Source organism: Vidua macroura, chromosome 15 (genome assembly GCF_024509145.1).
Source record: "Vidua macroura isolate BioBank_ID:100142 chromosome 15, ASM2450914v1, whole genome shotgun sequence".
In the NCBI taxonomy this organism is placed as follows: Eukaryota; Metazoa; Chordata; class Aves; order Passeriformes; family Viduidae; genus Vidua; species Vidua macroura.
Genome location: NC_071585.1, coordinates 14,351,345 through 14,469,294, shown reverse-complemented (window position 1 = coordinate 14,469,294; position 117,950 = coordinate 14,351,345). Strand labels below are relative to the sequence as shown.

At 45.7% G+C, this 117,950-nt stretch overlaps 5 protein-coding genes and 1 long non-coding RNA gene across 9 annotated transcripts; 3 read left to right on the top strand and 3 right to left on the bottom strand.

Annotated features, from left to right (window-relative positions):
* Positions 1 to 7,464: 7,464 nt before the first annotated feature.
* On the bottom strand, positions 7,465 to 54,564 carry CYFIP2 (cytoplasmic FMR1 interacting protein 2). Of its 3 annotated transcripts, none has more exons than XM_053991180.1 (31): positions 54,484 to 54,564; positions 48,128 to 48,268; positions 46,016 to 46,105; positions 45,859 to 45,936; positions 44,280 to 44,381; positions 43,424 to 43,605; positions 43,013 to 43,109; positions 42,232 to 42,360; positions 40,773 to 40,877; positions 37,886 to 37,977; positions 34,955 to 35,072; positions 33,405 to 33,524; positions 32,972 to 33,097; positions 31,983 to 32,149; positions 31,578 to 31,725; positions 31,090 to 31,243; positions 30,409 to 30,565; positions 29,568 to 29,664; positions 28,939 to 29,015; positions 27,970 to 28,078; positions 27,542 to 27,661; positions 26,693 to 26,892; positions 26,129 to 26,216; positions 19,079 to 19,222; positions 18,148 to 18,238; positions 17,338 to 17,468; positions 14,179 to 14,251; positions 13,571 to 13,665; positions 9,387 to 9,625; positions 8,767 to 8,914; positions 7,465 to 8,205 (listed from the first exon to the last, which is right to left on the bottom strand). In XM_053991180.1, the coding sequence occupies exons 2-31, from the start codon at positions 48,242 to 48,244 to the stop codon at positions 8,038 to 8,040; spliced, it is 3,762 nt and encodes a 1,253-aa protein (XP_053847155.1). In that variant the 5' UTR covers positions 48,245 to 48,268; positions 54,484 to 54,564; the 3' UTR covers positions 7,465 to 8,037. The 3 variants fall into 3 exon arrangements, with proteins under 3 accessions (XP_053847155.1, XP_053847156.1, XP_053847157.1); XM_053991181.1 differs by having other exon boundaries at positions 37,886 to 37,974; XM_053991182.1 differs by lacking the exons at positions 7,465 to 8,205; positions 8,767 to 8,914; positions 9,387 to 9,625 and adding an exon at positions 12,638 to 12,720.
* On the top strand, positions 23,492 to 26,098 carry FNDC9 (fibronectin type III domain containing 9). The gene is made up of 2 exons (XM_053991183.1): positions 23,492 to 23,579; positions 24,632 to 26,098. Exon 2 carries the CDS (start codon positions 24,639 to 24,641, stop codon positions 25,299 to 25,301), a length of 663 nt encoding a protein of 220 aa, XP_053847158.1. The 5' UTR covers positions 23,492 to 23,579; positions 24,632 to 24,638; the 3' UTR covers positions 25,302 to 26,098.
* A 4,965-nt stretch (positions 54,565 to 59,529) lies between the features above and the next one.
* ITK (IL2 inducible T cell kinase) lies at positions 59,530 to 83,330 on the bottom strand. 2 transcript variants are annotated; one of them, XM_053991118.1, is made up of 17 exons: positions 83,160 to 83,330; positions 72,528 to 72,632; positions 71,443 to 71,524; positions 70,113 to 70,241; positions 69,421 to 69,461; positions 68,909 to 69,060; positions 68,401 to 68,466; positions 68,167 to 68,221; positions 65,938 to 66,017; positions 65,164 to 65,300; positions 64,389 to 64,463; positions 63,517 to 63,688; positions 62,612 to 62,828; positions 61,814 to 61,878; positions 61,610 to 61,728; positions 60,117 to 60,274; positions 59,530 to 59,601 (listed from the first exon to the last, which is right to left on the bottom strand). In XM_053991118.1, the coding sequence occupies exons 1-17, from the start codon at positions 83,328 to 83,330 to the stop codon at positions 59,530 to 59,532; spliced, it is 1,896 nt and encodes a 631-aa protein (XP_053847093.1). The 2 variants fall into 2 exon arrangements, with proteins under 2 accessions (XP_053847093.1, XP_053847095.1); XM_053991120.1 differs by having other exon boundaries at positions 69,412 to 69,461; positions 83,160 to 83,297.
* A 6,203-nt stretch (positions 83,331 to 89,533) lies between these two features.
* On the bottom strand, positions 89,534 to 90,672 carry LOC128815102 (uncharacterized). Its single transcript, XR_008439545.1, has 2 exons — positions 90,436 to 90,672; positions 89,534 to 90,144 (listed from the first exon to the last, which is right to left on the bottom strand). It is a non-coding gene; the product is annotated as an uncharacterized LOC128815102 (long non-coding RNA).
* Positions 90,673 to 92,380: 1,708 nt separating this feature from the next.
* MED7 (mediator complex subunit 7) lies at positions 92,381 to 94,318 on the top strand. The gene is made up of 2 exons (XM_053991502.1): positions 92,381 to 92,463; positions 93,359 to 94,318. The coding sequence occupies exon 2, from the start codon at positions 93,377 to 93,379 to the stop codon at positions 94,067 to 94,069; it is 693 nt and encodes a 230-aa protein (XP_053847477.1). The 5' UTR covers positions 92,381 to 92,463; positions 93,359 to 93,376; the 3' UTR covers positions 94,070 to 94,318.
* A 1,140-nt stretch (positions 94,319 to 95,458) lies between these two features.
* Positions 95,459 to 117,456, top strand: LOC128815096 (uncharacterized). The gene is made up of 16 exons (XM_053991495.1): positions 95,459 to 95,903; positions 97,308 to 97,652; positions 98,219 to 98,269; positions 100,186 to 100,265; positions 100,525 to 100,581; positions 101,012 to 101,126; positions 101,422 to 101,461; positions 101,846 to 101,936; positions 106,431 to 106,623; positions 110,066 to 110,410; positions 111,531 to 111,890; positions 112,584 to 112,664; positions 114,811 to 114,878; positions 115,473 to 115,554; positions 116,022 to 116,052; positions 116,814 to 117,456. Exons 1-16 carry the CDS (start codon positions 95,855 to 95,857, stop codon positions 116,884 to 116,886), a joined length of 2,061 nt encoding a protein of 686 aa, XP_053847470.1. The 5' UTR covers positions 95,459 to 95,854; the 3' UTR covers positions 116,887 to 117,456.
* The last annotated feature ends 494 nt before the right edge of the window (positions 117,457 to 117,950 follow it).

Here is a 117,950-nt window from a genome sequence, read left to right as displayed (position 1 = left end):
TATTGCTGATAGAAAAGTCCTTTCGTTGCCAGGTTCTGTTGTAGGTCAACAGAGGTAAGTAAAACCAACAGTGAAACAAGAGCTTTGCTCCAGCAAGCTCACATTTATAGGTAGAAAGGGTCCCTGTCATAAGGCAATATAAAGATATAAGATTTGCAGGACCTGAACATGTCTGAAAAATGGCCTTTTTTTTTTTTTTCCCCATAAAATAAATTGCCTGTTGCGACAGGAATTGCCCTTAGACCATCAGGCTGCAGCATTGCTAACACCTCATGATGCCTTCATTCAGTGCCTGATCCTATCTCTGAGCAACTGTTTTCTCCAGCAAATGTAATGCTCAAGTGCTTTGTGACTCATTTGATTTTAATCAAGTCTGTTCATCCATCACAGTCCTGCGGGTCACTGGCTGGGAGAGACGATGCCAGCCAAATCCCACGTCCTCCCCTTTATGACGGGGCACTTGATAATCAATCCAAATCATATGGCAGCAGGTTTTGAATTAGGAAATGAAACTTGTACTAATTTATCAATGTTCTGGGAGCAACTTCTGCTGCTGTTATTTATTATGCAACCAAAAGGGACAAGACCCCGGGCAAGACAATGATGGTGGGATTTGGCCTCTGTTGTGTAAATTTACTGGCTGATGCTGGTTAGGAGCTATTCCTGCAATGTGTGAATACAGGGCTGGTTGTAGAAAACCATTGTGATGGTGAAGTGGGACAAGTATTTGCTGTGTTTGCAGTGCTGGCTGCCTGTGCTGGCTGGGGGAATTCGTGTCCCCTGTCCCCTCACAGGCTGCTCTTGCTCTGTTCACTCTGGTGCTTGGGGCTCTCCCCTTTGCTGGACCTTTCTCAACACCCTGAGGTCTTGCTCGTAGCCAGGGAGGCCTAATTGTGGTGTGGTTATTGGTGGCTAAACTGTGTCCAAAATAATTTCCAAGCTTTTTCAGATGAGTGTTGTTGACATCTGTGCTCACTGTGCACAGAGGTGTGAAGGAGGCAGCAAATTATAATGGAAGGGATCTGGGGTTAAAATAATCTTTTTGGTCGTGGTGCAGCTTCATGCATTACTGCCACAGCATGGTGCAGGCAAAAGAAAAAGGCACTTTGGACCACATCTTTACCTTCCCCTGTCAGCTTGATTCCTAAAGGAAAAGGCGGATGTGATCACATACCCGTGTGTTTATGCACTCCTTTTCATCCCCAAAGATAAATTTGAGTCTGTGGGCCACTTCTGCCAGATTTGACAAGGGGTGAGACCTCCAAGAGAAGCCATTCTAAATCCTGGGAAGATAAACATGATGAGCAAAACGTTCCCAAAAGGAAGGGACACTGCAGTGTGAGCTGGCTCTATCAGACACTGGGGAGGGAGCGTGCCTGGGTGACACCACTGAGGGAGAAGCTTCAGTCAGATTTTGAAATCAACCATGGATACAAGTGTGTCACATATTTCCTTCTTTCTGGCACAGGGACTGTGGGGGGTGCAGTGTATAAAATCACAAAGTCACAGGAGTTGTGTTTGATGGATTTAGCAAGGCTGTGTACAGCAATATGGGAGTAAGGAGCCAGGTAGGGCTGGCATGGAGCCTCCTGTGCTTAGTCAAGGGCAAGTTGAGACTGATAACAATAAAGCAGGGATGCAGCCAATGCCTCTTTTATTGCTTCATATCCTAATTTTAATGGGAAGGCTGTAATTAAGGGAATTTAGCTCCAAGCTATGACCTCACGGGTTGATACATCAGATGCTGCCTTAAAAATAACTCATCAGAAATCAGGGAGTCTTCCTTAGCAGCTCATCTTTTACCAATGCAGTTCCTCCTGAAATACTGGTTTCCAGGCCAAAACCTTGACTGGAATCCAGGGGGCAGAACAAGGCAGCTTTGCATGCAAATAACCTCTCCAGCAACATCAAAAGGCTGTTCTTTCCTCTGCTCTTGTCTGCTCATCTCTTCTGTTCTGGAAAAAGTGATGGAAAACTACTGAGTACCAACTGTCCTCTGTTAAAAATAATGGTGGAAGTATCCTGCTAACAGGTGATGGAAACTTTTGCCCTTGGATGTCTGCTAGGCATGGTTTCTGTGGAGAGTTTCTGAGCAGCTTTGCAATATTCTGCTCTGGCTTTGTATCTTTTTAGAGCTCCAAGGAGCTGTTTGCTGCTTCAAAGAGAGGGTGAACACTTTTTCTGGCAATGATTTGATAAGGTAGGGGTTAAGGGAATTGCCTGGTGTTGGACGATTGCAGCACTACATGAAAGGATGCCCAAAGCTTGAACGATTGAACTTGTATGAGCAGACAGCTTTTAATTCAGCCTGTCTCAAGGTAACCACGTCTGCATGGCTGAGGCTGTTATTTGGTGCCACCAGAGTTTAGACAGCACCAACAGAGACAGTTCCCAAGCCTGCCACAGCCGTGGTGGGTTCTAACCCTTGTGATTCTGCCCTCCCCATGCCAGTGCACGCACCTGTGGGTCTGTGCTGAGCTGCTGAACGATCCAGGGTCACTGGGCCATAAAATACATCCCGGCTCCTTTCTCCCAGGGTTGCTAAATACTTTATGCAGGTCACTGTGGCCCCACAAAGCCTCATGTTGGCAGAGCAGGAGTGGTGGGCTGGTGATGGACAGCAGTGGGTGAAGTGACACGTAATCAGCAGATCGTTTGTTTGCAGACTTCTTATCTGGAGGTGTTTGCATCAGAACTCCAAATCAAGCAAAGCTGCATGTGAAAGGCACTCCTGACTTGCAGAGGGGGTCACAGAAAGGGTAATTTTGTTAAGCTATTGAAAGAATAAAACAATCATTAATGAGCTGTTCCCTGCATTAGTGAAGCGACTTTTATCTGGGCATGTAAACATATTAAGGAGCATTAGGCAGAAGGAAGATGGGGGCCTGTATCTTTGATACTGCTCCCTTAGGGCTGGTTGTTCAAAATTCAGAGCCTTGGACCCTGAGACTCAAAGCAAGGACTGATTCTGGCTTCAGGTGAGACCATGTGAACTCTCAGCACTTCATAGGGCTGGTGTGAGAACTGGGGTGTCCATGACACAGCAGCTAAAATTAGTTAAAAAAAAAAAAAAAAAAAAAAAAAAGGAAGGAAGAAAAAAAACCAACAGAGAAATCTTGACTGGAGAAAGGATAAAAGCCAAAAAACCTGCCCAGTATCAGTGGCTGATGCAGGAAGGAAGTCCTGCTCTCCTCTCTGCCATTCCCTGTAGCAGAACCATGTTGAAATCAGTAAATATTGGGCAAGTTTGAACAATCAAACAGTCCTGCACAGCAGGGTATCACCCAGAGAGCTGCAGCACAGCCTCAGAGCACATTGGAAAGATCAACAGAGCTGCCCGGTCATGGTGAAAAGTTCACTTCCAATTCTATGTGAAGAATCATTGCATTTCTGTTCCTCTCAAGCTAGGAAGCTGTTCCCACGAGGAAACCTTGGGAAGAAGCTGTGAAAGGGAACACCAGCTAGTGTTTGGGCTGGAGCTGATGAGCACAGGAGTCCAACTCCCATAGACCCATGTCAGCTGATTCTCCCTAATTCCTCAGCTCCCAGATCTTTTCCCCTTGCTTGCCACGTCTCTTCAGTCAACAACCACTGCTGCATCTTGGGTGTTTTCCACACAAAACTAAGAATGGTTTCAAATGGAAATTTGGGAAAATAATAGCAAGGAGAATCTCCTGGAATAAAAAAAGGCCCCTGTGGAGTTGACAAGGCTGCAGTAATGAGAGGAAATTAGCACCTCAGTTTAGCTTTGGGTAGAGCCTGTCAAAATCTGTTAAAAATGATTATATGATTTTCCCTTCCCTGACCCTCTTATACTAGAACAAGTTTTAAAATGAAAAATGTGTTGTGCAAGAGAGTTCTTCTCAAGAATCATTAACTTTTTGATAGGAAAATATGTCTGCTTTGGTGTTGGCCACAAAGCCTCATATTTTTTCCTTTGGTTTTTACAAAAGCTCGACATTTTTATCAAATTAGCTTTTCTTTTGTGCAAGGTACAATTGAAACCTCTCCCCAAATAACAGTTATCACAATGATGATGACACCACAAGGTAAATTCTGCCCATTTCATGAATGAGCCCAATTTTTATTTCTCTTCATCACAAAAGTCATCCCACATTTGTTGTACACATTGTTGGTTGCTGTGTTACGGGACATATCACCAGGTATCAGATGCTTTACTCTTGCAGAAGCACTTCTAATGGAGATGGAAGCTTCTGTTGGCTGAATTTTAGAACAACAGCAAAAAATAATAATACAAAACAAAAATATCATCTTCAGCTGCATAGCAAATATGGATCAAAAATTTAACACTGTATCAGATCACAAGCGTAAATATACCTCACCATAAATAAAATTCATTGTACAAAATAACTCAAGCAGCTTTTCATACAAATATGGTACATTTGACAACAGTTTTTGAGAATATTTTCTTGGTTTTTTACACCTTTGATTCTTTTCTCTTTTGTTCTCCAATACACATGAACCTACTGGACTGGAGTAATGCAGGAGGAAAAGGACTAATGTTATTCAGTGCTACTAAGTGCTGTCAGAATTTAAAAGGAAAACCACTGAAGTGCTGAATTTGATCTAGTTTGCTTCCCCTTTCTATTGCAGCATTGCAAGTCAAGTGTAGCATCATCCCAGAAAAGCATGTGCACTGCCAACAGTCACATTTTATAATGGCAAAGCCAGAGGGAACATGAAAATAACCCAGTCTGACTTCATTCATGACACAGGCCATCCCTTCTCCCTGTAATTTCTGTATGGGGCCAACAACTTGTCTTTGGAGTAGACATTCCAAGTGGTGGCTGGTGAGTGCTGGGCAGTTTGCAGACTACTTTAGCATAAGCAGGAAAATATAGGTAATAAAAAGCAAGTCCATTGTCAGTGGACTTGAGGGGATTCAGACAGGGATCAACATTTCCCTAAGAAAACAATATTAGAAGTCTGCAGATTAGAAAAGACTTAAAAATATAGGACTGAAGCACACTGCAAGGAAGACTCCCAAACTTGGCAGAAAGTCTGCAAGTATCCCTGACCCCCTGGCAATCCATTATTATTTAGCCCTACTCTTACAAATTTGCTCCCTATTTCCATAAACAATTATGACATTTAAAAAAGCACGGGAGGAAAAATAAAATCATTTTCAATGGACTTGTTTAAAGACCTAAGCCTGGACCTTTCTCATATACAGACAAAGAGGGTGAGAAAACTGAAGCTAAGAAGAATATTAATCCTTGAGATAATCAAAGGACAGTAACATCAAATCTCAGAAATTAAGACTGTGATTATTACTAGCTGATATCTCATACTACTTGAGCAACAAGGCAAAAAATCTGCATACACTCTACGGTCAAAACACTTTACATTTTGTTCATGCACTTTGACATTTTGCTCAAAACATTTAATCCCTTGGAATCTGGAGGGATTTTACATTTTTGCTAGCAAATCCGAGGGCAACAAATAGATTTCAACTACCTGTTCTTTCAAGTACAATCTGTACAAGTACAACAACTTTCCAGTGCAACTGTGTTTTGCAGGGTTGTAGGGAATTATGGCAAAACTACAGGAAAAGAATGCAAACAGATTTACAGATTATTAGGTGAAATATCTCATGACTCACTCCAGACCTAAACTGATGAAAAGAGGGATTTAAATTCACCTTGCTGTATCCCATTTTGTCTAGCTAGCTGAGACTGGGCCATTTGGTGCAGTTCATCCTTTTGTAGCAACTTCTTTTTCATGCTGGTTTCCAAGAAGATTCCAGCATTCTACAGCTTGTCAGATGTAATAGGACACTTAATCTGTGCTGTGCCTAAAGGTGGCTCTGAAAGTCAGACAGGGACTTGTGCCAACTTTTCAGCAAGACTTTCATACCAAAATAACAAGCACTTGCTATTTAGGTCAGGAAAAATAGGATCTTGGTCGGATCTATCTTCCTTACATCTTGTTTTCCACAAAAAATAAAGTGCTTGATTCTTCTCTTCCTTTTAAAAATATATATCTTTAGATACCCTCACTCCAGTTGAGTGGAAGTGTTGGATCATGATGGAATGCCAGAACTGACATCCTGAGTGGAAGAGTAAGTGGAGAGCAAGCCCCAGATGCTCTTCTGCTGCTCTTCCTCACAGCACGGAGGAAAGAACTCACTTTGCTGGGCTGGGTCCTTCCCTGCCACGCCAAGATTTCAGCCAGACTTCCTGAGATTTCATTTTACTTTCAGATTACTGTGCTGCACAATTTCCCCCCTGCAGCTGAAAAGGTCTGTCTCAGTAATAAAAGGAAACTCAAGATGTGAAAATGTCCAGCACTTGTCACACGTGTTGATCATTGATTATCAAGGGAGTAGGTGATGATAGTCTGGGAGCACAAACTCATGCCACACACCAATATCTCCTCTTGCAAGCAGTAGTTTGCTGGCTGTTGTTCCTGGAGACAAAAAACTCCAGCTCAGATATTTCTACTAATTGATTAGATGCTCCCTCTGAGAGAATAAATGCCCAGGCTCTGCCTTTTTAACATCTGTAACAGCATGCAGTTTACAAGGCATGATGAAATGCATGGAACAAATATATATCATCACATCTGGACACAGCAATTTTTGATGTGGCCAGGCCAGAGCTGAGGAAACACTGCCAGTGGTGAGGCTGGCATAATTTTTTCTTGGAGCACATGGTTTGATCTCCTTTCACATCAAGCATAAGCTTTTGTATCACTCCAATGACACTGCTGAGGGTTAGAAGCAGGTTAGACCAGGAGTTATGAAATTCTCCTTGAAGTTCCACCTGAATTTGTTCTCAATATCCAGGGATCTTAGATTAGCTGAGTGGGAAAAGGCAACAGACTCCAGTGTTCTCTCTGAACATCTCTGAACTTGGAAAATCCGGGGTATTTTTTAAAGCTTACCCTATATTTTGTCTTTTCTAAACAATCACATAATTTCTGAGTGATGGGAAGCTTCCTAAGCCCTGCTGGTAGTCACCATTCCCTGGAGAAAGGTATTTGTTTGCTGTGCCACTAGGAATTTGTCTAAACCAAGGGAAAATAGCATCCCAGAACACACACAGGTGACACACCCTGGCTCTCACCCTTGGCTGAAGAACAAAGATCCCGCATGTTCAAGGTAACTACACCTGTATCCTGTCAGCACCAGTGATTATTTCCACCCAAACTAAGATGTTTCAGAGCACATTCACATGAATGCAGCCTGTTCTATAGTCCACAGGAAATCTGGTTTAGTCCACAGATGTGTCTTCAGGGGAGAACCTCTGCATTAAAATAACTGGAAGTCCCATAGCATGGAAAAAGCCAGGCCATTTTCTCTTTCCCCAGCTCTCTGAAGTGCTGAGGAGTTATCTGGTGACTGCATCATTGCTATCCTCAAGCCCACATGCCAAAGCTCATGGAAACAACTGCTGAAAAAGCCAAGGACACAGCAGAGAGCACAAAGCTCTCTGGGCTTTGTGCCTGAGTCAGGCATCCATCCACGACCAGCCTGGCAGGGCTCCTCTGCACCCAGCACTCGATCCTCAGGGCAGTGCCATGGGTGAGATACTGCCTTCATCCCTTCTTCCCCTCAAAGAGTGGATCAGGGACTTGTCTTCAGCCCCTCCTGCTCCTTGGCTGGTGGCACGTGTCACGGGGGTGTTGATTTGTCCTGCTGCTTCTGCGGTGGGAGCGGGTTCCCGGCGCCGTGGGAGCGTGGAGATCTCCCACCTGAGGCTGCAGTATGGCTTCAGAGAGATGTGTGGACTGGGTGAATCACAGGGAAAACCGGACCACTTCATGGAAGAAAAGCACATTTTGCCCACCCACCCCCACCCCCCTCAAGTCCGAAAGCTACGAGTAAAACCGATCACAGGGATGGTACAGAGGAACATGCACTCAAACGGGGCGAGGGGAAGGTGTGTCCTCGTGTGGTGAGGCAGACCCAGCCTCACTCCCTTCTCAGGCCTCACACCATCAAGTTTACCCCTCCCAGCTGGTTTGGGTTCAGTCCCTGCTCCCTTCCCAACCCGTGCAGGGTCCGTGTCCACACTAGCAGGTGGTGGCCAGCGACTGGTGGATGGGGGGCTGGAAGCAGCGCACGTGCTCCACCGTGGAACTGTCTGTTTCCACCGACTTCATGTACTTGTTCAGAATGGCAAAGATCTCGTTGTTCAGGATCTGATACTTCCTGATCCTGTCGGCCATCTTCTTCAAGGGCTGGAGGGATGGTGAGGGAGAGAAACAGAACATGAAGGCTCTTAGGTCATCTGACCAGCTAGGAAGTAGCAGCACCTGTGCCCTGCTGCTGGAAAGCTCTGCTAAGGAAAAGCAGCTCTAACACATGTTCCTGTTCCACTTAGCACCTCGCAGGGACCGGTGACTCGCTTCATTACTGGGTTTGATGACTCAAGACAGAGCATTAACAGGATCGCTGAGTGGTCCTCAGTTAACCACTCCGAAGTCTAGGCTCCCAGCTGCTTATTGATAAAGCCAGTGAGATCACAGGATGGTTGCTGGAAATACCAGCTCCTCAGGTCCAGCTTCCCAACCCCAGGAAGAAGGGAAAAGCTTTGGGAGAAAAAAGATTTGATTTTCAAGCCAATTAAAACCTTGGCCTCTCTGCTGAGACTGCAGATGGAAACCTTACAGCAAGGGCAGCCAGTAGGAATAAGATTAACACCAGGCTTTGTTGTAATTGATGAGTTTGGACAAAGCAGGATAGAAAACAGAAAGAAGTGTGCTGGTTTGGGTCCTTTGGGACCTCACCCTTCAACTTACCACGTTTTTTATGATTTCATCTTTCCCATCCTGCCTCTGCACCTTCAGCAGGTGGTAGCAGAAGTCAAAGAGGTCAAAGCGCCGTTGCTGTCCAAGGAGAACAATGATAGAGCAACCTGCCCAGTTCAGACCATCTCCAAAGCACTGCCTGGGGGGAGGAACAAGGTGATGGGTGGGGAGAGATGACAGGATAGAGTTAGGCAAGAGAAGTACCATGGAACCAGGAACTTTCTTTGGTGAATTCCTAGGGAAACTGGGTTCAGTCCTGCTCCTAGAAAGTGAGTATACACCTAGAGAAAATTAACCCAGAAGGAGATAATACAGAATTACACCCAGGCCAGGCTGTGTAGGATGAACCACAGAGTAAGATAGGTGAGGACCTAGTATTGGGTTGTTGATCTACCCATCTCCTGCCTGTCACCTCAGGCACATCCCTTTACCTTGCTCTTTCCTCCAGTTGTTCCTATACAAATCTGAGCACAACCAAGCCCTTTCACCAGGAACCCACATTCCCCCTCTACCTCCACAGAGGCTCTCACTGCAGCTGAGGGCACCCCGGGGGCTGGCCAGCCCCGTCAGCCCGCGAGCAGCCGTGGCAGGAGCTGGCTGGGGACACTCACTCTGCCGTGAACTCGTTGGTGCCCACGGGGATGCAGTACACGAACTGCATGGCGCTCCAGAGCCGGTGGAACTCCACGCACTCGTCCACGTGCATGACCCCGTTGGTGGGGGGCGGCCCGCGCCAGATGGGGTCCTGCAGGTAGCTCCGGATGCGCGTCAGGATCACCTCGAACATGGAGAGCCCGCAGCACAGCCGCTCCTTGGTCAGCAGGTCCCCCTCCCGGGCGATGGCTATTTGCTGAGGACAGGGACAGCCAGAGGGACACCAGTGAGGATGTGACCCACACCCACCGGATTTAACGCTGCCTGGTCTCTCCCCGGCTCTGTCGCCTCGTGGGAGGTCCAACCTTACCTCTGATGGCTGCTCCCATGGCACTTCCCACCAGACAATGCTCATCCCTCCAACAGGAGGCTTAATGTGGTGCTCTGCTCTATTTCACCGACCTCAGGATCTTTTGGAGTAACTATGTACGTCAGAACAGCAGAGCTGAAGGCAAAGCTCTGACCAGAAATACTGATCCTTAATTCTGTTAGCATGCTGCTCTGCCCTCTTAGTGCTACTCAGCGTTTCGTTTCAAGATTTTCATTTCATGATTCATTTAATGGGTTTCGTCTCATGATTTCTGCAGATTATGAAGATAAAACAGGAGAGAACAGGGACATTTTGCTTCCCAGGACATTGCCATCATCTCTTCAAAATGCAGATAGCCTATGGCTTTCTTGATTTCTTTTGTAGTTAGGGTTAAAAAGCTCTGAGGAAGATGAGAAGCCACTGCAAACTTGATACTGAAAAACTTGGGGTTTATAAGAAAGCCAAATAAATTTTTCCTAGATGTGGAAACTTTACACGTGTGGATAATTTCTGTGACATCCCCGCTCAGCTTTAGATACACAAATTTGGAATAGCTCCAGTGGATGAAGTTATTTTGGCTTTTACACTAGAGGCAAATTAAAAGAGAATTAACTTCATTTCAGCCCCACTGCTCCCCAGAATGACAAAAAAAAAAACCAAAAAAAAAAAAAACAAAGAGGGATTTAAAACAAGCAAGCAGTGCCTTCCCCCAGGCTCACTGAGAGGTGCAAGCGTGGGGGTCTCTCTGCCCTGATATCCTCTCAGCTGCCCCATTTCCTGCTGTTCCAGTGGCAGGACTGACTTCTCTTTGCAGTGCTGCCAAAAATAACTCATGAAATGGGAGCTGGGTGCTGTCAGAGCTGTGCCTGTGGCTGTGGGAGGCTCTGGCTCTGCCGTGCTCACCTTGGCAGAGGAGTGGCTGCACAGGCAGAGCCTTTCACCCCTCCCACCACTCTGGAACAGGCACACAGAACAAGTGTGACATTGACTGAGACCCTGCCTATCCCAGAGGACTTCCCGGAGCTTTAAGCAGTATTTAAGCATTTGCTCCATTCCCAGCTGTCCCTGCAATGCCTATAAAAATGTTATCCCAATCAGTCACAACGGGGACTTGCAGCAGCTGGGACAAAGGGCAGGCACATGTCCTGGCCAGACATAAAGAACATGAATTATGCTTGGTTTACTTGGGTCATCTTCATTCCACTCTGAAAAATGCATGAATGTGCCTGCACATCCCCATTCCTGATTATCAATTTATGCTGGCAGTAACCTCAAGCATTTTTAGTTTGATTGCTCTTGAAATTAGAAGCTTTGCAATTCCTGCTTGTGCCACAGTTTCAAAGATGTTCTGGTGACCTCAGCTTAATTAATATTCAACTAACAGCAAATATCAAGGGAAAGCTGTCATCATGTGCAAAGGCCATATTTGGTGTGGGATCCCTTGATCTGTTAAAAGCAGGAACGGCATCACTGGTTCCATGGCACACACCTGCATCTGTTTGTTTGGCAAGTAAAGGTTTATTTCATCCAGCTTTTTAGCTAAAGGCTTTACACTGTCCCTCTCCTCACCTGCTCCAAGCTCTTATGGGCACAGATCTGCACACACTGGTCTATCATGGCAAAATGAGGGCACAGTAGAAACAGAGCCATTACAAATATAAATTAGGTGTTAGCATTACTGTTTGCTAAAACGTAGTGATAGAAGGGACACTTCTGAGAACAAACTTCTCCAGTGATCCTAGTACACGATTTCTGAAGAAATCTTAATTTAGAAAGGGATGCATCTGGCTTTCAGTGTAGGTAGTGCCACTCAGTTATGCACATTCACAGACAGAATTTGGTTCTAAGACTCATCACAGTAAGACCAGTCTTTGATACAGGACTACCATCCTAGGGTAGATATCTTAACACGGGCAAAGCAGCTGCAGAGCTGTTGGTCCTGTGTTCAGAGCTGCCTCACAGTCTGGGGTCCCACTGATTTCTAAGATCAGGAGAGGAAGGATGCTCTCAAGGTAAATTGCTACAGGATGCCACTGTGCTGACTCAATTATTCCTTCTGTCTTCAGAAGCAAATGCTCTGATTATTTCCAGGGAAGAAGCCAGACTGACCAAGCACTTTGAAAACCTCTTACTAAATACCTTTATGGTCGGCATTAAAGGGGAGAGGATTCCTTTAATGAATCACTTTGACCCCCCTGCTTCTTTATAAATGGTCCATCAAACAGCTGCTTCTGGATTTCCAATGCAAAGTAATTATTTACAACAATCATTGGCAGTTTTCCTGCCATTGCACAAATCCAGTTTTGATTTTCCAGTTTTTGAACCTCTTTTACAGCCTGTATACTGGTGAACTTGACAGAACCCTACCCAAAACCTGCAAAACCCCATAGATCCTCACTATAACATGCATGGGGCCACCTTTTGGGAGAGGCGTCGGGCAGGCAACTTCAGCTTAGATTCTGGACAATTGTTACAAGACATTTATGCATTCTGTAGGAAAAAATCCTGTATGGCCTGTGTCCAAAACTGCATTTCCAAAATGCATGTCCAAAACTGCATAAAAGGAGCAAGCTTAGAAGCTATGGAGGCATCTATAGAAAGCAACTCTTGTGTTCATTTACATTTGAGCTCAAAAAAAAAAAAATCTGGTACCCAACTGTACCTGTGTGATGAATATGGGAACAGTTTACAGAAAAATAACTTTTTAGTGGGACATGAAATATCTTTTGTTTTCATCACCATTATAACTACAGCAGAGATAAGCAACGAGTGGACTCTAATAGCAGAATTCAATGATGATTTTGCATGGAAAGAAGGAGAGATAGAAAGACCAACACAAAGACACGAAAACACAGAGGTGAATTCTTTTTCTCGAGTGTCTCCTTTAAAAGGAAGTGTCTACAGAGTAAGATAAAGTCCTCAGTTATCCAGCCAATTTCTCTGTTTCAGATGATTTCCAATGATGCAAAGTTCAAAATGTCCTTGATCCATGAGAAAAAAAAATACAGGAACAAATATCAACCACTTTCTGCCTGCCATAGATCTGTCACCTCCTACACCAGCTGAGTGTTCGTTCCATTCCCTCATCAGTACATTGCAGGAAAAGGGTGTTGATTCATTTGATACTTGAAAGATTTTTATCCCATCAACCCCAAGTAAATGGGCACTTGAAGTTTGATTATTACTATCAATGGACCTCAAATTTTGCCCATTACACTGATCAGTCTAGGGAGATACTTTAAACAGTACTGAGTTTCTGCACAAGAGATCTTTCCCAAGCTGAGACCCACGTCAAGAAGACACTTAAATGGAGCCGTAATTTTAAGCATTTGCTGAAGTTCTAAGCATGTGCTAGGAGGGAAACCATTCTCAGATGTATTCCTTGACAGGGATGAGCTTAAATGGACCCCACTGCAATCCTAAAATGGGATCCCCAAAAGTGATGGCAATTGATTTTTAGGATGGCCTTGCAAAGATTCTCCTCAAACCACTCCAGCAATTCTCCATCTTTAAAGTGGAGATGAAGAGGTTTTTGGAGTTGTTCTGATTCAGAACTGGCTTCTAGCACACTTGCCTTACAGCTCCCTGCCAGCTCTCCTGACTAGAGGCAGCAACACACAAATTGTGTGTGGTGCCTGGACCCACTCACAAATTTCCCTTCAGAGCATTTGCTCGGGCAAAGATTCGGATTTGCTCATCCAATTGATGTTTTGGGGGAAAAATCAACCAATCAATAAAAAAAAAAAAAAGATCACTTTTCCCAAGGCCATACAGGCCATGTGGGGACTGCTACGAGTTTCCAACAGCCATCCCTTCCAATGCAATCCTTACCTGCGGAGTGCCCAGCCTCTCTATTAGGGGAACCAGGTGAAGTGGGGCATACTTGGCTTCGAGACGCTTCATGCGCACCTCCAAGCGTTCTCCTTCTGTCAAGCGAGCAGCAAACAGTGAAATGAGAGGAGGAAGTGGAGACCCGCGACTTTCCGCAGAGTTTGCTCAGAGCTGCCCCCCAGCAACCATCCGGGGAGACTGTGGGACCAGGGAGCCAAACCGACAGCAATGAGGGGCCAGTGATGCAGAGGAGGGAGGGATGGGCGAGTGCAGTCTCAGCAGCAGCTTAATCACACATGTCCAAAGCACGTCCCTGTTACCGAGCACTCCTGTTGAGATGGACATTTCATGCTGCCATTCTCCAAAGAGGCTGTGAAATGCCTTCCAAACCTTAAGGGAACCCCCGAACTGACTGAGGTTTCAGGTTGTAACTGTGCTACAGGAAATGCACCCCTGGCTTTTGTTTGCACCTGACATTTGGCTGTATCCACTGATCTGTTTGGAGGGGGAAGCAGGGTCAGAGCTAATCCTCAGCAGAGATGGGAGAGAAAAAAGCCTCTTGGCAGAGACCTCTGAGTCTGCCCACTGCTTCCCTCTCAGCTTCTTACCTTTGATGTAGACCCTGGGCAAAATATTTTGGAAGGGAGCAGCATGCAGCAAATCACAAACTTCTTCCTGGGACTGAGGCAGGAAGAAAGAAAGATAAAGTAAGTTAAAAAATACCTATGGGGGAGACTGAATGGGTCAGGGGCCTGGGCAACACTACAACAGTTCACACCTACAGCACCTATTCAGATCCAACCCAGCTCAGTAGTAACTCCAGTGGTTTCAACTGAAATGATCTAAAACTGGAAGTAATACCTCAGCTTCAGTCAGGAAGTTTCCCTAACTCAAATATACTTCCTGCCTGTATAAGGCCAGACCTTTATACTGATTTTCTGTCCTACTTACTAGTCCTGAAAGTAAGAGGGGGATAAAGAATATGGAGATTTCTATTTCATTTTACCCTGAATGAATTCCTGCAGCCTGTTCTTTAAGAGAGTGCCCAGGTGGAAATTACCCTTCGGTTCAGTTATTTTAGGAAGTGTACATGAAAAATATACTGACATGTGGCTCTTCTGCAAATAGCACATCATAACTGGTCTGAAATGATTTGGTTGTTGGTGTGGTGTACTCAGCCAGGGCTATCAGAATCCCAGTGGTGCAGGCACCAGGAAGAAGAAAACAGAAGTCCAGAGAGGAATAACACCATGAGATGCCACCTTAGGGGATGCATGCCAATGCACTTGAGAAAAAAATAATCCCAAACACAGATGCACAAGGAGGAGAAACCTAGAAATAGGCAGGTGGTGACTGAGGAGCGATGGCCGACAGTACATTGTACACGAGTCTGCAATGGGAAACAGCAGCGAGGAAACCAAAGCTGTTCAACACAGAGGCATCGTGTCATGACAAGGCATCAGCCTGCTCCTGCAGAAGCCTACTCCTAGGACATGCTTTCAGTCCTGAGCTCACTGGAGAGATGTAGACACACTCGGAAGCAGATCATGACAGCGCAGCAGAAGAAACCTGGGGCCCGGATGGAATGACTCGGCTGGGCCTGTTTGGGATGCAGGGGTGGACACCACCCTTCCAGCCAGCAGGACAGCAGAGCATGGAGCTGCAGGAGGCTGCACTGGCGCATGGATGCTGGGATGAGAGCAAGTTTGTGGGAGTGCAGTTTGTGACACAGTGCTGGAGGGACAGGAACAGTCTGGGGCCCCTCCACGGGCACAGAGGTGCTGATGCTAACGGAGTGGGCCTGCCACCTTGGTCATTTTGTTTGCAAAACACTTCATTCCTAGGTGAATGTTCTTCCACTGCTGTTTTCATCTAATCAAGTGAACATTTTCAGCCATTTGCAGCCTGCATTCACCTCATATCTGTCCCAAAATTAGTCATGTTATTAACAGACCTCTTCCCCAAGGCCCATTAATGGAGAGCACAAACTCTGCTTAGAAATTTCATCCCAAGCAATTCCTCATTCCTCAAACTTAAACAATAAAAAGGGGGTAAAATGCAGCAGACTGGACATCTGCATCAGAGCCATTTTTGCCAGCAAATACCACCAGCCTTAGATCACTCAGACAGCTCTGAAGGTAATTGCAGTATAAAAGCAATTCCTCCTGCTGCACAAGAGCTCCATTAGAGGGAAAATCTTGTTCTGTGATGGCTCTGTGCATCTGACATCCTCCAGCAAGTGGGAACCAGTGCCCACTGCATGCAAAATGGCTTTGTATTTCAAGCCTATTACTGCCAGGAAGAACAGAGAATCCAAGAGGGAGAGACTCTGTCTGGCATAGAAAGTAGGCAGATGTGGATTTTGATGGGCAGCCTTCCTTAAAGGATCCCCAAATTCCCATCATCTTTATCTTCTGCTATTCTAAAATGCCAGTACACTGCTGATGTACAGTTCCTGGGACTGAAGGAACATTTCTGCATTGAAATGAAAGATTTCTAAAGAAACCACCATGTCCCACGAGTGTCCCATTAAAGATGTGATAGGAGAGGCAAATGCAGTACATCCAGCAGAAAACCCAACACTGAGAACAGCAGAAAGCACTGACAAAGCCACAAAAAGAACAGAAACTGCCAGAATAAAGTTGGCAACTCTGGTCATTCTATAAAATTCTGTAACAGCCAAGCTTCTGGGTGATACACATCTCTTGTCTTCTTCATCATATGCAACCATTGCTCACTGAATGTGTTAGATACACTGTACCAAGAATTAAAAGTCTCTAGATCTGGAGTTAAAATGCAAAGGCAAGGGCAGAAATCTTCATTTTGAGGACATGCAGAGACTTTTAGTTTTCTCTGTGCTCTATGGCCAGATAAAATTTGGAATCTTTGAACTTTCTTATGGCTTTGCTCTGAACAAAACTCCTGGTTTTGCTTGGAAATTCTGTCTTATGCTAGGGAAGAAATTCAAAAATATTTCTGGAAAAACTGAAACAACCCTGCCCAAACCATTATGACACAGTGTGCACATTTAATGTACAGTTGTGTTGTTGAGCACACCTCAGTTGGCTCTGGGCTAAATTATGAGATGAATTTATTGCTTGGTAAATTTGTTATGTGAAAAACTAGGAGCTAAAAAGATGAGTGGCACTCAGCCACAGCCTTTGCCCCACACTAGTGAGGGCATCACATGAGCTGAGACTTGTGCACGTGTAAAACTCCTGTGCAGGGGGCAATACCAAGTTGTTACTCCAGCCAAATTTTCAGTGAAGATGTCCTAGGACATATATCATCAGCAGATTTCCTTCCTGTTGGATTGCTTTATCCATTTCACCATTACAATCAAGCAGGTTGTTTCCATTGCACTGGCACCCTAAAAGAGCAGAGGGATCAAATCTACTTCTCACTGTACAAATAATGTATATAAAAAAGTATTGATCCCTGCCCCAGAGAGCTTACAATCTAGAAATTAACTCCAGTTGGTTTTATTTCTAAGTAGGACAAACAAGGGGCAGCTTTGGGTCCAAGAATTATATCTGGATCTTCCAGTATTCAGATTCAGCCATCCCAGAGGCCTGACCAAGCACCAATGCACACCATCCCCATGGACATGCCCAAAGACTCCAACAACACAGCCCCAGAGAGACCCTGAGAAGATGAGAAGCTGGAAAGTAACACTTCCCAAACTCTTCTGCTGGAGAACCCACTTGCACTTCTACTCTTGAGCTGGAAATTTCGGGTACGATGTTGGTGTGGGGGTTTTGCCTTACCAAAGCCTGCTCGATAAGGAGGCAGAAGAGAATGGCATTGCCCACTTCTCTGAGGCTCTGGAACACATCAGTCTTCAGCTCTGCATACTCAATGATGTCCTTCAGCTGATGGTGGAAGAACTCCAGGATTCCTTAACAGAGAAGGAAGGACAGTCAGGAAGAGATTAGAATCATTTCCTGGTAATTTGAATGAAGAGATGATCACTGTGATTAAGGAAAGAGTGTCTGGTATTTCCTTAATCACAAACTGCAGCTGCTAAATGGATACACAGAGACTGGCATTGGGAAGAACTAACATGTAGTGTCTTATTCTGCTTTCAGTAAGCCTTGGGAAATAAGGAGTAAGTCATATAAACTTGCTGGATTTCTTCATCAGAGGAGGAAAGAGGTTCCAGACTGTGATGCATGACTTGGTGCTGGCTCATATACAGCAGCCACAGTTTCTGACTGCAGCCATGCTGCAAAAAATCTCTTCACCAGCTAAACAAAGCATTTAAAAAATACCAGTGAACTCACAAAAGCTTACAGAATCCTGAAAACATAAGAGAGGCTACCAGAACACATTCCCTTATCAGCCATTTATGTGTTCAAAAGGAAATTTCCAGCAGGAGATTTCCTGGAAAGGTTTCCTATACACGTTCCAGTGTCGACAGCAGAGCAGCTGAAAGTGTCCCAGCAAACCTGGCTGCAAGTGGCACTGGCAGGACAGGTGCCCAGCCTGGATTAACCACGAGTGTGGGCCTGAGTAAATGCTGCAGCAACATGGCTGAGCTCCTGCTCCTGCTCAAGGATCCTACCAGCAGCACCCACCTGGAGAGCCATATTCATGTCTTGGCAAGCGGCAGATCTTGGGCATTACTTCAATCAGAGTCTTCACATACTGCAGGATGGTGCCTTGGAGCTGTTGGAGATAAAGGGAGGTTAAACTGGAATGCCAGGTCTCCTGGCACTGGTTTTGAAACAGGCTTGTTGTGGATGGGTCCACATCTGACAGCACAGGATGAAACTTCAGCTGGAGTCTGAGAAGTTGTTTAATTTGGATTTCACTCAAAGATGAAATTCAGCCCAAGTGTATGGAGTCAAGAGTGCTTTTACAGCTTCCTCCCAAAGAATAAATCCCAGCTGCATGGATTTCCAACTTCAAAATACAGCTTGCTGTGTTTGCATTGTTTGTAGCTGAAATCCAAAACAAGGCTCAGTCTTAGATGCAGCTGGACTTGTGCTTCTAACCCAAAAAGCATTTCACCAGAGCTGCCAAAGGATTCACTCCCTTGCACAGGAAACGCTCCTTCCACCTGAGGAATGATCACTGGATACTCAAGAGTTTAATAAAGAATTTACATTCATGTACAGCAAGTTTCTGCAGATCAGATGTTTTGGACATACATGGATTAGAGCAGAGCACACTGCTTACTTTAAAGCCCTTGCTGTCATTTGGAGTTACACACCTGCACCCTGTGGATACGTTATGAGATAATGCACTGAATTCCATTTAGTCAACCATAAAATCTTTGTGCTGAATGCTGTCTGACCCTGCTGAAACACTCCACCATCCCACAGGAATTACTGGGGTTGCTCATCACTGAAAATCAGCCCATGGCTCCAAGTGTTCCAGCGTGGATCAAGAGACACGACGGCGCCCCGATGCCAACACCCCGATCCCAACGCCCACACTGCCTGCCTGCCTGCACCCATCCAGGCTTTGGGGTTTCTCCATCACCAGGGCCAGGCTCAGAATTACCAGGCTCTTGACGATCTTCAGCAGCTCCTCCATGACCACGGCGATGCCCTGGTAGCCCAGGAGCCGACAGATGGTCTTGAAATGAGGTGGCCCCACGAAGTTGCGGTAGGAGCTGTAGATGTGGCTGTAGGCAATGTTGAGAGGCTGGAAATTGGAAGCACAGTGACAGACAGGACCTGTAATTCCTGACCAGACCTGTAATTCTCTTATCACAGTATTATGTTCCATCACTACAAATTTTAAGGAGGCGGAGGAGAAATAATAACACCAGTGGCCATTCCCACTTCTGCTTCTTGTAGGAGAAAAGATTGCTTTTCTTCCTATGTGCTCAGATATACTCTAACCTCAACACTGTCATGTCACAAGGTTTTATTATCCTCCTATGTAGCAACACCACTTTCATTTCCAAGGTAATTTACTCTCCCATACACTCCCAATCAAATATTTCAGTTCAGTGGCCCTTTGCCTCTTCAAAATCAAATTGCTCTCTACTAAAATGAAAAGTTTTACACACATTTAAGCAGACAGATATTTATTTCCTCTATGAGCACTTGCTTTAAATGAGGCTTATTAAGAAAAGCAGAAACTGAAGCAACTGAGTTTAAGGGCAGATAGAAAAGACACGGAAAAGACACAGAAAAGATCATTTTTGCATCCTGCAAAGCTTTACATCAGCCTCTACTTAACAGACATCCCATGGGTCTGTGACAAGGGTAAGAATCTGACACTGGTCTAGGGAGAATGGTACCCAGGACACTGCCCCTAAAAATTCTTAGCAGAGAACAGAAAGTGATTTCCAGGAATATACTCTATCAGTGTCATCTTGGAAACATGGAAATTGCTGCAACATTTCATCACTGGAACATTTACAGGATCCATTTGGTGTGAGGCAAAGAGAAGTAGGGGGAATTAATTGACTTGTGTGTTCTGCAGAGAAGTACTGAGAGTCAGATTTAGCTGAGACACCACATGCTCAGAGAGGGCTCTGCAATGGAAGTGTTGGCATCACGACTCAGCCCAGCTGAGTGGCTGCACTCTCCCCCCATGACATCTCCACTTCAGCCTCAGGGAACAGCAAAAAAGCCATCCTGGGAAAGATCCTGGCACATAGTGCCCATTTCAGCAAAACACAGATTAACCCCGGGCTCATGCTTACCTAAAGGTGAAACAAAGATAAGGAAATTAATCAGACTGAATCCCAAATGCCTCCCTGTGGATATTGCAGACGTATTCTGCAATATAGGATCCCCTTTCCTGCCAGTAATGGAGCCAAGGGAGTGATGGGATGAAGGCACTGAGGAGGTTGGGTGAAAGGGAGCAAGGGCTGGAGTAGCAGAAAAGGGCAAAATGTTGTCTTTGCTCCACCACTGCTGCAATACCCCCAGTGGAGGCTCCTGTCATCCTCCACTCCTGACTCCCTCCACAAGGTTTATTTTTAACACTTCATCTAAGCAGCTAATGGCTTACAAAATCATTGGCTAAAAATTGGAAAAGTATTTTCTTTTGCTCTCAGCTGTAGAATTTCACCAGTGTACTGACCACGCTTTCACAGACTTGTCAGTTACTTTAATCAATTAATTCTCCCTCATTTTGTCACAGCCCTACAGATCAGGTCCAGCAGGTTGTTACCCGCTGTAATTCCTAAGTGCTCTTTGAATGAGCAGAAATAAGGCACAGCTAGAAAGTCCCCTATTTTCTGTGAAATGTAATTTCACCTCTTGTTCCTGGTAGGTGCAAATAGCCCTGAAACACAATATTAAGTGCAGAAAGACTGCCTTGGAGGCTCATTCACAAAAAGCAAGACCTTTCTCTCCCATTAAAACTTAAAAAAAAAAAAAAAGGGGCCCTAAGTATGTGAGTATGTATCAGAGTTAAGAATTATTTAAGCAGACAGAAGCCTACTTTCAAAGCTCCTTGGATACCAGCTCTTAAGAGAACTGAGCACCTCAATTAGGCTTCTGTCTGCATCCTCAGATAACCAAGTCTTTAAAAATCTGGTCAAGACAGCCCCAAAGCCACTGGTTATGCACCTTGATACATTTGAAAAACTGCATTTTTTTTTCTTTAAAGTGTTTCTGTTTAAACACTAAGTAATGCCCAACGTGGAACATCTGCCAAATGGCTAACATGACCATCCCAGAGAGAAGTCAGTGCTCCAGGGCCCCAGCCCAGCCATACTCCCACAGCTTTTGTTGCTTTAACTTTTGCAAGGCAGTGTCCCCGCCCCAGGTGTCCCCAGAAAGCAAGTGCTGCAGGGGTGATCCAAGTGGCCCAGAGATGGCTCCTTGCCCCTTCCTTCCACACCTCCCTGTAGGCTCCTTTACCCTTTTATTTCCCCAGACTTAGCACACTAGCTCATCCTAGCTTGGGGGAATAAAAAAAAAATCCTTGTTTCAGTGGGCCCATGAATCCACATTCATTTCTGGAGGCCTCTTTGCTATTCCATGGCTGTGGGACTTCTGTCTGTGCATGTCCCTTGTTCCCCTGAGATGGGCTACCACTACTGGTACCAGCTGTGGTGCAACTGGTCAGGTTTTTCCCACAACAGGGCTGATATCTGGCTGTACAGGCAGCCAGCAGCTGGTGCTGCTGCACAGTCCCCACCTGGCAGCACTCCCTCTCCAGCCCCTTGGATACTTTATCACTCCTCAGCAGGATAAAGAGGCTGGAGAGCAGCTCCCAGCCAGCTTCTCCCTAGAGTGGGGGTCTCAGCAATTAGCCTGACTGGGAGAAGACACATTTTAGGATGTGCACTGGCTGCAGATGAGCAGGATGATTCACGCCTGCCTGTCTGCAGGATGAGGTGGGTTCATGGAGCTCTCTGCAGAGCCATACAGTGCACTAACAGCAGGCTTGTGTCTAATAATAATGCTCTGCCAGCAATTAAAAATATAACTCCATTTAAGGGTGAGATACACAGCTTGGGGTAGAGACTGTAGGATGTAAAAAATGACACCAGTGGGTATTTTAAGACAAAGCAGCTGAAGGCACAAGCTGGCTGCACAGCACAGCACTGCTCACTCCCCCGTGTCAGTGGCCGCTTCTGATCCCTCAGAGGACCAAAGCAAAAGCCTGACCCTGACGCTTCCTGTGAGCAGCAGCTGCTGCAGACACTGGGGAGGTTTGCCCCATCCTTGGTTTGGGGCCAAATGGGCAGGTTTTGGGGATGGGAAGCTGGGATTTGCAGCATGGGGCAGAGCTCCCAGTGTCCCACAGTGTCCACCCTGTACCCAGGTCTCAGGGACAGCCATCTGTAATTGTGAGCATGTGGGCAGCATTGCTTTAGGAGCTCAGGAGGTTACCAGCAATGCTCTGGAGAAGCTTTAGCAACAAATGGAGCAAATCAAACCCCAGTTCTATTTCCATGTCTTTGACCTTGTTGTTGGCCATCACTCAGACCTGTCTGAACTCACCTGAGGAAAGGCAGGGAGAGTTTTATCTGGTAAAATTGAACAGAGAGGGATAATAAATAGTACTGGCTGTTACAGAATTCCCTTGGAAAAATGAAGAGCTAATGAAAGAGCAATATACTCAGAGACAAAAAAATGGAACTTGCACACAGCCCAAGACAAATCAGGGCTCCCAGCCAACCTAATTTCAGTGCAACAGCTGAAAGTGTCTTAGAAAGTGGAATGAGTAACTCCAGACTCAGCATCAACATTTCTGGGAAAGTTCCTCTCAAGCACATTTTGGCTTTAGAGAGGAGCAAGTCACTTGTTCAGAGCCTCTCCCTACCAGGCTCATCTGTCCCCTCCTGGTCACAGGCTCGACCTGCTCCCCTGAACACCACAGGCACTGGCTTTGCCTCTCCCTCCTGCCCTCTCACCAGACTCACAGGGGACATCCCCAAGCTGTCTGTAAGTCAGAGGCATTTAAGAAGAGCAGATCTTAAGTCCATGCAGTTCAGTGGGAGGTCAAGTCTTTGAAAACCCAATTCCTACTCCCATCACACAGTTTAGAAAATATTAAAAGGTTACTGGAAATTGCAGCACCATCAGAGATCAAAATGCACTGCTTGTGGCTCTCACTTAAATCAGTAGTTTAAGTGTGCAAGAAATCACAGAATTAAAGAGAGAGTCTCTGAGTCAACAGGTACCACAGGTCAGGATCCCAGAGTTCACACCATGTGCCAAAGTGTCTGTAACCCCAGAGCCTGCTGGGCTCAGTGATGGTCTTGCTGGGGGACTGTGGATACAGGAGAAAAATAAAACCCAAATAAGCCAGCAAAAAAAACCTACCTGGCTTGTTTTTTCCTGCCTTGGAGACATATACTTCTCCCAGGCAGAAGCTTTTAGGGATAACATTCCCAAATCACTCGAAGATGCCTGCCCATCCTTTCCTATTGGTTGCCATGGTGAGAGATGACGGAGCCCGAGCTGGGTATAAACGAGGGAGTTCAGAGAAGGGATCTAGCAGAGGCAGGAGGGAAGTGAGTGCTGGCAAGACACTGCCTGAGGCCACTCTGTCACCAGACCTGTCACCACCCAGGACCTGGCTGGAGGTAAGTGCTGGCTCTGGGAGGGCTCAGCATGGGCATGTGCAGCCTCATGTAAGGACAGATTAGCAGTCATTAGTATGAGCTTATTCTTGAGTGAATGAAAGGAAAGTTAGTTATTGTTAGAGAGAGAGGAAAAAGGAAAGAGTAAACCAGCTCAACTGAACGGAGGTGCTGCTCTGAGCTTTCTCTGGCCAGGAGAGAGAACCCTGCAGTGATGCTCAGAGAGCTCTTTGGGGATCTAAAGGAGTGATGTGCTCAAGTAATTTGTGGCTGTTGCTAAACAGCCACACAGCTCAGAGAGTATTAAAAAACTACAGGGCATTGCACCATCAGGGATCATCATCTACTACTCACTAGCTCTGGCTCAAATCAGTTTAAATGTTTAAATTTGTTAGGCAGACAGTGTCTTTTTTCTGTCTTTGTTCTTATTATTCATATATTTGTGTTTCCCTAAAGGTACTGCTTTTATATTCCACCAACCTACAGATTTCATATTTGAGACCCAGATATTGCAGTGTGAGATGCTGCGGGAACAGAAAGAGTTTATACTTTATTAAGCAAGGAAGGTACAGAAAATGCAGTGACAACTTAAAACAGTGAATTAACCATTATGGAGCTTTCTAAATGCCATTTAGGTGTAAAATCAAAATATCTGTTGATTGGCAGCTTCACAAGGCAAGCTGGAGCTAGTTTAATCATCCTTTTATGCTAATCACACTTGTAGTATCCTTTTTATTTTGTGGGAAACAAAAAGCTAAGATAGCTTCTGATACAGACAAGCAGTCACAGAGATTTTTTAAAAAATATAACTGGAGCAAAAAGTGTACCCTGTGCTCCAACTGGATGTTTTTGTTATGAAACAGAGTTATACAGTAGTCTGGGCAACAGCAGGATTTGTCTTTTGTAATTTTAACATGTAACCTAAGTGAGCCAGGATAGTCTTGAGTCCAGTCTAAGGGAAAGTAAAAGTTGGTGGAAAGATTTCATCAATGTCAGTGTCCTCTGAGCCTTGACACGAATCAGCAACCTGAGCCTCTCCCTGATTCTGGTTTCAGGGGCACGATGAACATCGAGGTGCACAACATCACCTACACCAGTGCCACCGTGTCCTGGGCCATGAGCAGCCCCTGCCCAGAGAACTACTACCACGTCATGTACCGCCCCAACTGGAACAGCGTCTTTGCCGGCTACCTGCGGCAGAACTTCCACCGCGAGGAGCGCGTGCCGCACCCCCTCAGCTCCCTGGTGCTGCACCGCCTCACACCCTCCACCATCTACGTCCTCTGCATCACCTGCAAGAACTCCTACCCCTCCAGCAACCACTGCACCACCTTCCACACGCTGGACAAAATCCCCCTGGTTTTCGGCGGCTCCAAGCACGAGCCCACCACGTCCATGTGGATGGTGAGCAGCCTCCTGCTCCTCTGCTTCCTCGCCCTCCTGGCCTACGGCTGCCTGCAGTTCTGGTCTGCGCGGTGCCACTGGGCTGCCAGGCTGAAGCACCCTGACAGCAGCCTCGAAGAAGTGGAGGAAGGAAGTGGCTCACCAGAGGAGCCACTGAGTGATGGACTGAGGGAGGAGCTCCTGGAAGTGCCCATGACCACTGTGCTAATGAGGAGCTCCAGTTCCGTGAAGGAGAGCCCCTATAACTCCCCTCACTGCTTTTTTTCCTACAAAAACAGCGATGATAAAAGGGCCATCTTGCCACAGCATGGCCTTCACTGAAAGCAAAAGAAAACAAAATCTTGCTTAGAGGTTTGGTTTGTCCTGCTCTTTCCCAGCTCTTGCCAAGAGGACTGTCTGTGTGTCCATGGCAACTGTCTGTCCCAGGGTAGAACATGAGGTGTAGACATTGGTCACAGGGAGAAAGATTTTTGTCAAGTGACAAAAATACTCTCATTTGCTGAAGATTTTTAGAAAAGAAACCAAGTCAGCTCTCTGGGAACAGCCAGGCTTGGCAGACTGTAGTGTCATTAGCTCATGTGCATCAGTGCTGTAGGTTCACTTCAGAGTCATCAATCAATATGCATAAGAAATAAACTCCACTCAAGTAGTTTCACACTTGAGTGCCCCTCCACTAGCATCACAGCCCAAGCCCTTGTAACACCTGTATAAACAGTCATTGCAGCCTGAGAAAAAAGCTTTTTGTCAGTATTAAGTAGTGCACACACAAGTATTTTAGTAATTCCCATTTTGAACAGAAAATGGGATTCCTGAAGTGGTACCTTCCTTGGGGAGCATAAATGCATCAGAGCACCGACTTGCTCACCTGCCTGTGCATTTAGATGGATTTGACTCAGTCTCAGTGCCAACACCAAGCAAAAGCCGTGTTCACACCCCATAACATGGGCATTTTATGAAGAATATGGAAAAGCAACAGCAACAACACACTGGATCTGCTTCTTGCATGTCTGTTAGGTTGCACACAGCAATGTGGCCCTGCTTGTTCACACCCAGCACTCTGTAAATGAACCAGTCCTTGCATTTCTTTGTCTTCCTAAATAAATATTTCCAACATCCACTCCTCTGGCTGTTGTGGCTCATTTACTGACCTTGGACCCATAGAGGTAATAGGGCTGGACGTTGGCTGGCTTGTCCCGCTGGGGCTCCTGTGTGAAGGGGATCGCTGTCCTCACAAACCTGTGGCAGGCATGGGAGATGGGGAGGGAAGTGGTCAGAGCCTGGTTAACTATCACACACAGGGCATGGTCTGGGATGACCTGCAGTTGCAGGCTACTTAGAATTTATCACTTGAACTACACCAACAGGGATGCAAAATCCTGCCACAATCTGTTGGTGGTGTAAAATCTACCAAAAGAGAGATTTCTTCTCATTTTTGGCAGGCAAGAAGACAATATCTGAGCAGCTACCAGAGCTCTCCTGCTGAGCAAACCAACCCTCAGCCACTTCAATTACTGCCTAACTGCTGCTTGAATTTGTTACTAACATTTTCAAGACCAAAAGAAGATGGTGAGTTTCAAATTCGTTTTAAGAGTAACTATTGCATCCCACAGGGAACACAAACCTCGCCACAATGCATCTCAATTTTATGTGGCAGGTTTGACGTTCTGGAAAGAAAACCAGGGTCTTGAGGTGGCCTTGCTTTCCTTCCTCACCTGTTGGTGGATCCGTTGTAGCAGTAGTTGGGCAGGAAGTCGAAGTTGAGCTCCCAGAAGACGTGCAGGGTGATGCGCCCATAGGGCGCGGACACGTTGTGGTTGGCCTCGCGGAACATGGCATCGAAGCTGTCCAGAGTCATGTGCTTGCACAGCAGCCTGTGAGTCAGGCGATTGATTTCCAAGAGCCACTCCAGCTCCTGCAGCACATAAAGCAGTAGAAAATGCAATGTCTTACAACAGAAATAGCTGATTTAATTGCCAGGGGAATGGCTTTTTATCCACATGCACGCAGAACTAAAGACATCAATTCAACTCCACGGCCAAGGCCAATTGCACTTCCACTCAAGGGGGTCCTGGTCCAGTATTTTGTGAACCTGCAGGAAGCAAAATTAATTTGTTCCCCACTGAGCACTGGCTGGCTTTTACCTCAGAATCTTCTGAAGGTGGGAACTGGTAATTTTACACTGCTTGACTCTGATGCTCCTATAACATATCAAAGACAGCAAATCCTGTACATACATGAACAATGTCACAGCCACCTTCATCCAACTGGGAATTAAAGCCAAGATTTCCTTCTTCCAGTTTACCAGACTCTCTTTATATGAACTCTGCAAAGTCTAACTGCTGATTGTCACCTTATGATTTACACAGATACTTAATGATCTGAAAATAATGCAATTAAAGCTGCATAAACAGCTTTAAACTAAAGACTCAGCAGCATAAAGGAAGCTACATAACTGGTTGAAACCTATTGCAGGAGAACTCAAAACAGAAGACAGTTGACTGTGCATCCACAGCAGTGCATTAGTCTCCCTGCTCATACTCAGAGTCAATAGAAGTTCTTACCACAATGGATGTCAGGTCCTCGCTCTCGAAGCGGCTGATGGCCTGGTCTAATGATTTGTACATGGCTGCAGAGATGCGCTGGGTAATGAGCCTGTTCAGGTCGATTGATCTGCCCAGCAACTGGCAAAAGAAAAGATTTGCATGTTATATGCTGATGGGGAAAAGGTATTGGATTTTTTACTCAACACACAAATTAAACCCAAACCTCTAAATCTGCTAAAATGTGAAGGTAGTGGCACAAGTGCCTTGGTTGTGTGTAGATTACTTAAGAAGGAATGAAGAAAATGTGAAGCATAACTCATTTTTGTGTCACAAACAGATTCAACCCTTCTCAGCCCAGAGCTGATCTCAGCTAGGATGCCCTCCACCACCAAAAGGAAAACAGACCAAGGAGTGATGAGTACTGGAGTCTGCTGCTTGCACTGTACCTGGACGTGCCTCTGCTTGAGCAGCGTTTCGTAGCGGTTGGATGGTGGGTATGGAATGATCACCCCATAATTCTTGCACTCAGCCCGGAAACGTTTGTCCAGTAAAACACTGGAAAAGGGAAGCAGTGTCAGGAAAATAGAAACGTACACTATCAGCTTCTCTATGAGTCTTTACAGAGTTGTTTTAGACCTTCTTTTAATCTTGGCTCTCAATTCCAAGAAATCTCTACACACGAAATCACAGAGCAGTAGTTGTTATCTGGGGACTGCCCTGTTTGTCTTTTGTGGCTAAAACATTCAAAAAGATAAAAAAAGTGTGCTGAAAGATATCAGTGCTATGTACTGGGTGGTTCCCCTGGTGTGCTCCCTCCTTGAAGATCTGCTGTGGGAACATTTGGTTTGCAATAGTGATTGTCCTCCTTCTCTAAGGCCAAATGTGACCTAGAGACAGAACTTGCAGTCACAAGGAAGATTGGTTCATCTTTGAGGCCACAAAAAGAAGACTCTCACTAGGTTTCATCCATGCCCTTTAAATTGGTAAGGAGGATATGCCACAAAGGTTCTATCTCCCCAAAGTGAGAACAAGTCCTGCTGCTTTACTAGGGTGAGGACAAGTGCATATTCCTGTTTTGTAGAGATGGGAGGCTTTCAGTCTTCTGCCTGGTACAGAAACAGAAGTCAAGCAAGGACATGCCTGTAACAAGCTCAGTTTGCTTTTCTGCTGCTCTCACAAACTGTACTCTGACTGCTACTCCGGATGCCAGTTATTATTTTTTCACTTTTAACTGTGTCTCCTTAATTAATTTTCCCCATCTACATTGGTCTGACATGGACAGCCAGCTCTGGGGGACAGGGATGATCTATGTTTTGTCTTCTTGCAGTGGCTGCTCCCTGAGGGAAATCTTTTGGTTAACAACAATTTGGATGCAGTGATATCATCAGTCACCACCAGCAGTCAGGTTGTCCTACCTGCCAGCCATTGCTTTGTAATAGGCAAAGATCTGATCTGCCAGCTTGTACACAAATTGATCAAAGCACAAATTCACCTGGGGGAGAAAAAACAAGACTTGGTGAGGGTGTCACCAGCACAGAACAGATCCTTCCAACACACTCAAGATCAATACAACCCAACAGAGATCCTTCATTTAATACAAACATGTATTAAAGGTCACACTATCTTAAAACCACACTGCACTTCTCACAGTGCTGAAGGTAAGCAGAAAATTGCAGTTACATTTCTCTCTTTATAGTTTCAGCATGTTCTTACAGGTCCTGGTCCCCCACCCTCAATCACCCTTCCCTCTCAGGGAATTTCTCTTTTTCCTCTGATGTCTCAAACCCTCTGCTCATCAGGCTCTGCCATGTCCCCGGTGTTTGACAGTTTTTGGCTTCCATGGTTCCCTACAGGTACAGCTGAGCTGAAGCCCTTAATCAGGAGAGTCTGTAGGGTCTCTGGAAATGCTGATCTTTTTGAAAACTTCTCAGTCTGATAGGATATTTCTTTCAGGATAAAGGTGACTATAATGAACTGCTGGGTCAAACAGGGCAGTGTGACCCCAGTGAGCTTTTTCCATACAATAAAGATGAAGAGAACTTACTTCAGCTTCAATTTCATCATACAGGAACTGCTTTTTGAACTTGGTCAAAGCATAGTATGCACTGTCATTGTAGAGGTCCAGGGGGTACAGCACATACCTGAGGGCAAGAACACAGACCACATCTAAAATTAACTTTGGAGCTTATCAGCATAAACTGCAGCCAGTGCATGTTGTGCCCTGCCTGATGCAAAAAAACTGGCTTTTCCCTGACTTCATGCCTATCACTGCCACCTCCTGCAGCCCCTCAAATAATCCCTCTTTATTCCTGGGTTCTGCAGGAAGCACCTACTACAACCGACCTGGAAGTGAGCTCATTATGAGTTCTTCAATCAACACTTGCTTCATCTCTGCCCTTAAAAAAGCCTTCACCATGCCCTCATTCCAGAGAGTGCTCTGACAATGCTCATACAACAGAAAACCACGTTTTCCTAATGAGGAAGACATTATGAAGATGATTACACTTGCAGAACATCAATTCCTCATATCATTTATCCCACATATAAAAAAAACCCAGTTGAGGTGGCTTAGCTTGGGCCCACCCCCTTTGGTGACACATCTGTCTCAGTGCTGTGTGCAGGTGACAGTGCCACCGTGTCCTGCCCACGTCCCAACAGCTGCCAGCTGCTGTTTATGACACATGAAGAAGTGCCAGTGCCAGGAAGTCGCCCCTGTGTCTGCTAACTAGGTGTTCACACAGCACCATTCATGTGACAGCAGATCAAGGAACATTTATTTACCTCCCACATCAAAATGACTGCTCATCACCAGCCTACCCTTCTTCCTGAACAAAATCCCAAACCCCAGCACGTGCACGGTCCCAACAGAGCCCATCAGCTCTTACTCCATCATGGAGGGTTCTTTGGTTTCCAAAATATGGTCCGTGAGGATCCAGGGCATGGACATCTCAATGGGGAACTGGATGCGGCGGCCCATGGTCAGCTCCAAGAAGAACTCCCGGAACCAGAGCTGGGACAGGTCACAGCACTGCTGCAGAGCTTCTGGAATGCACAGGGGATCCATGTTACCACCACGTTACGCCCCTGGGGATGGCAGTGAGGGCATGACACAGGAGGCAACTGCTGCAGCCTTGCTTTTGGGTATAGAACACTTTTCTAGGATGTCTCTGGTTTTAAACCCAGACCGTGTCCATGCTGCCTGAGCACTTGGTAATGCAGGAAGAAGGAAGGGATCACTCCTTTTGCTCTAGAGGGCCAGCACTGGAGAACACTGGAATAGCTCAGAGTTATTATGGAAGACTTCTTCTGTGTCCAGTGGCTCAATTTGTCTGGGACAGAAGGAAAGTCCAGTCCTAGAAAATAAACTACCACCTGCAGCTATTTGCCCTTGCTGACAGCCCTGTTCACATAATAACTACTACACCGAAGCATGCCTGAAGCAGGCAGGAGTAAGACATTTGGGAAAAATCAAGGAAAATCTTCTGCACATGTCAATGAGGAGCAAAGCTTTTGCCTTTCTGAGCATGCGAGGGCTGGGTTCAAACCTCCCCCAGCCATAATCTCACCGCTGATGTTGAGAAGGTGGGTGAAGAAGAAGGACTGCTTGTGGAACTCCTCAATGGCCAAGACTATTGGCCCATCCAAGCTGCTCCTCAGAGTCTTCTTCGAGCCACTCTTGTCTGCTATGAGGGACTCCAGCATGGTCCGCACCATGTAAAGCTTTGGAAAAAAGGTGACATGCAGTTACCACTCTCCAGACACCATCACACACGGCCTTGGTGTTCCGGGAACAAAAAAGTAACACTTCTCCAAGGTGGTGACCACCCTCTGCACACATAAGCCACTATCCTTGAGAGTTAGAGATAATTAATCCCCTAAAATAAGAGGCTTTGGGAATTATACAACAAATTAGGCACCAAAGCAACACTTAACACAACAGCATGAAGACTCTGTGGAACAGAGCACGGAAACAGCTGCTAATCCACAGGGTAGGAGACTCCTGCATGGCTCTAAGATCATTAATTCCCCACACAGGAGACAGACATTCACATACCTGCGTGCTTGATGGTCCTACAGCTCGTCGTGGGACTTTAATATCAAATCCACCTTTGGGATCCTTCTCACCTCTCAGGCAAGGATCATTTGGAGGCTCTCGACCTCCCTCCCAGTCACAGATTGTCTTCCGAATTGCCTGAAGGACACTGGAGTGGGGGGGAGAGGGAAAGCAGCGCTTAAGCTTGATTTTACTTCAAGATGAAAATACCTATGGCTGTGCACATACGAGAGGAAAGGTACCTGAGGTGGGATCATGCCCAAAAGTTACCTCTGGAGGAGCTGCTGGCCAAGGACTGTTGTCTGCTTGTGTACTGGAGCATACACAGGGCCACGTGCTTGTGTATTACAAAGTGTAACACTAATAAATATATGGGGTTTGCACTGAATTCAGGGACAGACTGACCTGATCAGAACGTTCTTCTTCTTCCTGACAGCCTGTCGGAGAGGCTCCCTCAGGGTCACCTGGGCGAAGTCCTGCAGGGCGGCGTAGATGGTGTTACGGATAGCCTGGTTGAAGACACTCTCCATCCGCCCCATCAGCACTTGCAGCCCTTTGATCATGGCAATCACCTGAAGAAAAAGTTAAACCCAGATGTACCTGCTGTTTTTCCATTGTGTGAAGAGGGCTATAAATCCAGCACTGAGAGAACTCGGGACTGAATTAATTCTACTCAACTAACATAGGCCCGGTGATCAGGCAGCTAATTTTTGGGTGTTAGCTGCTTTGCAGGTCACAAGAAGCTGAGGAAAGCATTTATACCATCAGTTTCTTGCAAATGGCCCCTGTCCCTTGTTTCTACTCCTGATCTCTTGGTATCTTTAATACCACACAGTCCCAGGAAACTGCACATGCTCCACGTGTGTGTGCAGCTTGCACAGAGCTGCATCTGCACAGGGCACAGCTTTCCCTGCCCAACAGCACAGTGGGCAACATCCAAACCACCCTGGACTGTGTAAGGCAGGAGGAAGGTGAGGGCCTCCCAGAGCCTGGCTCAGAGGACTGTTCCCACTGTTTACAGACAGCAAGGCTGAGAGCTGATGTGTCCTGGGGCCTGGCTGAGCATCTCTTGTGTTTGCACAGCTACTGAATGCAGCAACATCTTGGGAGTAGGAATCTACAGGGGTGACTTCTGTGAGAAGCTGCTAGAAGCAGCAGCTCACGTTCCCCCCACGTCTGATAAAACCAATGTCAGCTGGCTCCATGACAGAGCCAGTGCTGGCCAGGGGCAATTTAAAGGCCAGATTAAGGGATGTGGGAACCCTTAATCCCTTAACATGGGTCACATGGCAGAGTATGGTGAGAAAACCCTTCCATTCTCTTTCCCTGGCCTGAGGAACATGGACAGGAAACCAGCCTGGACTGGCTCTGACTCCTGTGCAAGTGGCACCTACTTCCACAAAGGCAAACTTCTCCTCACTGGTGTAGTTGTACCGGGTGGCTCTCTCATACTCTTCAGCTGTTCCTGGGCAATCCTTGTTACAGAATTTATCTGTGGGATGAACCAGCTTCCAAGAGTACTAGAAGATGGAAAGAGACCATGTCAACATTGCAACAAGGAAGAAGATAGGCTAGAAAGACTGAATTAGGCCATATGCCAAAAAAACATTCTCTAGACATCACTACAGTTTGCCATTCTTTGCTTTATTATCACTTAGTTAATTGGTTTTCTTTACCTGGGAGGCTGCCAGTCATACCAAGCATTTGACATCTATGAACTTGTGTTAAGATGTGATCAAAAACTTTGCAAATTAAAGATTTCCATCATTGTTTGAATTACTTTTAGTTGCTCCCAGACTGCTTTCAGTGATGCAGAGATGCACTCACCACTTCCATGACATGGGCACTCCACTTGGACAGCAGCTGCAGCCCCCGTAAAGCCAGGTCAAAGAGCTCCCTGTACTCCTCATCCGACTTCTGGCTGTCCAGGCCTGAGCCAGTGACCACCTGGAAGAAATCACATCATGCTACAATCAGCAACTTGCTGCAGGGGCTTCAGTCAGTGAATAGATTTCTCTCCCAAATCCCACCTGAAATGAATTCCTGACCTTATGACCAAGCTAGAATTGAGTAAAGCATAAACTCTCTCTCAGGAAAAAGGACTGTGGCAAGGCTCTTTTTACACAGGCAGTCAAATTATTCCCTGAAAAAAAAATGAGTCTGACCTGTCATCTCAGAGCAAATAACTGACTATTTTTATTCCACTTTCCCATTTCTTTTCAATGGTCTAATACTACTGAAATCCTTGAGAATCCTTTACTGATTAAAGTTCAAATAAGCTCTTACAAATGCCAAAAACATAGCGCCTGAGAATGCTACAATTTGTTAAACTGACACTGATGAATGAGAATCACATGTGCAAAAAACAGCCCCAATGGCATCAGAGAGGGCACTGGCATTCAGTAATGAAAAGATCAGAGGTGCCTTCGTGAACTTTCTTCAAAGCCCTGACTGATAGGCCTGTGTAATTGAAAAGCCCTATTTGCAAGTCATTGGTGTTCTGACTTTTACCTGATTATAAACATTTAGTTGGCAGGTTTTTTTTCTGCTTATTTTAACAAAGCTGTGGTCAAGGAGCAGAAGCTGCTGCTGTAGATCTCCTGGTGCATGTGATTTTGTACCTTTCATAACTTGCTTCTTTACTGCTGCATCAAGAGCTGTTTGTTCCACCCATGTCCTTCACCCCTCCTTGCTGTACATCTGTGACAGACCATGGTCCTGCCACATTGCTCTGTCCCAGGCTTGTCCACTAATGGATTCTTTGCTTCTTTTTACCAAGGTCAGGATTAAATGCGTGAGATGCTATTTCTTGTTAGGACTCAGATGTTTATTAGTTCTTATCTATGTTACAGTCTCACAAACTGTGAGTTCTACAGCACTTAACTCTAACAAGCTAAGAATGGATACATATCTCTCTTTCTACATGGCCTTTTAAGGATGAACTGTCCAATTAAGAAATGACACCTCAATTATTTTTACTTTTAACCCAATAACCAACCACCTGTGCCTGCAATGTGGACTTTTTTATCCAATTACACAAAACCACCCAAACCCATGGAGAAGAAGGTGAAGAAGAAGGTAAAGAAGAAGGACCAGCCTCTGCCCTAAAACCTCCATCTTGCTTTATATATATTACTATATTGTAAAACCTTAAACTCTTAAGTTTTCCACCATGTGACATTACACACTTCTATTCAAACTCCACACCCACGATCCCACTTCTACCATTTCATTTTGGAAGCCTTCTCCACAGCTGCAGGTCAATGCAGTGTTCTCTTGGGGGTCAGAGACTGTCAGCACAGAAAATCTAAAATTCCCCACAGTCAGGGTTCCAGCAGTCCACCTCAGAGCCGGGTGCAGGGTGCAGCTGTACCCACCTCGCTGTTGCTGTAGCGCGCGAGCTCCGAGATGAAGCGGATGTGGTCGTCTCGGATCTGCACCATCTGCTCACAGATGTTGTACTGGGGGCTGATGCTGCTCTGAGTGCACGTCCACCTGGGCAGAAGAGCAACGGTGTCAAGGACAGGACACAGCTTCCACTCAGACACCCCAGGGACAGCTGATCTCTCCGCTTCAAGGTGCTCCAGGCATGCCACCCTCATGGCAAATGTCAGCCCGTGTCGTCTCTCTGGTGTGTGGGGGCTTCCCGGGGTGGTCTCACACAGCAGGATGGGGACACTTGCCTCACCTCTCAGTCTGAATGTGTCTGCTCCATCCACCCTGAAGGCTGCTCTCCATGTGGGCTCACCTACCCCAAGGGCAGAGATGGCAAACTCCCAGGCCATCATGGGACAAGCTTTCAGGGAAGGATGAACTTCAAAGACCTGCATCTTTGCATCCTTTCTGCTAAACCTAAGGATAACCATCCCCTTAGAGGTCCTCCCTTCAGGTCTGGGTTGTGCAGGTTCTTCTGCAAAGAAAAGCTCTGCAAAGAGTTAGCCCTCCCATTGTTTTTGGTTCTGGCTCATGCTACCAGCTCACTGAACAGCCCTGAGTACAAATGATTAGCAGAATATGATTACCTGAACTAGATTTTCATTTGCACTGAGCCATATGTACCATACAACAGTGTAATGTCATCCTAAAAAAGGGCAGCACTCCCCTTCCAAAGGCACAGTTGTATGAAAGAATGGGACAAACCAGGTCTATTTAATTTAATATCTTCTTTCTCCCTGTAAAAGCCCCAGATATAGAACCAGAATGGCTCCACCAAAATGTTTTGTGCAACCAATTGTCTATCAGTGAGATTCCCATGTCTTACTCTGTCATCACAATGTAGGAGCTCAGATTATACTTTTTTCCCCCTCTAAATGATTGTCCACCTTATGATAGCCCTTTTCTCCAATTTAGACTGCCCATACAAAAGGAAGGTGAGAAACCTGCCCCTGATAAGGGCATACACATATCCCTACACTTAACTGCACTTGTTGCCAGTATTTGTGGTGGTGGTAAAAGGTCCTGGAAATGCTGGGCCACGTCATCCCTTGTGAAATCCATCCTCCCCCAGTCCCCTGTTTGGCTCTTACCCGTTTCCACGTGCTGCCCACTGGACAATGGGCAGGTTAGCAGGACTGGCCAGGGCTGCCCCAGCCCTCCCTGCCACACACAACCTACTCCACAGTGCAGAAACAAAGCGCCATGCGGGAAAAACACCAATTAATTCCACTTGCATGGAGACAAGGAGGGAGAGAAAGTGACAAAAACAGTATTAGTAAGAAATGGGGATTACATGGAAGCACCTTGGCAGAGTTAGAGTTGGGAGTCCCATGCAATTTGCTGGGAAGGCAAGTGAGTGAGGAAGAAACATTGGTTAGTACGGTACAGCACACAGACCTGGTGAGACAGATTTCAAAGACAGACATTAAAATTGTGCACAGGTAAAACAGCCCATGAGCTACCTTGGTTTTGAGATGAAAAAATGAGAAACATTTCATGTTTCGTTGAAATGTGCTTTCTGAATGATTTGGGATAAAAAGGAGCAAATCTTCAGAAAATTTTTCTCTTTTTTAAAAAGAGTTTTCAAAAATATTCTTTAAATTCACATTATACAGAATCTTTTTTTTCCTCTCTTTTTTTTCCTCTCCCAATTTTAATTGAGAACCTTTTGCTCAGGAGTTTTGCCACATTGTTTTCAAATGTCTTCTGAACAATTAATGGGCACTTTTCAACCAGTTCTTGGGAGGAGGGCTGCTCCTGGCAGGCAGAGAAGCCAGATCCTCCGGGGTGGAAGGGGACGAGCAAACAGAAGCAATGACACTGCAGGTTAGTTCCTGTCCTGCTGAAGAGACAGCCCAGCCTGGCTGCTCCTCACAGACACCAGAGAAACCTGATTTCCACCCAACACAGACCCACAGGTGGAAGGCCTGCTGAAAGCCTGGCTGCCACCCACCACTACAGCCAGACACAGCTCAGGCAGGCTGTGCTCACGAGGGGTTGCAAACCTTATTCCAAGGATATCCAAACCTAACAACGATTCTCCTGGCAATCACTGAGCATGATGCAAAGCTACAAACACAAGTGGGGCCTCTCACGTGCCCGCTGTGACTGAAACAACGTGTGTGGATTCGTGTGATGGCAGCAGCAAATTGCCTGTGAGCCCAGGCCGCTCCTGAACTCTCCACTCCTGCTATTCTCCCACAATATTCAGAATCATTAAGGTTGGAAAAGACCCCCTAAGATCATCAAGTCCAACCTCTGACTGATCACCACCCCGTCAACTAAACCAGAGCACTGAGTGCCACATCCAGTGGTTAGTGCCACATTCAGTCTTTTCCAGTTCATTAACTTCCAGAGCGTCTGAGCCTCTGCTTCAATCCTCATGGCTGCTGTCCTTCTTCATGAACCCTGCCTGAGCTAGAGGAGACACCCTGGCTACTGCAGAGATCCACTGCTGTGTTCATGCTCTGGAGGATTTTGTCCTCGGGGTGCAAACTGTGGATTAAAATCTCCCCAGAGCAGGGACACACGGCTCACACTCACACAGCTCGCACGCACTCGGCGCTGCCCCAGGCCGTGCACCAGCCACCCTTCCTTCCTCCTGCCTCGCTGCCAGCCCCCTCCCAGCCCTGCCTGCTCCTAGGGGATGCTTACACGGAGCTTGGGAGCTGGCTGCACCCCCAGGGCCGCCGAGGCCATCTCCCCATGCAGGGACAGGCAGGGAGACGCGGGCACACAGAGCTGGCACGCCGGACTCACACCTCACGGGGACACACACACATGGGCACAGGCCTGGCACACCCGCGGGGCCGCAGCCCCCACGGCCCTCAGGACACACACAGAAGCCAAGAGACATTATGGCAGGCACTCACTTGGATTTGTTCTCCTCATAGTGAGCACTGGTCTTAATGTATCTGGCCAGTTCTATCTGCATATCGCCGAATAAAGGAACCACCTGCAGCTGCTGGAAAAGAAAACAAAAGATGGTTGAAATATGGCAGAGAGAGAGAGAGAGAGAGAGACAGAGGGAGAGAGAGATCCTGGCCCCAGCACAACACAAGGGACTCCAAATAGGCATGCTGCACCTCTGAAGCTTTGCAAAGTGTCAGGATGTTTGAAGCAAAGTGCAAACCTGGACCAGGGTCATTTCACACCTAGAAGATGACTGAGAATGATCACAGGGCTTTCTGTGAGGGAGGGAATCACTCCCCGTGCATGCTCTGGAGCCCTGGACTCACTGCTACCAGCACTGAACCATTCTGGCTATAACCAGCCAGAGGAAAGGCTCTTTTTACAACTAAAAGAGAGAAGTGTGGTTCTGAGCAGGCCTTATTGTCTCCCAGCCTAATCCTCCAAGAGAAGAGAGGGATGAAAAGCCAGCATGTTGCTATATTGGACACCCAGGAAGGTGCCAGCTTTCCCCAGGGACTCAGCACTGTGGTTGCTTGTGATGTGTCTTAAAACTTCTCCATGAAGAGACAGACACAGGCAATGTAACATGGCTCTGCTTGCCCTTTACATCTCAGAAGGTTTTGGATGGGAAATAAATTCCAAATGCTCTGAAGATACCTCAAGCTCAGACAGGTCCCTCCTTCACTCAACTTCCACCTGCAAACAAAATCCAACCAAGGGCTACTGACAGCTCATCAATAAAATATGAACCTTCAACTTCACCCAGCTACAAAGGCCTTGCCCCAAAATTCAGGGAAGATGGGGGCAAATTCCCTGTCCTATTATCACACACTTCTCTTCTCAGGCTGAGTTGTGCACAGGATGTGTAATGCTGTCATCAGGGATTCCCACTGGCATGTCCATAAAAGGTTTAAATGAAGGGGTAGTTTTCACTAATTTTCACTACTCAAATTCCCGGGCAATCCACTAGAAATTTAATCAGAAGGCAATAAGCAGATGTAGTGAAGGAGTAGTTGGTCTTTCCTTATTGAGATCTGATAGTTTGGAGTGGCACTTTACTGATTAGGTGAGACCACGGTAGATGCTGGAGAAGTGCAAAAGGAAACCAAGCTGGAAAAGAGGAAGTTACTCCATGCAATGGAAGGTATTTTACCTCATTCTCTGATGGCCCACAGCATTTTTCAGTGACCAGCAAACCTGTCTGAATGCACCAAGATGACCAAACTCTACAGATTACACTGAAGGCTTGATTAAGAGATTTAGTTGAATTAGCAAAGCTGAATCAGGGAAAACCCATAAGACTCTGAAGAATGATGTGATCAATCACCTTTGCAGAGCAGTCTCCCCAGTGATGGGAGGTTTTTTAAACACTTCATCATTGCCCTGTCCATAAGGTTATGGTGTCTGTGGCCCCCTGCTCTCGGGGCTGTCCCCAGGAAATGGTGGAAATTGGGGTAAACAGGTCCCCACTCGCTCAGGGGAGGATGCACACCAACCTTCCATCAAGCCTGGGCTCACCTCCTCCCTCCTCTACACACACCCAGCACATCACCCATAAACCTTGGGGCAATAAGCAGAGAGACATTCTCTGTCCAACACCACCACCAATCTCTTCACCCAGGCTCCTCACCCCACCTCTGGGGGAAGTACCAGGGAGAATCCACCGTGCTGGAAGAGTGAGGGGAAGGAGCCCTCTGTGCCCTTCCACAAATCATCACCTTCTCATTTTCCCGGATCTGGAGCAAGTGTTGGTAACAGAAACTAATCTTTCCATCTCAGGGGATGGAAAGGACTCAGGAAGGAGTCCATCTGCTCCATCTGGGAAATTCTTCTGCTGTCCTCCTGCTCTTTGCCACCAACTCATTTGTCTTTTGCTAGATCCCACCATGCCTCCTGCAGCTGACCTGCTCCAAACCCAAAATGCCTCCCAGTCCCAGCCTGTGCCCAGAAGCAGTGGAAAGGAGGCACCACCTTTCCTGAGGTGCTGTGTGGGCTCTCAGCCCTGATCTCCACCAACAGGGTTATGCCAAACCTTTCCTGTGCTGAGTGGTCCCTGGCCTCCAGCTGTGGATCAGACCATGGCCAGATGTGCTTCAGCAGAGAGAGGTTGTGTGGCTGCATCCCACCCTGCCAATGGGAACACCCAGGTTTCATGGGTCCTTTCCCCAAAATCCACATCGGACCAGACAAAAAAGGTTCATCAAACCACAGAGTGACCCTTTGAAGATCTCGGTGAGCACCTCCAAGTCCCAGTTGACACAAACTCCCCCAAAAGCTTTTCCTGTGCTACAGGGAGCACAGTTTATACATGAAATAAAACTGCCAGCTGTGTCCTCTGTCCCTCAGCTCAGCAGCTTGCAGAGGGAAAGAGAAGCAGAACCATCACCCACAAACCAGCCAGGTTTGCTGGTGGCCTGAAACCACAGAGACTGCAAACTGCGTCAGGAATGTGCAAAGAGACAGAAGCCATGTCAGTTGGGCACATCCTCCCCTCACCCATGAAACAGCCTCTCCATCCTCTGGCCCTTGGCAGAAGCAACCAGAGCTGCAGCTCCCACTGGCTGCCCACGGGAGCAGAGCCAGCCCCAGCACTGCTCTGCATCCCCAGCCCTGCAGGCACTGCGGGCCAGCACTGCTCACCTCACCCCTGCTGCAGCTCTGTGCCCAGGCCTGCTCACAGCAATTCCATTCCTCAGCCTTTGGCCTAGATAGCTTCTCAACCCTTGGGTTTTTTGGACCTGTAAATGATCCCCGTGGTTTGCTTTTTGCTAGCAGCACGTCCAGTGGTCAGGCCATTAATCCACTGGTCTGCAATAAACACCAGCCTCACACAGACAGCTCACTGACCTTGAAGAATTTGTCTATTTTGCTAAGGTTGATTCTCTTCTTGGCATCCAACTTGTAAATGTTGCTGACATTCCCATCCATGAGATACAGGCCAAACCCCATCACCTGCAGAAGATGGAAAGGCAAGGTTTCATCAGCATGAAGTCAGCAACACAAGTCAAATACAGTTCTCCATCACTCAGCATGAGGAAAGGCCATTTCAGGTTCCTGTTACCACCTGATCCTCATGAGGAAATGTTTAAAATGTGCCTGTATCTGCCAGGATGCACATGGTAGGCAGAGGACACACAGTGGATTGCTTCTGTTGTCTGTGCAAAAACACAGGATGCTTCCCTTAGTTATTTGTTCCTCCTCTCCCCACATAACAACAACCCAAAAGTTTTCTCCACTTGAAGGCAAAAGTTTACTTCTGGAGAAGAATTTAAAATATTTTCCTGGATTGATTTCCCTCCCTCCCCCATTAATTCAGTACAAATCATTACAGAGAGTCAAACTCCCCACACTTCAGAGAACCTGAGCTGACTCACACCACTGTAATGAAGTTTTTATGGTGATAGTGACTGCAATCATTGCCAATAACTGACTGACAGCAAGGACAAATACACCAAATAAAGAGATATTTTGGCATGTTTATCTTGAGGACTCTTTACAGCCAGAAAAACAAACTGGGGAGCATCTAGCATCTGCCTTCTGCAGGGAATTATTGCTGGGAATGGACATCAAGAAGAAAATTCTGGGTGACAAAGTTGGTGGTGATTTTACAATGTCCTCTGCAGTTACACAGGTCAAGCCCACGATCCCGCACCTCCATGCACAACAGAAAGACCCCTTCCAGCCTTGGAGGGTATAGGGCACCCACCAGTGCTCTCACCCAACCATGTGCTCAGTACCAGGCAGGCAGAGCTGCTGGCAGCATTGGGAAGGACTGTGGGGAAAACAGAGATGGAGATGGGGGAAAGAAGGGGAAAGGGACAGAGAGGAAAGAAGATTTTTATACGGGAATAAGGGAGAAGGCCATAAAGGACAGCAGAGGATTGATGGGAGAAGGTCCAAGTGAGGGCAGGAACAGAGGCAGCTCATGGCACTGCCCAGCAGAGCTGTTACTTCAGAGCACTGGGCTGGGACATCTCCAACTCATGTCCAGCCTGTTCAGCTACAAAAAGAGGTGAGTGGGAGGACTGAGGTACCACAGCAGAGGACACAAAGGCACAGGGATCAGAAAGGGAACAGGAAGAGGAGGAAGCAAAGCAGCTTTGCTGCTGCAGTGCCTGCAGAGCACTCACAGCAACATGTGTGAGCAGAGGGCACTGTCTCTGCAGAAAAGGGATGCATGTCAGCCCAAAGGAGCAAAAAATCAAGAAATTGAAGAGAGATGTTGTCCTAGGAGTGAATTTCATTTTACTAAAACAACAGTGAAACTATGCAAGCACCCAGCCCTACAAGCATGGCCCAACCTCACCTTTAAGAGCATGTGCTTCTCACTGGGGGTGAGATACATCTTGTTTTCATAGTAATCCACACAGATGTTGACAATATCAGCCAGCAACTCCTCATAGCCAGGGATAACCTCTAGTTGTTGGTGCAGACACTGAAACACAACAGCAGCCACATTATCCACATGGGCAGAGGAACAGCAGAAACCAGGCAGAAAATATTTTAAGGATTAAGAGTAGAACAATAAGAGTTTCCTTCAAACCTCATTTGTATACATTTCTTAAGTTTACCAGCAGAAGACTGAGCTTACAGTACCACCTGGAAAAAAAAAAAACCTTCCTCTGCAGGACAACTTTTCTTCAGACTGATCACAACACCCAAACATCAAAGAATGAAATGTAAATGGGGTGCCTTTGAGCAAACTGTCTGACTTCTGTCTCTGTGCAATATTTTAACTGGTTAGCAGAACCAATGGAGCCTGTGCAGTGTGGAGGGCCATGGGGGCTGAGCTGCAATCCCCATGCAGCCGCAGGGGATGGAGTTCTGGCAGAACCTTCACCTCCCAGAGCTCTTCTTACATCTTTTAGACCTTCATCTTTGTCTTAACATAGAGACCTTCAAAGCCACCCATGATGACACGAGGAGACATTGCTAGAATTACACAGCCTGACCAAAAGACCACAGAGTCAGTGGCAAAGACCCAACAGCTGCTGCCACAGCCTGCTCTGAGGTGCTGTCAGCCTCAGCAAGATCACTGCTCCTCTCTACTCATGAAAGGTTCGGTGGCTCAGAGAAAAGGGACCTGCCTGAGTGATGCGGTTGTGGTTTGCCAGGAACATGGAGAGGTTCTGGGACTCCTGGATGGACTGGGGGTCTGCCATCTTCCTCAGGAACTGGGCAGCTCTAGAAGGGACAAATCCAACATCACAAAGAGTTACTCAGCCAGTGTGAGACTGTCACCACCCACCTTCCCTGCCTGACCTGCAGCAATGTTGCAGCTTCAGAGCCCCCAGCATCACAGCTCTACTCACCAAGAGGGAATTGAAACACAACAGGGCTCAGAGATTTGCCTAAATTCACAAAGAGAGCCTGGGACAGCACAGAAACCCCATCTCCAGCCCTGATGTCCTCCTGCCCTCACTGCTGCTCAGACCAGGTGCTCCCTTGCAGACCAGGCACAGTCCTGTCCCCATTCCCGCCACTTTGTCCCCTCTCACCTTTTGTAAGCAGAATGATCATTTTTCACGCTGCACTTCATGTTTTTCAGCTCATCCAGGACAGCAAACATGTTGATGAACTTGCCCAGAGTGAGGAGATAGGCCTCAGACACGAAGTCCTTCCTCCTCTCAGCGTGGCACAGGCGCTTCACCTCGCTGCAGAACCGCTCGATGGCCTTGCGCTGCAGGGCAGGGGCACAGGGTCATGCACCACCAGGGGAACCCCCTCCACCCCCACCAGCTCCTTGAAAAAGCATTTTTTGGCTGGGGATGGAGGGTCTGAGGTTCCTCTCTGCTGTTCCCATGCAATGAAGCACTGTTACAAATCACTGCTGACAAACACGCTCAGTGCTTAAGGGGAGAAAGGGGCTCGAGCTCTCCAGCTGCACCTGCCCCAAGTGTGGGGTGTTCTGCAAAATCAGGCTGCATTTTTTAGGTGGGACATAAAGGGCCTTACAGGCTATAAAACCTAAAAATGATTGTGAATCTCAGCTTCAGCAAGTTGTAATGCAGGTGGTGATAGGGAGCCCTCAGCAGCTGTGACTGCAACATGGCAATGGACAATCAGCTCTTCACATCAGTCAACATCCCGGAAAAACAGAAGTGACATCCTTAGCTCAACAGTGGGGACTCTGGGTCTCCATGAACTAGAAGGGGTGTGCTCTTTCCCAGCCTGTATAGAAGATTTTGGGGCTGAGCAGATTTTCCTTCACCCAGGTCTCAGGTGTTTGCTCAGGTGGCTGGAAGGGAGAGACCTACTGAGGGCTGTCCTGGCAGGCAAGAATAGCACAGGCCTGCTTGGGATGTTAACACCAAAGTAAATAGATTATTTTTGCCTCTCTCCTTGACCACTTACCTGAAAATACATGAACTTCATAAGCTTGGTGACTTCTGGCTCCAGGACTTCCACTGTTTTCTCATAAATCTCCACTCGGTTTGGCTGTTCATTACATTTCACCTGCATTGCAAAGAAAATAATCTGTGTCAGCATCTGCTTCTAAGCCAGCTGTGGGTCACTGTGGCACCACCTTCTCTTTGCTTCACCTGGAGTCCTGTCCCCACCCAAGGACAACAGAGGGACCTGAGAAGGAGCTGGTTCTCAATACAACAGGTGAAAGCAAAAGGGGATATTTCAGACCTGAAATTCTCTCCGTGCATTCTAAAAAGGCACAATCCTGATTCTGGGGGATAAAAGTCTCCTAATGCATTTGTCTGGCATGCAACACAAGCAATATTGAGCCTGGACTTGCTGTACAATGTGGGAATGTTGTAGCATGAAGTTATCTGAGATTTGTGTTGCAAGACACACAAGGCACCAGGTTACAGCTCTGCCAGAGCCTCGCTGGGATTATTCTGGTTCTGTAGAGGATCCATTAAAAATCATTGGGCTTGTCTGTGGCTCACAGCAATGAACTGAGTCACTGCCACTGGGCTCCTGGGAAGCTAAATTTAAGGACTTACTCAGTTGTCATCCATCTCACTTCCAAAACAGTTACTTGGAGTCATTATCAACCTTACAGGGAAAACACCAGCTGCCCAGGGCATCCTGCTGCCCTTCTCTGGTTTTGTCTGCAGCTGTTGCTCCCAGAAGGCTGTGATGGGGCTGACAGCTCTGGTGCAGCTCAGTAACCCAGCAGCTGATTCTCAGGGCATGGGGGGACACGTCAGCCAGCCTGATGCCAAAGGAGCCTTGCCCTCCCTGCAGTGGGCAATCTAATGTCCCTGCCCCGCTGCTCCACACTGCAGTTAGGCAGTAGCACAGCATCACAGAATATTCTGAGCTGGAAGGGACTCACACAGATCACCAAAGCCCAGCTCCTGGCCTTGCCCAGGACAGCCCTGAGAACCCCACCATGCATCAACGGCCATGAGGATGCAGTCAAGGTAGGGAGGAGTGGTTCACCTGTGAAGCCACAGCAGGGAGCTGCACCTGACCAAGCAGGGAGATTGGGGGGCCAACACAGGACCCCCCAGTGCCACATCCATGTGCCCCATGGCAAAGCACAGGGGTCACTGCAAGATCAAACCTGGTCAAGGTGTAACTGAACCCTCTGCTGTGGCACTCTCTGCTCCTCCATCACACACAGCACTGACAGCAGCCTGAGGGGAGCACAGGGGGAAGGGGCAGGGACCCCACAAGCTGCTCAGAGAGGCACAGATGTCACAGGGAGGACACTACACCAAATGATTTGTAGTGCTGTCTTGCCATCAGCTTAGCCACAGCCTTCTGCTGGAGTAGCCAGGGGAGGCAACAGCAGCAGATAAAAAGTACCCAGTCAACAGCAGACATCTCCTCATGGCTGGGTCTCAGCATCATCTGCTTTAGTTTGCTTTGCTTTTCCTGTTCTTCTGTCTCCACTCCAAACTAACCCACACTCAAGACAAAACCAAAGAGGTGCTCTGGGAGCACCCCTGCCTGGGGAGGGCTTGACTACCTGAGGGATGGCTCGTGAGCAGCTCCTCCACGTGTAGAGCATCACGGCGTACTCATGGCCTTCTTCCAGCATCTCATTCTGAAAAACAGAGGGGTGTTGGTGGGACAGGGCAGGCACTGGGGGCTCAGCAGCCTGGGGACAGTGCTGGGGGACTCACCATGCTGGAGTGCACCGTGGCCTGCTCGATGTACCTGGCAATGCCTGTCACAAAGGCGTTCCTGTCTTCAAAGTTTGTGTCAAAATTAGCCTGTGAGCAAAATAGAGAGATGGGGATTAAACACAGCTGGTTGTTTGCTCACCTGGTACAGCCTAACATGGGATGTGTTGGCAAAAAGTAGAATTAGTAGGGCTCCTGGGGCACAGGAGGAGCTTGTGAACTATTTGAGGTGCTGCACCACTAGGTAGTGGAAGTACCTAGTGGAAGTAGTTTCATACACACACACCCCCTGAGATGCTCTGGAATCATACATGGTTGTCCTGCAGGGAATATGTGTGGAAATATGGCAGTCAAGACTGACATTTACAATCCTTGTAGAATTAAGCCCAACTTTACTGCAGCCACACCAGAGAGAAAAGCTAGAGCAATTATTCTAGAGATTTTATCTTGGTAACTCAAAGACAGATGCAGCCTTATTAATTTCTGTTTGTACCCTGGCTACTAGGGGAAGACCACATCCTGTCAGCAGGAAGACCAAGGGATAAACACAGAGAAAGGGCAGGGAATGAGCTGTCTGGAAAACATAAATATGAAAGTCAGCCCTCATCCAGGTGCTATTATCAATGCAAGCACAAACAGTTGTTGGGACAAACATTTGTTCTGGAAGTTGTCATACTTGTCATGTTTTGGGTTGGGACAGGGGAGCAAGAAACTGCAGAGGCAGGTTGGGGATGGAAAATCAGCTCCCCTGGCTCTCTCGAGTGCCCTTCACATGCCCTGTGCTTGGTGATTTCCTCTGCCAAGGCTGGCTGATGGTACCTGCTGCAGGGCAGGGCAGACAGAGGTCCTAAGGACCCAGAGCTGCTCCTTGGATGACAGCAGCACTGCAGCAACCACACTCACCTCAATAACTGATTTCCTGAGTAGGAAAGCTGGGAGCACAGACCTGTGGCCATAGGGCTACTTTTCTGAGTGCCTGCAGGACATCACATGTGACCAATGTGACAACAAAAGCTGAGATTGCATGAGCATTTCTGGCTAGCAGGGGAAAGTGCTACACACAAAGTGAGTATGATGAGGAAACAGGCTTGGCCAACATTTCCAGATCCAGCTTAGAGGAGGTTTTTAGGCCCAGCTGTGTGCACAAACTTATGGCCCTGAAAGGAGGCTGTGCCATAAGGCTGGACCCTGAGCCCCTCATGAAACACAGCCAGCAAAGGCTAAACATTTATTGAAAAAAGAGATAAGCAAATAATTACATCAAGATTTTTCAGGGAGAGATGAAATTTGAACAGCCCAGAATGACCTTTGGGTCTGATAACCCACAGAGATACCAAAGCTGTGGAATGAGCCTGGGGTCTGACCTGCTGAAGAAGATGCTGTAATTCCAAAGCCCTGCGTACAAGGCACAACAATCACAGTGCTGGTGTGTTTATACACTGCCACGGGTGAGCCAGCAACTCAGGAGTGGCAGGATGGAGAAAGGAACCCCCTGTTATATTTAACCCTGGGTGTGTGCTACAGGGCAGGGTGTGGTGGCCAAGCAGCAGAGGCATCCCACTGTGGGAGCAAAAGCAGGAGCCAAGCCGTGCCCTGGGCCTCTGCCAAGCTTTGCTTGGTGAGTGCAGCTGCAGCTAAATCTGAGTTGTTCAGGGCAGAGAAGTGGCTCTAGCAGCTGCCCTCCCTTGCATGCCAGCAGCTCCAGCTGTGCTAGAGGCAAAGGCCAGCCAAAGTCAGGCAGGACTTTGAGCCTGCCCTGCTCAGTTCGATGCACGCACGATCATGGAAAGGAAGCACAGAAATATGTGCACAAATAAACATCGCTGAGAACTTTCTGCTGTTATCACAAATCTTATCTCCTGCTTCCCACCCATTCATGCACTCTGGTCCTCATTTTCCTCGGCCTTAAAAGTCCCTTTCACCAAACTCTGGCGCCTTCCTTTTAAAGTCCTTGGGAACACATCTGTGGCTAGATCTGTTCTGAGCACTTCCTTCACCATGCTGAACCTCGGATGTTTTCAGCTGGTTCTCACAGCACTGTGTGTGGCCCTGTGCTGTGCATGAGCCACTGGAACAACCCTCCCTACCCTGTGCCTCGGGGAGCTGAAGTACCTGGTACATGATGGAGGAGGGAGGAGGCTCGATGCATGGCTGCTGGTCTGGCAGGGGCAGCTCCTCCAGCAAGTCCACGTTGGACAAGGCATCCTCGAGCGTGACGTGAGTCGTCATGGCTGCAGATGTTCAGCTCCCCTGCTAAATCCAAAGCAAAAGAGAGGGTGATAGGCAGACAAGAAAACCAGCCAGCCAGCAGGACACTGAGTGGGAAAGGACAAAATCAGAGCACGACTGGCTGGCATTGCAGGGGACAAAATCCCAATGTATGTTTTCCCTTTTCTTGTGCATTATACCACATCTCTGTGTCATCTCTCTCCTGCGATTCAACAGCAGAGCAGAAATGCAGAATAAGAGAAACACAACTACCCACCCAAGCACTTCTCTCTTAACTCTATGCAAAACTCTCTCAGACAGAACAGCTGGGTGCTGCAGTGCAGCTTTAGCTGCCCCGGGTGAAAGCGTGTGCTCCGAAATGCAAAGCGGTGCTATCAAGAGTATCTCCCGAAGCAGCTTGATTAGAGAAGTATGACGGATGCTGACACTCACATGCTCTCCTCACACACATGAACAGCCCTGGAAACTGTAAACAACCAACTGCATTAAATCCCAGAGGTGAACTGGAAAGGCTCGAGTGTTGTGCAGGCAAAGCTTTGGCACTGCAAGCAGCAAAAAAAAAAAAAAAAGTTGCTGCTAAATTTCCTTACTTTTACCACTGACGTGGCATCCCCTGCCCAGTCCCAGCCTGCCCTGGAGCTGCCAAGAGCTTCAGTTGCAAAAATGAAAATAAATACACAAAATATAATCAAAGGGAGACATTTCTGGAAGTTCCCTGGTGCTTACCCCAGGCAGGAGCCCAGTGGGAACCACAGAACAAACCTGTGTGTCCCCATCTCCCCTGCCACTCACCTTGGCTCTGAGTGCTCAGGCACGGGGGGATGGTGCTGTCAGCCAGGCTGAGCCCTTGTGTAATCACAGCCACAGGGCTTCCCCAGTTAATGCCTAATCCTCTGCAATAGCTGCAGCCAACCTAGAGCCTGTGTCTCCCAGAAAAACACCCTGCTGCACTTAGACATTTGGAGAGAGAGAATTCTTTAAATATTGACACCTGTTTCCATTAAAAAACCACCCCCCCCCACCCAGTGCTTATTGCCTCACTCAGAGCCTGTCTAGTTTGAAATGTGAGCCTTTGAGTTTCATTGCTCTGATCTGCAGGACAGTAGAGCTCCCTAAATCAAAGTTCCCATCGAGATACTCACACATTTCAATATAACACCCTGCAAGCCAGCTAAGCTCTTTGCCTGCCTCATTGCAGTGCATGTTTTCAAATCCTTTAATCATCTCTTTGGCTTTTCTCTAAGCTTTTGCAACTTTTTTTTGCTAGACATGGTAGCAGGCAGGGCACAAGGCTCCAGCAGTGTCTGCACAAGCACCAAGTACAGCAGCAGCAGAACATCCCTTGAGTACAACCACACCACTCCTCTGGTCACAACAGCATCTCCCACTGCTCCCAAGAAAATAAGTTTGCTTTTTATTTCCAGCACTGGGAGCATGAAGGATAATGGCTTTGGGACATCCATGGATAGGCACACACACATCCAGCAAGGGCCACAGCAAAAGGGGGTGACACAGGGTGTCACCCTGGGGTGGCTTCAACAGAGGGAAGGAGTCTGTAGCTGTGCCTCATCATCGTGGGCTGCAGGAATACCTACGAGCCTGGCAGAACTCATTCCTGCTCCACAAATGCCTCCCCAAGGCACCAGGCAGCTGAGAAACAGGTTTGGTTGTACCTGCAGCTGAAGAATCATTAAATGAGTGCCTGGAAAATACCCAAAATCTCAAGCAGCTTTTCCCCTCCACACTCAAATTTCTGTTTTCTTCTTCACCCCTGTCTGGTTAAATGGTTTCCTGTTACAAATTGTAGCAACTGTCAAACCCAGACATTACATTTCTGCAGCTTCCTCCCTGCCTGCCTGCGGGCTCCCTGGGCTGCTTTGCACGGGGGGAGGCTCAGCTTGCCCAGCCCCAGATGGACACAGAACTGCCCAACATGCTCCTCCACCATCCTCCAGCACCTCAGCACTCACCACTGGGATCCCAGAACAACACTCCTGGCTACTCACTCATGCTTCATTACATACTTCAGGCTTGAGAAGGCAAAACTTTCCATTTCATAGCTTTGAGGGCTTTGTGGCTGTTTATTTGGGCTCATTCCCCATTTTTCTCCAAGTCCAATTCTTAGGCCATTTGTGCAAGGTGTTGTCCATTTGCTGTAGTTAAAGGCACTCCCACAACAACCCTGTGACACCCAAAGAGCTCAGCAACTCAAGGGACAAAATTATTGCTGCTGTTTGGGCCACCCCAGGAGAAAGAGTACCAAATCCAGCATCAAGGTCCTGCTGTGCCAGGCAGTGCACACACCTGGGAGGCTAAGCCAGTCCCTACCCTAAAAATCTTGCACACAAACAGGCAGAGAGGAAGGGTGCAGAAATACATGAACAGAAAAGAATGCATCAATTCATTGCAAGGGAGAGGTGCAATCAGCCATCAGCCCACCCCATGTTTTGCCATGGCTGAGCAGTGCAAGGATCCAGATGCAGCTGGAGAAATGAGACTTCGAGGGTTTAACACATGAGGTTTTATGGGGACTTCCAGTTTCTACTCCACCCTTTCTTAACACCAACCAGAACCCAACAGCAGCTCCAGGGAACAGCGTGGTCAGCCAGGACTTCCCCTGGGCCTGGTGTCTCTAGCACATTGCCACAGACAGCAGCCTCACAGACAGAGTGTGTGACAGAGGGGCCACTGGTCCAGGGCCAGCAGACCTGGATCATCACCCCAGATCATCCAGAGAGGATGGCAGACAGAGCCCTGCTCCCCCAGACCTGTGCTGCCCTCCCTCACCCTAACCCAGACAATGCTGGGGCTGTGCTGTAAATCCAGCCCCATCCCCTCTGTCCAGAGACAAGGGGGGCAGCTGGGAGGTCATCTGGCAGTGGCCAAGCGGCTCCAGCGCAGGGAATTCAGGGATCCCTGGGGAGCTCATCAAAAAGCCTTAACTGCCATCCAGCTCCTGGGCTTTGGGGTGGGTGGCTGTGCTGGGAAGAGGACACTCAGCTCGTGGTGGTGGTCTGGTGACAGTGCTTGCGCACACGTGGCCATGGGGCTGGGCTCCACCCAAGCAGGGAGCAGCACAGCAGCGTGCCCAGGAATGGGGCTTTTCTCCGTCCCAGCCCAGGCACACCTGAAGCACATCCTGCCTCTCTGGCCTCACAGGCTGCCAGGAGCCACCTCCATATCCCACCCCTGGTCAGAGAAACCAAAGCTCCTCTGGTCCTACGTGTTTTGGCAAGACTGAAGGTGAGCCTGGCAGAAACCAACCCCACCCCAGTGAAACCCGAGGCAGGGATGCTGCACTGGGCTGTTTATCCCTTCTGCTCATGAGCATCCGTGCTAATGGGCGCAGTGCTGCCCACACTTTCTGCTCATTTGCTGCAGAAACTTCCCGTCCCCTTCCCACACCTCAGCTGCAAACCCTCTGGCCATCTCACACACCTTCTAAAGCCAAATGATCTCACAGAGGACCTGGGGGAGCTGCAGGGAGCCAGCCAGGCAGGGAGCATGGCTGTACCAGCCCGAGATGGAAAGGAGGAATTCCTGACACAGGGGCTGTTGTGGCAGCAGCCTGGGGACCAGATTTCACAGTCAGCACGGGAAAGTCTGATCAGACATCTGATCCCAAATGTCTGAACTTACAGGGCATGTCCTGCCTTCCCCACCAAAATGCTCGCCCAGAAGTATTGGTGCAGTATCATCCTTTTGGCAGGGAGAAGCACAAAGGTGACTTTACTGTTCAAGCAGCTTGGGGAAATAAAGACTTTTAAAAGCAAATTAATATGTTGCCTGCACGTGTGCTCAGCTCCCAAGCTGCACAGCTCAGAGCTCTGGGGAAGTGGCAAGGGGCTGTTTAGGATTTTCAGCTTGCCTGCTCCTACAGCAGACACTCACACTGGTGCTGTAGTAGACACCAAGAGCAGGAAAGGAGGCAAGAAAAAATGGGAATTGCCCAGACAGAGTCTGAGCCCTGTGAACCTGGGGTGAGGTGAGCGGGAAAAAGATTTTTGCTGGGGAGGTGGCAATGTAGAGAAGGAGGACAAACCTGGTCACTCTCTGAGGATCTGAGAATCTTTTCCAGCTTTGATTCCCAGCCCCTGGGTAACCTGGGAAAGTCACTGAATTTAATTTAGTGAAAATGCTTCCCTCTCTTTCTCCAAATATAGCACCAAACCAGTGGGCAGGCCCTCTCCTGGCCCAACAAATACCCAGCAGAACAAAGTGTCAGTTGCATAAAAGCCAAGTTTCTGGTACCCATTGCCTGACAGCAACAGGAGGATAAAGGATCCTGGCCACAAACATATATTTAGTAAAAAATAACTTCACAGTGTAAAACTTTAGTTTGACTCCTGCCTAAAATGCACAGGACTTGCAATTGCAACCCTCACCACAGTCAGGAGGTTCTTTGTGGAGTGAGTGAGGCTGGCAGAGCCGGGCCTCTGCTGTACACAGACACAGATGTTAATACCCATAAAATTACCCTTCCCATTACAAAAAGGAAGCCAAACTGCATGACTCCTGAAGCTGTTTTTCTCTATATCCACTCTATGTTTTCTGCCATCCCATTAGGGCTGAGTTCCAATCATTTGCAGCATCCTCGTCTCTGAGCAACACAATTACCCTGGAATTTATTTCTTTTAGAATAACTAAATAGTATTTTTTTTTCTGGTGCCAAAGAAAGCAGGTCAAGAAAGGAGATAGGTATATGAATCTACATTTCCAATAGAGTTGAGAAATTTACAGCAAGTTTATAAGCAAGCCACTGCTGACAGTTAAAGCACTTCTTGGGAAACCAAATCACACAGGCCAGTATTGTTAATAGTTGACCAATTATTGATCTTCCAAAACCAATCTTCCCTTTTCTCATGCAAAGATGATAACTGTTTGTTAACAAAATTGAATTCAGTGAAAATGAATTCAGCATACTCTGCTTTACTCCAGAGACCATGGTCAGAAAATGGAAGATTTTTCTCTATTCCTTAGGCTTCATTAAAAACAATCAACTGTCCAAATAAAAGTAAAAAAGAAATTCCCTTTGCAGGGAATTAGCACAGAATTATATGGCTGTGACACCAGAACACCGGGCTAGTCACCTGTCTCTGTGCCTAACCCCAGACTACCATCATAATGCAAAACATAAGGGTGATTTTTCTTTCGGTATCTCAGGGCAGGAGGGTGCAGAGGCTTCAGCGACTCAGCCTAATTCTTTGAGACCTTTGTGATCCAAAGCCCCCAGGCAGGACTCCCCCGTGGGAAGCGGCAGATGGCAAAGGGGGCCACGCTGTGCTGCTGGCAGTGTCCCCTGACAGCACACAAACCCTGCACCCTGCCCCCTTCTCCAACAGCAGGGAGCGTTGACTGTGTGCTGCTTCTTCTTCTTCTTCTCCTCGTTCTTTCCCGGTCCTTCCAACCCACGGAAATTTCCTGCGGAATCCATCCACTCGCTCCCTCCCCCTCCGCCCGGTGGGATGCGGCTGGCACGCGGCATTTCCAGCGGCATTTCCAGCGGCATCGGGGGCAAAGTTGAGCACAAAGGAGCGCTGCCCGGCCCCGCGCACGGGCACCGGCGCCGCGGGGCGGGAGCGGTTCCGCCGCCTGCGACCCACGCCAGAGCCCGAACCTGCGGCCGCCGCTCCAGCCCTTCGTTCCCAGCGCTGTCTCTGACGCCGGCGCTGCCTCCATCCCCCTCATCCCCCTGGAACACCGTATTTCCACGCCACGGGTGCTCCGGGAGCCGGCCGGGGCCGCCCTTCTATCATCAGCATCCTCTCCGCGCCCCGTTCTCCAGCACCGCCGCCACCCCGGCTCGGGCTTGCGCTGCCGCGGCGGGGCCTGCAGCGCCCGCGGGCCCGGGGCTCGGCCCCTTCCCCCGTGCTGGGGATGCGGGGCGGGGGGAGGACAAGGGGGATTTGCGCTATTTTTTCCCCGGCGCCGTGCGGCGGCTGCGGGCAGGCTGAGCGCCGCAGGTAGCTCGGGGCATTGTGGGATATATCCCATACATCCCGCACATCCCGGCCCGCACATCCCGCACATCCCGGCCCGCACATCCCGCACATCCCGGCCCGCCCGCCGCGCCCGCACCTGCCCCGCTCCGCCCGCCCGGGGCTCCGCGGAGATGGGGCTCGGCGGAGATGGGGCTCGGCGGCGTGCGCAGCCCCGGGGAGGGAGGGAAGGAGGGAGGGAAGGAGGGGATGGAGCCGCGCAGCCCCCGCGCAGCCCCGCGCCCACCCCCGCCCGCTCACCTGCGCTCCGCGGGTGCGATGCCGGCGCCGCGGGATGCTCCGCGGGGGATGCTCCGCGCCGCCCGCACAAAGAGCAGGAAATGGCTGCAGCAAGTGCACTTCCGCGGCTCTCTCTCTCCGCCGGCCCCTCCGCGCGGCGCGGCGGCGGGGGGAGCCCCGGCCCCGCCGCGGGAAGGGGCTGGAGCGGCGCGGGCGGCTCCTCCCCCAGCGGCGCGGGGGATGCGCGGCGGGGCCGCGGCCGCGGCTCTGCCCCCGCTCGGGGCCGGGGGCCGCGCTCTCCCCGCGGCGGGGAGCTCCGGGCTGGCGGCAGCGCGGCGCCGGCAGCTCCCGGCGGGGAGGGGAAGGCCGCCAGCACCCCCGGGGCACGGAGGGGAGAGAGCAGGGGGCGGCTGCAGCAGCCCCTCGGAGGCTTGGTGCTGGCACAGCGGGTTTGGGTCCCTGAGAAAGCGGGACCGGGCTGGGATTCTCCATGTCGCTGCTGCTGGGCTCGCTGGGTCGCGGGTGTTCAGCCCCTCTGCCCCTCGGAGGACCATTGATAGGCGTCACCTACCATCTTAACAAACGCCCTGGTGGCAGAATACGTACACATGTAGAAAACACACAGAGCCTCGGATGACTGAGCATGTTGGGGATCAAAACCTGAAGGAAGGCAGCGCCTTTGCTCAGAGCTCCGATCCTCTTCTGAGTCAGCACCGCCTCTGAAAGGTCTTCCTTGTGGCATTTTTGGCATCTGTTTTTTTTTCAGGGACAAGTTTCCACTCCTGCTTGTACATCTGTTTAAAGCTCTAATATAGCTCCTCAGATGTAGTGTGAAATCCGAACTCACAGCTTTCAGAGGGACACTGCCTCATGGTGATATAAACCCTCTATGGAGCTGTCTTCATTGTTGAAAGACACTGGTGGATACCCAAGGATTGATGAAAGCCGAGATACAGGTCTAGAGGTATTTATTTTTGTGGTGGCCCTGGCAGCATCCCTTTCCTGAGCATGAGCTTATGCCAGAATCAGATTGCTGCCTGGCCTTTTCTGGATTTGAGAGACCCCCCTCCAATTCTTCAGAGGCTGCTGCTGCTGTCCATGAAAGTGTGGGGCTGAGCTTTCTTCCTGGGGGTGTCTGTTGGTTCTGTGGGGAAGCCTGGACACCAGGTTTACACTCAGATCTGCTGCTGTAATTTGAATGGATGCCATGGGCTGAAGGCACTGCAAACTAGAAAAGCAGCAGAACAGTCTTAGGAACTAGCTTTGTTTTAAAGGACAGGATCATGCCTGAAAAAAATGTATCAGTAAATCTCTGGGTACGGAGCCTTTCTCTGCACAGCATTTCTTCCTTGGGCTTTCAACTGGGTGACCTTTAAAGGTCGCTTCCAACCCAAACTATTCTATGATTCTGTGATATCTACAACTCTCTCTCACCCTTGACTAGAACACATTGTAGCCATCATTACTCTTTTTACTATTTAATACTTGTCAGAAAAATTCAATAAGTGAGCATTGTTACTGCAGACACAAAAGATTTAACAGCAAATATCATTCTGAGGCCATGGGTGAAACAAGGTTCAAGAAATCTGTCAGAAAAGACTGCTGTGGACTTTTTTTGCACAGTTTAATCTGGTCCCAATCTGGCCAGGTTCAGTGTGATGGGAATTCCATGAATGTTATGATACTATTTTAATTTTCTGCTCCATGCTGTGTTAGCTGGTAGAAGGATAGAATGAGTTTCCCTGCATTTGTCCTGCAGATCTCCCTGCAGGCTGGGGACAATGGCAGCGAGGGGCAGCCCCATGCAGCTACAGCAGCAGTGTGTGCATCAGTGTGTGGAGAGGAGTGAGAACATGATGGTGAACACAAGAATACACATGAATTTGTGGTGGCTGCCAAGTGAGCTTTAGCAAAGCCATTCACCTGAATCCTGCTGCGCTGACAAGCGTTCAGAGAGGAACAATGCCAAACATCACATAAAAACCTGTTCATTAAAAAACACTTCAGGTAATTCTAGATTTTTTTTTTTTCCAGGCCTGATTTTAAGGTAATTGTGCAGTGGAACAACACCCACATCCCCAGGGGTACTGACCCATGCCCAGAAAAGAGCTTTTCATGGCTAATGCTGCCACGCTGCAGTCCCTGGTCTCCACTGAAAAGCATCAGCTGCTCTTTCTAGATGAGGTTACTGCTTGACTGCCTTTGCTAGCAGGGGCTCCAGCCTGGCTGTGCCTGTGCCTGGCCATCTCAGCAGCAGCTGGGGACACGCTGGGACACAGCTCCAGGCCTGGCTCCAGCCAGGTGTGCAGAGCCCTGCACCCACCCGGGACAACCAGTGGGGAAAAAGAGGGACAAGCACAACCTCCCACCCTGGTGAGACACAGCCAGGCCAAGAGGCAGCAGCTTAAATGTTCAGCATGTGTGAAATGCTTTCTAGGGAGGCAGGGAAGGGGTGTTCAGAGAAAGGTGACTCACTTTGCAGTGGGAGACTGATATTCTCACCTCTGCTTTGTGGGGAACTGATCTGGTCAAGCCATGTGAAGGGCGCCCAGCTAAACTTGCCTTAGACACTGCTGTGGTGAGGGAAGACTGTGCTGGAGTGCATTGATATCGTGCAGTTATCCCACTCTGGCACTGCCCTTTTGAGATTCCTGAAGTGCCCTGTAAATTATGGGGAAACGCCCTCTGGGAGCACTCAGATATTACCACCCCCGAATTTTATGAAGATTCAGAGAATTTAAAGCCGCCATAATGGATATTTAGACCTAAAAATCTGGTGTCTATGTAATAAATTACCATATTTGCAGAGATTCTGCATGCTTCTTACTCCCACAAACCCAGCACATTGTGTAACCCCAGAATACAACCATAGTTCTGGGGAACAGAGATATTTCAGAAAGCCAGAAGATGCCTGATTGCATTGTGGTGGAGGAGATTTGATTATAGGTGCATGATTTTTGCAGTTTTGCTCACATATAGTGAAAGTCACAGTTGGGACTTAGCAATTTTATTGTTTGTAAAAGTCCACATTGTGTGCATAGAAAGACTGCAAAATAAAACTGAACATAAAAAATCACAACAATATTTTGTGCAACCCACTCCAGCTAATAAATATTACACTTATCTAAATATAAATATAACCTTAGAAATGTCACCTAGTAGAGCAATATTGCTGCTCCTTAATAGCAATGTCCTCATGCTTAGCAGACCCCTGGTTCCTTCAAGGATGGTGGGGGCAGTGAGGCAGAAGCTGAACTCTCTGAGCCTGTAGACACCCCTGTCACAGTGTGGGGAGATGTGTAAGGCAGGAGCTGATGCTTTGCCCATTTCCACATGCCTGAAAAGATATTCTGGCTCCTAAAAGCCACCCTAGAACAAGGAGCTTGAAAAATACCAAAAATTAAGCCTCCTTCTGTGAAGAAATAGTTTGACACAGGATATGTGAGATCATGGGATTACATGATTTCCTTGTTCCATTTTTGTTGGCAAACATATTTGAACCTGACTTGTGTAGTGACAGGAGGTTGCTGCTGAAGTTTGCACTTCAGAGTTTTTGTAAGCTCCTGTCGTATAAGGTTTCCTCCTGTTCTCACCTGCCCAAACAGAGAAGCATCAAAAATATATATTGCATGTCTGCACATATCATCTGTGAGTCCTCCTGACTTCCCTAGTGATTGTTAATGCTTAGCAAAAAGTCCTCATCTTATTTACAAATTCTGCAGGACACCAACACCCACACATTTGGGGTTGAAGTCATTTATGTCAAAACAGTGTCTCTGTCTTGCAGCGAAACTGCAGTTTTAATTGAAATACCAGGAGATGGATTTTGTTTATATCTTCTGCTGTCACCACATAATGTGGAACTCCTTGAGGAGGAAGAACCCAGGCACACCATTCACACTGGATTTTTTCTTTGGTCAGTGCCTTTGTTCACAGAAGAGATGGAGAAGTCTTTACTTGTGATGATTTTGTTACTTTTTAAAGTATGAGAGAATTCTTCTCATGATCACTGGTGCACTGAGCACATACTCTGCATGTTTTCTCCTCCTGGCTCCCTCCTGAGCCCTCTGGCTCCTTCCTGCCCAATACACCAGTTCAGGAGTAGATTCCTGTACCATTCACAGGTAATCAGATTCTGGGATACTCTGTCTTGTCCTGGGCTGTGAACACGTAAAACTCTGCACTGCTCAGTCTTCCATACTTTGTTCAAAGAATTTGGGTGGAGGTCACATATTAATCTTCTGATGTAGAAAGACTGAAGAAAAAAATCAATATAAATATTCGGCTTTGACTTCCTCCCTCCAAGAATGTCTTCATTTGCATCAGAGTCCCATTTTCCCACTCACTGTACAATGCAATTTGAGAGAATTTCAAGACTCTTCAGCACATGCAGTTCTTTTTCTATTCCTCCCTCACAAACTCGCATGCACACACAGACACCACTTCAGCTTACCAGGTATCCAAATCCTGTTCCTGTTATGCCACAGTTGCAGGGAAAATCATGCAAAGGGAAAACAAAACCACCTTGAAATACCAGCATCAGAAATGCAGTCACTGAATCCAGCCTGCTTCTGTGTCTCCCAGGCTTATTCCTGTTCAGAGCTTTTAGGTCCAGCCCACTCTGAATTAGAGAGCCAGGGAAATGTCTAAACATTCCTCCTCAGTTAAAGAAAGCTTTTTTTTTTTTACCTCCCTCCAGGGAAGACCTTCATTTGGGAGTTCACAGAAATAGAACAGCAATATCAGATCTCTTAATTTTGAGGCTGTCTCTTCAGGAGAAGCACCCTTGCTGGACTGTGTGGTTCAGGACTCCATGCTCAATAGTCACTTCTGGTTTTAAGATGCAAACCACACTCTTGGCCAAACCAAAGCCTCTGTCTGTCTAGGCTCTGGAAGACCTGGGGATATCTTGTCTGTCTGGAAGTACCAGCCTCTGCCCTCTCCTTCTCCCCAGGCATATGGCAAGTGTTTATGGTGAGAGGATTCCTGTTAATGCTTTGTTGGGGAAAATCCAGCCTTCTCTCTTCTCAGGACTCTCTTGGCTGTGCTGAGCACGCAGTGCCATGATTACACATCAAACTCAGAGATTTCACTCAGCTGAAGCAGCAGAAGAGAAAAGGATGGCCGCTCTTCTTTCCCCTGAGCAAGGGAGAGAAGAGAGAGGAAGAACATTAATGTCAGCTGGAGAGGTATGGCAAGGTTAGCAAGAAAAACCTTGGGAAGAAACTGAGCATTAATAAAAATACAATCTACCCCTATAGAGAAAATCCCACAGGAAGAACTACCTTCCTTCTGTGAAATGTTTCTTTTCTATTACCAGTGAATTTGGCTTGGTGGACACTAAGAACCTTGTAATGGCTTGGCTGTCATTTTTACCACCATTAGAACTCAGCCCCACAGATCCACAGCTTTCTTAGCAAGGAAATTGTGGAATTAACTTGAGTTAGGTGCACTACATGGGCTTCTCAGTGAAGTCAAATAAAAGGCAGAGAGTCCAGAGGTTCCTTGCTAGTGCAGATGAAAGCTACAGTGCTTCACCTCCAGGATTTTATCTTCTGTTAGCATGTGGAGTGCACAAGTCTCTCTCCTCCTTAAAGCCAAGGGGAAGGAAGTTATTTTCTCTGGGAAATAGGGCTCTCCAGTACAATACTCACCATCCTCCAGCAGTGGCTCATCACCTCATAAATTGCCTTGGAGGCCAGCTTGGGTTTGTAGAGCCGAAATCCTGCATTGATTTCTTCCACCACTTCTGCATTGGTGCGATTCTCATAGGGGATTTTGCCTTCACTGAAAACCTCCCACATCAGCACTCCTAAAGCAATCAAACAGGAAAAAAATCACAAGGAGGCAAATAAAATCCTCAGCAGGGCCACTTTCTACCTGCTCTTCTCTGCAGCTCCACATTGATGCCAGTTACTTGAAAAAGCATTTTCACCTGTATTCTCAGTAGAAAAGCCAGGCCCTAACACAGCTGTACAGTTAGAGGATGCCAGCCAGGATTTCTGGTGCTCTCTGAAGCATCTCCCTGTTGAGTCTGTGAAGGGCCTGAGCACCCAGCTGCCACTGTGCTGCTCGTAGCCCACCCCAGGAGTGCACAGCTTCAGCCACAGCTTCAGCCAGCAAAGGGCACGGCAAGCACAGAATCCACAGGCACAGACTGGCAAAGGTTATAATCCTGCATTATTTACTGCTGGCCCCAGGGCTGAGTGGCACCCCATTGACTGTGAGCTGTGCACAGCACACTGCCCCATTCACTGTGTGGGCTGGAGAGGGGCCAGGCCCATGAGTGTGCCAGATCCACAGCCCAGGGGACAGCCTTTGTTATGGCTTTGGGCAAAAACACACAGCGGTGCCCTTATCTGTGAGGGTCCAGAAGGGAGACCAAAGAACGGACACAAATCGTCAAACAATGCGCTGTGGAGCAGGAAATGAGGTGAGAAGTGTGGGCAGTGAAATAACGTTTTCAGATCAGCATAAAGGAAATGGAGTCAGCAGAGCAAATTTGGAAGGGCAGGGGGTTTGAGTGATGCATCAGTGCCCTGGGACTGACATGCAGAGAGATGGAGTGCCTAAATGTCTCCTCTCCTCTCCTCTCCTCTCCTCTCCTCTCCTCTCCTCTCCTCTCCTCTCCTCTCCTCTCCTCTCCTCTCCTCTCCTCTCCTCTCCTCTCCTCTCCTCTCCTCTCCTCTCCTCTCCTCTCCTCTCCTCTCCTCTCCTCTCCTCTCCTCTCCTCTCCTCTCCTCTCCTCTCCTCTCCTCTCCTCTCCTCTCCTCTCCTCTCCTCTCCTCTCCTCTCCTCTCCTCTCCTCTCCTCTCCTCTCCTCTCCTCTCCTCTCCAGCTTTTCCTTGGACACTCCTGCTAAGTCAGCATGAAACAGAGTTCATTATTTGGTATTATATAGAGTTGCACATGTATAATACATTAAATTGGTAATATTTGAAGTGTTCTGAAGTATCTCGGTAGTTTGATTTTCTTTCCTTTCTTTCACTTGAATGATTTAGGTTTGATTTTCTAAGCCATTATTCAGGCAAAACACCCTTGGAGTCCAGAGGATGCAGTGTTGAGGAGAGTTTACTTGAGGACAGAGCCCCCTGTTTTTCTCAGCTGGGGCTGTAGAATTTTCTCCGTTTTGACAAGAGTTCCTTACCGAATGACCAAACGTCAGATTTGGTGCTATAGTTGCTGTAGGAGAAAACCTCTGGGGCAGACCACTTGACTGGAAACTTGGTTCCTGTGGAGCTGGTGTACTGGTCATCCAGGACAATCCTGGAAGAGGAAAAGAAGGGGGAATGCTGAGTTACCCCATCCCGTGCCAGCCCCAAGGGATCATGCATAGCCCCGGTGCCTTTACCTTGACATCCCAAAGTCAGACACTTTGACCACGTGGGATTCCCCCACCAGGCAGTTCCTGGCAGCCTGCAAGAAAATAAGGTGCAAAGGCATCAGGTCAGAGCTAAAACACTGTCACAGCCACTCAGGGGCTTTTATCCTGGAAGAGCAGATCATGCTTAAAAAAGGAGCATCAAAGTGACATTGTGCCATACAAAGAGGACAAAACCCTGAGCTTCTCATGCTTTCTGTACATTTTGCAGCATGATCCTGTTGCCAGAAAAGCCGTTCAACCATCACTCTGACAGGCCCCTGTTGCCCAGAAAGGCTGGAACAAGACCCTAAAATAGCCACAGCTACTCACAGTCATTGCACGCCTAATGGAACTGCAGCAGTGACTGATGGAGCTTGACTGAAAACCCCTTAATTAAAGCTATTTTATCGTCAATGCATGTTTATACATGACTTATGCTGGAACAGGTCTTTTTGTCATCTTCACTGGTTTTAGCCATGAAGAGTGGTCAGTACTGTGGCTCTTGGGGAGCAAAAGAGTCCACTCAGGAAAAAAAGACAAATGTTATGGCTTGTTTCTTCTCTCCCAAAACCAGTTAAGGGGAATAGATTGATCAGTGCTCCTGGACTTGTTTGGCTTTTTTTTTTTTTTTCCTCTAAAATATCTGTGCTGCTTTTGCAGTGAGGGCAGATAAAGGATCTCCTTTACACAGACAGGCAGGAGGAGTGTGGAAGCTGAAATTAAGGAAGAAAGCAGAGGGAAAAGCCCCTCTGGAGCAAAGAAAAAATCCACATGGGCCCAACATACCAGGTCTCTGTGGATGACAGAGTTTTGTTCCAGGTAAGCCATTCCTTCACACACATCCAGGCACATCCCCAGCAGGGTTTCCTTGGAGAAGCTGCCCCGCTGGCTCCTGAGGTAGTCGGACAAGCAGCCGTTCTCCATGAACTCGAACACCAGGCAGATGGGAGCATCCTCAAAGCACACACCATAAAGCTGGACTAGCTTGGGGTGAGACAGCTTCCTGTGGGGTAGGGAGGGAAGGTGGGAAAGAGGCTGAAATAGGTTCAGTGCCTGCTATCCTCACAGCAAGTTTGTTATATACAGCAATTTATGTCACAGTGCTGCTCCCAGCTCACTGCAAAGGCCAGCTTTGCAGATGTGCAGACCAAAGACTAAATATCATCCCATTTTATTGGTAGTGGCCACCAAAAGATTTTTCTGTGTGGAAAACCATCCAATCAAACAAAAATAAAATCAGTTTCGGTCTGTTTTGTGGAGAGGGAAATGCAAAAAAAAAAAAAAAAAAAAAAAAAGGCATAAAAAAAGTCAATAAAACCAAAGACAAATATATTCAGTTGTGCAAAGCAAAACATTTTACAGGTAAGGCTTTTCAATGAAATTGCCCTTAAGTTTTGAGATCTTTTCTGAGAAAAACCACTTTGCTCTCCAAAATGCACTATCAATTATCCTTGCCTTCCTGAAATGCAGAGATCTGGAAGACCATTCTGGATACTGATAGACTTGGAAGCACAGTAATTCACCTACACTTTGAATTGCCTTCCTTTGTCGCCACCAGAGCTCACCAGTCTATTTACTATTAAGATACATAGCAGATAATCCAAGTTTGAATTCCTTACTCAGATTCCTGACTTTCACTCAGTGTTATGAATCCCACAGGGTGTGATTGTCGTGGTGAATCTACCACTTACATCAAGACTTTGGCTTCCTCGATGAAATCCTCCTCAGACATCGCTCCTTCACGGATGGTCTTTATGGCTACTTTGGTCTTGCCCAGCAAGTAGCCAAGGTAGACCACCCCAAACTGACCACTGCCAATCTCCTGCACACGGGTGAGCTCAGAGGCATTAATGACCAATTTTCCTGTTGGTTGCAAGGGAGAAAGAGTTAAGACTGAGCAGTAGAATGCCAAACAAAAAGCTTTTGTGGGTTAAACACTGAGGCAGGACTCCAAGTGAAACTTTTTGGCTCTCCCTCAAATTGTCTGTCTGACCTCTGATAGCTCATTTGACTAGTCCATGCTGCAGGTCATGTTCAAGGGTAGGAACAACAACATCCCCTTTCTCCCTCCTTTGTCTTGCCTATCCAGTTCTTCAGGGAGGATTGTTTTTACCATGCTTATGTGCAGTACCCAGCACAACATGGGGCTTGAGTTGCTTTGAAGTCTCCAAGAATTACAATAAAGATGATACTGGCAAAATTCTATTGACAACAATATTCAAATGAAGGCATCTTTCAGGAGGGACTCAGCTTTCATCAAATTATTCTGTGCTCCCATTTCCATCCCCTTTGTTCAGCATTCATTTTGCTGTTTAATGTTGACTTCACTGGGACCCTGAGGTTCTCATCACCTCCCTCAAGGCACTGCACGATCAGTTCAGTCCTTATCAATGGCCATGACAAAGATGACAAGCTGCTGAACGGTGCAGTGCAAAGACCTGAAGAAAGCCATTTACTGTGGCTGTAACCACACAAATATTCCTCAATATCCGTGGGGATGTGCAGGATCACCCAGCCAACCAGCCAGGAGTGTGATTCCCATGCAGTCATGAGAGAACCTTACCATAGCTGAGCCCTGCGGTGATGGGGGCCTGTTTCCTCCAGGAGGAGACCGCGTATCGCAGCCGCGTCACGAGACCTGGGGACACGGGGACACGTTCTTGTTACTGCACAGCCATGGCAGCCTGGCTGCCACCACCCCAGGGGGCAGCTTGGATTCTGGAAGCAGATTTCTTGCACTGAGTTCTCAGCTCCACTTGAGGGCAGCTGAACCTCTGTGCAGGCTCCGATTTCCTGCCTGACAGAAGGAAGCCGGTTCTGAGCACTTTCAGCTTATTTCCCATTTTCACATCCAGAGCTTTGAGTCTCTGTAAACTCTGACGAATTTCCAAATGATACTTGGTATTTACAGGGTATTTTTGAAGCCCAGTGTTTCCCTTGGTACTCCTGGACTGTAGGGATGGGAGTCACCATGTCTGGTTATGGATACGGGCCATGTCCTTGACTTTGTGTCAAATCAAGGCCCAGAGATAGATCACCTCAAGAAGGCCCTGCAGCGTGATTCCAGCAGAAAACTTGGCCTGGCAGTGGTGATACACCCCCAGGGCTCTCTATAATATGTTGTTATGACACCTGTGTTGGCCATGGTCAGCCTTAGAAGGACAACCAGAGTGAGGATGTAATGCTGGAAGCTGGCCTGAAATGGCCATTTCAGAATAAGTGGGAGAAAAGTTGATGCCATTTAACACTTCATTGTAAGGACAGAGGGCTTGGGAGCCCTCCTGCATTCAAAACAGTCACCTGGCAAACCAGCAACACCTCTGTTCAGCTTCTCTCACCTGCTGCATTGTGCTGGTGGTAGTTGATGAGGTCGGGGATGGAGTCAAACACGTGCTTTTCTGCCAGGTAGTATCGCTTGGGAAAGTCAGTTGTCTCATTGATGTGATAATGCTTTATAACAGGATTGTTGTCCATGCTGAAAAAGAGGAGGTTTTCTTTGACAGAAAATAGCTTGCAGCAAAAGGACAGGGATTTGGGGTATAAACAGAAACAAGTGAGCAAAGGGGAGAACTTTCCCCCAGAAAGAATGGGGGAGGAGCAAGGAGTGAGCTGCAGTTGCTAATGAACTCTTGTATGTTCTCCCTCTCACTTGCAGGAGGTCTCATCTCGAGAGAAAGGCTGAGGTTTCCTGATAAGAGAAGGTTGTGTGCTAAGTTTCTCTGCCTCTTTGTGAAATGCAACTTTCTGCCCCATCACTGAAACCCCTTCACTTGTCTTGCACTACCCACCTCTGGTGAGTCCAGCACATGGCCCATGTTGATCCCACTGACACTTCAGTTCAGGGGACAATGCCATCAGAATGACAACCCCAGTGATGTCTAAAGGACTATTTATGGGCACATATTTAGATTCAGGGAGAAGCAGAGCCTTTAATACACTTTGGGACTGGCAGCTGACTCTTCTGCCTTTTTTGGAAGTGTTTTTCCTCCATCATTTTCATGAGCCTTCTGCTCTCTCGTTATAATGCCAAAACAACTATACAGAGATTACACACTCATAGAAGCCATTTCATTGATGTAATTGATGTGAAAAGCTGCTGAGCTCAGCTGTACCTTAATGCTTTGGTGAAAACAGAGACTGTGTACATGCCAGGCTGCCTTGAATCTCTCACCATGAAGGCCCCTTCTCTACCCTGGAATAGGAGCAAAGGAAAGAAAACTGGTTAGAGACATAATGGAAAAAAAAAAAAAAAAGAAGTAGGCTGGGAGCAAAGCTGTGCTTATTTCAGCCCTGTCATGAAGATGTGCTAAACATATAGGAAAAAAAAAAAAGAGCCATCACCCCACTGACAGAGCTTGGTGTGTTCCATGCACAGCTCTGGTGGCTGCCCAGGGCCTGCAGGTCCCTCTTGGGTGTTAGGTGCTTTTACCTCAGCTTCCTCTCAGAGCTCTCAGAGGAAATGAGACTTAGGCACTTGTGCTGAGTACATGTGGGTGTGCCTCTCTGTCCCTCCAAATCTCTCCTCTGGAAATTCTGAATCCATTGACTGCCCTCAGCGATATCTGACAGAACACATGTTCAATGAAATGTGTGTCTGAGTGGAAAGGCAAACCCCTCTGAGTGCTCCCCATGGAGTGAGCAGCCTCAGAACAAATCACAGTTTATCCAGCACCAGAGAATCCATATGGGAGTGTAGGAATGATAATTTACCAATGTACCACAGATTGGAAAACCTTGGACATGATCCTGCCCTTTCCTAGGTACACCAGTCATCCAGGATCTAACATAAATGGGTAAGAAAGCAATCCTCCTGCAGTCTGGCACTCACAGAACAATTTTTCTTTTTAACTTTTCACTGTAATTGTTTTCCACTCATCTGAATGTTAAAATGCCTCATGGGGCACAATCCCACTGGCCCAGATGGCATTCAGATGGCAAAGGAGATTTAACATCACAGTTTGGCTGGAATGTGCTGTACTGACCTATACATTGGAAATAAACCCCACATTTTTCTTCTGTTTGCAGATAAAGATGATTTTCATCTGGCATCCCAAGTGCCTGATTTTTTTCACTCCCTCCTCCTTTGCTTTACATGGTAGGTTTCCTCCATTTCATGTCTTCTACCCACCCACAACACTTGATGCAGAGCTAATCCACCAAGTGCACCCTGCCTGGACCTCCTTCCCTAGAGGTTTGATCAGCTCCAGCTGAACACAGAGGCTGAGCTGCTCCTGCATCCCCGGGTATGAGCTGCTGGCTGTGCAGCTCTGCCCAGGTGGGATCAGCCTGCTGAGCTGTGAACTTCCAGGGTCAACCCTTCAGTGTCCTCACAACATCTGCTGCATCTGCACCACACAATATCTGGCACAGGAAGGCTCTAAAAAAGGTCTCTCTGCTGCTGTAGAAGCATTTAATCATGCACAGTGAGGGCTTCAGGACTGGAGGTGGGCAGGTTTTGGTGGCAGCATCCTGCCCAAGTTACTCCGAGCTCTATTCTTGCCCTTCTGTTCTCAGCTGACACCAAGCCTGGCCAAAGATCACTCACAAACTTGGCCACATTTTTGGGGGGAGCTGTGAGGTTTGCAAGGCCTTGAACCAGAAGTCTCCCATGGGGGTAGTTACCACAGAAAAGTTGTACTGGTAGGACTGAAAGAAAAAATAAGACTACTAAACCATGTGTGGACTTTTCCTCTAGTACTTTGTACAAGAATTTTTAAAACAGCACAAAAATGCTGCTATTTCCATAAAATACTACTCTTCCAGGAAGGAACACTTTATTTGTGTTTATTAACAGGGCCACCTGTTAATGTAAGAGCTGATTTAAAAATTAAGGTTGTGTTTGTGTGGAAAATTTGAACAAGAAGCTTATTCTTTGTATTTTCAGTACAGTCTTCACTGGAAAATTCTGGCTCAACTGAAAAATTAGAGATGTGTGCTTACATGCACACACACAATTAAAAAAACAAAACCCACAGCCATACTTTTGGCTTTCACCCAAAATACTTCAGCACAAGATTGGTTAGATTTTCAGAGAACTACTGGCATCCGCAGGCCTCCTGCAGAGATAGAAAAGATGAGCTAAAATCACGGTTTTCAGCTGGCACAGTGCTCTGAAGCAGTTTTTTTCCTCCAGTTACTGGGTGTGTCTGGATGGCACAGCTCCATCCATGCTCAGCTAACGTGGAGATAAGGGGGGTGTGCTGGTGGTCCTTTATCTCACACTAAGGACACAGAGCAGGAACCCAGGGTTCATCTCTCTTACACACAGCAGCCCTTGCAGGCTTCATTTGTCACTAATTAATTATTATTTCCCATCCACCCCATACATAAGACTGGTTTACCTCATCCCTGAGCAGAGTTTCTGCTTTGCTTCTGCTGATGTTCTTATTGTACCACCTGAAAACATCAAAAGACTCTGAGTCAGCATTTCTAGGCCAGGAAAGTTTCTCCTGAAAAGCTTCTGAATGGAGGAGCATCCCCCAGGGTGGAATGTGAGCTGGGGTGGGGGCATCTGAGACTTGCAGCTTCAAATCCAGAGCACTCAGAGATGGAAGAAAAACACAGGCACAACTTACTCATAAACTTGCAGATTCTCAGGTGATTTTTCCACCAGGTAGCTGCTTGGCACGTAGCCTTCATGCCTGTTGAGAGGCAAGACAAGTGTGAGTGTGCTGACAGACAGGATTTTCTCTGCATCTGTAGGAGTCAGCCTTGAAAGCTTTGCCTGCTCATTGCATGATGAAAGTGCTGGTGGGGATGTATTGAGCGGGGTTACTGGAGAAGAAAACAACTGATTGTGCCTCTAAACTTGAGAGTTTCACAATTTCCCCCCCTGTGTATCACTGCAAATATCAGTCTGAATTGTTTATTGCTGTAAAATTAACTTTCAGATCCTTTTCTTCAGCTGCCTGAAGCAACAGCAAATGGAAGATGGTTACCATCAATAACCTTCCACCACTTTTTCCCTGTAAATAAGAGGATGCTTTGCAAAAGCTGAACAAGAGGGAATAAACATGTATGTTAATAGAAGAGCAAACTGGAGTTAGAAAGGATTTGCACATTGGCAGTTGAAGAGGGACTTACCCATTCTTATCTTGAATCAGCCACCAATGTTCCTCAGAGCTGTCAATCACAAAATATTCCTCATTATATTGTAACGTCAGCTCCTGTGGGTTCTGGCCTTCATAGTCATATATGGCTATGACCACTGCTTCCCTTGGGTCCAGCAACAATTTCTGCACAAATTAGGCAAAAGGCTCATCACATTCACATTCATATTAATATTCATATTCATAAAAAGCAGTGACATGCTCTCTAAAGTGATATTTTCCTGGCAGCACTGGTGTCCCCTGGGTTTAAAAGCCTAAGAGCACCCCAGACCATTTAGTGGAGTGTGGTGGCAGCAAGAGAATTTTTGGCACTTTCAAACAATGAATTTAATATAAAAATTTCAGTTGCACAGAAAATGCCCAGGGAATGTTATCACAGGTGAAATTCTAGGTCGCTGCACTGTGGTGAACATTAATAAGGACATATTCCCCACTGGTAGTTAATCACTCAGGGCAGGACACTAAGGACAGCATCACTGCACTCACCCAGTTATCTTCAGGAGTGGGAGGAAGAGGCTTCTTTGAGGCTGAAAAGAAATCAAGAAAGGTAATTTGAAGTAGGTGAAGACAAAACCAAGGGAGAAACCACCAATGCAATGAATTGATACAGCTGATACAAACCCACTGAACAGTGAGCTTTGGACTTTGAGAGCAAGACCTGCCAACTACACAGTGAATCTCAGCAGGGCTTGGAAATGGGGTACAGATTAGTTAAGGCATCAAGGTGAAAAATACAAGGTAAATGTTTCTTTGGTGAAGAATGATTGACCACTTGTGTTCATTTTCAGGAGAAAAAGTAAAGATTATGCTTGGCCATTGAAACCACAGAGGAAATATGGTTTGGTTTGGTTAAAATAGGACACTCACAGTTGAATGAGTTTATTTCAAGAAAGTTGTTATGGCTTACTGACTGACGACAGCTGATGAAGTTCTTAGTTCTCCATCTCATTTCAAAACCAGCTCCAAGCATCACACAGAGGAAAATGTGAATTCAAAAAAATAGAATTCTACATACAGTAAAAGATAAGCCAGAACATCCCAAGGAGCCAGGAACATTTATGGAAATATGGAAATCTAACATAATATTTTTTGATGTTCTGTACAAAAGAGATTCAATCCTCTACTATTGCTAGGAATAAATATTTCCCATGTCGGGATGGTCTTAACAAGTCCCTTACCATTTTTGGTGGGGTCATATACCACACAGCCAGCTGCCATCTTCTCTGTCTGAGCACAGCATCTCCACTTGCCATCCAACCAAAAGTCTGGATGACACTTTGAAGCCAAACTGTTGTTGTATCTGATTTCTGAAAAACATTAGGGGAAGAAAAAGAAGGCGGGAAATGAATTTATTTGCATCCACATTCGTTCTAGAAGTCATCTAAAACTAAATGGAAATAATCTGCTCTTTAAGAAGCTTCTGCAGGCTTGTTTTCAAGAGACTGTTCAAATTGTCAAAAGGAGGGGATAGTCTCCAAATCTTCAATGAGAAGAGGTGATAAAGTAGAAGCTTGGAATAGGGGAATAACTGATTGCAAGAGTCAGTGCATGAACTTCACAATATCTCCATCAGGCACAATGTTTTCAGAGGGAACAATACAGCAGCAATGCTGTAAAACAGAAAAAAGCTGTGACAGAGCCTAGTGCAGTTTTTATGTAACTAATTGACACCTTCCTCACATCAAGCACTCTGCTTGTCTCTGCACCCAGTGTTGGTTACTGCAGCACCATGTGAGTGAACCACAGCACAATTCAGGAGGTGAACAGGAAATGAAAGCTACCCACAAAAATGTTCCTTAATAATCATGATTCTCTAACAAGGTTGTCATCTCACCAAAAAAATCTATTAATAAGAGCTGAAAAATTTTCTGTGTAGAAAAGGTTATTTAAAAAATTAGCCATAGGAAAATCCTCGTCTCTTCCTGAAGAAGAAACCTCAAATTACAGTCATTTATTAAGAGTTTATTCTAGAAAGACACAAATCACAGAATCCCAGAATGGGTCAGGCTGTAAGGGACCACGCTGGGTCATCTGGTCCAGCCCCCCTGCTCAAGCAGGGTCATCCATGGGTCAGCAGGTGGCACAGATGGTTCTGGAATATCCCCAGGCAGGGAGACCTCACACCCTCTCTGAGCAACTGCACAGGGAAGTTCTTCCTCATGTTCAGGTGGAACTTCCTGGGCATCATTTCTGCCCATTGCCTCTTGTCCCATTGCTTGGCATCACCAAACAGACCTGGTCCATTCTCTGACACTTCCATGGGAACACTGACAGACATTAAGGTCCCCAAATAAACCATCTCATATACAAAATTCCCATGTCTGCTGAAAACACACCCACCAGATTTACAAGCATTTTGATTTTATAACCCACTATGTGGGTTATAAACACTTTGACTGCTGAGATTGGAGACATTGACTCCTCCTGCTAATTCTCTCAGCATTATTTGTGACAAAGCTGGTCAGACATAAGCATCTTCCACAGCTGGGTGGGCAGAGGGGTTTTTACCTTCCTTCAGCGTGAGGACCCATCTCTGCCGGCTCTCGCGGTTGGGGGCAAACACGTAGAGGATGTAGCTGTCATGGACAATCTGGAAAGGGGGTAGAGAAAGGAGCCAGCCATGAGAAGCCATCCCAGATGCACTGGTCTCAAGGGAGTCACCAAAGGAAAGAGGCAGCAGCCCTCTTACTAAAAAGCTACATGCCAAATGATGATGTGGGGAAGTGGAGTAGCAAGGACTGTTCAGAAGCAGCTCTTAACCTCTGCCGTAGGTTGGAAATGGGTGTGTGTATTCTCTGCCTATCTGATGGACCAGTAATCTTCTGTTAATTGGGCAGTTTTCTTTATCTGTTCCACAACCCACCCTCCCTCAGGGGACATCTCTTCTGTTCATGGGCCAGTGAGTGTCACTGCATGGCTGATAAAATTCCATCATCCCACTGGGAGAAGCTCTGCCCAGAGGGAGGAGCCAAGCATTCCTACCTGGATATAATCTGAGGCCTGGAACACCACAGCAGCCTTTTCCACTGGATTCCCAGAGGTGCAGCCCTTTCCATTGGATTCTAAGGAAGACCAAGCCCATCTACACCACCACTGGATCTTCAGAGGAAGACTACACCCTTCTACAGGATCACTGCTCACCTGTCACTCCAGGAGGACTGCAGCCACCATTTAATGGCACTGCTACCAACACCCTGACCCACAGGATGTCAGGCTGTATTCTGAATCTGGCAGTGTTGTTTGGTATTACTGCATTGTGGTTTGTTTTATTTTTTTTTTTTTCTTCCCTAATAAAGAACTGTTATTCCTGCTCCCATATCTTTGCCTGAGAGCCTCTTATTTCCAAAATCATAACAATTTGGAGGGAGGGTTTTACATTTTCCATGTCAGGGGAGGCTCCTGCCTTCCTTAGCAGACACACCTGTCTTTTCAAACCAAGACAACCTCACTGACTTTTGATTATTTAAATTGGAGTAGAACTTCTGATCAAGAACACAGTGTTGGGTTCATTATCGACTGCACTGCGAAGGAAATGCTATTGAAATACAAAATGAAGTGATGTCTCTCTCAGTATGGTGAACAGACAGACTCACCTGGAAAGGGTATTTGTACTGACAGGGAATGATGATGTCACTTCTCACAATTTCCACACATTTAATCCTGGAAAGTTCCACAGAACCCTTCAAAGTCCTTTTTTTCTAAAAGACAGAGGAAAGCACTTGGTTGATGATAATGATTGTGGATTAAGTGAATAATTAGACCAGACTGTTGTGTCTGTGGGAGATTTAGTTTTAATAGAGCAGAAGCAAATTAACTGATTATGTGAGACATTAAAAAATGTAAAGAATAATCCTTATATTTGGCATGCCTATATGCATGCCCATACACATACATATATGCACATACATATATTTCAACTCAGCACACGGATTTTAGAGAACCAGTCAAAACCTCTATTTGAAATTCAGCTTTTACTTTTTTTATTCCAGCAAAATGAAATCCCTTTTTAACAAAAAAAACCCCCTATTTTCATTCAATTTTCAGTTTACTAACACCCCTGTTTCATACCGAAAAGATATAAACTAATAAATACTTTATTTAAAAGTTTGGGTACTGAGAATTTCAAAACTATTCATTTCATCCAAAATGGACATTTTTACTGTATCTGTCTTCCAAAAAACTACAACATTTCACTATTTTTGCTTCATCTGGCTTTTCAGCTAAGAAAGAAACAACAGGGAATTTTGAAATAAATATTATTCTTAAAAACTTGCCAACAAAGCTGTTTCTCTGGCATCCTCTGCTGCACTTCCATTCACCAGGTGTTTGGGTATATCAGGTACCCAAATAACAGTATGGGCAGTGGGGAAAGAGTAAAAAGAGCAGACATTCACATATCCCAGCTGCCTTGGTGTACCCTATTCCCTGTGGAATCCTTACCCCATGGCTCCATGGCCAGTGGCACTCAGCTTTTGCAAGAGAGGGGTGAGGGCAGCTGGTGGAAGTGGAGCTGTGGCTCAGCCTCTGGTGCTTCTGCAGGATCCACTACACGAGGTTGCTCTTCAGAGCGAGCTGGTTTCCTGTTTTGATTCATTTTCAGTAGGGATTAAGCACTAAGCTGTCCCCCCACTCAGCTTTGGGACAGCGTGACGGAAATCAGTGAGGTTTAAGAACACCAAAACACTGCAAAGCTTCTGTTTTCCAAACACTGCCAGCAGGACAGAGCCTGAACTTCAGCTGCTGCCTTGTACCTGCCACAGGTTATCACTCAGAGACTCAGCAAGACTTTGGCAACCTTCTGACCCTCCCTTGGGCCCCAACTCTTTGTGTCTTACACCCTCCAGCTCCCTCTTGTCCCTTTTTCTGTCTGTCACCACCGCCCTGCAGCTCTGTCCCATGGCAGCAGCCATCCCCACCGCTGTGCCAACCCCACTGTTGCTCCTCTGTCACTTTTAGAGTTAAATTCAGCCTAAACCATGGCAGCAGCTCATGCCTCTGGAGACATGGGGGAGGTTTGCCACAGAGCACTGTCAAACAGCCTCAAAACAGAGAGCCCCTGAGGGTCCCCAAGCCTCATTCTTGCACGACTGGCTGGGTGTTTTGCCTCTGTAGAACTGGACTTGAGGCAAAAGAGGAAAGTTGTTACAGTGTGGTCTTACACTGCTCTTGCTGGCCTTGGCTGGTGCATTTGTGGTTTGTATTTGTATTTGCGGCAGTTTAACCAGTGTCTCTGGATTTACTGCCAGGACTGTCTCCTGTAGACATCGGCCTGTGTAGCTCTCTGGGGTGTAGGATTCTCCTAAATCAGTAAACCCAAGGCTTTAAAGCACCCCTAAATGTAAATGCCAATTAACTCTCAAGAGTGCTGGCAAGCCTTTGAAGGCCTTACTGCACCCCATTTTCACCATCTATTTCCTTTCATTCTTATCTAGTCACTTATTTTAGACTTGACTTCCTCTGTCTCTTCTTCAAAACCTCCTCTATCATTTGTTTTACCCCTGGGACTTCTACCCTTTTGATGAGGCACAAAGCCATTTATATCCTATAAAAACCTTCAATTTTGCTAGCGCTGAACCCTCCTTCATCTCATTCCTTTGAAGTCCTGGGGTTTACCCACATGCATTCCTGCCCTGAGGCTTTAGCAAGCAATGCTGTGCCAGGCACAGGCTCTGCTCTTTCCCTGCACACTGGTTTTTGTTGATGCTTTTCTGGACTCTGCTGAAAGACAGGGTCCAGCCTTCTCAAGGAGCTTTGTGCTGTTGCCCTGCAGCTCTCATGACCCACTGTGTTCCTTTTAATCACACAATTCAGTGATGGAAGCTTCTCATAATCTCATGTTGCAGCACAACATTGGTGTGTGTCTCACAGCCAGAGCATTGCCCAGCAGATCCTCAGCTGATGGGACCCTGCTGATAGAAAGCAATTACAGTCCTCTAGCAGGACAAACAACTGGAATTACCCCTCTCAAACCAGGCATTACCCAGAATCTGGGCTGGAACTAAACATATCCCTGCTTTTGTGATGTGTGACCACACTTTAATCCAACAAAAGCAACAGGGCCATTTGGAAAGAAGGGGAGAGAAAAAGCCTCTTAAAAATGGCCTCTGAAAAACCTCAGAGACTTGTTCCTAAAAGGGCAGACAAAACATGCTGACAGATCTCCATTTGCTATTTCCAGTCTGCCCAGAGTATAATTGGGTAGATGTTTTAGCTGGTCAGTAAAAGCATCAGTGGTCTTGCTGTGAGCCATGTGTGGAAAGAACCAGGGCAGGCTGCTGTGCCATGAGGAGAAGCACACGTGCTGCAGATCAGCCCATCCTGATTTCTTTTGTTTGGTCCATGATTTGCAATATATCAGTTCTAGGAACAGCTCTGAAAGGAGCCAGGTGCATCACAAGCCCAGTGCATTGATATCTTCATCTTTGGTACTCCTCCTCCTCTTGCCACACAGATCCAGCAGCTTTTTCATTGATTAATCCTTTGGTTTGTTACTGCTGCATAAATCAGATGACTCTGGTGGTCTCTGATTGCTTTAGATGCTGGGATAATTGACCATGGGACAATGGACACAGCAACACAAGGAGGCATCTCTTTGTGCCTGCCTGAGGAATGAGCTGCCTGGCATCTCTCATGTGCTAAAACCAGCCACCAGCACTGCTGCTCACCCAAAAAAATGAATCGCTTCTCTCCAGCTCAGGGGTAGGGGCAGGGTGAGAGCTCATGGTGAGAGGGCAGTGGCTGCTGTAGGTGACACAGGTGTGCTTGTGATCACACTTCCTGACCATGGCCCTGCACCCTCACGCTTCACAAAGGTCTGAGATGGTGTAAGATACGGGGCTGAAAGGCTCTGTGGCGAGTGCTTGGGCTGAAGGTCCCTCCGTGGGTGCTGTGTTTATCAAAGGGCCCTGGCAAAAGGTGTAGCCACCAGGGCTGGGAGCAGAGGGAAGGGAGAGGAGAGGCAGGGGAGGGCAGAGCCACATCTCAAGGAGCAGAGGAGGAGACCAAAGGCAGCATTTCTTGGCAGGAAGGCAGCACCCTGTGCTTCATAAAGCTGGCTTGGTTCTAAAGTTGCATAACAACTTGTGTCTTCTTTCTTTTGTTCTGGTGAGGGGAAAACCAAGCCATCAAAGATCCATGTGGCCCCAGTCTCCTCAGCAGCAGTCCCTGCTGAGGGCTGTCCACGCTGCAGCTTGGCTTTCCTTGCCCAGTGGTGTTTGTGTTTTCCTTCTGCCTCCCCATCTCCTCTGCATCCCCTCCTGTGCAAGGCTGGCAGTGCCTCCTTGGCAGGAGGGTAGGGGAAAGCTGATTTATAGCTGGGGTGGAGCAAGGTAGGAAATTCCAGTCCTCAGCAAGCTCGACCACAAAAATATTTCCATCAATGAAAGCATTTAATGACCTTCTCTGTACCATCAGGGTTTGGTTTTTGTGGTTTTTTGTAAGAATCTGAGCCAAACTTCATTCCCTGTTTTCACTCAATGTCTTGACTAAAAAGAGCAATACTTAATTGGCGATTAAGTAGATGAAGGATCTTTGCTCTGACCCTGAGCCACCTGTTCCCTGTCTCTCTGCTCTAGCTGGGCTCGGTGTTCAGCTTGAACAGAGGCAGCAGCTGATTTTGAGGGTTGTGCAAGGTGGAACTCCCCATGGCAGAGAGCTCAGCTGCCTCGGTCAGCTTCAGCCTTTTAAATGAGTGACGTGCTCCTGCCTTTCAAGGAGCTTTCTTCAGGCCTTGCTGAGCTTCTGAAAGAATTTGGAAAGGAATTTCTTGATGTAGAAATAGCAACCAGAAGCTTATGAGATACCACTGGAACAAGATGGAATTATTTTTAATGGTGGCCCTCCTGCTAAAGTATTTTTCCACCAACCCAAAGACCTGAGCTTGAACTTGAATCTCCTTGAACACTGTGTTGATACAGTTACTTTCTATCTCTTATCATATTCCTTATCTGTGGAATGTGCCGTTTTTCTCATTAATAGTTAGGATATTAAGAACTGTTGAAAACTGGATTCATAGCAACTTTGCCTAGACACTATCTTCATTCTGTATTTTGTGAGTGTTCTCACATTAGGAACACTGATAGTTTCAGGGCTTATAGGAAATACAACAATGTAACTAATTTTTAATTTGAATCTGAAAACTAAACTGAAGAAATTGATTTTTAAAAGAAACTTGTAAGGGATTTTGCATTTACTGTCATGTTAACTGTTCTAAAGGAAAATTGGAGAGGCATGATAATTGATGACACTGGGATTTTCTGTAGAACCCTGGCTGTTGTGTTAAATTTTAATATCTCCAGTGTATTTTGCTATATTTGATATTTAAATCCCTTAATGTGTCTGCTTGTCTTACCTGTCTGTCATGACTATTTCGTCCTTCAGCTTGAACTAAAAGAATAAATATTTTTTTTTACTGCTGTTTTCACATCTAAAAACCATGAAGGTGTTTTAAGGGTGGGCACACCCTGGATGCAGAATGCACAGAATTGTGTTAAATAACAAAACCATCTTCAAATGGTGCTTGAGATGCCTCCATTCAACTATTTACTATCCTTACACAATCCTATCGACCCGATCCAGCCCTGTATTTCCACCAAATTCAATTCCAAAATTCACTTTGGCTCAAGTCTTGTCCGAGATGGTTATCAGGGTGCCCATCTCTACAACAGCACAAGTGGTTGGACAAGAAAATCAATGTCATCATCAAGAAACAGAAGGGAAAGAAAAAAAAAGGAAGATTTTTGGCTTTCAAATGAGCTTTCTAATATGATGGAAATAAGCCTTTTATGTTACATAAAAGCACATGGAACAACTCCTGAATACTATATTAGTTTCTTCAAAGCTGTTCTTGACTCCAGCAAAGACTGGGAGCAGTGGATTGCAGTGAATGAAGGATTCATTGGAAGAAAAGAAGCTAAATTAAATCAACTATATGACATCACATTTTCATGAAAAAAAAAAAAAATCTAAGCTTTAAGGCCAAAATTAAAATTCACCCAGAAAGGATGAAAGAGTATAGAGCAACAGGCAGGAATTGCAATAAAATAAGTTACAATGCTGATTACAATATAAAGCAAAAAATGGCCACAATAGAGAAGTCTAATAAAAGGTCACTATTAGGAAACCTCGTATTTATTGTTACGTATTCAAATTAGGAGGTATTCCTTCCTTTTTAAAGATATAAAAGATAACATGGGTTGAAGATTTTGCTATATTCTCAATGTTCTCTGACAGAAGGAAGATTTGAGCTTTGTAATTTAAACAAAATGGAAGTATCTGACATTTTCTGCAAAAACATTGCTCAGAAGTAATTTAAAAATTTTTCTTCAAAAACTAAAGACTAATAAATACACAGAGAAGGACTTAGTAGGCACAGAACTGGGCAGGAACAGAAAGGGCAAGTAGAAAATGATTATAATCATATTCTGGAAGGTAAAATTAGTTATTCCAGAAAAAAAAAAAAAAAAAAAAAAGGAGCTATTTTTATTACCAGACTTTACCACATGTTTGTGTAGTTAGAAAGGCCACAGATATCAGACACAGAGAACCTGCATTTTGCTCAAGGCAATCCTGTCTAGACAATATCACCACCCTGAATCAGGATGCTGCTGCAGGAGTCGTGAGTGAGAAAAGCAACAGACATGAACTTTGCAAATATGTAGAAAAATACTGGGTGGGATGGACTGGAATAGGTTGGTGAAAGAGGTGGAATCTCTGTCCTTGGCTTTGAAGCAGTGGCCAGTCAATGTTACAGCCAACCTGTCCTGGTGTTGGTGACAGTTGTGCTTGGAGTGTTGATCTTATCCTGGCAAAAAGTCTGACTAAATGAATTTAAGAAGTGCTCTTCAACCAGCATTACCATGATTCTGTCATTTCACAATAGAAACGAGGCTCACTGTGACAAAAATATCAACTTCATCCTCCAACAACTCCAATAATATAATTTGGATTATTCAAAATGCCTGTTAAGTTTTCAGAGATGTACTAGACATTAAGGCACAGATTTGTACTTTGTCTCCATCTTATTTAGGGTTGTATTGATTTTATTGCATAAAAATTGTTTGAAATGGGTGATGCAGTGCCAAGCCTGACTTCTTTGTGGGTGATATGTGTATTATTAAAAAATTAGTTGGAGATATGCATCAGAAAACAAGTGGTATTGCAAATTCTGGCAAGCAAACAGTACTAGTTAATAAATACAAGGAGGTTATGAAGAATGACATATCTACTCAGATGTATTTATTTGGAAGGTTGTCTTTAAAACCATAATTAAATTCCCTTTAGGTGAGGACTGCAGCTTCATAACTGCTAAGGCGTTCAGAGTACACAAAGCAATAAGAAATGGTTTGAATGGCCACTCTAACTAACAAGAAGACCAGAAGGGAGCTCTTCAGAAGAAAAGTTTTAACATTAGAGTCTTGGGGAAAAAAAACAAGCTGGATTCTGTGTAGAACAATCAAGGTGAAAGGGACTGGACTGAGGAGCAAAGCACTGCTTTTTGTCCCATGGGTAGCTGGACTGCTGCAAGCAACCCCAGGTGTAGATTATGCTACAGAGCAGCTGGAGCATTTCTGGGATGCTGATAAAAGTCTTTTCAGACAAGTTTATTCGTTTGTTCTCATGTAACAAGAGACTGAAAGCAGATTTCAAGGCCCACTGAAGTGCCATCTTTGACATCTTTATATGTGAGTATCAAAGATCTGAATGAAAGAGCCCAGGACAAGGCTGACTCACTCTGTGTGACCTCCTGAGCATCTGACCAGTGTAGGAAGAATTGTGCTGATGTAAATGAAAACATGGCTTTTTCTGGGTAAGCCTTTCATTGCTGCCTTTATCAGCTAGACTAAAAATAGCCCCCAAGTGCATAAAGATATAAAATTTCAAAGTATTTATGTGCCTGAATGATTTACCAAGGATCATAACATGTTGGGTGAAGGGGATATAGATAATTCACCACTTCGAGTGCTTTTGCTGTGTCTAAGTAAGGACACTTGAAACTCTGTCCCAGACACCTCCACAAAGGGATTCATTTCTCTGCTGCTTCTGCAGAGCAGCAAGTGTACCAGGACCCTGAGAGAATCAGTGTCTGAATTATCCATCATTGTAGTGAGGACCAAACTCATTGAAACAGTTAAAATTATTACTCCCATGTGCTTGTTTAATCACATGTACAGTAGCTACAAAATCAGACCCTGAAACAAATAATTTTTGCCTTTGGAATTGATTTGCATGTTATAATAAAGGCACTTCTGATGTCTTTTAGCAGAGATGGGGGCTGAATACATGTGCCTGTTATCAGGGCTTTGCTTTTTGTTAAGACAGCCCTGCATTGTGCACTGCATAATGAATTCCAGAAAACACAGCTTCTTATTGTTGGCAGTTATTGGGGGCTCATTCTCCTAATGAGACATGTAAATATCTTTCATTAACATTAAGGGCCACTGTGTGCTTGGCCCTGAAGAGAACAGTGCTCTCTGTCAGCTGTGGCAGAAAGATGAAAATTACAATAAAAATGCCATTACAGTTACTGCAAAAAAAAAACAAACCCTGCCTTTATGATGTCAGTTGTCTTGACAGCTTTGGGTATCATTTGCAGAAATATCCCTGTAGCCTTTTGTCCTGCTTATTTCCTGGTTTTGAACTGATTACAAAAAATTCTTTAATGTCATTTTATACCTTTGATTTAAAATTCAGAGAAAGGGACTGTGTGTTAAACCCTGTTAAATACAGGCAGACTGTATAAACCAGGGCTTAATGCATAAGTGTGTACTTTAAGTCATCCAGTTGAAATCAGTGGGACTTCTCAAACTTTTAAGCAGTTCAGTAGTTGTTTTACCTGACTTTGTGCACAGGCTGTTGTTACTGACTGACCAGGGACTGGAGAGATAGGAACTATACAGTACAAAACTCTGAGTACAGGAATCCACTGGACAGGTTGGTAAGGGGTTCTTAAAGAAACTCATTGAAAACCCTTGGCAAACATCCCCAGAGATGTCCCTTGAAAAATCCATGCTTTAACAGCTCAGATATGTGCTGGGCCCATCCATGTCAGTCCATGTAACACCTGAGGGTGCTCCCCATCACTGCAGCCAGCTGTCAGCAATGTCCCACCTGCAAACTGGCCCCTGGCAATGGTGACAGCCTGCTCTGACCTCTGCCAGCCCCAGAAATTACCTGAGACAGTCCCTGTGGAGCAGAGCAAAGCAGTGCCAGGGACTGCACCAGACAATGAGCACCAGATCACTGATTTCAACACCTGCACATGGTGCCTGGTCCTGGTGCACTCCTGGGATTGGCACAGCCCAGGGATCATTGGAATCCTCCCTCCACTGGCTGTGAACTCAAATGCTGTGAGTTCCCTCCATTCTGAGCACAAAACAAGATGGTTCTTGCATGGGCTTTCCTCTCCAGAGCAGCAACAGCCTGACCATGCAGAGGTCTCACCAGCATGCTCTAATTTTGATCACTGAAGAGGCTGATGATCAGTTCTGGGAGTGTTTCACAGGACAAATTCTTCTCTCTCTACTTTGTGACAAATTCTTTTCATGTAACAACCTGATTTTGATAGCTTGTCTGGGAAGAAAAATCAGCATTTCATGGAACATCAGCCCTGTGATTACAAATATACCCACCATGCCTCAAATGTGCACAAAGTTCTAAAGTTGCACATGCATTTACCTTCACATGTCTACACATATATAATATGTGCATTTTAAAATATATAATATATAAGATAAAGTGGATAATACCCCAAACCCTCATCTGACCTAAATGACCTTTTGGAAGACTCAGAGGGAAAATTTCCACAAACACAGAGTGTGTGAAGTCTATGCCCCACTGAAAGTCACCAAGTCAGACTTTCCAAATTATTTCAGTCCCTCAAGATGCTGACAAGACACATACTTCAAAAGTATCTAGTCAGAGTTACGTTCAATTCATGTCAAGCCCACTAAGACTCAGAAAGCACCAAAGAAAACTAGTAGTGGAGATTTCTCTAAACACCTACAGCAAAATCATTTAGATGCTTTTCAAAATTTAGCCCTGATTAATTAAGTGGAATAGTTATAATGGAATTTAAAATCTTACAAAAATGACATTTGAAAAATAGTTTGGAGAACAAAGACAGTCTCAAGCCAGTGACAGTCGCAGTATGCAGCAATGAATTGTGTCCTGTTTAAAATGGAGGTGAGAAAAACACAGACTATAAAGTAAAAGCAAGAAAAAACATTTCATTGGGCATATTTGAGAGAAATGACATGCAGATGAAAATGACTGTTAATCTTTAAACCTTTAAACCTTTAAAGCTGGTTTATAACCCTAAATAGGTTGTGATAAAATATGAGGGCACATTGTACTTTTCTTTTATTGTTGGTTTCTGTTTCTACTTAATTTTCTGCAACTGAGCAAGATCAGATGTTCTGAAGTTGCCAGTGCTGGATCCAAGGCAGCACAGTTCTTCTCTGCCTACAGAACAGTGCCTAAGCATAATGGATTAACAGCATGTTCAGGGACTGTTGGAAAACAAGCAAAATTATTTACAACCGTAACGAGGCTCCGCAAACATCCAGCTAAATAGAAGGAAATAATTCTCACTTCACTAGAGCACTAAACACAATGGGGTGCACAGATTGACTTCTAATTTTCTTCATATTTAGAAAATCAACAAAATGCGAAGTTGAGGGAACACAGCCTAGCCTGAGCCTGGATCTCATCATCACAGCCCATCTGAAGCTAGCTCCAAAATCCACACGTTACATGTGGCAGCTGAATTTATTTTAAAATGCTAGATGGATCTCCTACCAGGCATCAGCCTGATGCCTTGAAGAAAAGAATGAGAGTGCAGATCTGTGGACTATTTTTTCACAGATACCATCAGGGTACACTTGTGACCTTCATAATATGCCATTCCAGGTCACCCCTGTCCCCATGTGAGGTGCCAGGCACAGGCTCACACAGCTCTTACACACAGCCCACACCAAATTCCTACAATAAAACTAGATCCTTCCTATAAATTCATAGTCTTCTTCCTCCATTCACACCAAATGCCTGTTGACCAGAAGCTCTAAATGACCCATTTGACCAATTTTCAGTGCATGGTGCTGTAGCAAAGACTAGAAAAGTTAACAAAATGCAACAAATATCATCCTTCCTCCATTAGCATCCTTCCCTCCATTAAACAAATTTCATCATTCCTTCCATTGCTCCGAGAGAGAAAATGACTGACGTACCCCGTGGCGATGTTCGTAGTAAGCCAGCGTGGATTTGGTCAGGACAAAGAAGCGCACTTTAAAGTTGGAGGGTGAAGTCCTTCTCTTCTGCTGGGATTTCTTGATCAGCAGTTCCTCCAGGAGCACACAGTTATTCATGGCTGAGCCAAGAATGTCTGTCTCCCAGGACATGGGCACTCTGCTGTGCACCTCGTCAAAGAAAGAAACACGAGAAAGAAGACAGTTAATTTAAAAAAAAAAAAAAGTGTTCAAGAGGCAGCGTAGGTGTTTTTGAGCTTTATCTTCCCATCGACAGCAAAGCTTCCTTTCTGTCAGACCATAACCACATCCTCTCTGAAGCCATAAGGTGAGCAGCACACATTGAAATATACGCTAAGGTAAATGTTGTGGAAAAAAATAACACTTGAGGGACACGCAGTAGATGTGAATCAATGATTAAGGATAAATTAAAGAGGTGTGGCATGATTAAGCATCTGTCTCCTACTGGCTCATCTGGTTATAAATTATAAATGCACGCACCCAACATGGATGTTCAGGATGAACTGTACTCCTGGATGTGGATCAGGCATCCATATTTTTTTTGTGAAGGAATGATGCCTTTCCATTTAGAGTATTTAGCACGGAGATTTCATACAATGCATTTTGAGGGAGTCCCCCATGAAATTATTCAGTTGACAAGGTGGTGTTTGGTCAAAGGTTGGACTCAATGGTCTTGGAGGTCTTTTCCAGCCTTAATGATTCTGTGATGATATGAAAATTCCTACTGTGTAAGCAAAGACAAATGATATCCAGGATATACTTGTATAAAGAATGATAAATATTTACAGTCAGTAGATATTTAAACTGGTTACAATATGGTTACAATAACCAATAATTAATTAATTTTCAATGGTTACTTTTACTTGGGGATTACTGACTGCCTCAGATGTGTCTGGTGAGGCTGTGTCTGGATGCTGCAGGGGGCACAGGCACAACATGCCCTCTGTGGGTGCCATCAAGACCAGTGTCATCAGCAGTGAAAGGGGCACAAACAACCAGCCAAACACATCTGGTTTCCTCAGGCCTCCAGAGACTGTTCAGGGCAGTCAGCAGCAGGCTTAATATAGAATTATAAAATATTTATGATGTGTCTAATACAGTCAGTACAGCACTGTTCTATTTTAAAACAAATGTAATTCATTTTTCTCTGCTCCTTAATTTTTAATATTTTGTGTATTTTTTGTATTATTGATGTATGATTGTATTGCTGATGGTACTGGGGCTTGGAGTCTGGTGGAATGTGGGTAAACAGTAAGATAAAAAAAGTATTTTCATTAATTTGATATTTCTGAAAATCATTCCAGTGTAAATCACTTATTGGTGCTGAGTTTAATGCAGCATTAGGGTATAAGGAGGCAGCTCCATATTGCTGATGTATTTTTAGAGTGTTTGCAAGCTCAAAAGAAGATACTAGATTTATTTTAAATACAGTTATTGAGGAAGAAAATCAGAAAAGATATCAGAATTGCAAAAAAAGTGAAGATTTGGTTTTATTTTAGGACAGTTTGTGGACTGTCCTAATTTGGTTTCCTAAAGTGGTTCCCAGTTTGGGAACCACAGAATGTACTTTTTATCCCTCCCAAAATAAGAAGTAGCATATCCCCTCCTTGCTTTACATTTTTTTGGAATTAGGCTCCAGGGATCATCAAATGTTCTTTAACAATTTTGTTCAATGCTTATTAAGAACATGCATTTGCCATAAAAATACAATTTAAATGTAGCACTTAATGTACAGATTTGTAGAGCCTTTGCTTAAGACAATGCAGTACCACAGGACAGAAACGAGGGCAAACTGAAGCTGTTGCGCAGCTGATGCCTATATATCTATATAAAAATAAAAAATAAAAATAAATCTGAAAAATAAATATGGTGGTCTTGCTGACGACAAGATGCAGCAGATATTGTAACATTTGTCATGCTGAAGTCCAGTAAATCTGTGCTTCGTTTCTCAGCAGAGTGACTGAGTACCAAGAAACTCTTGTGGTCAGATGACACAAGTGTGTGATCTCCTAAAAAAGCATCCTGCTGTCAAGGGGGATTTCATACCTATTTGTAGATTAGGATAAATGCTCAGGCCAAATTTCCCAATTCTTCTACAAGCTGGTCTGCCTCATGCAGCACACGTGTACAAAATACACAGAGTTTGATGTGAGTTTTCTGGAATTGAGCCCTGTGTAAGCAGCAGCTATTTGGATAAATTCCAGACCTTGCACCTACAAAATATAGGACCACTTTTGTGTGCTCATAAATTTCCTTATGCTTGAGAATTTGCTGGTTTAAATTATGCTCTGAGATCCTTTCTTGTACTTAATGAACCAAAAACCGTGGAGTAGAATGCCCTGATAAACTGAGGGATTTCACTGTGCCTGCAACAGTGAATTACCTCCAAAAAGGCTTGGATTTTGATCAACAAATATTTCACTTGAGTCAGTACAGTTAAGTTTATAAAGATAATTTTTAACGGCATTGCATTTTTAGCTAGTAACACTTGTTTAGGACCATGACTCTTGTATCCCCTTCACACTAATGGTAGGGTGTTGAGGACTTGATGAAAAATCTTTGTAGCTTGGGCCAAAGCAGTTTGCAGTCTGCTGGCAGAGATGTACATGTTGTCTTATCAGAAAATTGAATATAAAGAGAAATACAAGGGTGTGACCTTGCAGCTCTACAGAAGAAGGAGTGCAGGACAGCAGAGAATTGAGAAGCCAGCATGGAAACCCCTGAGAGGAGAGGTGCTGTTGGAGATGGAGGATGTGGGCGAAGAGAAGATTAACCATGGTGGTGAGTAGTGGGGGGAGAGCTAAGAAATTCTTTGAAGACAGTGACTGGCAGCTTGATTTGTTCATGAGATAAGAGATGAGTTCTCAGAGGGGCACAGAGAAGGAGCAATTTGATCAAATACACAGATAAGGGGCTTAGCAACTGCACTGCATTTGGTGCAAACATGGCATGATGTGACACCACGACTGGCAGGAAGGGGCTGCACGGGGCCAGGAAAAATGGGGAAGAGAGAAACAAGGAGAAATTGAGAATACAGATTGATACAACACATGCAGAAAGATGCACAAGAAAATATGAAAATAAATGCAAGAAAATAATCACAGATTTTGGCCTGGAGTATAACAACTAGCAGGATTGAGCAGGCAAGATCAGCTACTCTGATTATTCCATGGTTTTAAATGAAGGTGGGCCAGCTAAGAGAGTAAACAGAGAAAATATTAATGACTCTGAGGAAGGAAAAAAGTCAACACAGCCAGATTTGGTTAAACATGGGATTTGACATAAATGTAGTTTTCATATAAACATGGGTGTTGGTTTCAGTGAGAGCTCAGTGAGAGCTGCTAACTAGTTCTGTTTTGCAATAACTTTATCAGCTGATAACTCTGCTGAACTGGGGAGGAAAGCAGTGGCTGATGTATTTTTGTATCACTCTTGCCTGAGATGTACCCCTTCATTTTTCTTTTTTCACTGTAATTCCAAACTCCATTCATAGCAAACTCATAAATGCTTGAGAGTAGCAAGTCAAAACCAGAAAGGAATGCTAAGTCTAAAGAATGTATAGCCAGGTTGACATGTATAAACAAAAAACATATGGTTTAAGAATCGTATTTGTATGTAATTGTAAATTTAGGAGAGAGTAACCTGTTTAAGTGTATTTGCATTTCAAAGATCACTATCTCCTGACTGATTTTTAACTAACATTCTTCGTTCCTTTCTAGACATAAATCATTTGTCATTATCCATCTGGTGAATAAGGGTTATAATCCTTATAAAAAAAGCCTCAGGCATTGAAGTGCTTCAGGACCCTTCTACAGTCAAGTGGGATATATATATATATATATATATATGTAAATGCACCACTTGCCTAGGACCAAGCTGGCTGCAGAGCTGGAATATGTGAGGGTCTCTGCAGAGCTCTAGACTCAAACTAGTGAACGGGCTCCTCAGGAGGGCTGGAATATCCCACTAACACAAGTACCTCATTTCTGGAACCTGACCTTGTAGGATGGTACACTTTTACACTGAACATTCCTTTCAAGAATTTTGGCAGCACTTGATATTGCAAGTTACAGAAATTCTGTATCCTTTGCAGAACAGAATTAAACATAACTGTCCTGAATATCTTAAAACCACTGTAAGACTAAACTTCATGATGAGGGATGATGAAATTTTTAAGTATCCTACATCTTCTCTGCTTCAGTGCTTTTATAAAGCTTGCTACCACGTATCCTTTGACACTTTTATGTCCATATGCAGGAAAATCTGAAATATTTTAAATTATTCAGATTGAAGTTTGAGCTGCAGCGTGCTCTAAATATTCCTCTGTGCTGGGTAAGTTGAGGTTGTAAAGTTCTTTTTATCAACTGTAGCCTCAGTGGACTTCTTTATTTCTTTCAATCACCTTTGTTCTTTCCTTGCTACCTCATGCAAACTGCTTTATTTCTGATTTTTTAAAAAAATGTTATTTTATGGATTGGATTTTTTCATAGGGGTTTTACCCAGGTTATGCAGTTCTCAGTTTGATTACTGCAGACTGTGGAAATCTCCCCACCCGCACATCCTGCTCTGATACCAAGGTTTATGTCCTGAAGGCGGCAGAGAAATTTATGAAGTTAAATATAGGTAGGTTTTGTTTCTGAAAAAAAAAAAAAAAAAAAAAAAAAAGAAAAAACCAAACCACTCTGGAAGGCTGAAGCTCTCTCTTCACTCCCATAAATTGACCTATATCCTTCTATCATGTGCAATATTTGGGTCACGTTTGCTGCCTGGGTGCCAGCTCTTCCTTTACACCAGCTGCTCAATATGATGATTGTTACTCAATTTCTAAACTTCCATTTTGCCACTTAGCTTAGAGTGTGAGAAACTCTCATTTAGGTTCCTCAGCTGTCCTGCTTCTTTAGCAGTTCATTATCACCCCAATAAACATGGCTCCAGCAGACTCAAAGTACAAGACAGAAAGCTGCAGAAAAAGGGAAGAATTAGCCTGGTCTTTATGAGCCAGATGCATCCAGCTTTCCTTGAGGTCTTACAACTGCACCTTTGAATCCCCTCACACTGCTCCCAGTGACCCAGGGAGTTGTAGATGCAGAGCAAGATCCTCCTGTGAACTGTTTGGGAGCCCTGGGAAATGGGATGCCTTGTTCTGAGCATCTGCTGAGAGGATGTAGTGAATTATCCATAATTTGTGAAGTGAGTAACTCCCAGTATTGGCAGTAACTAGTAAGTAAGTAGAGAACGTGTTTTATACTGGAGAAGTTGCACAGGGCTAGGTCCCTTTTTCTGTCATGAAGGGACAATTAATCCTTTCCTCAGCTGTTCTCTCTTAGGCAAAAATGCAAAAAGGAAAACCTCATTTCATGGGAGTCATAGCCAAACTGGGATTTTGTTCCAGCTCCTTTTATTAGTGCCTGGCTCTCATGGTTCCTGTCTGTTTCTGTCTCCCTCTGAAGACAAAGGTGGGACTTGCACTGCTGGCAAAACGTGCTGCAGAATCCAGGGTTTACCCTGGCAATATGAGACGTTTGCCATACCCAGGTCACTGTTTGCTGGACAGGAATTACTTCTTTGTGCCATGCAGATGCATTTTTTTTTAAAGCTATGTTCATTTACATGTTTGAATAAGCAGTTACAACAGGTATGTGAGCAAGAAAACACCCAGCATTAATGTCTGGCTTAAAGATCAGTCTGGGGGGCTGCTTCCAGAGACAATACTATGACTGTGAACATAGGAAGGAGTGCTGGGTGATTCCATCTAAACATGCCTGGATTTTGAGCCCTATCAAGTTTCCTAATAGTAGTGAGATACCTGGTTAATTGCTAAATAACCATGAAAGCTCTGTTTTGAGCTTTGAATCTGTTTGATAACAGGCCATAGAGCAAGAAACAGTTCAGCTGTCATGCACTGCACTGTGTTGTGCCCCAGTTTTCACATGATGTGAACATTAAACTCCTTTCCTACATTGGCAGGCGTGCCAATAGGCTGCAGCTGATATTTTAGTCTGAGGAGTCAGGAAGAAAAGGTTGCACAGCACTGCACTGCAAATTCATTCACTCCCAAAGCCACAGCGGGAGACAGGGAGATGGGAATTAACCACAGCAGATGGAGACATAAAGCTTGGTTAAGTCTCCTTCACCCCCAACAGGCTCCTTTGCTCTCACCCTCCTCCCTGGTATATCCTGCAACAAAGCCTGTAACAATCACCAAAAAAGGAAATTCCTGAGCTCATTGCTTAACCAGGCTACAAGATCTAACCCTAATCTACGCCTAACAAGAGACTGGAACTGAGTTTGACTTTGGGGTTGTTTTTCAGACAACATGAGAAAACACACACACATTTATTTACTTATTTATTTATTATTTAGAATGCAATAGCAGTAAGAAATGAAAGAAATCTGTTGTAGCACAGAAGAGAGAAGCACTGTTCTAAGAGCATGCTTGAAAATGGGGTTTATATTTACTGTGCTTGTACAATGTTTGGATTCCAGTTCTGCTAAAATAACAGCATACTGCAATGGTACACACTGTACACACTGCTGCTGAATTAACAGAAATGGAGTGCTTGCTACTGAAACATGCCAATTTGCATAAAATTAGTTATGAAGAAAATGAAAATAAACTTAACCAAAGCTGTAAATTAAGATGTTGAGTCTTTGAGGCAGAGAATATCATGGTACTGCTTCACCATCTGCTGAAGGGGTGTCCAAGTTCATTCCCACAAGTTAGAGATGATGTAGGAATTGTGCTTCATTACCAGTGGCAGGCTTGTACTGGATAGTGCCCTTATTTCAGAAAAGAGCTGGACTGGAGCAGGAAGCAAACTGTAGAGTGCTACACTTGACATTCCCCATCATTCTTAATTTCTCATTTAGAAGCACTGTAAGGAGAAGCGTCAGCAGCTCCCCGTGGGCAGGAAAGGGTCATCCATGGGTCTTCTGAGAAACAGCCCTGCCACCAAGAACAAGACTGATGTTATATCCCCTCTGTCTTGGCCACCATCATACAGAAAATGAGTCAAGGAGATCATAGAGATCGAGGAAAAAACAAGAGCTTGGCTCTCTCTGCCTGCTCCTGTTTGAAGTCACAGCATTTTACATCCTTGCTGCACGGTTCACTGAGTGCAAGGCACTAGAGAATCAAGCTCAGCTCCCGTAAAAAGAATGTGAAATCAAAGTCTGGAAAGTCCAATAAAACCAAAGGTGTGTTGGTACCTCCTTCTACATGTGTTATCTCACGTACCTCTGGAGGCGATGATTTTTATTCTTTCCTGTCTTTCAGAGTATGATGTAACAAGATGATTTGAGACAAGATAAGAGCTTTCTGTCACAGAAATGGAGAGGACAATTCCCCACCCCATGTTCCCAGCCTCCTCCTTTCCTTCTGCCTGTGCACGCTCCTTTCTCAAAAGTGCTCCCTGATGCTCACAGGGCACCCAGCACAGCGTGTTAACTCATTAGAAAAGCTGAAAACTTAACAAAAAAAAAACCAAAAACCAACAAAAACAACAACAACAAAAAAAAAACACCACCACCAAAAAAAAAAAACAACCCTACAGTAATGTTTTTATGGGGTTTGGAGCTGCATCAGTTTGCTTTGCAATCCAGTGCCTGATGGTGGTGGCACAAGCAGTGACAAGAAAAGGCTGCACAGCCAGTGAGGGGCTGGAGGAGCAGGGAGGGAAGAAAGGAGAGAGGGATGAGGAAGCAGGAATAGAAGTGAAGGAATGAGATCACCTTTTCCAAAGCAAAAACGTTTTAGTTGCAGCATAGAACTGCATCCCTGTCTGAATTCAGCAAATTGCTTACAAATGAAAACAAATCAGCCTATTTTGCAGCCAGGCTTGTACTCACTGTAAAGTGTAGTTCAGTTTGGAATATTTAAATATTCAACTCATTGTAAATTGTAAAGTGTAGCTTAATTTGCAATATATAAATATTCAGATATTCTGTGCATCATTTCAGGCTTTCTCATCAAATAAATATAACTATTCTGGATCATCTTTGCATGTTTTTAGAAATAATTAACAGGATCCAAAGTAATTATCATTCGATTGAATTTTTTTTAGTAAAGAATCGATCTGGAAGAGTGAATCTGTTAAATGACACTGCGTGTGCGGTGATGGGTCCCTGACACCAAGGCCATTGCTGCCATCTGCTGAGGGAGAGAGAACGGCACAGAAACGGCCAAGTGTTGAAAAATCCTTCCTTGCTGGCCATTTCAGGGAGAAAATCCTGCAGAAGCGATGCCAGCAAGCCCCAGTTCCACCTGACCCGGTGAAAAACTTACATCCACCATGTTAACTTCAAACTCCCCCTGGAAGAAAACTGAAAGAAAAGCATCGGAGCCCAACTGTTTGCCAGCTATGGTTAGATTTAATGTATTCTGCTGCCGGAAGGCTGCAGACACTTCCCAGGGGGACCTCAGAGGTATTTTCCGACCTAATTGATTTCGTGATTCCTGTGATTTCTGTAATGCTGTTGTCTCCCAGCAGCGCGGCCGCCCTGACGAGCGCCGTCCCCGTTGTCCCAGCACCCCGAGGGCGCCGGGCTGGACCCTCCTGCCCCGGCAGGTCCCGCCGCCTCACAGCGGCTGGAACCGAGGGAACCCCCATGAGGGGGTCACAGATCGCTGAGGGCCACAGATCGCTGAGGGGTCACAGACCACTGAGGGGCCAGAAAACCCTGAGGGGCCACAGATCGCTGAGGGGCCAGAGAACCCTGAGGTGCCACAGATCGCTGAGGGGCCAGAGAACCCTGAGGGGCCAGAGAACCCTGAGGGGCCACAGATCGCTGAGGGGTCACAGACCACTGAGGGCCACAGAACCCTGAGGGGTCAGAGAACCCTGAGGGGCCACAGACCACTGAGGGCCACAGATCGCTGAGGGGCCAGAGAATCCTGAGAGGCCACAGACCGCTGAGGGGTCACAGACCGCGGAAGGGCCACAGATCGCTGAGGGGACACAGAACCCTGAGGGGCCAGAGAACCCTGAGGGCTCACAGACCGCTGAAGGTCCCCGCAGCCCCAGGACGGGGCAGCCCTCAACATCCCCGAGCCATCCCGCCCCCACCCCACTATGACGAGTCCCGCACCCCGCGCCTGGCCCCGTCCCCGAGTGAGCGGAGTGGAGGAGCGCCTGACTGCTCTGTGCGACAGCCAATCAGAGCGCGGAACCGCGAGGCCGCCAACCAATAGGGAGCGAGAGGAGAGGGCGGCCGGGAGGAAGCGGCTGCGGCGGCGCTGAGGGAGCGCGGCGGGCGGAGCGGGCAGGTGAGGGCGGGAGGGCCTCTGAGGGCTCCGTGCCCTCCGCCGGGTCGTGGTTCCGGCTCTTGTCTCCTCAGCACTGACTTGGCGAGCCCCGCCGCGGGGCTTGGGCCTCCCCAGAGCCCGGCCCGGGCCGGCGCAGGGCAGGGCGGCGGGTGTGGGCCCTGCCTGGTTTCTCTCGTGGGCGCGGGTGAAGAGGGGAGGCCGCACGAGGAGCAGCTGAGGTCACTTGGTCTGGTCAGCCTGGAGAAGGGCAGACTGAGGGGGTTCTCACCACGGGCTGCAGCTTCCCTCTGAGGGGCAGCGCCTAACTTTGCCCTCTTGAGACAGGGCCCGAGGGAACGGCTGGAGCTGTGCCGAGAGAGGGTTAGGTGGATATTAGGAAAAGGTTCTTCTTCCAGGAGGTAGTCGGGCACCAAACAGGTTGCCCAGGCTCTCCTCGATCACAGCCCCAGGCCTAAAAGAGTTCAAGAAGCCTTTGGGACACGCTCTCAGGCACGGGGAGCGGGGGGGGGGGGGGGGGATTATTGGGGTGCCCTGTGCAGATCCTTGTGTATCCTTTCCAGCTTGGGATATTCTGTGATTCTGGCGGGTTTGCCCACCAGACCCATCTAGGGAAGGGGGTCCTCCTTCTCCCTTTGGCTGCCCAGTTTACAGGCTGCTCTTTCATATTTAGGGAAATGAGTGTTCTGTGTGCTTCTAGTACAATTAATCTTGCTATAAGTCAATATTAGTGAAAAGATAAAATAGATTTGCCAGGAGTTTCCTGTATTCTGCTCACAGATTTGTCTCTTCTGGCTCATTTTCTCACTGCCACCTCCCATATTTTGTCTTTGTTTACATTTATGTTATAACGTTGTGACACAAATTGTTAACATTTGTTTCTTGGGTCATTCCCTAGGAATTTCATCTGGCAAAAATGGGTGAACCTCAGCAAGTGAGTGCCCTTCCTCCGCCTCCAATGCAATATATCAAAGAATACACTGATGAAAATATCCGTAAAGGCCTGGCTCCAAAGCCACCTCCGCCTGTGAAGGACAGCTACATGATGTTTGGGAACCAGTTCCAGTGTGATGATCTGATCATTCGGCCCCTGGAGAGCCAGGGGATTGAACGGCTGCATCCCATGCAGTTTGATCACAAGAAGGAGTTAAGGAAACTGAACATGTCTATCCTGGTCAACTTCCTGGACCTCTTGGACATCTTGATAAGGAGTCCAGGGAGTATAAAGCGAGAGGAGAAACTGGAAGACTTGAAACTGCTTTTCGTCCACGTGCATCACCTTATAAATGAGTACCGGCCTCACCAGGCCAGGGAGACGCTGAGGGTCATGATGGAGGTGCAGAAACGGCAGCGCCTGGAGACGGCCGAGCGGTTCCAGAAGCACCTGGAGCGAGTCGTGGAGATGATCCAGAACTGCCTGGCTTCCCTGCCCGATGATCTGCCTCACACAGAGGGGGGACTGAGAGTCAACGTGGAGCCCCTGGACACTGATGATGGCAGCAGCTGCGCTGGACAGAGCGAAAAGCAGAGGGAGCGTTCTGGTGGCAAGAGAGACCAGGTTTTGGACAAAGATGCAGCAATGTGCAGCATTATTGATGAGATGACTTGAAGAAAACAGCTGGTTTTGTTAATGCACCACAGTGAGAGACAAAAGGGGTTCTGAGGATGTACGTTGTATTTTGTTTTGCTGTTGTACAAGCAGACAGAGCATTTGTTGTGCACCTGTTGGAGGTTGTGAGTGACTGGGCAGATGAAAATGTTTAAAGTTTTGTGGGTTTTTGGTAAAAATGAAAAGGTCTAATTTTTGTTAAATGTATCATGTGATAGGCACAGATTAAAGTTGGCTTTTCCTGTTGTACTTTCATTTGTCACTTGCTGCTTGTTTTGGGTATGCCATTCCATAATTCTTTATGCTGAGTCAAGAAGAAATTCCTACAGAAATTGTGTTTGTTTCTTGCACAAACAACACACAGGAACTTGGAAAACAGGCAGACAAACTCAGATTACATTAAGACAATCCTTATGATCTGTGTTTGTGGTGAAATCTAAAGCAAGTGGGTTAACTGTTGTGCTGTAGCTCTCACAACCTTTTATTGTGTGACCAGAATAGCTTTCCTGGGATCCTGGCAGAGCCAGCCTGCCCTGCCTTTTCCGTTTTTGCAGAGCAGTTTCAGGATCCTGCTGGTAGTTATCAGAATTGTTCCTCTAGCAGCTCTCTGCAGTTTCCTCAGAAACCACAGGAGCTGAGAGGAAGCCTTTTCTTAAGGAGTTCTGCTTCCAGCTGCTGCATGCAAAAATCACCTTCATCCCTCTTTCTATCACTTCTCTCCTACAAGTGTTGTTGCCAGTTTGTCTCAGACATTAATCCCTTGGTTTTCCTGATTTTCCCTTAAAACTCCTGTCAGTTTGGTGCCTGTGTTCTCCTATAAGGTAGTCATGCAAGGCCAGATTCCAATTCTAGTATATTCCACTTACTCATAAATAACTCCTTAGTGCTTTGTTTCACCTGTGTAAAACACTGTGAAGTGGTTTAGCTGCTTCAGCAAAGAGCATTTCTTGGCCCTTGATCACAGGTGCAGTTCTAGCTCAAACAATATAAAAAGACAAGATATCCTTGAGGAGAGTGTGGTGATCCAGGCACAGAGAGAGTGGCCAGGGAACAGCGTTTCTCAAAAGCTGTATTTCAGTATTTTGTCAGAGTGAGCCTTGAGTCAGTTTCCACACTACTTTTTCAAGTCTCCTCTCTATTCTGGATGTTTATGCAGATGCATGTGGCATTTTTAAATATTAAAGACTGGCACTCCATTAGGCTCAACTGTGTAACAGTTTTCCAAAACCACCAAAGTATTGCTGCCAAAGAAAATTTGCCAGAAGATGCTCTGAGTTGCTTCTAAGTATTAGAACCAGAAACTTCAGATGGAAAGCTTCAATAGTTCATCCTACAAATCGTTAACTTGGCCAAGCCCTTTCCACTTACCACAGTATGTACATATTATGTAATCTTTTATCCAAACGCTGGCTGCTGTGGCAAAGGCAGGGGGATTGCTGACAGTCACGTCAGCTCAGTGCTGCTGTCAAGTTTCACTTAGAGTCATCAAACAGATCTGGAAAAAACGAGAAGCAGAGTTGTGTGGTGCTGTGAAGTGTTGTCACCTCTCAGTCAAAGCCCTGCCAGCAGGAGCTCAGTGCACTTGTCCCCTGCCCCAGCAGCTGTGCTGCAGCACTCTGCACAACAGCCCAACCTCAGGCAAAACAGCCCAGATTGGACTGAGAGGCACCCACAGCTCTGTCTGGAGATGATGTGCTAAGAAGGAAACACAGAAGCTCACAAAGAAGATAATTTTTCTTGAATGAGAAGGGTGAACAGGAGCGTTGTTTGTCACCTTCAGCCAGAATGTTGTCTTATATCTGCCCGAACTGGGTTCTCCTGCTGCTGCTCACAGGTAACCAAGGGGGCAGAAACAACTGGATGGAGGTGGGTGGAGGTGACACGCATCAGGGATTCCGAGCGTGGCAAAGAGAAATTTTATCTTGCAGCAGGAAGAGTGGCCACATCACAGAAGCTGCAGTTCTCTGTGTTAAAATAGAACTTCACAGTGGCTCAATAGAGTTCTAAAGGCCTTACCTCCTTTGAGAAACAGAAACATGCTGAGGGTATGGTGGTTTTAAAGATGCTGCTGGCTGCTCATCTTAGTAGTGGGTTTTTTTTAGACAATGGTGATTTGAGCAGAGAACTTTAAATTATTTTAGAGAAGCTGAAAAACAAGGACATTTCACTTCGGCAAGCTTTGTGAAGATGAATGCTTAGGTAGACAGGGAAAAGATCGTCTCTGGCTTCTGGTGTTTTTTAGCCATATGAAATATTATTGGGACAAATTGATAATTTTTTCCTTTTTTTTTAATTCCTGAGGGAGCAGTCCTAGGTTGTTAAGACCAACAGCAATGAAAACAACAGGTTGCAAAGTGGTAATAATAAAGACAGACAGACATTGAAAACTTGGTGGTAAGATAAATTCAGTAGAAAGAAAAGGGATATTACAGATATTTCTTGTATTTCTTTATAAAGCCTTTTATTATGAGTTTCATTTTGAGCTTCCTTTTCATATTAAAGAAAATAAGTTGGTTTCAGAGACTTATTTCCAGTGTATTTTTTCTCTGTCATGAATGGTCTACTGGGTGTTAGGGCACACTGTCTTGACCTGAGTAGTGTGACACAGCCTCCTGGAAACATGACAAATTTATGGGGAAGCAAACAAGTTAGAAACTGCGTAAGACTTAGAAGAGAGAATAAGGTAGTGAAAAAAAAAAAAAAAAAAAGAGAGTATATATAATATTCCTCAGAAAAGCCCTGAAAACTTTCTTCTGATAAGAATGGGCAAAACCTGTCTTAAGGCAAGAGAAAAGGAAATTCATTCAACAGTGATCATTCAGATGAAACCTGCAGTTCAGTTCATTGAAAGGGGGGAAGAGTTTCCCACAGTGGTTTTGAGAAAAGTCAATGTCTTACTGTTCCCTTGTGTGTGTGGCTTGGGTTAAATGCACACAAAGGAAAATGTTAAGAGCCAATAGGCTGCACCTGGCTCAAGAGGAGCCACAGAGTCTCTTCACCTCATTGCCTGTGTGCAGAGGCTGCAGAAAATGTTATTTCTTTGAACATGTCCCTGGCCTGATCATTATCCCTCTCTGCACCAGACCTGCCAAGACACACCTATTTGTGCAAAATCTATTTGTGCAAAATCCAGCAAAGCCTGGTGTTCTCTGAGAGATGGAAGGTTTCAGACATGCAAGATTCACAAGAAGCTTCCCCTTGCCCTGTGCTCCATAACTGTTTGTCTTTTTGTCCCCAGGCTCCACAGTATCAGAATTAATTGTGATAGGAGAGGTTGGTCAGAACATCACTGTGCCCTGCCACTACAATGTCTGGAACACAAATAGCATCACATCCATGTGCTGGGGTCGGGACAGGTGCCCCAATTCAAAGTGTTCCAAGCCCATTATCTGGACAGATGGCTGGAGGGTGACAGAGCAGCACAGCAGCAGGTACCAGCTGAAAGGGGACCTGCAGAAGGGGGACGTGTCCCTGACGATCGTGGATGCCAGGGAAGCAGACTCTGGGACCTACTGCTGCCGTGTGGAGATCCCGGGGTGGTTCAATGATCAATTGATTAATCACAAGGTTGTGGTGAAGAAAGGTGAGTGCAGAGGAGTGCCCTTGTGAGTACCATTGTGGTGGATCTGCTCCTGGGCCTGGACTTCAAAGCTTGTGGTGGAAATGATTTCTGCAATCATCCGTAAGACTGATCTTGAGGACCTTGCACTTCTGCTGTTAGTGCTACCTCAATTAGGCTGCCTTTGGCAATGTTGTTATCCCACTGCAGTCACTGCAGTTAAAAAAGGACATGATGCTTTCATGGAGCATTCTTAGAGACACCGAAGAATTTAAAAGGAAGGGCAGCATAAAGTATTCATCCAAAGATTTATTGCTGCACTTTGTCATTGAAAGCTGTGTTTGATTTTCCCTGCTTGATTCAAGATTAAAGCCCAGGGATACAGAATTGGTATAGAGAAGCTTTTTATCAATTCTTCCTTTGATTTTTATTTTTTCCCTTGCTCGTGATACTATATAGAACAGGTGGCTGATAAATGTACTTACACTTTGCTAGAAAATTTTTATTATGGAAACACTGTCTCTTTCTCAAAACACAAATGCCCAATAAGGTTAATTATGTGTTGATTTTGTTTTATATTTTAACATCAGCAAGGATCTCTACTGCAAGTCCTCACACTTACACCTCTGAACAGACCTCAGGTAATTTTTATCCGAGTATTAATAGCATGTACAAGCCATATTGCAAATGGGGAATCTTAGGAAGGAAAAAAATTATGATAGATGATAGAAATGTTTGGCTTAAATTTATTAAACATTACTAAAGATCAGATCTTGGATATAAATTCTGATTGATATTATACTGAGGGAACATGTATGTTTGGGAGGAAGCTGCTTCCAGGTGTGATACTTAAGTAGATGTTTTAGTAGTGCTGCAAGGTTTGCTTTTATTTGTCTAATGTTTTGGTTTGTAGGGGGGTTTTGTGGTATAAAATCTCACCTCATCTTCTAGAAATGCATCCCATGAGTGGTAAAACACAACTTTTAGGAGTTGGGTGTACCCACTATTTAATCAGAACTGTGTTATTGGACTACCTCAAAAGAACATCAAACTGAGGGTCCTGCCTCCTGTAGCAGTCAGCAGCAGATGATTAAAGAGGATGGTAGAAAAATGGCATTAATTTTGTGACACAGTGCCAAATTATTGTTCCACCCTGGTGTAAGGTGTGTCCCTGAGGCTGCCCACAGCTTCTGTGCACATTTAATAATGTGAGGTCCCTCATTGCAGGGGAAGAGACAGTGCTCAGCTATTCCTCACTTGTTTTCTACGTTCCCTTCTCAAAAGGATAAACTTCTATCATGAACCTGCTCAGCTGCATCTTTCTAGTCTGAAAAAGACAACTTTAATTTCCACTACACAAGAGAAACCTTGTAGTGTAGCAATGGCTTATTCTCTGAATTCTGAAAAAAAAAAAATCAAGGATGGCATTTGTATTTCTCCCTCTATTTTGGATGTTTTCAGCTAAGCAACTCCAAATTAGTGTTACAACAGTTGCATTTCCTTTTTGGAAGAAGAAGTGAAAACTTTCTCAGACAGTTGCTATTCTAGTTGCAAATAACATTGATTCCAATCTTAGAACTCAGGGATTTTCCTATCCCTGTGACCTCTTCCTTAGCTGATGGTGGAACAGTGTTTGAAGTTTTCAGAATACAAGGTAGTGTGTGCATGTTCACACTGAGGGAGATGGGAAAAGGCAGGTGGCCATGTGCCTCTGATTTAGAAATACTCTAGAATCTCCAGTGGAAGCTGATGATGCTGTCCTCTTCAAAATAAAGCTTCTGGGATAAGGGTAGCAATTTAAAACATAAAAGCAACCGGCTGGGGTTGGCACAGAGGGAATAGGAGATTTTGTGCTCAGGAGGTTTTTATGTCATCTGACAACACATGGAGAAACTGAGACTGACGATAGATAAGACAGAAATTTGTAGCTCTTAATTTTAAATGTTGCGAACAGCTGTGCTCTGGGAAATTACCTCAAAATGTGCTACAGGTCCTTATGCAAATATATCACATTTTGTTCAGTCTGTTTACTGTATGGCTGCCTGGGGCTTTAAAAGTATCACCTGCTTTCTGTGACACTGCATCATGTGCTGCTTCAAGGCCCTGAGATAATCCTCACCAGTTTTCAGCTGATAACCTAAGTTTGCTTTATGCATCATTTTTTGCTTCAAGGCCAGGTTGGATGGGGCATTGAGAAACCTGCCCATAGCAGGGGATGATAAGGGCTTTAAATCCCTTTTAACCCAGTCTGTTTTATGATCCTATGGCCACTGTTTCTTGGCTCCAGCACCGACTGGTAACTCCTTGCCAGTGCTGAGATAACAGTGAGAGCCAAGTATTCCTAAGAAGGAGTTCAAAGCTCTGAAAAGGACAGCAAAGACTAAAATATTCAGAGTTTTGTGCTGCCCTCTGAAGGCACCAACCTCTTATGATACGCAGATCCCAGACTGCTGACACACACAGAAGTTCAGGGTCCCAAGTCAGCAGTACAAATTCTTCTCTGTCAAGGCAGAACAGTTCTCTGTGCAAGTGATGTGTTTGTCTTGCCTTTGCTCAGCTCCTGGCAGCACCAGTGAATCCTCCTTTACTGTCACAAGGACCTGGCCATCGGTTTCTGCTTCAGAAGCTCCTCAGACTGTAAGCATCAACCTTGCTGTAGCACACCTAGACAGAGTGGATGGACTTGAGAGGTTACTGGGTCATCCCTACAGGTCACTTCCACTGCTTTTGTCTAATTGCAGCAGAATATTGTTTTGTAGTCTGCGTTTTTAGTGGTTATAAAGAGTGCTTATGTGCTTGTTATTAGAGGGGGGGGAAAAAAACCCCTGCTTAGCATGCATAAAATACTTCCTTCTAGAGGAGGAAGAGCTTTAGCAACATCTGTATTTCCTTTCAGGCCTCTACTCCCTGCTCAGGCCCCTCAGACTGCTTGGATGTGACTGTAAACCTGCAGGTATGACAGGAGGTGGGCAAGAGTGGAGCTTGGGCCACCTGAGAGCACAGGGGTGCCCTGCACTCCCCGTGCAGTGGGGCTCAAATATGCAGCTCTGTGTGTCCTGCTGAGTCCTGCAGCACAGGTGGGAGGGTGTGACATCAGGAGACACCTTACTCATTAAACAAATTCACCAAATATTATTAAACCTGAATAAATGGGATTTCTCATAACTTCAGATCTTCTCAAAATCTCGAAGACTGTGTTTAACAGCACAGTTGATACAATTGTTGCAGAGGTTCTGCTTGAAACTGGGCTTATTGCTCAAATTAGGCTTCTGGTCTCAGGTGTGCTTTTCCTGCAGAGTTGCAAAACACACAGAAGGCCTTTGGGTATTGCATGGGCTTCTTGCTGTCAGTTCCTCTAATGCTCCTTGGCTTGTGTTTGACAGAACACGTCTGTATCACTTGCCAGTCAGCAGCAGCCAGAACGTGGGCTGTACATTGGGATTGGCTTGTGTGCAGCACTTCTGCTCATCCTGATTTTGGCTCTGCTCCTCACTAAACGTGAGTACTTCTCATAGGCGCTTACTCAAGGATTGTTCAGGTTTGTCCAGCCACAGCTGTGGCTGATGCCACATCTCCCACTTCAGGGCAGGGAGCTGAGGTCCCTGGAGGCCCCTGTGCTGTGGCTGCTCACAATGGGAATTTCCTATCCTGAAAACATTTTTGAAGGTCCCTTATCTAGTTTCTTACACCTGAGTTTATCTTTGAACCTACTACTTTACTTGCTTCTCATGGTTTAAAGAAAATTAATTTTTTCTTTCTTTCTTTCTTTCTTTTCATTCTGAATGGTCCTTAGAATATTTTTACAACACGAAGAAGATGGTTGGTTCTGCAGGGTAAGTTTTCTGTTCCTGCTTTTGCTAATAGGACAAATGAAGTTGCAGAAAAAAAATGTCAGTGTGCTGACCATTTCCATCACATACTTTGCCTTTATTTTTTAACCTCGAGTTAATAGAAAATATTATAAAAAGAAACTAATAACGCCTGCTACTTTTTGTTACTTATTAAGCAAAAATAAGTGTCGCTGTCAGTTTACAACATTAGGCAGCTTGCTAACCTCAGGTGTCAGTTGTCTCATAAGTGGAAAGATGATTCACTATCAGTCATGATCACATGTTTAAGTATATTTTACATTTTCTTGTGAGCTGGTTGATCTGTTCCTCTGTGGTCTTATTGTCTGTTTTTAGTTTAACACCATGTTTTTTTACTCTTTTGTGCAGCTTTGTTGCATTTTGGAGGCCACGAGGTATGGGGAGCCATAGTGCCCTGGAAGATGAGAATCATGCAGAGGAAAACGTTTATATTGTGCACTAAGGACTGGATGCATGGCTGTCTTTGTCATTGCTGGGACATTAAATAGTTTGCAAAATGTTGGCTGCTCCCTATGCTCAGCAGCTGAACGTGACTGCACTACTGAAGCATTATTCACATCCTAATAATAAAACAAATAAAAGCTACACTTTAAAATAAAATCTTTATCAGCCTGTTCCAGAGACAGAAACCAAAACTGGCACTGGTGGAACTTTCCATTTCCTAAAGAAAGTTATGATTATATTTATTATCTGCTTCAAATTCTCGCTTCCTTGTTGGGAAAAAAAAGAGGAAGTGCCAGAAGGGCACAATTGTGTTCACTGTGGATTCTATCTGCCACCTTCCACAGAATCTGTGCCATCAGAGGGCAGAAGCAATCTCACAGCTGTGTGACAAAGAGGTCACATGGCCAATCTTGGTAGTATTAGTAATTTAATACACACTTATTTTTGTATTTTCATTGAAATCAGGTATGGCCTGTTCTGGTAACAGCTCAGTAATGCAATATACTAATGTCGGTCCACCTGGAATTAAATCTGGAGGAGCTATGGCTGCTCACCCCCAAGGGGATATCCCTGAAGCCAGCAGCATCAGTACTTCAATGGACAGAACAGTCACAGCTTGTGTGCAGAGAATTGACTAAGTATGAGTTTTTTTTGCAAAGTACATCACTGTTTTCCTGTGGCTTTCTCCTTTACCCTAAGAAGTCCTTAGTGTGGAAATTCTCACTTCAAAATCTCTAAAAAATCTGAACAACCTTCCCCCACCTTTGTAAAGTTAACGAAATTATTTTCTTAGCTTGCAGAGAAATCATGGACATTGCACAAAATATTGTCTGGAAGTTGGCCTTGCCTTCACTCATCTCTAGATATCAAACAACTCTTAATTCCTAAGAATGTTGAATGTGTTTGATGGATTTTACCTCATAAATGGGAAATACCTGTGGCCAAGTGCCTCTCCTCTATTGCTCCTCAGTTAGTGATGTGCCTCAGCTTTTGTTCTCTGCAAAACTAAACTTTGGTTTACTTTAAACTAATAAATAAATAGAGTCAGTCCTGTGAGTATGGATTGCTGAGCAAGAGACACAATGCACCCAAATCATCTTTAAGTGAAAGAGTAATTGTCCTCAGTTGTTTTTTAGAACAATTTTTAGAACGATTTAAGCAGAGGCTGGGAAAAGAGCACAAAAGCAGCACAGGCAGGAGAGACACCAACTCTTACTGAATATTGGTCAAATAATTTTGTCCTGAAGCTCATCCTAGGCAGCAGTGTGGAATTACCCAACACAGACACTGTTGCCACAGGAAAAACTCACAGATGCACCACAAACTTTCTACCAGTGAGTTAATTTTAAACTCCAAAATTATTTCAACAATGCAATGAGGCATACAATCAGTAAGTATTTATGTTAACAGCTGAGACACTGCTTGAGGCTACGATCTGGTTGTGCTTTAGGGGGAGCTGGGGTCAGTGGAGAAGTGACCCCTCCTTGTCCCAGCTGGTGGAGGTGGGAGGACTGGGGCTGGCTGGGAGGGCAGTGGTTTCCCCAGGGGTCACAGAGGGTCTGGCTCAGGTGGGGTCTTGCAGGTGAGTGACTCACAAAGGAAGAAAAGGCTCATCCTGCTGAGGAAGGAAGAAGTGGAAAGCAAACTGGGACAGGTGACCCTGGGGTGCTTTGGATTTTCACTTGTGATCTCTGTTCTCCTGGGCTCTCTGTTGTAGCAGGCTGAAAAGGTGAAGGTGAATTCATGGCTGACTGAAGACTGGGAGCATGGATTTTGGGTGATCACTGATCCCAGGGCCAGGAAAAATGATGGACAAAACCAGCTCTGCCATTTTCTGTCTTCACATCATGAATATTGTGTGAGAAGGCACAGAACCCAGAAATGACCTGCTGGTGTCAGACTGTATTTTTGCATTTGATTATTAATAACAATTACTGACCCCAAATCTCTGCCCCTGCTGCAGACAGTGCTTTCCTTCTGCCTGGCTGAGCATGTTGCTGCTGCAGGCTCCAGCCCATGACAGGAGCTGGAGGAAGTTTGATCTGGTCTCTGAACTGGCTCAGGAAACATCTCCAGCAATTTCTGCTTTCCGCAGTTTTATGTAATCAGTCTCTACTGGGGTCAGAGTTAGACATGTGGGATCTCCAAAATCATCTGATTTCAACTGTTCATGCTCTTAAGGAGTCTGTGGGCCATCCTTAAGACTCCTAATCATAAAAGATGCTTGTCTGTAAGGATTTAAAAAATTAACATTACAGTCTAATTCAGACTAATTCTTGCATCAGCAAGTTCTTCACGTAAAATTCTAGCTGAGTATCTGATAACCAAAATCTTGAATTAAGCAAAATCTTTCTGCTCTGCAACTACTTGGTAAACAGACTTTGCAAAGGTAGTGTGGAGCAAGAACTTTGCCTTGGGCATGCAGTGTGATACACATCCACAAAGGCAGAGGCTCCCTGGGCTTTTGCTACCTGCACTCATGTCAGTGATCTGTCAGAGGAACAGGCATTTCAAAATGAGCCTTAGACACAAGCAGGTGGCACTTGGAAACCATTCAGCCATCAGGAGATTGGCAGCACACTGAGCTGATGAGCTGAAAACTCTCTTTTTTGAGACACCTCTGCCTTTTCTGCCTGCAAGAAGCCACTAGATAGCAGTACAAAAGCAGAAAGTGACCCATGTGTTTGTGGCTCTTCCCAGAACACTTGGATTTTGAATGGTCTTTTTCAATGCACTCTGCTGTTGGCCCAGCCTTGCTATGAAAACAAAGCTGATAGGATGCTGTGTTCATCCTGTGCCTTTCCTGGTTGCCTGTGACATACTGTCCAGCTCTGTCTGGACAAACTCCATGGGAATTTGTAGCTGAATAATGACCCAAGTTTGTGCCCCAGGTGAGATTCAGCTGCTCCCTGCACTGGCATCAGCTGAGTGTCAGCTCACAGCCACTGCTGGGTGGTCAGTAATGGGAGAAACTATGATCATTGCAGGGAAAAAGTCTCCAGGATATTGGATACCTCAGCTTTCATTAGTTCTGTTCACAGAGCAGCTGGGGCTGGGCTATTGTATGAACTGTAGCTGGTAGAATATAGCAAATTAGGTATTTTACTCATTGCCTTTGCTGCTAACATTTTATTTGCTTTTTTCAGTGCTAGCAAGCAGAAGGGCAATATTTTCATGGGCTTGACTATCATGATAAGCCCAAAATCTCATTACTAAAAGTGTAATGCCTGGTTAAAAGTCCATCATTTTATCATTTGAACTTGGAATTACACTCCAGTTTGCACTGTGCTACATTTATTTGCACAGAATTTTGTCTATCTGCAATTCTTCATTCCTGACCTTACTGCCCTGAATTACTTTTGCTTTATGACTCAGCTGTTCCAGAGAAAAACTTCCAGAGAACTTATTTGTCAATTGGTCAGAAAGAAATAAAACAGTCAGAAGGAGTGAAATCTATTTCTTGAAGATGATGTTGCATTTCTTTGGGAAGGATGTGGTTTTGGCAACAAAACATTTGCAACAACTTCCTCCAAGGCTGTCTTTGCAAACAGAAAATGCGAAGCTGGGGAAAGAGAGGGGTCTTCAGGCAGAAGCAAGCATGGGAAATGAGGGATTAAGCAAATGTAAGTGAAGACAAAGTCTGAGGGGAGATGACACCAAATGTTTAGGGGTGTAAAAGCACAGTCTTTGTTCTTGCCACTCAGGACCCTGGAACAGAACTAGGCCTTAAGAGTTCCAGGGAATGGCAAAGCAAATAGAATATTGAAATTTCTGGTGCTAGTACCATGCCGAATATCTTGGAAGAGGAAAGGTGAAAAGGACACCCTGTTCCAGGGTTTACTGGCCTCTCACTAAATACTTCCCACTGTCCTGTGTAAATCTCCCTGGTGAGATTGGAATCATCCCTGTGAGCTTGGAGTCATCTCCCTGTGTCCTGTCAGTGGCTACCAGGGAGGAGAGATCAGCATCTCCCTGTTCATGTCCCCTCCTCAGGAAGCTGCAGAGAGCTCTGAGCTCCTCTCAGCCCCCTTTTCTGCAGTCCTGGAGTCCTCAGCTGCTCCTCACAGGATGTTCATTCCAGCCCCTGCCACTTGCTCAGTTGGCCTCATCTGAGCACATTCACAGAATTCACAGAATTATTGGGTTGGAAGGGACCTTAAAGATCATTGAGTCCAACCCAGCCCCAGCACCTCAACTAAACCCTGGCACTGAGTACCACATCCAGTCTCTTTTTAAACACATCCAGAGATGATGACTCCGCCACCTCTCCAGGCAGGCCACTCCAGAACATTATCACTCTTTCTGTGAAAAACTTTTTCCTAATATCCAGCCTATATTTCCCTTGGCACAGCTTGAGACTGTGTCCTCTGGTTCTGTCATTCCAGTACCTGAATGTCCTTCTCCAATTGTGCGGCCCAGAACTGCCCAGAGTGCCCCAAGGGGGGCTGCACAGCGCTGAGCACAGCAGGAGATCCCCCCCTTTGGCCAGTTCCTATCCGGAAGCGTAGGAAAGAAACACTTGCAGCATGTAAAATCTGGAAATGGAGAAATGAGACTTCACTCAGACTCTGGAAAGGATAAGATCTGGTTTCCTTTTCTTCCACTTGCTGCCCTGGTGTCTCCGTCAGCCAGAATGTCCCATTTTGTGCTGTTTCACTGGATGGTGATACAGATCTTTATAGGTGAGTCTTCACCTGCTTTTTGTGCGTTTGCTCAGGAAACTAACATTGTTTTCAAATGAAAACCAGCAACACTTGTTTTGTGAAAACAAAACAATGAAAAAGATTGTACATAGAACTTCAAAATTTTTCTTATTTATGAGTTACACTGCTTGAAGTTTGTGTTTTTTTCACTTGTAAAAATGTGTGCTGTTTCCTCTGTGTTTGTTCCCTTGCAGAGCTCCTGAAGGATAAGAATGGCTTTTTGTTACCTGCTCTTTAACTCAGCCCTGTGCTGAGAATGTGCTGTCTTGAGGTTCAATAGCCAGTTAAATGCTTCTTTTCTGTTTATCTATCACATCCTCTGCAATCTCATCAGTAAAGAAGCTTCAGTAAGGAAAAAAATAAAAAAGGATCGATAGGGCAAAGATTCCAAATATCTTCTGCAAAGTAGGAAAATTATTCCAGAAATAGATCAAGGGGAAAAAAAAATCTTATCAAACATCTGTCCTGGCTGGAGGATGAATGTTTTTGTCCATCCAGTGACCAGTTTGTGGGAGAGAAGACAAATACAAGAGCTACTATGGGAATCACTTAGTGCCAGCTGCCCCGAGGGTAGGTTTGAGAGAGACTGTACATAAATGTGAGTATAACTGTATGATCTGACCAATTAGGAATACCCCTTTCTATTTTGGATGGGATTTTAGAAATGTGGAGTCCATTTCTCTCATTAATGAAGGACCTAGGAGTGGCAAATCTCACAGACTTCAGTGGGAACACCCAGGCAGGGCCTTGGGTCAAATCTGGATACCTGGAAGGTCGGGACCATGCAGAGGGGCAGGATTCCCCTCACAGTAAGAGCAGGGTCTCAGAACCTTCTCTTATTGAAATTAAGGTCTCTTAAGTTCAAAGACATGTTCATTCCCTCCTATTTACTATTTCCTTTGGAAAATGAGTGTGTAGAAGAGGCTGTACCTGAGAAGTAAGTTATTTAATCCTTATTAAATAAGGATTCATGCTGTTGAATTCAGGCTACTGCGGTATTGAAGCTTTCCTAAGCAGCCTGCAGTGCAGGCAGATGTTGGCAACATTAGCTTCACAGAAATGGGAAGAAGATTTGAAACTGCAAAACCTGTAACTTTCTAGCAGGAATACTAGAGGGAAACTGCACTGAAGATACTCTGATGCCTTGTGTCTTTCCTCTTCTTTCAAATTATTTACTTAGTTATTTATTTACTAAGTTCAGGGCTCTGCTTCTTTCAAAGAGAAGAGCAGGCAAGTTTTCATTTGTTAAAGGATTGCTTAATGAGGCTGCTTTTGTGCTGTTCAGAAATGGGCTGAAATAGCAGAAGATGAGCCCATGTCTCCTCAAGAAGCAGTGACCTGAATTCTAGCAACAGTTTTAGCTGGTTTTGCACACATCTTTGATGGATCATCTTGAAAATATGTGTTAGCCTGCTCATGACTAACCCCTTGCTCTCACAGAAATACTTCCAAGGTCAACTGCATTTCTGGTTCTGTCTCCACAGAGAGAAGTTGTTTTCTCTGTTTTGCTGTTTCAAAGCAAAGGAACCTTCCCTTTCCAGGGGCCAAAGCCACCATCTCGCAAAGCCTTATCCTGTATCCAGGAATTCAGTTTCTGGCATATCCTGCCTTCATTTCTCTGCAGAAGCTCCTGCCCTTCAGGCCATATTGCCTGTTGTTTTGTCTGCCTCTATTCTTTCAGCATTTGGAGCTGTGGAAACCTGAATGGGTTGGCTTCTCTTGCCAGTGGGATAAGCAATAATGGATCTGAAATGTCATCCCAATAACAAGTCATGAGACAGCCTGCCACAGACTAAAGCCTCGCCTAGGGAATAGTCCATTAAAGAGAAAACAAAAGAGACATGGACACAGTTGGAAGCATCTGTTTGCTACCTGGGAGTCGTGCCAAAAAGGAAAGGCATTCAAACAGCTGGCAAAATAGAAATGTTTGGCAAAGCAGGGCTGAAGCTGGTGATAATAGCAGAGCAGCAAATCCTCTTTGGGGTGAGCAGGCTGGCCACGAGGCATCAGATCTGCAGGGCTGGAGGACAGGTCTGGTTGCTCCCCCAGGTCCCTCAGTTCCTGCTCCACAGTGTGTAAATGATAACATGGGAGCAAAAGTAAGGTAGGAGGACTGACACAGACCAGGTGAGTGTAAACCAGGAAAGATTTGTTCCTGTCTGGGAAATTTCTTGTGTAGTGCCTTTTGTGAAGATGAAATCTCTTTTAAGGCAATCTAGGAACATCATAAACATTTAAGAGGGAATAATATATTGCAAAGATTCAGACCAGATGCCAAGGTGGGCATTGACTGTAAACACCAACCTAAGCTGGTCACTAAGAGTAAGAGGACAAGGGAAGTGTGCATGTGCTCTTTTTAAAATCAGTATAACACCAACAATTAAATTTTCTCTGCAGACAGAGTTCCACAAGGTAAGTGGGATTAGTTGGCAGGGCTTGCTCAGTGCACTTTCTGAGAACAGGTTCCTACAGACAGATCCCACTGCTCTGCCAGTTTAATTAGGCCCTAATTTCACACATGAATAGCTATTTTGGACCCTGCTTTTGAGGCTGTCAGTGAAAGGCAACTGTGACAGCATTTCCTTTTCAAAGGAGGTGGTGGTGGGCTGAGAAAACCAGATGTCTTTCACGACAGGGTTCTGAACAACTTCCAAACAGCCTCCTAGGAGAGGAGATGGGAGCAGAGTTCTCAAATTCCATTTGCAGAGGTCCAGTTTGTGCTTGGGTTGCCAGTGACAGACCCCAGCTTTGCTCACCACATATCTGATATGTTTTATGAGCTTCCCTCCAGCAGCTGGCCAGGACCAGAGCAAGGAGCAAAGCAAAGCCTGAGAGCTCCTGGCTGTTGCCTGTAGTGCCTCGGGGCACGAGCTGCAGGAGAAGTCTCGGGGATGAGCAGCTGTGGCCTGCCCGCAGGCAGGAGTGTTTGCTCACACCTCGTTCACTCACTGTGTTGTGTAGGCAGAGTCACTGTGGCAAGCACATTTCTCTCTCTCTCAGGATTTTTTATTGAAGTGCACAGAAAGAAATGAAAGAGAAAACAATATCTATTTCTGCTCCTCGTTTTTCTCTTGTGGAATGTGTTTAGAGAACTGTTTACCCAAAGTGAACACTTAGTTAGATCATGGTGGATTGTTTGGGTCTGATGGCCAATCAGATCCACCTGTGTCTGGACCCTGGAGAACAGGGTCACGAGTTGTAAGTTAGTTAGATATAATAGTTAGAAAAAGTAGCATGTAATATTTAGTATCCTCTTTTATATAGCATATTAATGTATTATAACATAATTATAATAAAGAAATCATTCAGCCTTCTGAAATAGAGTTAGACATCATCATTCTTCCCATTGGGTTCACCAACATCTACAACAAGTCACCACCAGAGACTGACAGCACTCCCCTCTCCTTGTTCTCCCTGACAGCACACACGGTGTCCGAAGCCATTGTTAAAGGGACAATAGGACAGCCTGTGACACTGCCCTGCTCCTACCGGGTGACGCGGCCCAAGGACGTCTCCGACATGTGCTGGGGCAGAGGCCCCTGCCCCAATTCAAAGTGCAAGAACAAAATCCTGCACACCAGTGGCAGCAAGGTGACGTTCAGAGCATCTTGGAGGTACAACCTGGGCAGGAACGTCGCCGCTGGAGATGTGTCCCTGACGATTGGCGCGGCCAAGGCGGAGGATGCGGGCGTGTACTGCTGCCGGGTGGAGATCCCCGGCCTCTTCAACGACATCAAGAGGAACATACGGCTGGAGGTGGCCAGAGGTGGGTCTGGGGACCTTGGGGACACGGCCAGCAGCGACAATCCACTCCTTGGGTGGTGAAAATTGGGGTCTATGTGCGCTTTTTTGGCTTGTTCTGGCCAAAGGTGTTCTTCCCAAATTACTTGTTTTTCAAGGGAGATCTGCAACCAGTTGCCAATTTGAGTCACAGTCAATGTGCAGTTTAGATTAAAAAATACCCCTAAGTTTTACCCATTTTTTGCCTCTCAAATGAATATTTCATTTCTTGTTGTATAGCTCGGCTTGACTTTTTAAAAGATGATGGAATTAAAAAGGGATTTATAATTTAAAGAACCCTTGGAATGAAATTCAGTTTTTCATTTGTTTGAGGTTCACCCCAACACTGATGACTTTTGTTTCATTCATGCTATGAGGAGACACATTAGGATGACCCACCCTTAAGGGTGCTTCCTTCCCCTTAAGGGTGGGTCCTCAACATCCTCATATTTGGAAATTTTGTCTCAGAGTCTTGAAGGGCTTCTTCCCCTTCCTATTATCTTTCTGAGCTGCAGGATAAAGCAAAGTCTTGCACAGAAAAAAAAGAGATGATAACCACCCTCCACAAAGCAGAAAAACATTTTTTTTCTGGCTTTTCCAGAGCGTAATTAGTGTTCACAGCACATTTGTTTGTATTTTTTAAACAATACAACAGGTGAGAGGGTGAAAAACGCAGCAATTGCTTGTCTGCCTCTGAGGCTGAGGGCAACAGGCCATGAAAAAAGAGCCAGTTGCAAAGATTAACAAGAAGATTGTAGCTGAAAAATGGAGCTGTTTTATTTATTGTCTTTTTATGAGGAATTAAAAAGCAAAATAACAATGTTTTCAAGCTTTGGGGTTCTACCACATAAGGTTCTAGCCCTTCCATTTCTACAAGACTGTCAAGGAGGGGTGTTTGAGACTGGTAAAAGAAAAGCAAATCTATACATCTGTGAATTTCTCGGACTGGTCGTGCTTTCAGCTAATTAAAATACTAACTCTCTCACCTTTATTTTCAGTATTTTAGCAGCCAGATAATTTTTATTCAGTTCTGCATTGGCTTCCTTCAGGGTTGGTTGTGAATGCTCTGACCTGGCTTTTCCCTTGGCTGTGTTTTTTCCATGCAGCCCCTCCAGTGACCACCACCACCACCACCACCACCACCACCCAAGCTCCTGTTTTCTCCAAACATTTTACAGAAACAACTTTTGCTCCTCAAGCAACCTCTGATCTCCAGCCAACACCAGAGATTACTGTCCTGCTGACAACCAGCACCCTTCCACCAGCAACCACAGCCCCCGAGTCTCCAGCAGTAACTACATGGGAGACCTCTGCTCCCTCAACAATTGCTGGGACAGAAAATGATATTTTTCCTGTGACTATGGTGGAAATGAGTGCTCTCCCAGATTTTCCAACCACTTCCCAAGCAGGTGATGTGACAACTGAAGATGACATGTTCTGCTCCACACTCCCTGGAAGCACAGAGGGTAACCAGCACAAATCCTTTCCTTTTTCTGTGTAGCAGAGATGCCCTGTGTTAGCCTGGCTGGCATCATAGAGACTCTCCAATATTATCTCTTATATTTATATTTGGGAAGTTCTCTCTGAGGTGCCTATGGGTGTGTTTCAGGGGGTTTAGGCAAACACAAGTCAGATGTTGTAGATGATACTAAACTGGGGTCAACAGCCAAGGTATCAGACGGTCAGGCTTCCTGCAGAGGAGCTGTAACATGGAGAAATAATGTGGCAGAAAGCTCATGAAGTACAACAGAAATAAATGTGAAGCCTAGCACCTGAAGTGGAGTAAGAGAGATTCACTTAACTGCACTAATGTTTTTTTTTTGTTTTTTTTTTTTTTTTTTTTGTTTTTTTTTTTTTTTTTTTTGGGAAAGACAATTGACATTGCCTGGTGAAAAGTTTAGTTTAGAGTATGCTCTGCTTGAGAATTAGTGGCAACTCAAAACATATTTAAAATTGAGTATTTGCATTCTCATTTCGTATGAAGGCTGCTGCTGTTATTAGTGATCAGAGTGATCTGTTATCAAACCATTTGTAGGTTGCTGCTTCATTCACATTACTGACTTCATTTCCACAGATTGATGTCTGCACAGATTTGAATGCCATGTGGAGACCCTTCTAATTAGTGATCTTTATAAGCATTACTTTTTCCTTTGTTTCAGTGACTACTGAATTCCCAGGTACATTTCCAAGTGCAGAGGAAGCCAGCACCTCTGTCCTGATGGAAGAGATGCCAGTCATGGGTGAGTAGGAGAACATTACAAGGTCAGAAGTTGCTTGTTCAGAGAAATTAAAAAGTTGGCATCAACAAAACTGCTGAGTATTCTTAAGAGTGCACCAAACACTTACTGATGATTATTCATTGCAGCTGGCAGTATCCGGGGTCCACACAGAAATTGTTTGAAATCACAATGTAACAACAGCTGAGAAAAACATGGTTTTATACCTCCAAAGGAAGTTGGTTTTGAATAACTCATGACTATCAGGTATTTCGGGTCTGAGAGAAATCAAAACCCAAACTTTTCAACATGGCTGAATTCTCAGATATCTGATTTACCATCACTATGAGTTAATTGAGATTTCCATTTTAAATCTTTCCCAAGTGTTGTGCCCTCAACAGAGAACTTAATGCTAAAATTCAAGGATGACATGTTGCATTTGGGCTCTTAGCTCCAGTAAGAGCCATGAATCTCTCAATTTTTAAACCCACAGTATTTTGATTTTTGCAGGTCTTCTTTTGATAGACCTAAAGACTTACAGCAGAAAGAGTGTTCCTTAATGCCCCTGGAGAGGGCTCACAGAAGAGGCTAAACTGGTCTCTTGAGGGTTTCTCACTCCAGTTTCACTTGTCACCCTTCTGGGATGATGGATAATGCCTGCATTTTGTCATTGTAAATACCAAGTTTTAAAAAGGGTCTTAGCTCCAGGATTCTTGGGGCAGCTTGAGTTGTGACAGTGATCTGTAAAGAGGCACCACAACAGCAGCAACAGCAGAAGATGTACCCTGCTGGTGTGAGTCATTCCCACCCATGCAAAACCTTGTGTTGAACTGTCACAAGGTGTGAAAATGCTGCAGCACAATTTGCTGGGGTCTGGTGAGAGCCATAAGCCAAGTCCAGTTCTTGGCTCTGTTTCATTCACTCTGTGAAATAATGCACTAAATGCACCCAGCTCAGGCTTGCTGTAAGGTAAGGGAAGGCTGATTTGTTGCTGAACATTGTATTGATGTTAGAACAGCAGGAGAGAAACCCAGGGTTAAGAGCCCTCTATCTCCAAGAGCAATTTTTGGCAGATAGGTTGGGTTGCCTGGGGTGGATGGCTCCTCAAAGAACCTCTGATCTAATGGCTCTGATTTAATGTCTCTTCTCTCTTCACTTGCTTTCCCCCCCAGCTACAACCCTGCCAGCACCAGCCATATTTCAGACCCCAAAAATATCCCTGCTCTTTCAAGTATCAAAGTGAGCAGCAGTAGTTGGTCCCATCAGCCGGGCTGCACATGTTGCCATAAAATTTGACTTGTTGGACCTGCATTGTCACTGTTACATCTGCATTTCTTGTGGATTTGGGGTAGTTCTGAAGTACAGAGCTCCGAGAGAGTGGAGTGTCATAAAACAGGCATATGACAAATTGCAATGTTCACACATCCCCAGGATTTTTAGTAGTTTTTAGTGTTTTATTATGGGTATTTGTTTAGCTGTAGTTCTTATTAGTCATAATCTCTTTTCTACTCCTGTGCAAATTTCTATTTACACTGGCATGAGCTACCCATGCCCTGTCCATGTCTTTGATAAAGTACAAGCACGTGGGATGTGGAGACACACCAACACAGCTCTCACAGGAGGCTGGTCAGAACGGAGATATTTGGGGCAGATTAGGTTATTAATGGCATAACATACTCTGAAAAATTTAAAAAATAATTAAAAGAAAAATAGCAATGGGATTATATATTGGAGAGACATTATTTACAAGAATATGTAGTGACAGGAGAAGGGGGAATGGCTTCAAACTGACCAAGGGTAGGTTTAGATTGAATATTAGGAAAAAAATTCTTCCCTGTGAGGGTGGTGAGGCCCTGGCACGGGTTGCCCAGAGAAGCTGTGGCTGCTCCATCCCTGGAGGTGTCCAAGGCCAGGCTGGATGGGACTTGGAGCAACCTGGGATAGTGAAGGTGTCCTGGGTTTTCCTCTTTCTTGATGAAGGCTGAGGTTTCCCACTGCTTCCTCAGCCACCAGGAAGGAAACTGATCCTTCTCTTTTGGTTACAAGGTGCTTTTGCCCTTCTCATTCCCTGAGAGTTCATTACTCCTTGATTGAAGCAGTGACAGCCACTGCAGCCCTCACTCCTTCAGGTGATTGTGCCAGTAATAATTTCAATCTCTTTCATTTTCAGAGGTTTCAACAAATTCAGATGGCAATGCTGGGAAATATGACAATAGAGGAGATAAGGTAAAACTTCCTGTAAGTTTCAAGAGTGTTTGAGTAGAAATCAGGACAGCAGGACATGCTAGTGATTTTCAGTGTATTCCTACTACAGGGACAGCTTTTGCAAACAGTGGCTTGAACTTTTATTTAGAAGCTCAGGAACCACCTGTTCCTCTTTTCAGTGGATAGAACCAAAGCCTGAGCATTCCATCTGACCTGGACACCTCAGAAAAAACTGATCCCCTGGCATCCCTGTGAGAGAGGGGAGGTAACATCCTCGAGGTAAAAGGCAAGTTAGAGGGTGTTACACCTCCCCGTCTCTAAGAGGAGGATGGGGGTGACTGAGCTCCTACTTCTGCTTTGGGCACCTTATTGAGAAGTTCATGTTAAATGGGATGAATCTGGTTTCCGTATTTCAGAATAAGGTTTATTAAATACTGAAAGGGTAATTAATTTTGTTTATCATGATCAACTCTATGTGTCTTCTCAGCACTTTGTACAGGCAAGCTCAGAACAGCATTGCAAACTGCAGCCCAGTGCTCTGAGCACCAGTGCAGCCCCTCCTGTGTAAATAGCTCTGAAGGAAACATGCTCCCAAAGCCTTTTCAGTCTCTCTCTTTTCCCTTCCAGTTTCCCAGCTCTGCCATTCTCATTGCCTCTGTCATAGCGGGGTCAGTCCTTTTCATACTGATGGTCTCCTTGGTTTGGAAACGTGAGTATCCTGAAGCTAAATGATTCTAATGCTGGCCTGATGCACATTCTCCTGAGTCCCTGGCTGTTCTGGGAACTCTGCCATGGTCCTGTGCCAGTGCTGTGTTCATTTAGTGGGAGTTGCTGTCCTTACTCCAGGACTGTGGCAGCGGCAGGGGGCCAGGGAGGATGAGCTGGTGGGGATGCAGCAGGAGGCAGCCTGTGCAAAGAACCTGTTCCCTCACTTCTTGCAGGGCTGGCTCATCATGTTGGCTCTCTCTTTATACTTAAGTGGCTCCATAATTTCCTGGAAATGTTCCCAAAAGACACTGGTGTAACTGAAATCAGGATGGGATCCTTTCTTTCCTGCTTAGCCCACAGAAATACTGCAACTTGCTGTCTGTCATTGCTTCTGAGCTCATTTGACAGATACATTGGAATTATAGATTTTGTTTTGCCATTGTAACATTAATATTATTTTGCTTCCAGGTAAACATACAAAGAAGTTTATAGTAAAAAGGTAATCAATTTTGTAATTTCCTATTAAACATTCCAGTGTAATTTTTCTTAGAGACAGGAAGGTATATTGGCCACTGCTTGTAATGGGTGCAGTATTGGCTTGTGGTGCTGATTACCAAAGTTGTATTAGGAGGAAACTTCAGGTAACTTCACTCCAAAAATTCAACAGTGGTTCCTGGATGCTGCTTCTGTGTAGGAATGAACAGAAACCCAAAGCAAAGGAGAAATTAAGCTACTGCTACTGCAGTGTAGTGACTATAGCTTAAGGAAGTGCTTAATCTGCTTTTATTTTTGATTGAGTACCAGGACATGATACCTTGTGCAAATGCAATAGATAAATTCATATCTTCTGGCTTCTCTTGAAGAAAAAAAAAATTCTGTGGGCAAGCCACAGGGGAGTCCAGTGAAGCATCACCCCTTTTCCAAAGACCAATAATTTTTCAATGGTAGCTGGTCCTTCACAGCTTGCTCCACATGGGAGACAGGGACTGGGGAGAGACTCTTTTCTGAATCCCATGCTGGTTACCCTTCAGCTGCCATTACAGGGTTCAAACAGCCCTTCCCTTTCCATGAGAAGAATGCAAGCCAGGTAAATACCTTCCTGCTGTAAAAAGTAAGAGTTACTTCATTGCAGTCATTGGGCTCAGTAGTTTCAAGTTTCCATTTCCATGGGAATTTGCTGATGTTACAAACCAAAAAGAATGCTCTGAAGCAGCAATGTCCTTTTGTCCCATCCATAGTGATCTCTGCTTCTCACTGCAGTGCTGGACCACCAGAAGAGACTGACAAAGTTTTCAGTGGTGCTGAAGGAGAGAACAACATTTTTTCCCTGTGAAGAACTCCTACATCATCTGCAGATGCCATGGGAAATAAACAGGGCCTGTTCCATGCTGCACTGAGAGATCCTTGTGAGCCCTCAAAATATCAGCGGGTATAAAACAAAGGCCAAAGCTTCAACTATGAAAATTTAAAATCTTTGTGCAAATTTTCCCATATCACCCTTAAAACTCGCTGCATAAAGAAGCTTATTTGAGAAGGGACTTTATGCATTATTCATGGGTGCTTCTGGCATCTGCCTTCTTACTAGCATCGTATTGCACAATTGAATTTGTTTTTCTCCATTTTTACTAATGCTCTTCCTTGAATACAACTTGTACTCTGAGGAACAGAAGAGATCACATGGAAGGCTGCCTATCTTCAAATTGCCATAAAGAAAGAAAAGGAATCATAAAGTACGGTTTTTAATGCTTTTATGTAATCAATAGGAAAATTAAGCAACAAGAATGCTGTGAGTTTAAAACAAAAATGCAGATTACTTAAGGGGTATCACTACTGCCTGTGATTCAGCATGTTTGAATAACCCTTGGAGAATATGTAAATAAACTCTGTAATTTGTTGCTGGCAATTGGACTTTTTATGCCACATCCTAAGGCATTTCAACAGGAGTTAGGTATTTCCCAGGTGTGGAAATGACTGGTGTGCTGTCTCAGCTCTCCAAAGAAATACTGCAGCATTTGCACAGGTGGGAGAATGCCCAGAAGACCAAACCTAGAGGGAAATTTCTCTACCACAAAGCCCCGTACCACTCATTTCTAAATCTATTAAGGAAGAGGGATTGTCCATGGAGGCTGGGGGATCATTGATGGGATGCACTGCAGAGCTTTTGTGTAATTCCCTGGGGTCCTCACCCATTCTGCTGCTTTGGGAGTGACTTTGGGAGAAGATCCCAGTCCATGACAGGGTTTGTTCTCTCCACTGCCTGGAGCTCACCAGTGCCAGCCATGGCACCTCTGGGCAACGACAGCCTGAAGTAAGAGCACATTGTGGGAACAGCACAGGAACAGAAGCCAGCAGGGTCTGGCAGCTCTGGATTTCCCCTCTGGCTGTGTTCAGGGCTGT

Coding starts and splice junctions, on each gene's coding strand:
- ITK (XM_053991118.1), bottom strand. CDS start 83,330: ATGTCCTGGGAGACAGACATTCTTGGCTCAGCCATGAATAACTGTGTG. Junction 63,689..64,388: donor CACCGCAGGGCTCAGCTATG/GTAAGGTTCTCT, acceptor TGCAACCAACAG/GAAAATTGGTCATTAATGCC. Junction 61,729..61,813: donor TCTGACTTTGGGATGTCAAG/GTAAAGGCACCG, acceptor TTCCTCTTCCAG/GATTGTCCTGGATGACCAGT.
- FNDC9 (XM_053991183.1), top strand. CDS start 24,639: ATGAACATCGAGGTGCACAACATCACCTACACCAGTGCCACCGTGTCC.
- MED7 (XM_053991502.1), top strand. CDS start 93,377: ATGGGTGAACCTCAGCAAGTGAGTGCCCTTCCTCCGCCTCCAATGCAA.
- LOC128815096 (XM_053991495.1), top strand. CDS start 95,855: ATGTTGTCTTATATCTGCCCGAACTGGGTTCTCCTGCTGCTGCTCACA. Junction 101,937..106,430: donor AAAACGTTTATATTGTGCAC/TAAGGACTGGAT, acceptor CCCTTTGGCCAG/TTCCTATCCGGAAGCGTAGG. Junction 106,624..110,065: donor GGTGATACAGATCTTTATAG/GTGAGTCTTCAC, acceptor TCTCCCTGACAG/CACACACGGTGTCCGAAGCC.
- CYFIP2 (XM_053991180.1), bottom strand. CDS start 48,244: ATGACGACTCACGTCACGCTCGAGGATGCCTTGTCCAACGTGGACTTG. Junction 14,252..17,337: donor TCCTTATCGAGCAGGCTTTG/GTAAGGCAAAAC, acceptor TTCCTGCCTCAG/TCCCAGGAAGAAGTTTGTGA. Junction 8,206..8,766: donor ATGAAATCATAAAAAACGTG/GTAAGTTGAAGG, acceptor CCATCCCTCCAG/CCCTTGAAGAAGATGGCCGA.